At 56.5% G+C, this 121,896-nt stretch overlaps 8 protein-coding genes across 14 annotated transcripts; 4 read left to right on the top strand and 4 right to left on the bottom strand.

Moving 5' to 3' along the window:
* Positions 1-10,068: 10,068 nt before the first annotated feature.
* Positions 10,069-11,190, bottom strand: CRYBA4 (crystallin beta A4; the record flags this gene model as incomplete). Its single annotated transcript, XM_079322983.1, has 5 exons — positions 10,069-10,216; positions 10,346-10,488; positions 10,592-10,733; positions 10,916-11,034; positions 11,152-11,190. The coding sequence occupies 5 exons, from the start codon at positions 11,188-11,190 to the stop codon at positions 10,069-10,071; spliced, it is 591 nt and encodes a 196-aa protein (XP_079179109.1).
* A 3,484-nt stretch (positions 11,191-14,674) lies between these two features.
* CRYBB1 (crystallin beta B1) lies at positions 14,675-18,868 on the top strand (the record flags this gene model as incomplete). Its single annotated transcript, XM_079323019.1, has 6 exons — positions 14,675-14,790; positions 15,345-15,504; positions 16,271-16,389; positions 17,951-18,083; positions 18,213-18,355; positions 18,688-18,868. Exons 2-6 carry the CDS (start codon positions 15,364-15,366, stop codon positions 18,866-18,868), a joined length of 717 nt encoding a protein of 238 aa, XP_079179145.1. The 5' UTR covers positions 14,675-14,790; positions 15,345-15,363.
* An 850-nt stretch (positions 18,869-19,718) lies between these two features.
* On the top strand, positions 19,719-35,483 carry TPST2 (tyrosylprotein sulfotransferase 2). Of its 5 annotated transcripts, none has more exons than XM_079322495.1 (8): positions 19,748-19,797; positions 27,271-27,336; positions 29,522-29,605; positions 30,183-31,085; positions 32,469-32,667; positions 33,334-33,384; positions 33,499-33,547; positions 34,956-35,483. In XM_079322495.1, exons 4-7 carry the CDS (start codon positions 30,250-30,252, stop codon positions 33,526-33,528), a joined length of 1,116 nt encoding a protein of 371 aa, XP_079178621.1. In that variant the 5' UTR covers positions 19,748-19,797; positions 27,271-27,336; positions 29,522-29,605; positions 30,183-30,249; the 3' UTR covers positions 33,529-33,547; positions 34,956-35,483. The 5 variants fall into 5 exon arrangements, with proteins under 5 accessions (XP_079178617.1, XP_079178621.1, XP_079178620.1 ...); XM_079322494.1 differs by lacking the exon at positions 19,748-19,797 and adding an exon at positions 19,842-19,967; XM_079322491.1 differs by lacking the exon at positions 29,522-29,605 and having other exon boundaries at positions 19,719-19,797.
* A 122-nt stretch (positions 35,484-35,605) lies between these two features.
* On the top strand, positions 35,606-46,262 carry TFIP11 (tuftelin interacting protein 11). The gene is made up of 12 exons (XM_079322920.1): positions 35,606-35,948; positions 37,160-37,313; positions 37,918-38,074; positions 38,567-38,694; positions 39,159-39,311; positions 40,018-40,527; positions 41,316-41,422; positions 41,660-41,828; positions 42,025-42,268; positions 42,867-43,009; positions 43,482-43,647; positions 44,251-46,262. The coding sequence occupies exons 1-12, from the start codon at positions 35,752-35,754 to the stop codon at positions 44,604-44,606; spliced, it is 2,484 nt and encodes an 827-aa protein (XP_079179046.1). The 5' UTR covers positions 35,606-35,751; the 3' UTR covers positions 44,607-46,262.
* SRRD (SRR1 domain containing) lies at positions 45,611-47,680 on the bottom strand (the record flags this gene model as incomplete). The annotated part of the gene is made up of 7 exons (XM_079322946.1): positions 45,611-46,003; positions 46,284-46,329; positions 46,548-46,702; positions 46,778-46,876; positions 46,959-47,095; positions 47,265-47,305; positions 47,376-47,680. The coding sequence occupies 7 exons, from the start codon at positions 47,678-47,680 to the stop codon at positions 45,797-45,799; spliced, it is 990 nt and encodes a 329-aa protein (XP_079179072.1). The 3' UTR covers positions 45,611-45,796.
* Positions 47,646-61,230, top strand: HPS4 (HPS4 biogenesis of lysosomal organelles complex 3 subunit 2). The gene is made up of 13 exons (XM_079322921.1): positions 47,646-47,744; positions 48,430-48,520; positions 49,173-49,316; positions 50,223-50,330; positions 51,621-51,737; positions 51,859-51,953; positions 53,153-53,225; positions 53,868-53,901; positions 54,469-54,565; positions 54,943-55,816; positions 58,036-58,168; positions 58,438-58,546; positions 60,087-61,230. The coding sequence occupies exons 1-13, from the start codon at positions 47,710-47,712 to the stop codon at positions 60,256-60,258; spliced, it is 2,082 nt and encodes a 693-aa protein (XP_079179047.1). The 5' UTR covers positions 47,646-47,709; the 3' UTR covers positions 60,259-61,230.
* A 2,010-nt stretch (positions 61,231-63,240) lies between these two features.
* On the bottom strand, positions 63,241-71,286 carry ASPHD2 (aspartate beta-hydroxylase domain containing 2). 2 transcript variants are annotated; one of them, XM_079322944.1, is made up of 4 exons: positions 71,126-71,286; positions 67,773-68,808; positions 65,460-65,573; positions 63,241-64,730 (listed from the first exon to the last, which is right to left on the bottom strand). In XM_079322944.1, the coding sequence occupies exons 2-4, from the start codon at positions 68,650-68,652 to the stop codon at positions 64,621-64,623; spliced, it is 1,104 nt and encodes a 367-aa protein (XP_079179070.1). In that variant the 5' UTR covers positions 68,653-68,808; positions 71,126-71,286; the 3' UTR covers positions 63,241-64,620. The 2 variants fall into 2 exon arrangements, with proteins under 2 accessions (XP_079179070.1, XP_079179071.1); XM_079322945.1 differs by lacking the exon at positions 71,126-71,286 and adding an exon at positions 70,855-71,015.
* Positions 71,287-75,272: 3,986 nt separating this feature from the next.
* Positions 75,273-112,133, bottom strand: SEZ6L (seizure related 6 homolog like). 2 transcript variants are annotated; one of them, XM_079322915.1, is made up of 17 exons: positions 111,881-112,133; positions 90,505-91,215; positions 89,765-89,898; positions 85,647-85,839; positions 84,980-85,165; positions 83,609-83,774; positions 82,765-82,931; positions 82,114-82,308; positions 81,891-82,029; positions 80,058-80,254; positions 78,771-78,965; positions 78,367-78,558; positions 77,946-78,140; positions 77,603-77,635; positions 77,368-77,482; positions 77,107-77,209; positions 75,273-76,826 (listed from the first exon to the last, which is right to left on the bottom strand). In XM_079322915.1, the coding sequence occupies exons 1-17, from the start codon at positions 111,948-111,950 to the stop codon at positions 76,797-76,799; spliced, it is 3,021 nt and encodes a 1,006-aa protein (XP_079179041.1). In that variant the 5' UTR covers positions 111,951-112,133; the 3' UTR covers positions 75,273-76,796. The 2 variants fall into 2 exon arrangements, with proteins under 2 accessions (XP_079179041.1, XP_079179042.1); XM_079322916.1 differs by lacking the exon at positions 111,881-112,133 and adding an exon at positions 93,885-94,021.
* Between the last annotated feature and the right edge of the window lie 9,763 nt (positions 112,134-121,896).

Here is a 121,896-nt window from a genome sequence, read left to right on the forward strand (position 1 = left end):
AGTCCTTTCATAGGGAAACAGCGAGTGGCTCGCAGAGGTTAATAGGAATGTTGGAAAATAAATAGGTTATTGATTGATAATAACAATAAGCTGACTCCAGTCCTACCTTGGTGACCTTCCCTCACCCAACTTAGAGAAAACTCAGTTAGCATCTAATTATGGATCGCCTCACAATCCCACATATTAATGAGAGTGTGGCAGCATGGGCCTGGAGCTGCTCCCCGTGGAGCAAAGAGCCCAAACATGGCTGATCCCAGAGAAACCAGGATCAGTGACCCCTTGGCATGACATGGAATCACAGAGGGGTTTGGGTTGGAAAGGTCCTTAAAGCCCATCCATTGTCACCTCTGCCATGGGCAGGGACACCTTCCACTGTCCCAGGTCACTCCAAGCCCCATCCAGCCCAGCCTTGGACACTTCCAGGGATGGAGCAGCCACAGCCAGGGCTTCACCATCCTCACAGGGAAGAATTTTCCCCTGATACTCAATGTAAACCTGCTCTCTGTCAGCTGAAAGCTTCATCCTGGTGCCCAACCAAGCCCCAGGGTTGTTCTGCGGGGTGGAAGAGGGAAGGACAGCAGCTCAGAGCTCTGTAACTGATATTTTAATTGCTTCAAGACTTGCCAGGATGTCCTGCCTTCAGCTCCAGCTTCACTCAGTGTTCCACATGTGACTCTTGGCTCTGCTTGCTGCAAGATATGGAGTAGACAGAGGTAGCTGGGAGAAAAGAGGGCTGCAGACCATGGGCAAGGATGGAGTTAAGGAGGCTTTTCCTTGCCCAAGGAGAGCAGCCACGCTGCCTGCCCAGGGCACCTGCTCTCCCACAGGGAGATGCTGGCAGGGTGTGACAGAGGGTGCCACAGTTTGCAAGTTTTTCCACTTAAAGTGGACCAAACACCAGCTGCGTCCCTCTGAGGTGCTGGGGACAGCACACACATGATGCTTCCCGGGATAAAGCTCCAAAATCTGAGAAAAACCTGGATGGAGTGTGACTGTGGTGAGCACACTGCATTTGCCTCCTGGCTGAAAGGGGTGAGTGGGGAATGGAGGATCTGTGGGGTTTTTAATGTTCTGTTTGTAGAATAGGGAGTGGAGACAGTGAAGCTCCTGCAGTGCAGGATTTGGACACGGACCCGCTCCCAGGGCTGGCTCCCTGCCGGCTTCCCCGGCTCCCTCGGCAGCTCCATGGCCAGCACTGGGCATTTGGGAAAGGTACTCGGGGCAATCACAATCCCTCCGGAAAGCCCTTCCCGCAGGGCCCCTCTGTGCAGAGAGCCCCGCGCTCCCCAAATGCCCCGGACCCGTTTCACAGAACCGCGGCACAATTCTATATAAATGACCATTTCTCCTGCCCCTACACATTCCCTGTCAGCGCGGGCTGGGGGCACTCGCTGTGACACAAAATGCTGGGAAAATCAACTCAGCCGGGAGCAGCCGGGACCCCTCCCCACAGGCGGGGGTGTCCAGCCTCCCCCTCCGGAGAAAGGCAGGCGGGAGCCGTGTCTTGCTCACTGTCACCATTCTGTCCGGGCTGGAACCGCAGGATCGTGGAATGGTTTGTGGCAGAAGGCGCTCAAAGCTCATTCTCTCCATTTCCCGGCCGGGAGCAGTGGGGAAGCTTTCCACTATTCCAGATTGCTCCGTCCAGCCTGGCTTTGGACACATCCAGGGACTCAGCCGGGTCTGGATTTCCTGGAGCACGAGCTCCACCTGCCGCCGCCCTGCGAGCCTGGCCCGGTACCGAGTGCCCCGAGCCCCCCGAGCCCCCCCGAGCCCCCCGAGCCCCCCCGAGCCCCCCCGAGCCCCCCGAGCCCCCGCAGCCCCGGGACTGGGGGGCAGCCTGGGCCATGGCACCGTGCCCCCAGAGCCACCAGCCAGGTGTTCCCGGGGTTCCCGGGTGTTCCCAGGGGTGCCCAGGCGTTCCTGGGGTTCCCCTCCCTCCTGCTCCCTTCTCCCCACTGCCCACCCCGTTCCCCTCCTGTCCTTTCACACCCCCGGTGACCCCGGTCCCTCAGCAGGATGCCGAGGTGGCCGCAGTGAGAACGGCCCATCCTGGCCCCCCAAAACCTCCACGGGAGCTGGGGTACCCCCAGCCCAGCCTCACTCGGTTCCCCCAGCCCCCCACACTGCACAAAGACAGAAGACAGCCAGGTGGTTGCACACTTGCCATGTTCACAGTAGACATTACAGGCAGTGGGGGCATCCTCGGGGCTGTGGGGGCATCCTTGGGGCTGTGGGGGCATCCTCGGGGCTGTGGGGACATCCTCGGGGCTGTGGGGGAATCCTCGGGGCTGTGGGGGCATCCTCGGGGCTGTGGTGACTTACAGGACTCCTGGCCAGTGTCCAGCCCCACTGTGGCCGTGCCCACAGAGCAGGAGCAGCTCTGTCCAGCTTAGGCTGGAGCACCCTGGGCAGGACAGTGCACTCAGACACCTCTGCCCTGTCACTGCTGGGGTGTCCTGGCCACACCACAGGGGGGGGGTCTGCACATTTTGCCCCTCTACAGACAGCTCTGGGGACACCAGCAAAGAGGGATGGATAGACAGAGAGATCAACTCCTGCCAGCCACAGGAACTGGGGAGCAGGGGCAGGGAGCCCTGAGGTGCATGAGCAGAGCAAAGGAACAGCCTGATTGTTTGGTGCCCTGCTCTGAGAGAGGAGAAGCCACCCATGGGCACTGGTGGCCTGTCCCCAGGAGGGTGCAGGGTGACACTTGCCAGCTGCATCCTCTGGGCCATCGAGGTGACGTGTGGTGCCACAGCTCCCCTGGGTTACCAGCCTGGGGAGGTCCCCCTGTGCACCCCCTTCTGCAGAAAAGAGGGTCTGTGGGACAGGGAGGAGAGTCCCTCACAGTGGAGGGCTCTGACAGCTCCAGCCAGGGCTTGTGGTGCTCCTGCCCTGTGCAGGAGCCCTGAACCTGCCCACCCTAGACCTGGCTTCTCCTCCTGTCCCATTCCCAACAGCCAGTCTGGGATGTCCTCATGAGCCCTGCCAGCTGCACAGGGCCACCATCCTCTGCTGGCACACAGAGCTTGGGTCTGTCCCACTGGTCATGGCAGCCCTGAACACTATTGGTTCTTTGCCATGTGCCAAACCCACACCAGCAGGCAAGGTCTGGATCCTTCACCCTGGCAGGATCCCTGCAGAGTCCAAGGACAATTATCTGGCTGACAGACAGAAAGCAAAGCTGTGCTCCATCACCTGATGGCAGAGCCCCCTGTGACAGCCACTGCCCACCCCTTCCTCGGCTGGGCCAGGGGACCCTGCAGGTGCCCACCCACGGGGATCAGAGCTGAGTTAGTCAGGGCCACGCTGCCAGCAGAGCTTCCACATGCACCAGGCACAAGATAAACTGTGGAGAGACAAAGGGGGTGAAGAGAGGAGCCCAGGAGCACCAATGCTGGGAGCAGCACAAGAACATTCCCCATGACAGGTGACCTGGGGCTTCAGGAGAGCCCCAAGCTCAGGCTCCTGGCAATAGCTTTGCTCTGTGGCTGAATCTCTTTGCAAACTGGGTTTGCTGGACCTCTACAGCAATTGCTGGTCATTATTAATGGTTTTGTGCTATCCTGTTGCCACTCAGCCTCTTTTCCTCATTGTGCCACTTGAAATTTGTTGGAAAAAGGGCCAAGAAGGAAATGTTGAAAGTGCCCCAGCCTGAGCATCTTCTTTCCCATGGTACCAAATGGGAGCCAGGGATGCTCAGCAGCACAAAAAATCAGGTGCTGCAGGTAAGTCCAGGAGGAGCCACCATCACTTGTCATGGCAAACAGTACCCAAGAGGCAAAGTGCAAAGAGAGTTGTTAGTAGCAAGAGATAAACAGTCAGGGAGGATTAGTGCAGTGGGAACAGAAGTACAGGTTAGTAACAGAAGCAGGGCACTGGTCTGCCTTAGAGGACACACACACTGGAAGAGAAATGAAGAGAAAAGCAGCAATGGTTAGTTTGTTTAATTCAGTTCAGGAATGTGTTAGTAACAGAGATCTACCGGCTTAAAAAGGAACTGAAAAGCTTCTGCTGATAAAACCGTTTTAGGCTCCTAGTCAGCAACAGGCTCCACAGGCAGAGCTGGGCAGGGCGTGTGGGGAGAAACCCTCTCCTCGTGCTGCCGAGGCTGCTCAGGGCAGGGGCTGCTGCTCACCTCTGCTGACCATGAGAGGGACTGCTGGTCACCTCTGCTGACCAGGACTGGGGCTGCTGCTCACCTCTGCTGACCATGAGAGGGACTGCTGGTCACCTCTGCTGACCAGGACTGGGGCTGCTGCTCACCTCTGCTGACCAGAACTGGGGATGCTGCTCACCTCTGCTGACCATGAGAGGGACTGCTGGTCACCTCTGCTGCCAGGGCAGGGGCTGCTGCTCACCTCTGCTGACCATGAGAGGGACTGCTGGTCACCTCTGCTGACCAGGACTGGGGCTGCTGGTCACCTCTGCTGACCATGAGAGGGACTGCTGGTCACCTCTGCTGCCAGGGCAGGGGCTGCTGGTCACCTTGCTGACCAGGACTGGAACAGCCCACACAGGAGGTTGATCCTGCACAGGGGTGCAGAAGCTGCCCAACACCACTCCTGCCCAGTGCTGGGCAGCCAGTCCTGTCCGCTGTCCCTGCCTGTCCCTGCCTGTGCAGCCTGGCACTGACACCTGGCATTTCCAAACCCCTTTTGCAGCTTTTCTGTTCCCTTTAGAGGCAGCTGCTGCCGTGGTTAGTGGGTGTGAGGCAGGGCTGCTGATGGTTAGTAGGGCATGCGCTGGGCTGGTTAGTGGGTTAGTCCTTGTGCCAGGGGCTGTGGCAGCCCCAGGGAGGGCACAGGGGTCCCAGCAGGTTAGTAGGTTAATGTTGGCAGCATGCAGAGCCAGACCCATCAGCAGCAGGGCTCTGGCTCACAGGAGCAGGAGGAGTTTTTGGGTTTTGACTTGGGAAGGTGTTAGTGCGGGTTTAGCTGGTGTAACAAAACTTGTCTCTGAATGAAATGCTCAGCAGGCATCTTCCCCTCTGATCCCTGCCTGGGAGGTACCAAAGGACCCAGCAGTGAGTATCCCATCATGTGTACTTCCCACCCCTGGGAAAGGTGAGAGAGCATGGAGGACACAGTCCCAGCAGAGCCTGAAGGACTCTAAAGGAGCTGGAAGAAGCAGAGAAGGAGGGGGTGAAGGAATCACTGGCAGTGTTTGGGGCAAGGCTCCAGGCAGGTATACAAGAGCAGGGCTCCAGCAGAGACCACAACAGCTGCTCCAGGTCTGCACCAAGCTCTCACTGCACCCTCAGCTCACTCCCTCCCCATCGGCAGCTGCCTCTCCTCAGGGCTGAGCAGCTCCCAGGGCTGTAGGAACATTGTGCCCCAAGAAACAGAGCTGGGATGGGGCACCCAGGAAAGCCTCTGCCCTGTGTCCCTTTGGGTCACCTCCTCCCACAGCATGAGCACCTCTGGTTGCCAAGAGGATGCTTTTCCAGTTTGGATTTCAAAGCTGTACTACCTGCCACGAGCTGTGTCTGCCCCCCGCCCACTGCACCCCCTGCCCTTCTGCCTGTGTCGGTCCAAGTGGCTGCTTGGGAGGACATGGTGACAGCTAATAGGGCCACTGCAGAGGCCACAGGAGGAGGATTCACTGCCCATGCTCCTCCCCAGGATGCTCCACAAACTGGGTGTTTCTCCAAAGGGGGCAGAGGCAGGCTCCTGCCAAGACACAGCACCTCCAGAGCAGAAAGCACCAGGGCTTCACCCACAGAGGGAAGGGTCAGAGTCCCTTTGGGCTCTGGCCATGTGTCACCATGAGGAGCTGGCACAGCTCTGCCCCCACTCCCTTTTCCTTCTCCCTCCTCCTACAACAGGGAAGGGGACAGGCCTGATGGGGAGCAGCAGGAGGCAAGGACACCCAGCACCTCCCAGGGAAACCGCCTGCATGCACAGCCCCGTGTCCTCAGGTGTCACCACCACAGTGTCCTGGGCTGTGTCCCCCGCAGTGGCCAGGCTGGTGGCTCCACGCCATGGCAGCGGGTACCAGGGTGCTCTGCTGGGGCTCTGGCATCATGTGTTGGTCCTGGTGGAAGCTCCTGAGCCTTGCTCCTCCTGGGTATGGTCAGTGTGGCCAGGCAGGAGCTGGGGCCGTGCCCCTGGGGTGGTGGCACTGAGGAGCAGAGATGCTGTGAGACCCTGGGCTGTGGCAGCCACCCCCTCCCCACTGCTGGGCACACGTGGGTGACACATCCTCTCAGGCAGGTGGCCCTAGGGATGGTGTGAGCCCCTGCACCCCACTGGGGCCTGGGGAGAACCCTCCAGTGGATGGGAAGGCTGGTCCCAACCACCCACACCCTCCCTGCTCACAAGAGGGGTGGAAGAGCATGAGTCTGGAACTGTGTCCCCTCCCCAGAGTCCTACCTGTGGTTGCCAGCTACAGGAGTGCTGTGCAATGTCCCCTGTTCCTTGTGGCTCTGTGCTGTGGAGGCAGCGAGGGGACTGTGTGAACAGACCTCAGGTCAGTCATTAGCAGCTGCAAAAGAAACAACCAACGCAGCAAGGAAGAGAAACAGGGCACCGTCCTCAGGCACAGCCCAGCCGAGCTGGCAGGAGACTGGCAGGAGGGCTGGGCACAGACCTTCCTGTCCCTGTCCCCTTGCAGAGTGGAGGAGCTGAACCAGGCACAGGGGGGCATCAGAACCACCACACCAGAAATGGTGGCAACGCCCCAAACTGTCCCTGCCTGTCTCTGGAACCTCCACACTGGAGGCAGGGACTGACTGCCACTTCTACTGCCACTGCCACTGCCACTGCCACTGCCACTGTCACTTCTACTGCCCTCTGCCCCATGTGGGCAAAGCTGAGTCACTGGCACCCTGCTGTCCCACTGGTTAAACTGGGGCTACTGGAGATCACAGCCACGCTGCAGTGGTTGCTGCTCCATCTCCTCGGGGATTTGGGGACACGTGGCCGGTGCCAGCAGCCAGCCCAGTCTGTGCCCTGCCCTGCCCTGCCCTGGGCAAACCAGGACGGCAGCAGGTCCCGGGGGAGCGGGGCCGTGATGACTCTGCAGTTCAGCTCCTGCTTCCCACGGCCCATTGTCACCGCACGCCGCAGGCAGGACAGTCCCTCCCATGGGGACAGCACGCCCCGGCAGCGTTTGTGACCCAGCTGCGGTGGGGCCGAGCAGAGGGAATGGGCTGCGGAGATGCCACTGAGCAGCTGGCAAACGGGTCCCCTGCCTGGATCCGAGCGGGAGGTGCCTGTGCTGGGGCAGGGTGGCCTCTCTGGCCTGGGAATGAAGCACATCCCAGGAGACGCGAGGAAAAACAGTTTTGTGCAGTCAGGACTCACCTAAACACTCGTCTTGGGTGTGAGCTTGAGCTGCCTCTGCCACACGTGTGGGTGGCACATACAGTGGCCATGGGGGGCTGGACACCCGAATTAAATGGGGCGAAACCCATCCTCGAGTGGGGAGCGAGGGAGGAAGAGAAGCACAAGCTCCACTGCAGGCAGGAGCAGGGAGATGAGCACACAGCACTGCCGGGGGAGATCCCAGAGAGAAGATCTCTGGGATGTGGCATCCAGGCACCCTGACCACCCAGAGGGATGGCCAGACACCCCAGCCCTGTGCCCTGGCAGCGCTGCCCGACCCTCACTGCCATGCAGCAGAGCCCAGCTCTGGCACAGCCCCGGCTCCGGTGCTGCTGCAGTGGTGCCAGGCGCTGCTGCCTTTGTCTGCAGCTCTGGGGCTGGGCAGCCCGGCACAAGGGGGTGTGAGGGTGTGAAAGGCTCCTTGCAAGCCCACAACGCCTGAAAATCTGATTATTTCTCGGCTCCCCCTGGCTCGACGGGCAGGAGCTAACCGCACACACAAAAGGCTGCGAGACAATGAGGGAGAGAAAATGGCTCCGCAAGAAGAGCATCTGCCAGGTTAATTCTTAGGGGAAGGAAAGGCTGGGCTGTGCCCTGGGGCTGTTGCCCCAGCCTCGCCTCTAACCCCCGCCTAGGATCATCAGCTTTAGCAGAAAATAGGGGCTTCGAGACAATGCAGTAAAACAGTATTTTGGCTACAAATCCTCCCAGGAGCATTGAAAATCAGGCAAGAATCCATTTACCTGGCACAAGCCCTATTCTTGATGAGGATTCTGGAAAAAAAAAAAAAAATACAAACAAGCGGTGCAGCAGTTAGTTCTGATTTGGGCCGGGGGCTGTAGATGGCATCCGAGGGGGGGCCAGGCTGCCCAGTGCAGCCTCCGGACCGGGATCACCGGGATGTGGCCGGGATGTGGCCGGGAACGCGCTGCGGGATGTGAGGCTGCTCCTGCCCTAACAAAGGGAGGGGACCCCAGCTGCCCCAGCCTGGCACCCCCAGGGAAGGGGGTGTCCTGCCGAGGGGGGGGGGCTCTCATGGGTATTTATAATATATTGAGAAGGGGGGTATTTTTTGGGCATGGAGAGGAAGCGTCCGCCGGCACCGCACCTCTCGGACCGATGCCCGCAGCACCCCCCGAGCCCCGGGGTGACATCGCCCCCCCGCTCCCCCCCGGAGGTGGGGGCGGCTCCCGGGCTCCCCAGACCCCACCGGCGCCCCATCCCCGTCCGCAGGGAGCCGAGCCATGTCCGCAGTGCGTTACCTGCTGCCGGGGGCCCGGGCTGGGGCTGGGGGGCGCCGGTTCCGCTCGCTCCTGCCCGCCGCGCCGCTCCTTTGTGCTGGAGCTTTCCCAGAGCATCCCCGAGGAAGAGGCGGCCAAGCAAACTCCTCCTCCAGCAGCCCCCGGCCCCCCCGGCCCTACCTACGGCGCAGGAGGATGCTGCAACTCGCATTAAATTTTAATGCTGGAAATGCGGCCGAGTCACCTTTTCCCCGCATCGCTCCCGCATCACTCCCCGCACCGCTCCTCCATCGCTCCCAGCACCATCCCCTCACCGCTCCCGCTGCGGGAGACCCTGGGGACCCCTCTGTCACGACAGCCGCTGCAAAATCCGCTGTCACTCCCTGCCAGGGCATGGTTCGCGATATCACGGGCTTCCTATAGCCGTGTGTGTGACCCTGGGGACACGGGACAAGGGGGCTGGGCTGGGGCTGTCGGGGACACCCCTGGGGACACGCTGGGCAGGATGCGGCCAGACTCGGATGGCAGACAGACCAGCCCGGCTTGGGGACACAGCCCTGTCCAAGGACAGCCCCCCATGCCAGGGACGGCCCCCCTCCCGTCCGAGGATTGTGACAGCCCCTCCACAGCGCTGTGCAGCTGCTGGGCTCCCGCATTGTTCTCAAATCCCCGCCGGGTCCCCGGGGACCCTTGGTCTCGCCGCCAGCTGCCCACCGTGCCTGGCCGTGTGCTGGCCCCGCTCCCGGACCCCGCGTCCCCCCAGGGCTCTGGAGCTGCGCAGGGACAGCGGGTACCCAGGGTGGGAGTCCAGCCCAGATGTGGCTGTGGAATTGACGGGAAGCTCTGCTCCTCGGGTCTCCCTGGCTGCCGGCCCCGGACGGGTTTGTCCTGGGGCGCAGGAGGGTTTCACTCAGCCCATCTCGAAACTTTTTGTCGCTTCTCCTATTTTGCCTTTTTAATTGTGATTTCCTGCGGAGAGAATCCCTTGCTGGGCAGCATTTCCTCCGCTGGTGGCCTTGCTGCTGCAAATGTCATGGATGGGACATGTTCACCACATCAAACCTTTCCTTCAGAGATCATCTGAAATGACGAATTTTTCCAGACCAGCCTCTCCCTGCTGCATTTCCAGCTTTGGCTGCACTCTGGGTGTGCGGGAGTGAGGGATGGGTGCCGGGATGGGTGCAGGGGTGTGTATAGCTGTGTGAGAGTGCTTGGAATGGGTACAGGGTGTGCATGGATGCGGGGAGAGCTGCACACTTGCTTGATCCTGCAGCTCCTTTCAGCCCCTGGGCAGAAAATTTCCCCTCCACCTCATTCCTACCCCCGCAGAGCCCCGCTCTGTCCCCGAGAGTGGCACCACGGCCGGCCACGCACCCCATGGCCCTCATCCCCAACTGCCAGCGCCGCCGTGGACAACTGAGCCTTTATTGAGCTTTGTCCCCACCGCCCGCGGGACAGACGGACGGTGCCCGGGCGCGGGGGCTGCGGGGTCGCGCTCACTGCTGGACCCTGCGGATGGACTGGACCTGGCCCGTCTGCGCGTGGGACCCCCACTCCCGCACGTGCTTGTACTCGCCCGCGGGGCTGTCGCTCTCCAGGAGGTACTGGAAGCCCCGGTAGCCCGGGTACTGCGAGCAGACCCACCTGCGACAGAGCAGAGAGCGGCGGTGGCTCGGGGCTGGCGGCACCGCGGGGCAGAGGGAGGGTCCCGGCAGCTGCCGGAGCATCCCCGGCTCTGCTGCGGTCCCACAGGCTGCAAGCCCCGGTACTCACGCGCCCGAGCGGACGAGGAAGGAGCCCACGGTGCTGCTGCCCCAGCCCAGGGCGGGCAGCGAGGGGCAGTCGTCGTTCATCTCTGCCCGCTTGCCCTGGAAGTTCTCCTGCTCAAAGAGCATCAACCTGCTCCGTCCGTGGTCCTGCGGCCGAGACGGGCACGGCTTTGGCACTGCCACCCTGTCCGTGGCCAGCGCTGGGCTCCGGGGGCCGCCCCGCGGGGCCAGCCGGGGCGGGGGCACTCACGGCGCAGGCGATGGGGCGGAAGGAGCACATCCTCTCCACATGGTAGGCATTGCTGCCGCTCCACGCCTCCCAGCACGGGTACTCGCCGCGCTCCAGCACGAACTGCTGCCCCTGGAAGCCGCAGTGCTCGAAGCCTGCCCACCTGCCGGGGCGGGAGGGGTGAGACCCCCGGGGTGCCCACCGCCCCGCTCACAGCCGGGCTGGTGCCCAGAGGAGGAGGTTCGACCAGCAAAAGGCACTGGAGGCCTCCATCCTCTAACCCCCCTGCTCTCCGTGGGGTCCCGCAGCACCGTGGGGTGGCAGTGCCCCGGGACCCCCACTCACGCCCCGCTCTCGATCTTGCAGGAGCGCACGGTGCTGAAGCCGTGCTCCAGGGTGCTGTAGCAGTCGGTGGTGAACTCGTGCTTCTTGCCCTGGAAGAAAGGCTCATCCCACACCACGATCTGGGGGGAATAGAAGGAGTCAGGGAGCTCTGGGGGTACCGGGGCCCCGAGCAGCTACTGCAGCCCTGTTCCTGCAGTTCACAGGGCATGGTGCTGGTTCTGCCCAGGCTCCCCTACCTTCCAGAGACCGGAGGATTTCTTGCAGCGGTGGGTCATGGTGGCTCTGCCAAGAGCACAGAGGAAGGGGTGACAGTTAATGTTGCCTTTCTGCCCAGATGAAAATGACCTCAGGAGCCCAGCACATCCCTTCACCAGCAGTGTGGGGGACAATCAGGGGGTTGCTCCATGCTGGAGCGGATAAAGAGCTCTGTGGCTCTGCCTGCCCGGCCGGATCTGCCACCAGGGCCATGTGGAGCAGCGGGCACCTGGCCCAGTGGGCACCTGGCCCTGGCAGACATCCCTGCCCGTGCCCAGGGAAACTCCTCCTCCCACTGGCAGCTCCCTGAGCCAAAGCCCCGGTGCTGGCAGGCGGTGCAGGCAGGGCAGTGCTGAGCTGGGAGCGCTGCGGAGGCGGCTGCGTGCCCACACTGAGCATCAGCACCCTGCCACTGCCACGGGCAGGGACAGCCCCCGACCCCCAATCCCCAACCCCCACCGCAGCTCCCGGCGCCGAGGAGAGGTCTAGCCCCAGATCTTGGATGCTCCTCCACCTTTTCCCACAGCTGCTCGCTCCCAGGCCCCAGCCATGAGCACAGGGCAGCTGCCCCAGGCTCCAGCGCTTACCTGGGTTGAGGCACTGGTGCCCAGGGAGGTGACATGTCCGGCAGCCTCTCGCTGGGTTTTTATAGCCTCCAGATAGAGACAGAGCCCAGGGGAGCATTACTGAAACCCCTAACTCAGCACATGGCGGGGAGGAGGGACCGGGCGGAACAAAGGCGCCGTGTCAGAGACGCTGATGAGCCGGGACGTCGAGCTGGCCCACCGGGCACGGGCTCTGACCCCCGCCCCACAGCTCCAGAGCCGGGGCATCGCCCCCAGGCTCTGCCAGCGCTCCTGCCATGTGCCCTCCCTGGCGTGGGGCTGGGCTGGGGCCGTGTCCCGGCTCTGGCAGCGCTGCCTGCACCGGGGGCGTGGGGAGGTTTCCTCACCCGTTTCTGGGAAGTGGGAGGAAGGACACGTCTCCACTTGCTCTCCTTGCAAGGGCAGAGCAGCTCTCCTCACAATCTGGGGCAGCTCGTTGCAGGTCGGGCACACAACAGCCATGGAAACCATAAGAAGTGGGGACCAGAGGGATGGAAAGGGGTGGTGGGGGTTGGCAAAAGCACGGGAGGAACTGGAGGTGCAGGTCATGTCTTGGGAAGAACTCCTGCCTCTGTGTGCTGGAAAGAGTCTGCTGCCACCACATTTTGGGGTCCTAAACACCTTCCAGCTTTGCTCACAGCGACCCACGCACCTCACAAATCATCCCAGGGTGGTGCCAGGGCTCCAAAGGCCGGGCAGAGGCACCTACCCAGCCTGCCCTTCAGAGCTGGCAGCAGGCAATGGAGGCTCTTGAGCCCAATGGGAAAACCCATGTTCCCAGGGAATGCTGCGTGTAGGGACAGAATTTGCCAGAAAACTGCCAGAAGGCTGAGCCAGAGTTCCCCTCATGCAGCTTCTGCAGCCCTGTGAGCCCCGGGCACTCTGGGGGAGGCAGAGCAGGGCAGCTGGGGAGGCTCAGCACAACTGGCTGCCCCAGGGCACAGCAGGGCTGCACGGGCTGTCCCTGCCACCTGCAACCCCAGCAAAAGCCCTCTTGGCACTGGCACAATTTGTCCCTGGCCTCTCACTGTGGCCTGAGCTCAACTCAGCTTGCACTGGCCACCAGCACAGTGACCAGCACAGTGACACACTCGCTGTCCATGCCATGTCCTGGCAGTGGGACATGGTCATGGAGCCCAAGCTGTGCCCCCTCGGTGCCACTCAGTGCCAGGCAGGGATGCAGCAGCAGGAGATCCACGGGCAGTGGGACTCACAGAACAAACCCTCGTGCCCGTGTGCTCCCAGCTGTGCCAGGTCTTGGCTGCTGCTGGGGCAGCTCTGCTGTGCTGGAGCTGAGCATCCCACAGGATGGGATGGTGCAGTGAGGGGCTTTACAGGGCACAGGATCCATGGCAGGGCAGAGATTTTGTGTCTGGGGGGCTCAGGAATAGCCAAGGATCGATCTCTGCTGCCAGGCCTGCCACAGCACTGGCTCAGGGAAACCCACAGGGATGCTGAGTGCTCAGTAACAAGCAAGGCAGCCATCAGGAGCAGAGCTCAGCCCCTCTGAGCTGGTTTTCCAATGCCCAGGTTCAAAAGTGCTGGGGGTTGGGAGGGGAAGCAGAGCCAGGAGCAGGGGTGGGTGAGACCTGCTGATTAATGCCCAGGAGGCACAGGGAAGGCAGCACAGGGAGAGCACCCACGCTGGCTCTGGGAGGAAGAGAGGGCAGGCTAAATTAGAAATCTGAATAAAAACCATGGAAACGAGCACAAATTGAAATCATGAAGCATAAAACACTGCCCAGCATCGAGGTGAGAGCCAGACTAGGCCAGCACCCAGGGTGATGGGGCAGCAGACCCCGCACCCAGCCATGTCACGGGCACAGCACCTCTCCTGAAAAACCTCGGGAAAGGAAGGCATCAATACATTCCTTTTGTTTGGGATTTTGTGCAATAGCCCAGAGGGTGCAGCTGGATCCCACCACTGCTGGGTGACACATGAGAGGAACAAAAGAGGAGGGCAGCACATGGGGCTCTGAGCCCTCTGCCCGCACACCCTCGGGTGAGGCACTGCTGGTGCTGGATGCTGCGGGAAGCTGGGGGTGCTGGACAGGGGTGTGGAGGTGCAGAAGAGCTGATCAAAGGCTCGGAGGGACTCAGGGAAAGTCCCCCCGAGGTGCCATGGGGTGGGGGAGATGTGGCACCAGAGGCTGAGATGCTACAAGGACTGGTGCCAGTGCATCCCCCATCAGCCACCCCACGACCCTCCTGTGCCAGTCAGAAAGAGTTGATGCTCCAAAATGAATATAGTGGTGGCAGAACCAGGCGTGGTACAGGGTGAACCGCATCACAGGGAAAATGGGCTAAAAAGCAAAGGAAGAGCCCTGCCAGTGAGCAGGGACCTTCCCAAGGGAGAACAAACACTGTTTTCAGACACTCGAGTGGTTAGGAAAGTGTCAGCTTCGATTACACATCGTTCTGGAAAAACCCAACTCCTGAAGCATTTCAGAACACTCAGGTCTCGCTTTCTGGCATCTCCAGGGCAGCGCTGCCGGCGCTTGCGGGCACGGGGCGATGCTCCAGGCGAGAGGCTCAGTGTTTGCAGGGGACAGAGCCGGGCGCGGCGGGGCTGCCGCACCCTGCGCGGTGGCAGCGCTCGGGATCGGGGTGTCCCGGCGGGCCCGGGGCCGGGGCGCTGGGCAGGGCAGGTGTTCTGTGCCGGTGCCGGCGCCGGCCGGGCCGTGCCAGGGCTATATATGCCCTGCCGGGGCGGCCGCACGCGGGGCAGCGGGTGCCGGGCGCGCTGCAAAGTGGCACGGTCAGGTCTTCTGTTGTGCCGGGGGCACAAAGGAAAGTGCTGGGTTCAGCGGCTGGGCACGGGGCCGGGGAGAGGCTTCCAGCTCGCCCAGCGCTTTGCAGGATGTGATGACTGGGCGGCCGCGCAGACACTGATGAGCTGGCAGTTCCTTTGTGCGCCCGCCCGGGGGTCTGCCCTTGCCAGGCTATAAAGTGGGGGCCTCGCGGCGCCCCGAAACACAAGCCCGCTCACTCCAACAAGAAGCAGCAGCTGCCCAGGTAAGAGGACAAAGTCCCCGGGCACCGGGCTGCAGCCGGACCCGAGGTGGGGAGAGGGAAACTCAGGGTCTAAAGCCGTGGCCGCCGCTGTGGTGGTCACGTCTGGGAGCTCAGCATCCCACCGCCCTCCACTCCCCGGGGAGCTGCTGGTGACACTCACCTGCGGGGCCACAGCAGGGTGCCAGCTGCAGGGCCTCAGCAGACCAGGGCTGTCCCCTTCCCACCCCTCACATGCTGTCCTGGTGCCCCCAGGCTACCAGGTACACCCCGTGCAGGACGTCCCTGGTGCCTGGCACAGCATCAGGCCCTATCCCTGGGCACCCCTACAGTGCTGGGACCATGCTCAGGGCTCTGAAGGAGAGTGTGGACTCCAGGACCTTCTGTGATCCCCCTGATGATGGCAGGACCCCTGCCTGTGCCTGCTGGAGAACCTCCAGCTCCTCTCCTGTCCTTGCCCACCCACCCCGTTCAGATGTTACCATTCCTGGGGCGGGTCGTGGGTGCCCACATCCATGCCTCCCTCCCTCTAACCTGCTCCTGGTGCCCTGTCACAGACTTGAGCCCACCACCGCGATGTCTGAGACCACAAAACCCGCTGCTCCCAGCCAGGCTGCGGATGAGAAGGAGAAGGCGGCTCCTGCGCCAACTCCATCCCTCGACCCTGCTCCTGTGGCAAACAGCAAGGGCGAGGAGCCCTCCCCAGAAGCCTTCAGGGTAAGCCCAGTGCTCCCCACGCGCAGGGACACACTCCGGGCTGAGGGACAAGGGCAACATCTGCAAGCAGGAGGAGGTTGTTCAAGGGGGAAGGAGCGTGGAAATGTGGGTGATGCCATCCCTGCTCTGTCCCTCTGACAGCAGGAGTGGGATTTGGGCAGCTGCTGCAGGAGGAATAGTCTGAAGGTCCTTTGGCCAGGAGAGTTTGTTGGGGACCACAGGCTGTGGAAGTGCTCTCTCATGGGTTGGTCGCGGCTGGCTGCTGTCACCTGCTCCCTCTGGTCACCCCCTGCATGCAGGGGTCTGGTGGGGAGGTGAAGGGGACACTATGGGGGACAAAGCCAGCACTGAAGTGCCACAGTGATGCCAGGTCAATGTGCCACCGAGGCATTGCAGCAGGGCTGGCACAGGGGGCGAGTGATGCGAGGGCTCTGGTGACATAAGCCAGGTTGAGAAGGCCCCAGCACAGAGCACCTGGAGAAGCAGCTCCTTCCCACCAGTGTGGGCACCGGCAGCAGCAAAACCAAGGGCAGGATGAGGCCCTCTTGGAGCAGGAACAGCTGTTGGGGGCATCCTTCCTGTGCTCAGGCTGTGCTGGGCATGCCCATGCACAGAGCCCAGCCCAGCACAGGTGGGCACCAGACCCAGAAGCTGCAGGAAGGCTTGGAGAGCCGAGGGGGACACGTGGAGCAGTGGGGTCACACTGCAGCAGCCTGCCCTCCCTGAGCATGCCTGTCCTCATCCAACCTTTTCCTTGCACCCCCAGATCGTTGTCTTCGACCAGGAGAACTTCCAGGGCAGGCAGATGGAGTTCACTGCCGAGTGCCTGAACCTGGCTGACCGTGGCTTCGACCGGGTGCGCAGTGTCATTGTCACCTCTGGACCGTAAGTGACCCCAGCACGGAGGGGGCCGTGTCCCTGGGGGTGTTCCTGGTGGGTGGGGACACAGCCCTGGGGGCACCCTGGGCACAATGTGATGTGCAGGGACATTTCCCTGCTGCCTGGAGCAGAGCACAGCAGGGCCAGCACAGGAGCAGAGCGGGCATCCTGGATCTCCTTTGAGGAGGACAGGAGGGCCAGGGTGGGTGGGAAGGATGCCAGGGCCACATGCAAAGCAAAGGGCACCAGAGGCAAAGCCAAGGGCTGAGGAAACGTGTCCATCATTTCAGCCACCTGGAGCTGCCCATGGAGTACAAGGGACCTGCAGATTTTAGAGAAGTCAAGGTGAAGTGATGTGGATCCTTGGACCAGGCTGGAGCAGGCAGGGATGGGCAGAGACAAGCACATGCCTGCACCCAGGCAGCTGAGCAGCAAGGAGGGGGCTGGGCAGGTCTCAAAGCCGTGGGAACAGTTGACACAGGCAGGGACAAAAACGATCCCCAAAGCAGATAACTGAGCAGACAGATGATCTCCATGTTGAAAGAGCATCCCACCACGCTGTGCCTGGCTGGAAACAGCGTGCCCAGGAATGCAGGGGGGCTGGGAGTGCTGTGGGGAGGATGCACAGGACATGGCTTGTCCTGACAGCATCCCTGAGGGACTGGGAGGGTGACCTGGAATGACACCATGCAGCACCCATGACTTTTTTATTAGGAACCCAGAATATCCAACTCTTCTTGAAACAAATGGGGGATGAAGCAGCCTGGAAGGAGCTCAGATACAATACCTGGGAAGCTGCACTAGACATAGAGAGGGCGGAATTGGAAGGACAGAGAACTTGGGTGTCATTGAGGGCCCTTAGAAGCTTCTTGATAGTCACCAATGGGACTCTGCACTCAAAAATGTGTTTAGGGAAAGATGAAAGCAAAACAACCAAGCTGAGCTTTAGCAGTCAGCTTGAGGCTGTGCAGCTTGGGGTACCTGAACACATCTCCTGCCAGCAGGAAAATCCCTGCTGGCAACTGCAAGAAGAGCTGTTTTGCAGGGAAAGGGGAAGCAGCAAATGCATGGCTGTTGTGGTGCTGGGGGCTTCAGAGGCCCCACACCCATGACATCCCCAGCACTGCAGCACCTCGTGGCTCTGCTAAAGAGGTGACACTGCAGCTGAGTGAGCCCCATGCTCGGCAGTGGGATGGGTGCCAGCACTGGCTGGCGCTGGAGCAGTGAGGCGTGCCAGGATTACACAGCCCAGGCAGGAGGGACAACAGAGTCCTGAGCTGACTCTGTGATGTCACCAGCTGTGCAGGGGTCCTGCTGCTGCCCAGCTGAAGAATAGGAGCACTGTGAGTGCTGTAGGTTTGGACACTCACACACCAGTGAGCTTCCAGCCCAGACCCCATGGATCAGTGCTGGCTCTGCACAGGCCACAGTGCCTGGGCTGGGAGAAAGGTGGGAGCAGGGTGGTGGGGCTGCAGCCTTTTTGGAGACCCCTCCACTGTCCTGCAAGCTGGCTGAGCAGGAGGGCTGGGTGGTACCTGACCTGCTCTTTGCCCACCTCTCTCCCCAGCTGGGTGGCCTACGAGCAGGCCAACATGCGTGGGGAGATGTTCATCCTGGAGAAGGGCGAGTACCCTCGCTGGGACACCTGGTCCAGCAGCTACCGGAGCGACTGCTTCATGTCCATGCGTCCCATCAAAATGGTGAGTGCTCAGGAGCAGAGAGCCTGCTGGGGTCTGCCCAGAGCTGAGCTGTGCTGCTCAGTGCCTCGCTGCAGCAAAGCTCCAGGGCTTCAGCCACACTGCCCAGCACCCTCCCTCTGTCTTCCCCAGGAGGCTGAGGACCACAAAATCTCCCTCTACGAGTCTGCTGACTTCAAGGGCAACAAGATGGAAATCCAGGAGGACGACGTGCCCAGCCTCTGGGCTTATGGCTTCTGCGACCGCGTGGGCAGCGTGCAGGTGCCCAGTGGAACGTAAGCTGGGCTGCAGTGGCAGCTGCCTCGTGCCAGGCTCCCTGTCCTTCCCAGCCAGCTGCCACGGGCTCTCAGGCAGCCAGAAAGTGCTGCATGGATGTTTTGGTGGCATGGCTATTTTGGGTGGCGCGGCTGTTTTGGGTGGCGTGGCTGTTTTGGGTGGCATGGCTGTTTTTGTGGCGTGGCTGTGTTGGGGGGTGTGGCCCGTCCCCCAGGGGTTGGTGCCCAGCACAGGGAGGCCCCACCAGCCCCCTGAGCACACGCCAGGCGTGTGGCTGCCGCCCGGAGCTGCCGACCCCGCTCAGGCGCCCTGTTGTTTGCTTTTCCCGCAGTTGGGTCGGGTACCAGTACCCTGGCTACAGAGGCTACCAGTACCTCTTTGAGACCGGAGACTTCCGACACTGGAATGAGTGGTCTGCCTTCCAGCCCCAGATCCAGTCCATCCGCCGCATCCGGGACATGCAGTGGGACCAGAAGGGCACCTTTGTCACCCCCGACGCGCCCTCCGACTGAGCGTGCCGCCTGCTAGCTACGAGTCCCGGGCCCCGTGGGGCACCCCCGCCTCCCCTCGCGCTCGCCTGCCCAGCACTTTCCTTGTACATTGCACATTCCCTGGATGTACTCTACCTTGTGAGGCAAATTAAAAAAAACCAGAAGATTAGAACTGCTCGGGGGTCGGTGGTGCATGAACGCGGCTCTGCTCGGTGGGATGTGCCAGCTTTGTGCTGGAGCAGGGTGGGATATGGTGGAGGGGGGTTTTGGCGGGGGATTGGTCTCATGCGGGAGCTCTCCGTGCTGGGGCTGGGACACGGGAGACCCTCGGTGTGGGATGAGGGGGTGGCAGAGGCTCTGCAGCCCAACCCCGCCACCCCCGTGAGGACTCTCTCAGTTAGGGTGCCCCGGGAGCCGCGGAACCAGGGCGGGATCGGGAGGCTGCGAGGGGTCCCTGCCGGTGCGATCCACCTGGGCACTAATTAGCGGCCGACAGTGCAGTCCAGCAAAGACCGACTCACTTCCAAGGATGTTTTTCCCCCCTCCCCACCGGGTGCTTCTTTATGGCCTCATTCCCCTTTCCCATCCCGTTAGTCTCCCGGTGGGGCACCTCGGGTGGCATTTCCCACGCCGCTAATTAGCGACGGCGGTGATTAATTACAGCGATAGCAGTGAGAGCAGCGCTGCACAGCGGCAGCAGCGGGAGCGGGGCGGGGACCGGGGATAACGGTGAGGTGGTACCGGCACGGGCAGGGGCAGGGACACGGGGAGGGACAGAGACACGGGCACGGACACAGACACGGGCACGGGCACGGGCACGGGCTCGGTCCCCCGGTGCCCCCGGTGCCCGGCGCGCGCGGCGCACGCGCGGAGCGGCGGGCGGGGATCCCGGCCCCGCGTGCGCGTGACGTCGCCGCGTCTCGCGCCGCTCCGGGCCGGCGGCGGCCCCGGTGAGTGCGGGGGGCACCGGGGGCAGCGGGGGGAGCCGAGAGCGCCGGGTACCGCCTGTGTCCCTGCCGTTCGTCCCCGCCTCCGGCTGGCAGGTGACAGCGGCCGGGCTGCGCGGCGGGCGGTGCCCGGTACCGGCTCGGGGCGCTGCCTGGTACCGGCTCCGGGCTCGGTGGGTGGCGCGGAGCGGCGGGGGATGCTCGGTGCGCAGTGCGGGGGGTGCGCGATGCGCGGTGCTGGAGATACCGGGCGGTGATGCGTGATCGGAGCGGTACCGGGGACACAGAACTGTGCAGGGTGTGCGGTACCGGGGACACAGAGCAGTGCTGGGTGCGCGGTACCGGGGACAGAGCGGTCCTCGGAGCCGGGTGTTGGGTGCAGGGTGCTGAGAGCAGTGCTGGGTGCCCAGTACAGGAAGCCCTGTGCGGCGCAGGGTGCTCAGTGCTGGGCTCACGAGTGGTGCTGGGTGCTCAGTGCTGGGTTCCCGAGTGGTGCTCAGTGCTCAGTGCTGGGTTCCCGAGTAGTGCTCAGTGCTGGGTGCTCAGTGCTGGGTGCTCAGCGCTGGGCTCACGAGTGATGCTCAGTGCTGGGTGCTCAGTGCTGGGTGCTCAGTGCTGGGTTCACGAGTGATGCTCAGTGCTGGGTGCTCAGTGCTGGGTGCTCAGTGCTGGGTGCTCAGCGCTGGGCTCACGAGTGATGCTCAGTGCTGGGTGCTCAGCGCTGGGCTCACGAGTGATGCTCAGTGCTGGGTGCTCAGTGCTGGGTGCTCAGTGCTGGGTTCACGAGTGATGCTCAGTGCTGGGCTCATGAGTGATGCTCAGTGCTGGGTGCTCAGTGCTGGGTGCTCAGTGCTGGGCTCACGAGTGATGCTCAGTGCTGGGTGCTCAGTGCTGGGTGCTCAGTGCAGTGCAGGGTGTGCTGTGGTGGTCCCAGGGTGCTCAGTGCAGGATGCACAGCAGGTGGGACAACATGCTCAGCACAGGGCCCTCCTTGTACTTTTGTCCTCTCATTCTGCTCTTTGGCACATGGTCACCTCTCCCCCCTCCCATGGCACCCCTCGGGCAGTCCAGCACCGAGCTGTGCCCACATAACCTGAGCACTGCTGTGCTCAGAGACACCCACGGGCTGAGGCTGTCCATCTGTCCAGGTGGCCAGAGCTCAGCCAGAATGTGGACTGCCCTGCTATATGAGGGTGAGCATGGTGGCCTGGGTAGGTGAGTGTCCAGTGAGAAGCTGTGCTCGTTCTCAGGCAGTATCAGCCTCTGCTGAGGCTCAAGAGGTGTTGGCAGCAGCAAGGTTGGGATGTAGACAGGCAGGGGGTGCAGACAGGCTCCTGAGCAGCTGCAGTGGCTCCTTGCAGCCCACCCAAAGCACTGGCACTCTGCTGGCAGTGCCCATCTGTTACTCAGCTGTGCCTTCCATGGCAGGGATGTGACATGCATGCTTTGTCCAGCTCCAGTTCCTTGTGACTCGTGGCTGGAGTTGCTGGCACTGGGACCAGCAGTGTGAGCTGAGCTGCCCTCCTCTGCAGGCAGGGGATGGTTTGCATCACAGAGGCCTTTGCTCTGTCCCTAGTTGTGTTTGTTTGCATGCTCAGGCTCTGTCCAAAAATCATCTCACAGCTTGAAACCCCTTCAGCCGCCTCCCTCTGCCAGGCACTGCCGGCTGCTTGGACCCGGTTTGGGGAGGTGAGTCCCCCCTTGGCACAGCTGCTCCCTCCTGCTCGGGCACTGAGTGACTGTGAGTGGGGAGATCTGAGTGGTTGGTGCTAACAGGTTTCCAGATTCATGTGTGTTTTGTGGGAATGCTGTGGGGTGCTCGTGGGGAGCTGTCAAGTGCCAATGTGTGTGGGGTTTGCCATCCGTGCCCCGAGGCTGCTGCGTGTGGCACCACAGGAGCAGCTGTGCTGCAGAGCCCAGAGGGAGCCCAGGGTCTGTGTGGAGTCACACGAGGGAGACAGCCTGGAATTTGGGGGGATTGGGCACTGTGTGGGTCCTCCCCAGCATGGCCCACAGCAGCATTGGGGGGTTCACTTCATTGTGGCAGGCTGGGGTTTGGGGTCTCTGCAGGGCACTGGTGGGCTCACCAGCATGGGCAGGCTCATGCCACCACCATCCTCTGCCTGTAGGTTTTACAAACTATATTAATAATTTCTGTCTCTAATTTAAGGAGATTTTTCCAAAGGCAGTTTGCATTACGAGTACTCTGAGCCTTCAGGGATGTGTGGGATGGCAGGAGCGCTGTTGAAACGCGGGGACTGTCAAGAAGATTTTTGGAGAGAGAAAACAAACCCCCAGCAGGTGGTTTTATTTGGCACCGTGCAGATGTGCCTTGTGATGAATTTGTGATGCCTTGAGGAACCTCAGCCTCATGCCCTCCAGATTCCACAGGCAGCAGGCACACAGAACCTGGGAGAAACTTGCTTTGGTTCTCTCTGTTTTCCAAGCCTTTAAGTGCCCTGTTTGCCTCCAGAATTCCTGCAGGAATTCTCTCAGAGATTTCCTCTTCAAGGTGAACGATGCCTTTTTGCTCCTTTTCATCCCCAAGCCGTGTTGTGGTGCCTGGCAGTGTGGGTGCAGGCAGGAGGGAGCCCCTCGTCCCCTCCCAGGACAGCAAACAAGAGCAGCAGCAGGGGTTGCTCAACATACAGCACTCGGAAATGAAGCAAGCAGCTGCTTCCCACAGTGCATTCCCAGGTAGTCACCCCAGACTGAGACTGGGGGCTCTGGAGGGCACCCAGGTGCTTCTCCACGGAGGAATGGCCACGGGCATGTTGGCTGTGGAGCTGCAGGCTGTGCTGGGGCAGGGGAAGCTTTTCCAGGGGGATTCTATGGTGAGAGCAGCTGGTGCTGGCAGTGGCTGAGCTGCAAGGAGGGTGGGAAAGCAGCCACCCCCCTCCCCTAAGCAGCTGTGCTCACAGCGTGACCGGGGGGCACTCAGGGCCCAGTGGTGGCCCAGCATTTGCAGCTGGCAGTGGCAGCAGAGCAGGAGCAGGGCTCCCAGCTGGGCTGGGCAGGCAGGAAGGAGCTCGGATGTGCCGTGCAGGGCGGTTTGGCTGACGAGGCAGCGGCGGCGCAGCCTCGGAAGGACCCGGTTCCGTTTCTTCCTTTGGTGGTTTCACAAGGGTTTCTCCCGTGCCAGGGCTTGGGGGTGGGTGGTCATTGCCTGTCCTTGCTGGGAGTGGGAGTGGGAGGCCACAAACTCACACACTGCTGAAGTGGGTGCAAAGTTTCTGGCTTTGTGGGGATGCCAAATGCTTGCCTTTATGGCATCGGTTGTGCCGAGCATGGCTGGGCATTGCTGGAGATCCTGGAGCTGGTCCATGCTCCGGGCTGTGCTCCTGTGGGAGCTGCAGGAAACAGGAAAAAAGGAGCAGAGGAGCTGGGGAAGATGGGGAGGTGCAGCAGTGTCCCCTCTTCCTTCCCTGCCTGCAGAGTGAGCAGTGGCAGCTCCATCCTGCTGCCCTGCCCTGCCCTCAGGCACAGGCTCCAGGACTGCTGCTGCTGCTGCTGCATGGGGAAATAAAACACTTTGATTTTGTTTCTTAAGCAAATTTGAGGTTTTGGGGTTTGTCTTGCAGAAACAATTTTTTATTTGCAGATCCTGATCTTCGTGCGTGCAAGAATGGAGCTTGTTGAGACTTAGGGTTTGGCGTGTGGATTGGGAAAATATTTTTTGAAGATACTTGGTATTTTTTCTAGCAGTTCCTCTGACTTCTCTTCCTCCCTGCTGTATGGCAGGCTCTGACCACCCACATTCCTGCGAGGGAATATTTGTGCAATTTTGTGAGGGAAGAGCTGTGTTTGCATCAAGCGTGGGGAGTGAACAGGGGGGCTGCAACCCTTGGCTCCCCTCTCCCCTATGGGATCCCCAGGACACGCCCTGAACGAGGGGTGAGAGTTGGAGGGACCTGATCAGAGGCATGGAGAGGAATCACAGAATCATGGAATGGTTTGGATTGGAAGGGATCTTAAAGATCTTCTAGTTCCACTTTCCTTCCATGGGCAGGGACACCTTCTACTAGACCGAGGTGCTCAGAGCTCTATCCAGGCTGGCCTTGGACACTTCCAGGGATGGGAAAGCTTCCCTGGGCAGCAGGAGCTGGGGGAGAGCTCAGTGCTTTCCCAGAGCACCATCCTGCAGCAGGATGGTGGAGTCACTGGTCAGGCACAAGGGAAGTGAGTGTGGGAGTGTCACCAGCAGTGGCACTTGTGCTGGCTTGGCCTTTGTTCCCCTGAGGCAGCAACTGCAGAGTAATTAAGGAAGGGTGAAGGTCTGTGGGTTAATTAAAATTCAAGAGCTCCCTCTGAAGTGCAGAGGTCATGTCCCATTTCAGCACAAGCACCATGCCAAGGGATGGGTAGGTGCCTCCATCCCTTTGTCCTGCCAGGGCATTCCCCTTGGGATTCCATAATTCATCTGCCACTCTGTGCTGAAGGCTGTGTCCCTGTGAGGTTGTCAGGGTGAATGCTGAGATTTCCATCTCTGGATGCCATGCTTGGAACAAGGGCTGGACAGAGGGGACTGGAGGCTTACTGTAAATTGGTGGGATTTTTCTTGTTTGAGGAACACTGTACCATTGAGCAGGATAATAAAATGTTGTACTAATTGTAACAGCCTTGGGGCCATAAACCAACAGTCTGTGCTGTGAAATGTTTGTGGATCTCTGCTGGATTCAGCTCTGTTGGAGCTGGCTGGCACACAGTGCTTGTATCCCTGGCTGGGCTCTCTGGGATGCAGGGCAGGGATTCTGGGCTGGAATGGGTGTTGTGGCTCAAGGCTCTCACCTTGCAGGCTTTTCTGAGCCAGAAATGATTGAAGCTGCCACACGCTGCCTTAATCCTCAGGGCAGCAGGTTCTGCTGGTTTATTTTTCTAGGTCCTCAGCAGTGAGAATAAATTCCCCTTTGCCCCCTGAGCCTGTTGGTTGCTAAGATGCAGCTGGAGCAGCCTCTGTGTGGTTTGGGTGCTGAGGTGGCTGCTTGAACACTCATCCCTGAACTCTTTTGACTGTTATTTTTTTTTTCCCTGGGATGATGGCGGCGGTGCAAGTGTGAACCACAGGGCTGTCCGTGCTCTTTGGGGCTTTTCCAAGGGACACAGAACTCCAAAGTGCTCCAGACCCAGGTGTTTTTGCTGGGATTGGTGGTGTTTTCACTGGAATTGACCTCTGTTCGGGTGGGTGCCCTGGGTTCATGACCTGCAGTGCAGCTTCGGTTTTAGTCACCAAACCCGTCCTGCTCGCTCCTGGTGGCTGACAGCAGCGTCTTTTTTGTTGTGAGGGTTTTTCTGAGTGCTGCAGCTTCATTTTCATATTTCATATCTCCCCTCCATGCTCACCTGCAGCAGAGGTACGTGCTGAGCCCCTGTCCCACCCCTGGGGTGGGTGGGTTGGATCCTGTTCCTGCTGTCCTGTGGGATCAATCCTGGTCTGGGCAGTGCTGGGGGGGAGGAGCACGAGCTGGGGGTTGTGCAACACTGCACTCTGTGACCACAGCCACCTCCATGGTGTCACTGTGGGCTCCTGGTGGAGGTTGGGGCTGGCCCCATGCCCCATGCTTGCTGCTCAGAGAGATATTTGGGAAATGTTTGGGAATGTGCTGTACAAGTTGCCAGCAGGAGCATCCAGGAGGAGCAGAGCTGCCATTAGCAGTGCCAGCGTTGGACTGAGCTCAGGTTGGGATGAAGCAGCAGCCCTCAGGCAAGCTGTGTTTATTTTTGTAAATGAACTGGAGACTATCAATTCTGTAATTAAATATTGCTGATTTGTAAAGAGGCGAGCTGGATATGTTGGGACATTTCTTGCTGACCACAGTTGCTGTTGCTATTCTGCCACAAGGGCGCCTGCAGATCCTCATCCTTTTATTCAGCACCAACAAATTGAGCTCAAATTTTCCAGGCCACACCTACATCTTTTGGGGAGGCTGCACTTAATGACAATCATTTCTGGGAATGCTTTAAAGAAAAATGCAGCTTTTGATCGTATGGGTCTTCTGGTGGAAGCTGCTTTTGTGGTTGTTTGTAACAGTTTACCAAGTGGTGTTTCCTCAGTGCTGAGGGTGCTGTGCAGGCACAGGGGCTGTTTCTGGGGGTGGTTTTTACCCATTCCCAGCACAGGTGCCAAGGTCAGAGGTTTCACTCAGGGATTTGGTCGGGAATTCAGTCATAGCTGTTGTTGGAGCCCAGCTGGTGGTGACGCCCTGCACAGCCTCAGGAAGGAAGTCACAAACAAGTGTGTGTCTGTCTGTGCACGGGCAGGATCTGGAGCTGTTTCTGGAGCAGGGTGAGTCGGGTGGGGCTCTTAAACCACCTCTGTCCCTGCACCTTGGCACTCGTGGCACTGCAGAAGCACATCCAGGGGTGCAGTGGAGCTGCAGCCTGCTCTGGAGCTGGAATCCTGCAGTCCATGGAAGCTCTCAGAGCCAGGCTGAGCAGGAAGCCTTGCAGGGAAGCACCTGCACTGTGGATAAACCCTTGCAGAGTTCATGCAGGGTGGAGTTTCCCTCTGGTTTCTCCTCAGTGCTGAGGCGGAGGGGCCGGTGACACTCGATGGCAGGAGGGGAGACTCGGGTGGCTGGAATAGCCATTAGTGTCACTGCTGGAAATGTTCTCAGGAGCACCCTGCGAGGCCAGGACCTGCTGTGCAGCCAAGGGGAGCTGACTGGGAATGAATGTCCCAGCAGCAGTGAGCCCATGATGGTCCCATGTCCACGCTGTGACCCGGGGAGCAGAGTGACATCTGGTGATCCTGGTCCTGGGCGTGCTCTGCTGCAGCTCCGTGTCCCAGACTGTCCCCAGGATGCTCTGTGCTTGCAGGATGGCTTCAGCCAAGGCTGCTGGGCTCCCTGGCATGGAGCAGTCCTTGTGGGAAATCTAGTGTCCAGGGGGTTGGTTCCAAACCTGGAGGGATTTCCATGCTGTGAGGAGCTGGTGCTGCTGCCTTGGCAGGTGGTGAGGCTGGGGAGAGCTTTATTCCATGGACTGGAGCCAGGAGATCCTGCCAGGCCTGCAGGTCCTCTGGGCTGTGTCTCCTTTCACTGTCACTGATTTGGGGACTCAGGCCGTAATCTGGTTTGTGCCTGGTTTCAGCATTTGCAGCAGGCAAGTCTGGAGCTGCTTCCTCTGGTCAAGGCTGTTGTGCTGGTCAGTATGTGCTGGAATTGTGCCCAGCTGATTGTCATCCCCTGGGCCTTAAACATCCCATCCCAGCTGCTTGAGTCCCCCTGAGGCCTCTCCCTTCCAGGAGGCTGCATTTCCCAAAAGAGCAGCTGCTCTGCTGCTTCCCTCCATGTCCTGGCTTGGCTGTGCTCAGGGCAGGTGTGCCAAGCCCTGACCATGAGCTGGGACCACCAGCTCCAGCAGGAACACCTTTCCCTGGGGCTCAGAGGAGGCTCTGGGCAGGAGGGGAAGTTGCTGAGGGGGAGAGCAGATGTGTGTGCTAAATAAATCAACACTGTGGCTTCTCTTCCCCATCAGGTGTTTTGGTGGCCACGGGTGCAGCATGAAGCTCAACTAGCAGCACGATGACCTTACAGGGGAAAGGTAAGAGCAGAAGCAGTGTGGTTCTGCTGGAATGCTGGGTGGCTGCTGCACATCTGCCTGATGATATTGCACATCTGTCCATGCCCCCACTGGTGCCCCATTGACCCTGTGTTGCTTTCACAAGCAGTGTCAGCCTTGTTCATGCTCAAGTCCCATCAGCATGGGAATAGGGAAGACTTGCTGCCTGTAGGACCTCTTGTTACTCTGCTGTCACTTCCCCACTGGTTCCCATCCTCCCCCACGCTTTGGGTGCCAGTCTTGCCCTGATGCTAGCCAGGGACAGAGCCCCTGGCCCTGGGTCACATCCCTGTGCTGTCCTGTCATGCACTCACAGGCTTCAGCCCTGGCACTTTGATTTCTGCTCCCATGTCACCATTGCCTGCCACCATGTGCCAGAGTAGCCTCTGAGAGCTCCCTAATTCCTGCTGCAGTGGGAAGCTCTCAGAGCCAGTTTGGGCATCTGAAGGGGTGTTGTCTCTGGAAGGGCTGTCTCTGCCCAGACAGCCCTGCACCTAATTACACCATGATTCCAGCACAGTGTCTGCTGGGGAGGAAATGACCCACCCGCCTTCCCTCACAGACTAATGAGACCCATAAATTTTAGGAAATTCTCAGTGGAGAATTGCACAAAAGAGCTGAGAACCAGCTGGGCCTTTTGTGGTTTCCTCCAGCCCGTGGCCAGACACGCTCTGGATGTTTTTCAGCCCTCCCAGCACACTGGGGTGATCCCAGTGGAGAGGTTTGTCCCATTCCAGCCCTCCCAAAGGATCCAGAGTGCAGAGCTCAGCAGTGGGGAGCAGCCATGCTCCTGTGGGCACCTGCCTTCCCCATTGCCCACACAGAGTGGGAGCTTCCCCACACTGGTGGTGTTGGGTGGGAGCAGTGGGGGCTGGACAGGCAGGGTAGTCCCCAGGGACTCACAGAATCCCAGGATCATTCAGGTTGGAAAATCCCTCCTCAACCTGTGCCTGGTCCCCACCTTGTCACCATCCCAGAGCACTGAGTGCCACATCCAGGTGTTCTAAGGACACTTCCAGAGATGGGGACTCCAAACCTCCCTGGGCAGCCCTTTCCAAGGCCTAACCACTCTTTCCATGAGCAAATTCCTCCTGATGTCCAACCTGACCCTCCCCTGGCACAGCTGGCAGCCCCAGCCACCCTCCCATCACACACAATATGAGAGTTCCTTTGTTCCCTCCTCAGCTCTGCTGGAGCATCTCGGTGGGAGCTGCTCCCTGTCAGCTGGTTCTCCTGGAGAACAGAGCACTTCTGTGCTCCAGCCTCCTTTCATGATGCAGCCTTTGCTGCTAATTAGCCTGTCTTGCTCTGCATCGCCCTAATTATTCCAGTTGGCCCTAAATCCTGCCTGCTCCTCTGCCATCCATTGAAATGGGTCTTGTGGCATTTGCAATTATTTTAGGGTGAACATTTGAATATATTTACATGACTGAAACAGATGAAGAGAGCAGGAAGGAGCAGCACTTGTCTTGTTAATGGCTCTGACTCTGCTTGGTGCTGCAAAAATGCCAGAGCTGTTGGGTGTCCCTCTGATCTGCATCCCAGAAAATCCACCCACTTTATCTCATACCTGGGGATGCAGTTGAGGCTGTTTAGCTTTGGTATGTTACCAAGCAGCTGGTCAGGGGTGGACCAGGCAGTAAAGAGGCACAAAAATACTTTTGGTGGTGATGTTGTTGTGCTGCTTGGGGAAGGGCATCCCTGGGCTGGCAGAGAGTGAATAAAAGCTGGTGGGTGGGTGGGAGCAGTCTGGGATGGTGGAGTGGGATGTCAGGGATTGGAAGGGGGGAGCAGAGAGAGTCCCTGAGTGCCTGGCAGGAGGGGCAGGAGCAGGGAAGCTGCCCAGCTCCAGGCTCTCTCCTGCCTGCTCCCTGCTCCACACGGGCTGCTGCACAATGCGTTCCTTCGTGGAGGGCAGAAAATGCTTTTTTGGAGCAGCTCTTTGGCCTGTCAGCAAAACAGAATCCATGGACAGCCCGTTCCTTCCACTCCATTCAGCTCCTGCCCCAGCCACATAATCACAAAGAACTGGAAATCCCGGGGTGAGCCCAGGGGAGGATTGCAAAACCTGCACTCGCAACTGGGGCGGACGGGGGGAGGGGGTGGGAAGCAGTGCCAGCATTCCCGGGAGTCCCTCCGGGCACGCAGCTGAGCTGGGCACTTCCAGAGGCTGCAGCCTTCCTGCTGGATGTCCGTGGAAAGCCCCAGAAAGTCCCGGTGCCAGATGAAGCTTCACGGATTTCTCTGTCAGGTCAGTTCCGAGGCAGGGCAGGGTGGTGAACGCTGCGTGTGGCTGTTCACTCTCAGCTGGTTGAATTTCTCAGTGTTTCATTCTAACGGTTTCTCCTGGCTCAAACCCTTAAAGCTAGCATGAGAGGCTTTTGTTTTTCTCTTATTTCGGCTTTCCCCTCCCCTGTGACCGCAGGGTTAAACTAAACTAAACGTAGGGAGGATGCAGGTGGCTGAGAGGTGAGCAGTGCTGAAGTGCTGACTTGGGTTTGGGAGGAATAACCTCACCGAGGGTCTGAGCTTCATCTGGGATGGAACAGGCTCTCTGAAAAGATTTTGTATTAAGGAATCCCTGAATATACAGCGCTCCTCCTCTCTAAAAGGTTCCCGGAGCTTTACTCCAGCTGTAAACCTGTGTTTCTGGGAGCACAAACAATGCAGAGATTCTCTCTTTGGGTGTGCACTGAGGCAGACTTTAATTACCTGCTGGCTGTAAGGCACCAAGCCTGTGAGGTGCTGATAAGTGAAGGAGGTGATGAAATCCTGGGATGGTGTCAGCACCCCATGGGAGCAGGGCTGGCAGTGCCGTTCTCTTGCAGATGCCCGTGGGGTCGGACACTCGCTAGCAGAGAGCTGAAGCCCCCAGCCTGTGCCCAGGAGAGCAGGATGCGGGTCACCACGCGCCGGGTGCTGCTGCTGCTGGGCTCGGTGGCCGCCCTGATGGCGACCCTGCACCTGGGGCAGCAGGTGCTGGAATGCCAGCAGGTGCTGAGCGAGAGGAGGCACAGGCTGATGAGACCCGAGAACGAGGAGCTGGTGATGGTGGACGCCAACCACGTGGAGTACCGCTACAGCAAGGACATGCCGCTGATCTTCATCGGCGGCGTGCCCCGCAGCGGCACCACGCTGATGAGGGCCATGCTGGACGCCCACCCCGAGGTGCGCTGCGGCGAGGAGACCCGCATCATCCCCCGCGTGCTGGCCATGCGCCAGGCCTGGTCCAAGTCCGGCCGCGAGAAGATGCGCCTGGACGAGGCGGGCGTGACGGACCAGGTGCTGGACGCGGCCATGCAGGCTTTCATCCTGGAGGTGATCGCCAAGCACGGCGAGCCCGCCAGGTACCTGTGCAACAAAGACCCCTTCACGCTGAAATCCTCCGTCTACCTGTCGCGGCTGTTCCCCAACTCCAAGTTCCTGCTGATGGTGCGCGACGGGCGCGCCTCGGTGCACTCCATGATCACGCGCAAGGTGACCATCGCCGGCTTCGACCTGAGCAGCTACCGGGACTGCCTGACCAAGTGGAACAAGGCCATCGAGGTGATGTACTCCCAGTGCCTGGAGATCGGCCGCGCCCGCTGCCTGCCCGTCTACTACGAGCAGCTGGTGCTGCACCCCGAGCAGTCCATGCACAACATCATGAGGTTCCTGGACATCTCCTGGAGCGACACGGTGCTGCACCACGAGGAGCTCATCGGCAAGCCCGGCGGCGTGTCCCTTTCCAAGTGAGTCTCAGCTCCTTCCTACATGAAGCAGGCTGAAACTGGAGACAGAGCTGCCTTGCTGGTGGCTGTGTGTGATTTTAAGGGAGGAGGGACAGCACGTTGTACTGCTGTGGGGTTTGTGTTCCTGAGTAAAAAATGGCTTTAATGCTCCCAATCTGTTGTAGTCCGCAGAGCAGCTTGTCAAGCAAGGATTTCAGGAGCAGGTGACTGTTTAATCTCTCTTGACACTGCAGAAATTATTTCAGTCTCTAATTTGCAAAGAGCTGCTTGCTCTGGAACGTGAGCTCTCTAATGCCTCTTTCTCCACCCGTCCTCAGATGCCTCCTTGGTGTGATTAGTTATGCTGCCAATGGTGATGAGCTGCAGTTCTTGCCAGGTCTGGGGCTGGTACTGCAGACTAAAAGCAACACCTGCTCAGTGGAGGCACACCCAGCACTCCCTCCTGGCCTCTCTGTGTTCAGGGGGCATTTATCTTCTCCTGCTTTCTTTTCCTCTTTTAATGCTGTTTCTTCTCTAAATGGAGGCTTAAGTTAGGCTTAGCAAAATTTAATCAGCCGTGTAAGGGAATTATCCAAGTCTCTGTATCAGTTGCTGGTGCCCCAGTGGAGAGGGCACAGGAGCCACGGGGGATGTGCAGCTGCTTGGGTTTTCTAGGATGCTCTGGGAATGCAGCCGGCTCTGCTTCCCTGTTTGCTCTGAGTAAATTGGTCCAGCTTGCTTAAATCAGGTTTTGAATATTCATAGGGGTCACCAGATGTGTATCTGTGCTGCAGCCCACACATCTTACATTGTTTTCCTCTGATAAGCAGAGGTGTCCTGGTGAAACCCCCTGTCCCAGTGCAGGATGGATCTCTCCTGTAGCAAAAGAGGAAGCAGCCTCAAGTTGTGCCAGAGGAGGTTTAGGTTGAATAAAAAGGAAAATTCCTTCCCTGAAAGGATAGTTAAGCATTGGAACAGAGCAGTGGTAGAGTCACCATCCCTGAAGGAATTCAAAAGCTGTGTGTATGTGGCAGCTGGGGACATGGGTCAGTGCTGGGGCAATGATTGGAGTCACTGATCTTAGAGGGATTTTCCAACCTTAATGATTCCATGATTCTAAACACAAGGACCCAGCCTCTGGGGCTGTGGAACCCCCTGCCAGGGTCTGTTGAGGGACAGAATCTGTGGCTGCCCCATGCAAGGAAGTGCCCAAGGCCAGGTGGGACAGGACTTGGAGCAGCCTGGGGTGCTGGAAGGTGTTCCTACCCATGGCAGGGAGTGGGATTTAAGGTCCTGTCCTGTGATTTTCTGTGGAGCTGTCAGCGAGTTGTGCATGAGCCCAGCACATGCATGAAATCCAACCATTTTGTTGTGTCTTTTGTTTTTTCCCTTTGTTTCCCCCAGGATAGAAAGGTCGACAGACCAGGTGATCAAGCCGGTGAACATGGAGGCGTTGTCCAAGTGGATCGGGCACATCCCGGGGGATGTGCTGCAGGACATGGCCCACATTGCCCCCATGCTGGCCAGGCTGGGCTATGACCCCTATGCCAACCCCCCCAACTACGGCCACCCCGACCCCCTGGTTGTCAACAACACGCACAGAGTGAGTGGCGCTGCCGTGGGGGGCATGGGAGAGGGGTCACGGAGCCCTCTGAGCAAGGGGAGCTCCTGAACTGGGTCAGGAGAGAGCAGGGGGGAAACAGACACACAGGGAAAACAGAATCACAGAATTCCAGGGTTGTTCAGGTTGGAAAAGGTTTCCCAGAACCTGTGCCTGATCCCCACCTTGTCACCAGAGAGCACTGAGTGCCACATCAAACACATTCCTTGGACACCTCCAGAGATGGGGACTCCCTGGGCAGTTCCAACCCCTGACCACCCTTTCCATGAGGAAATTCCTCCTGGTGTCCAACCTGACCCTCTCCTGGCACAGTTTGATGCAGTTTCCTCATCCTGTCCCTGTTCCCTAGAGCAGAGTCTGTCTCCTCTGGCTGTCCCCTCCTGTCAGGGAGTTGTGCAGAGCCAAAAGGTCCCTCCTGAGCCTCCTTTCTCCAGGCTGAGCCCCTTTCCCAGCTCCTTCAGCTGCCTTTTCCCAGCTCTGTTCCCTTCCCTGGACATGCTCCAGCCCCTCCATGTCTATCCTGGAGAGGAGGGCCCAGAGCACTCAAAGTGCAGCCTTTTCCTTGGGAAGGTTGGGAATGGCTGACAGCAGTGACCCAGAGGTGATTCCACTGCCCCAGAGGGTCACTCCAGTTTCTCTTCCCCACAGGTTTTAAAGGGGGATTATAAAACTCCAGCCAATCTCAAAGGTCACCTGCAGGTAAGAGCTGGGTGTACCCTGAGGGTTTGGGACACACTGAGGTGCCTGGTCCCTGCTCCCTTCCCTGAGGAATGCTGGCTCAGAACTGACCCTTCTCTTTTGGGGCACTTCCAGGTGACTCAGAACACGTCATCTTCTCACTAAGAAAATTAATGATTTCCAGGTAAGACCTTGTTTACTTAATTTCAGGATTTGAGCAAATCTGCCTGCGTTTCTCCAGGACCAGCACTTGGTTTGTGTGATTTCTGTGGATCAGCTGGAGTTCCAGGCACGCTCCTGGTGCCAGGGATCCTTCACTGTGGCCTCAGATCTTCCCACACAATGCTGCTGTGTGGGACCATTTGTAAGGAATTCTTTTCCTGAGCTCTGGGAACAGGATTAAAGCTGCAAAATGAAACTCAGCCGCTTGGGAGGGTTATTGCAGCCCATCCCTGCGGGCAGCAGGGACACATGGAATGTGTGGATGAGCTGAGCTGCTCCCCAGCTGCCTCCAAGGACGTGCCATGGACCTGAGGAAGGGGATAGAAAACAAAGGAAAGCATGATGGAAAACAAACTGCTGCCTTGGGCTTCTACTCCAGAGACAACTGTTGATGTGTTGGATGTTCTTCCTCCATGCTAAAGCATAAAATATCATTCTTGGTACTAAAACCAATCCTTTAAGAGGAGATTTCTGTGTGCAAGCAGATGGCTGGGCTGGAAAAAGATCAGAAGCACTGAGGGAAGGTCACGAATTGTGTGTTCCCTGTCCTGGGCTGAGAATTGGTTCCTTTCTGGCCATTTTTTGTGTCACAGAGACTTTAAAACCTTAGTCAGGCATTGCTGTGCTAGTCTGGGAGAATCCTATTCCTGAGGGGATCCTCTTCCTTAAGGGATTCTGCTCCTGAGGAGATCCTGCCCCTGAGAGGATCCTGTTCCTGAGGGGATCCTTCTTCTGAGGGAATTCTGCTCCCAAGGGGGTCCTGTCTCTGAGGAGATCTTGTCCCTGAGAGGATCCTGCTCCTGAGGCTATTCTGCTCCCAAGGGAATCGTGCCCCTGAGGGGATCCCATTCCCAAAGGGATCCTGTCTCTGAGGGGATCCTACTCCTGAAGGGATCTGTTCCCAAGGGGATCCTGCTCCTGAGAGGATCCTGTCCCTGAGGGGATCCTGTGCCTGAGGGGATCCTGTTCCTTAAGGGATCCTTCTTCTGAGGGAATCCTGTTCCTCAGGGGATTCTGCTCCTGAGGGGATTCTGCTCCCAAGGGGATCCTGTCTCTAAGGGGATCCTACTGCTGAAGGGATCCTGTTCCTGAGGGGATGCTGTTCCTGAAGGGTTCCTATCCCTGAGGGGATCCTATTCCTGAGGGGATCCTGTTCCCAAGGGGATCCTGCTCCTGAGGAGATTCTGTTCCTCAGGGAATTGTTCCCCTGAGGGGATCCTGTTCCCAAAGGCATCCTACTCCCAAGGGGATCCTGCTCCTGAGGGGATCTTATCTCTGAGGGGATCCTGTTCCAAGGGGATTCTGTTCCTGAAGGGTTCCTATCCCTGAGGGGATCCTGCCCCTGAGGTTCTGTGTTTTATCTCTTCCAGAACGCTGCCAATGGCCTGTTGTTGCCCGAGAAGGAAGAGTGTGCAGTGGGCCCGTGGAAATCGGTTCTCCAAGCATATTGCTTGCTCCTACTGTTGCCAAATGACTGCGCTCCAGGAATGTATTTGCATTTATTTGCAAAGGCCAAACGTGCTCCACGGCGGGAACGTGCCCGGCCTCTCCCAGCGCTGCGTGGGGAACGCAGCTGTGGAAATCCGGACCCGGGAAGGCAGGAGGAGATTCCCTGTGGGGCTGGAGGACTCTGTACATGGCGTTTGTGTCTCGTGATCTGTCCCCCGTTCCCGCTGTGGGGAACAGCCCTGCCATCCCTGCTGTTCCGCGTTCCTGGGATCGGGAAGAGCCACCCCGCTCCTGCTGTTCCCAATGCCCAGGGTCAGGAACAGCCCCCTGGCCCTGCACAGCCTTTGTGGTGCGTGTGCCCTCCCCGACCCTGCAGAGGCTATTGCAGAGTTAATATATGAACCCTCCACCCTAATGTCGGACACCATTAAAGTGTTGATTTGATATTTAATATTTTAATTATTGATCACGCGGGCTCCGCTTTCTTAGTTCTCCGGGCCACAAGGCGGCGCTGTCGGCGCGGCCGCTCCGCTCCTCCCGGCTCTATGGTTTCGGAGCAGAGCTCGCGCTACCGGAAGTGAATGGGGCGCATCCGGTGTGGCGGCGCGGCCGGCGCCGGTGCTGGGTGTCGGTGAGCGGGCCGGGGTTCCCGGGTCAGGAATTTCTGATCGCGCCGAGGCTCCCTGAGCGGGCCGGGGGCATCCCGGCGGTGCCGCCATGTCTATGTCGCACTTGTACGGCACGGACGGAGACGATGGCGTGGAGATGGAGAGCTTCGAGGTGTCGGACTGGGACCTGCAGAACGAATTCAACCCGCACCGGCAGCGGCACCGCCAGACCAAGGAGGAGGCGACCTACGGCGTGTGGGCCGAGCGCGATTCGGATGAGGAGCGGCCGAGCTTCGGCGGGAAGCGGTACGGCCGGGCTGGGACCCCGTTCCCTCATCTTCCCCCCGTTCCCTTCACATTCCCCCCATTCCCTTCATCTTCCCCGCGTTCCCTCATCTTCCCCCCGTTCCCTCATCTTCCCCCCGTTCCCATCACATTCCCCTCATTCCCTTCATCTTCCCCCCGTTCCCTTCATCTTCCCCCCGTTCCCATCACCTTCCCCCCATTCCCTTCATCTTCCCCCCGTTCCCATCACCATCCCCCCGTTCCCTTCATCTTCCCCCCGTTCCCTTCATCTTCCCCCCGTTCCCTTCATCTTCCCCCCGTTCCCTTCATCTTCCCCCCGTTCCTTCATCTTCCCCCCGTTCCCATCACCTTCCCCCCGTTCCCATCATCTTCCGCCCGTTCCCTTCAGCTTCTCCCTGTTAGAAATGAGAAACAAAGTCTCGATATTCAGCAAAACTTAGATTGCTTTATTTTATATAACAACGCACTGGGGAAAACGTGAGGGGTCACCACCCACTCCACGCTTCCACCCAACTGGGTTTACCCTTTTTATAGTCTGGCTTTTTTTTGTAGTAATCAATAATTGTTATTGTTTTGTTGGGATAATTCTGCAAGGTAAGCAGTGGTGGTCAAAGAAACTTCCAAACTTCCGTGGGACAATTGGTCATGTAGCCATCTGGTCTTGGTAGATAAAAAACAGAAAAAGTGGGAATTCTGATCTTTAGCAGATAGTTTGTGATTGATTACACAGAGGCAGGAAATCTGATTCTGCAAAAAATAACCTTTCAGACTATGGAAAACACTTTTTTTTTTTTCTTTTACAAACTGGTGTACACAATATTCGTAACAGGGGGATTTAAACAGAGTGGGTTTAATCATATATTTCCCTTTATCTACCTCCATGTTCTTTTCTTATTTTAAATATTCTGGTTTATACAAAGTCCAAAACTTCTATGATTAACACAAATCATTTGTCAATTATCACATCCCTGTTCCCTGGGCTTTTCCTGGATGCAGACACCCACCCATGCACGGGCTGCCCTCAGGAAAACCTCTCAGCTGTGGAAATTTTCACTGTGCTCACTCCCTGCAGCACGGGGAGGAGAGGATGGGGATTGCCTGGCAAAAGCAGGGTTAAACAGCTCAAACAGCTTTTAATATCCCATTTTTGGGGAGAGTAAAGCACAGCAAGCCCCCAGGTTCCTGCAGCAGAATTCCCTCTGGTTTTGCAGCTCCAGGGATTACTCTGCCCCCGTCAGCTTTGTCAGTGCTGGGCTGAGGAAGGCGGCGGCCGAGGAGCTCTCGGATGAGGACTCAGATGATGATGAGAAACCTGTGAAGCAGGAGGAGATTCCCAAGGAGTTTGTGTCCAAGAAGTTAAAAACAGTGAGTTCTCCAGGAAATTTGCTGTTCTTTGTTTTATGTTTATGACGCTCAGGCTGTGGTTGAGGGCAGTGAAACTGTAATAGAGCTCTAAAAAAGGGGGGAATGATTAAATCAGACACCCTAAACCATTGGTACAACTGTACATTGATATAATGATTGTGTGTCCTTGTGATTCAATCCTTTCATTTTTCTCAATATTCCCTTTGGTCAATAGAGGTTTAAAGAAGAGAATTCTTGTGGTTTCCTGCCTTTCAGAGACTTAATTTTTCTTCTTTTACAGAATGGACAAATGCAGGCATGTTGTAGATTAAAACTCAAACCCTTATTTTCAGTTCAAACCAGAAAGAATCAGAAATCAGCTTCAACTAAATTTGGTGATGGAATCTGAGAACCGTCAGATTGTCAGCCAGAATTTTTCAGGACTTTGCTTTCCCATTTGAGGAATTTCAGGAATCTCCTTAGGTGCTTCATGGATGCACAAGCAAGGTTCCAGTGAGCTGGGCAGCAGAATTGCTTCTGGGAAGAACTTTGTGAGGGGAGTTTTGCACAGTTTGGTTATTTGAAACCTCAGGGCTGCAAGTTTTTGTATGTTTGTTTTTGACAGGGTGGAAATTTCAAGCCCAGCCAGAAAGGCTTTGCAGGGGGCTCCAAGTCCTTTGTGGATTTTGGCAGCTGGGAGAGACACACTAAAGGAATTGGGCAGAAGCTTCTCCAGAAGATGGGATATGTCCCTGGAAGGGGTCTGGGGAAAAATGCTCAAGGTACTGTCAATGTGTTTGGTGGTCTGGGGGTTTAACTGGAAGAGAGGTTGGATTCCTTAAAGAACTGCCAACCCCAGGTAGCTTAAACTTCCTTATTTTCCTGCCAGTTATCCAAGCCCTGTGGTGAGAATCAGGGATGTTCAAACTGACCTGTGGTCATTTGCTCCTCTGGGTATTTTGCAAGAGAAAAAAAGGAAGAATAAAGGAAGTGAATTCCAAAGGTGATCATCCCTTGGAAAAGGAAATGCTGTTTTACATGGCAGAATAAAAAAGCAGTGCAGTGTGGTTGGGAATAAGGCTGTGCTTTGGCAGTTTGGTGTATGCTGTGATGAAATGATTTTATAGGGAATTGGTGATGTTGGAAGTACCACAGTGCTGGAGGCAATGCCAGGGAGGGTTTTGCTGCTCTGGTAACTCACAGGGAAAGCCTGGCTGTTTTGCTCTCTCCCAGCACACAAACTGCTCCTCCTGACCCCATTCCCATCCTGCCAGGAATCATCAATCCCATCGAGGCCAAGCAGAGGAAAGGCAAAGGTGCTGTGGGCGCCTACGGCTCCGAGAGGACCACGCAGTCCTTGCAGGACTTCCCTGTGGTGGACTCAGAAGAGGAAGCTGAGGAGGTATTTCTGGGGGTCTTGCTGTTTCTCTGCTGTGTGTACAAAATTCAGTTTTCTTGATTTTTGTGTCAGAGAAAACAATTAGGGCTCATTTTAGGTAAGAAGCCAAACACAGAAAACATTGATTTTGTTTAGGCAGATCTTTCTTGTCACTGTGATGTTCTTTGTTGTTTCTGGCTCACTCTGTTTCAGTGCTTTTCTAGAATCCCTCCTTTGAAGAGTTCCCCACGTAAATAGTCTTTGTCTTTTGTTTAAATAAAAAAAAAGATCAGGAACTTCCTGTTCATTTAATCCATAGCGTGGGTGACTGATCCACAGCATCCAAGCTGGTTTGGCACGAGCTTCTCCACTTCCCAGTTATTTCCTGTACAAATTCCTCATTGGTCTGATGGTTATTTTCCTGTAAAAAGAGGCAGATTTGGGGTGTGACAAAGAGCAGCCACCACAACTTTGCTGGTTTTGTCCAGGAATTTCAGAAGGAGCTCAGCCAGTGGCGGAAGGACCCAAATGGAGGCAAGAAAAAACCCAAGTACAGCTACAAGACAGTGGAAGAGCTGAAAGCCAAGGGCAGGATCAGCAAGCAGCTTGCTGCCCCTCAGAAGGAGCTGTCCCAGGTCAAGGTGAGGTTGATAAGCCAACATGTGACCCCTGAGGAACAGGTTGGACCCTTTGGTGTCACCAGCACATTTTAGCCACTGGTAACCTCAGTAAAGCCAGTCATTGTTGTGTGCTGCCTCATGGAACTCATCCCTGAGCCATGTATTAGCTCTGTGTCACCTGGACATGGTGACAAATTAGATAAAATGTGAGTGTGTGTAGGGAGTTAATTGCAGTTTAGTTTAATTGTTTCACATTTGTCATGATCAGCACTCATCCACATCTAAAAGCACAGTTGTCCTTTTTGGGATTGTTTGAACCATCTTCTACCTCAGAGGGACAGTAAGAGCTTTGTCTGGAGTGCACTCAGTAGAATTATGAGTCTGAAATTAAAGTGTCTTTATAAAATTATAGAAGTTTTAAGTGAAATAGTTAATACTGTAACTAATGGCAAGATCATTGCTTGTAGAATCATTCAGTGAAACTGGGATGAGATGAGGAGATTCTTGTGGCTCTGATTCCAGATTGTCTCTTGTTCATTCTAACTCTTTGTGTCTGGAGAAGGCCATTGTGGAGGCAATCCTCTCATTCAAATACAGTGTTATGTTAACAGCTTCCTACAGTAATTAAGATCCTTGGAAATCTCCAGATTCCAATTGGGAGTCAGGGATTTTCTCCTTTTTGCAAGATGAGAATTTCTTGTAAGAGTTCATTGTTGTGTGCTGGCAGGTGATCGATATGACGGGCCGGGAGCAGAAGGTTTATTACAGCTACAGCCAGATCAGCCACAAGCACAACATCCCAGATGACAGCCCCCAGCAGCCCCTGGGCAAGGACTCCAAGCCCCAGGGCTTTGCCCTGCCTGAGCTGGAGCACAACCTGCAGCTGCTCATTGACATCACGGAGCAGGAGATCATCCAGAGCGACCGGCAGCTGCAGTACGAGAGGGACATGGTGGTCAACCTGAGCCACGAGATCCAGAAGATGGCTGAGGTGCTGTCCCACGAGGAGAAGGCCATCAGCAACCTCAGCAAGGTGCTGGACATGGTGGAGGAGTGTGAGAGAAGGATGCAGCCAGGCTGTGAGAACCCTCTGACCCTGGATGAGTGTGCAAAGATCTTTGAGACCCTGCAGGACAAGTACTATGAGGAGTACAGGATGTCAGACAGGGTGGACCTGGCAGTGGCCATAGTTTATCCTCTCATGAAGGAATACTTCAAGAACTGGGATCCCCTCAAGGTGTGTGTTGGTTTGAGTTATCTGCACTTCTCACTTGATGGCTCCAGTAATCTTTATTACTTTGTCCCAAGTTTCCTGGTCTAGTGGGAGGTGTCCATGCCCATGCAAGGGGTGGAATGAGGTGAGATTTAAGGTCCCTTCAAATCCAAACCAGTCTGGGATTCTAAATTCCTGATCAGTCTGGAGAAAAAGAAAGACAAAAGGAAACTCTGTCCCCACTCTCAGATACTTGCTGTGTAAAAATTTAGGAGTTTGTAAGGTTAAAACAAATCCCTTGTATGAGTGTTGGGATGAAGAATTTGGTGAAAAACAGATCTCTTGATGTTGTTTTTTAGCAAAAGCAGGAGGGGTTTATCTGTCAGGTATCTGAGATGCACAGTCTGTTCTCAGTGCCATTCAGGCTGGGGTAGAGTCTGGATCTCTCTGTACACCTAGAAAAGTTCAGACTGTCCTTTTCCCTCCCTGGAGGTGTACTAATAATGTAAGGTGGGATTATTCTCTGGCAGGACTTTACTAAAAATCATTTAAGATATGACAGATGTGGCACTTGGTGCTCTGGGCTGGTGACAAGGTGGGGAGGAGTCACAGGTTGGGCTCAGTGGTCTGGGAGTTCTTTTCCAACTTCAGGGATTGTGGGATTCTGGAATTAAGACTGCAAGCTCCTGGCTTGCCCTGAGAGGAGGTGAGAAGGCTGCCTGTGCTCAGCACACCATCAGCCTGCTCTCTGCAGATCCCAGCTGGAATTTATGGAAAAGGATAAAGGGCCATTTCTCCCCTATCATTCCCAGGACTGTACATATGGCACAGAGATCATAGCCAAGTGGAAGAGCCTTCTGGAAAATGATCAGCTGTTATCCCACAGTGGGCAGGACCTGTCAACAGATGCTTTTCACAGGTAAAGAGCAAATGATTTGCACTTTGTGCAGCATCTTCCTGTGCTGCTTCCTCAGGGAGGGGAAAGAGCAGACACAAAGGAGCTTTTCCCAAGGATTGCCTTGCTGGGCCTCCTTAAAATCCAGTTTGCAGCTGCAGAAAAGTTCGCAGCTTTAACTAACAGCTCCCATTTGGTTTATTTAGGCCCAGGCTGTAGCTTTGAGCTTCATTTTTTTATTTATTTGGGGTTTCTTCCCAGACTGATGTGGGAGATCTGGATGCCATATGTCAGAAACATCGTGGCGCGGTGGCAGCCAAGGAACTGCGGATCCATGGTGGATTTCCTGGATAGCTGGGTGAACGTTGTTCCTGTGTGGATACTGGATAACATTCTGGATCAGCTCATCTTCCCCAAGCTGCAGAAGGAGGTGAGAGAAGAGGGCTGGGTAGAGCAAAGCCATGATCTGAACCAGTGTTTAAATTCCAGCTGGAACTCCCAAACACCGGTGTGCAGCTTCTGCCGCTGGAGTGAGGAGTCAAGGGTCACATCAGAGCTCTTTGTGCTTCTGCACAAACTTGCTGCTGGTGGCTGGCCTCAGTTAACCTTTGCTGCTGTGCCCCAAGGTGGAGAGCTGGAACCCCCTGACGGACACGGTGCCCATCCACTCGTGGATCCACCCCTGGCTGCCGCTGATGCAGGCGCGGCTGGAGCCGCTCTACTCGCCCATCCGCAACAAGCTGGCCAACGCCCTGCAGAAGTGGCACCCCAGCGACTCCTCTGCCAAGCTCATCCTTCAGCCCTGGAAGGATGTCTTCACTCCTGGCTCCTGGGAGGCTTTCATGGTCAAGAACATCGTGCCTAAACTCGGTGAGATAATAGATAGTGCTGGGTTTTGGGAATCTGCTGGTGGCACCTTTTCTCTGACATCAGGGAAAGATCCTTGCTGATGTGGATGTTGGTGTTACATCAGGGATTGTTGTCAGTGAGGTTAGACCAAGCTTGCCTCTGATTTTCTGCTTCCAGTCCTGTGCAGAGGCAGAAAGATTAGAGAAATGTGAGGAATTACCCTGGTTATTCTCTAGGTTTTTCAGTCTTATTTTTCATAAATTCATCTCCAGCTGGTAGAAATATCTGAGAGCTGTCAGGGTAGGACCAGGCTGTAAGATGACTCTGTTACTCCTGAATTCATTGGTCTGCTCTTATGTTTCATCATTAGTTTTGTAAGACAAAGCAGCTCAATGGTTTAAAAATAGTCAAGGGTTTTTTAGTTTCTCAGTCTGGCAGCAAATTGTAATCACTGGAAGTGGAAATGCACCATTTTGTGGCAGGATCAGCCAAAGATTCTCACTGTCCCTTAGGATAACAAAAAAGGTGATGCTCAAGTTCTGTGTATTGGCAGTGGAAGAGGTCAGGGCACTGATAAAACTGAGTGAGGCTCTTTTCTAACTGTCCTTTCCTTTCCCAGGAATGTGTCTGAATGAGCTCATCATCAACCCCCACCAGCAGCACATGGATGCCTTTTACTGGGTGATTGACTGGGAGGGGATGATTTCTGTCTCCAGCCTGGTTGGGCTACTGGAGAAACACTTCTTCCCAAAGTGGCTGCAGGTGAGACACTGAGGATTGAAGAAAGAGGTTTTGTTATCTGGGGAGTGATATAATGATTCCTGTCAAAGAATTGCTGCCCTGGTTCTGAACTGGGCTGGTTCCCACTCACAGCTCAGCAGTCATTGGAATAGTTCCTCCTGTTACTGACACTCATTAATAAACCAAGTAATAAATTATGCCAGGGGAGATTCAGGTCAAGTATCAGGAGGAATTACCTCATGGAAAGAGTGGTCAGGCACTGGAAGGGGCTGCCTGGGGAGGTTTGGAGTCCCCATCTTTGGAGGTGTCCAAGGAATGCCTGGATGTGGCACTCAGTGCTCTGGGCCAGTTAATAAGGGAGTGATTGGTCACACTTCAGACTCCATACTGTTGGAATCTTTTCCATGTTAAATGACTCTGGGATTCTGTGGCAGAGATGCCTCTCCTGCACAAACATCCCTGTGCTGCCTTTGACCTGTCCCTTCCTCTGCAGGTGCTCTGCTCTTGGCTCAGTAACAGCCCCAACTACGAAGAGATCACCAAGTGGTACCTGGGCTGGAAGTCCATGTTCTCAGACCAGGTGCTGGCACATCCCTCCATCAAAGACAAGTTCAATGAAGCCCTTGACATCATGAACCGGGCTGTGTCCTCCAGTGTGGGTAGGTGGCTCGTGGGGGTGGCTCTGCTGCTCTGGGCTGGCAGCACAGTCACGTGTGGCTGCTGGGAAGCTGATTGGGGCACGGCTCTGCTGGCAGCATGGCAGCACCTCCCATGAGCAGTGAATTCAGTGGGTTCTGCCTTGCTCTGTCCTTAAAGAACACCTCTGAGGTGCTGCTCAGTAGTTCTGGACTGCATTGAAGCAGAAACGGGACCATTGAACAACTGATCCTCTTCCTGCCTTGCCCTGTCAGTCAGACATTATCCTTTAGGGCTTGACTTCTAAAGCTGTCATTATTGGGTATTTTTTTCTTTATGATGAGATACTGGTTCTTTTCCTTATCTTTACAGCAGTTCCCTTCCACATGACTGTCCCTACCACCTAAAAGTGATTGTTGGGAGTTCAGTGCTAGTTACACCATATAAAAGAGAAGGGCATGCCTGAGGGAACAGCACCTGCAATTTGCCTTCTTTCCAAAACAGCACTCCCTTTCTGAACCCAAACTTAAACACCACACTCCAAATATGACTGACTCCATGCCCTGGATGGAGCTGCTTCCCTCTGGGAGCAGCTCAGCACCGTGTTCTCCCCGTTCTCTCCCCAGGTGGGTACATGCAGCCGGGCGCGCGGGAGAACATCGCCTACCTGACGCACACGGAGCGGCGCAAGGACTTCCAGTACGAGGCCATGCAGGAGCGGCGCGAGGCCGAGAACATGGCGCAGCGCGGCATCGGCGCCGCCGCCGGCTCCGTGCCCATGAACTTCAAGGACCTCATCCAGACCAAGGCCGAGGAGCACAACATCGTCTTCATGCCCGTCATCGGCAAGCGGCACGAGGGCAAGCAGCTCTACACCTTCGGCAGGATCGTCATCTACATCGACAGGGGCGTGGTCTTTGTGCAAGGGGAGAAGACCTGGGTGCCCACCTCGCTGCAGAGCCTCATTGACATGGCCAAGTGAGGCACCTGGGTGCTCATCTACTGCAGAGTCTCATTGACATGGCCCAGTGAGGCACCTGGGTGCCCATCTACTGCAGAGCCTCATTGACATGGCCAAGTGAGGCACCTGGGTGCCCATCTACTGCAGAGCCTCATTGACATGGCCAAGTGAGGCACCTGGGTGTCACCTCACTGCAGAGCCTCATTGACATGGCCAAGTGAGGCACCTATGTAATGGGAGACCACCTGAATGCCCACCTTGCTGCAGAGCCTTGGCCAAGTGAGGGCCTGCTGGGAATTGAGTCACCGTCCCAGGAACAGCCTCTAGGTAATCCATAGAATAAACAAGTTCCAGGTTTGTAAATAGTGACACTGGAGCTGGATGCCAGATTTTGTTGGAAGAGCTGTTCAGGCAAGAGGATGGAGGGCCAGTCTTCCCCTCCTGGCTAAGGAAGAACAAGCAGTGCTGACACTGGTAATTGCCACCTGAGACAGGTTTACCAGCAAGTTAGGAGGGATCACATTCTCTGCTCCAACAGTTGAGTGAGGGCTGGCCTAGCTGAGTGCCCTCAGACACCACAGCTTGTGCTGCCTGTGTGCTGTGCTGGCAGTGAGTTACTGTCCTCACAACATCCCCCTCACATCCCTCTTTGCTGCACACAGCCAGGACCTGTCCCAACTCCCTCTGCTGTGGGACTGCAGTGGTTAAAAGCACAAAGGTGAGGGAAGGAATCCTAAGGCTTTTTTTTCCTGGAGTGAGCCAACCTGGTTGTCAGGGCTGTTTAAGAGCTGATAGCAGCAAATGAGAGCTGGGAGCTTTTTCCAAGCATGCACTGGGAACCAGACCTCCAACACCTCCCACTACAAGCCCCTCAGATAATTTCCCCTTCATGATGAGCTGAAATGTGTTTAGGACATTGAAGGGCCTTGAATTGTTATGGAAGGTGAGGGAATCAGAGCAGTCACTGCAGTGCAGATGGTTCTCAAGTCAGGTTTTGGTGGAATTAGTTTGCTGTATTCAGTGAGTGTAGGTCAAAGCTCAGCTTTATTTTTTTGTTAAATAAGATACAAAAATGTCCCATCACCTCAGCATTCAGGTGCTGCCACTTCTGGCAGAGCCTGATGCCACTGTTGCTATTTGAGCTCCATCTCAGCTGACAGAAGCTTCCATGGGAAGAGATGTGGATCCCAGCCCTGCCACCACAGGGACGGTCAGGACTTGGCAGTAGGTTCCTCCCCCTTCCTGATGATCTCCAGGTCCTCACAGTCCTGGTACATTGGCTCCTCTACAAAGTCCCAGACCTCAGGGGAGAGCTCCTGCAGTTTATCCAAGGGAAACCAGTGCACTGAGGTGTCATTGAAGGTGTCCAGGTAGCGGGGGTGACTGGGGAGTGCCACTTCCTCCACTCCTTTCAAGACCTAAAGATCATTTGGGGAAAAAGTTAGATAATGCAGAAGCCCCTTCCTGCAAAGCTGAGCCAGTGAGGATGAGAATGGTGTTGCATTACCCTCAGCCCCTGTGTGCAGGATGTTCTGTAGATGTTCAACAATCCTAAAGTGATCAGCTTTTATATTATAGTATCTAAGAAAAAGGTTTTAAAAATAATCCCCCTCTTCTTTCCAATGGCACTTCATTTCCTTTCTCATTAAAAGGTGTGTTGTCAACATGAAACAATAATGTTTAAGTGTTGCCTCATACCTTTGCTATGTAAGAATAATCTCTCTCCAAGATTCTGGACAGCAATCTGCAAAAATGAAGATGTCCACATTAGACACAATGTTCCTGTGGATTTAGACATGTTTTGTGCATGGGACAGAGAAGAGGGAGAGGGCTCAAGACTGAAAACTTTTATGGCAATGAAAATGCACCAAACAGTGAAATTGCTGTTAGAATAAAGCAGTGGGACAGAGAAGAGCAAAGCAGGGTGGGAGGCACCAGAGGTTGATCAGGGTGTGCCCAGACCTCTCCTCGATTCCTCGGAAGCTGTTGCCGATGATGACCAGCTTGGAGAGCGCCGCTGGGCTCCAGTTGCTCCACAGCAGGTTGTTGTACAGAGCCTTCCCGCAGTGCACCATGTAGAACAGCGTGGCCGCGCCCTGCACGCCGCGTTTGCCCTCCTGCCCGGGAAGCGCCGAGCCGGTCACGGCCGAGCCCCGCCCGCGGTGCCCCGCGGATCCCGGGGCTCTGCTCACCTCATTCTCCGTGAGCAGGCACAGCCCCAGCGCTCGCAGCGCCGCCGCCTCCCGCGCCGAGAAGGCCGGGTCGAACAGGGCGCAGCGGCCGGGCGGCACCTACGGGGACAGGGCGGCGTGAGCGGGGCGCACCGGCCCGCTGCTCACCCCGCTGCTGCCCCGTCCCGCTCCCGGTGCTCACCCGCAGCTCGTCCAGCAGCAGCAGCAGGAAGGCGAGCTGGTACCGCGCGGCGGGGCAGCGCCCGAACCGGCCCAGCCCGTAGCACACGCAGCGGGCGGGCGGCTCCGCGGGGCCGCTCAGCGGGGCGCGCACGGCTCCTGCGAGCGGCGGCGTCAGCGCGGCGGTGCGGGGATCGCTGTGCCCTCTGTCCCCGCACCGCCGGGGATCGCTGTGCCCTCTGTCCCCGCACCCCCGGGGCTCGCTGTGCCCTCTGTCCCCGCACCCCCGGGGCTCGCTGTCCCCGCACTCCCCTCTCCCCGCACTCACCGGCGCTCTCCGCCCAGAAGCCGGAGCTCAGCAGATCGTTCCTGCGGAGACAGCGCGGGGTTAGCGGGGCCCAGCGAGGAGCGGGCACACGGGTCGGGGCCGGGCACTCACCGCGCCTCTCGCAGCCGCCGCAGCACCGCTTCGGTGCCGGGGCCGCCTTCCTCATCATCATCATCATCATCCTCCTCCTCCTTCTCGCCCCGCCGCCGCCGCCGCCGCCGTGCACGCCCCGCTCGCCACCCTCCCGCCGCAGCCGCCATGCGCGCGGTCACGTGCGCGGTCACGGGACCGGGGGCGCGCCCGGAACCGGCGGCGGGAGCGAGCACGGGACCCCGGAGCATCCCGGAACCGGCGGCGGGAGCGAGCGGCAGGATCCCGGAACCGGCGGCGGGAGCGAGCACGGGACCCCGGAGCATCCCGGAACCGGCCGGAGCCTCCCGCAGCCATGTCCCGCCCCGCCGCGCCCGGCCCCGCACCATGGTGAGCCCCTTCCCCGCTCCCCGCTCCCTCCCACACCCGCCGGTGTCCCGGGAAGCGCCTTCGGCCTTTTGCTGATTGCTGTCCCCGCTCCTGGGTGACCCCGGGGCTCGGCAGCTCCATTCTGTCCCTGGGTCGCTCCAGGGCTGTGGAGCGGTGCCACCTTTGAGCCAGAGCTGGGCTGTTCCTACGGGAAAACGCCCGCACCGAGCTCGTTCCCACCTTGTGACCAGGTGCTGACTGGCAGGACAGGTTGGAAAGTGTTAATGAATACGTGCATTGAAGAAATTATGAGCAGAATGACATCTTCAAAGGGACCCCACTGTTGCCAGCTTCTCCTGCTGCACCCAGGAGCTGTTTGGGATGGATATGGATAATAATTCTCGATAATTGTAATAATTATTGTACCCCCAGCATAGGGGATTACTATCAATTATCCCATGTGCTGAGAGTACAATATATCACAAATCCACTTCTTCCACGTGTCTGAGAGGTGGAGTTATAGAACCTATTTTAAACTCACAAAAGTGGTGACATTTAATCATGAGAGACATTTTTGATGCTGCTTTTGGGTGTGTAAAGAATCACATCTCTCCATTTGCCATAACCTTTTGTTGCTCTTCCAAAGAAACAGAAAGGAGAAGGGTAACAGTTTACAAATACACAATGATTTCTGCCAATGTTTTAGGTGGAATTACTTTTTCCTTTATGATGGCTCAAAAGTGAAGGAGGAAGGGGATCCTACAAGTGCCGGGATCTGTTATTTTTACCCTTCCCAGGTAATGCCTGCTTTATTTCATACCTGTAAAGTGCTGATGCTTTTGGATTGGGAGGGATTGGGCTTCCAGGTGATTTGGATGAATCCTTATTAGTGGTCACAAAAGTTATAAGAAAGTTTTTAAGAAATCCCAGTTATTATAGCTCCAGGTGGAGCGGGACTGGGCTCCACCAGGCTTGGGGCACAGCAATGGGGTTACACTCTGTTCCCTCCCAGGTCTGTCCTGGTGATGTGAATAAACACACACAAGGGATGAAAGTTCCTCTCCATGAGCCCCAGGCCTTTGTGCTGCCTGGAAAAAGCAATCCAATTATTTTTCTCCCCAAAATTTGCCTGTTCTCCTGCGTTTGATTTATAGAATCCCAGAGTTGTTAAGGGTGGAATAGAGCTTTGAAATCAAGTCCAGCCATGAACCCAGCACCTCTTCACCACTAAACCATGTCCCCAAGTGCCACACCCACACATTTTCTCAACACTTCCAGGGATGGTGCCTCCACCACTGCCCTGGCAGTGCTGCCAATGCAATGCCTGACAACTCTTCCTGTAAATTGAATTGAAATTATAATTACTTTTTATTTATACCTGAAAGCAGCAGTTGTTGGGATGTTTTTGAGTTCTTTTAATGGGAAGTTAAAGCTTTTGCTCCCTGGCAGACCATCCCAGAGCAGCAGGAGCTGCTGTGTGGGCAGATGGCCGGGGTTGTTCGCTGCCTCACTGAGATCTCTGGATCCCCTCCCAGCCTTGTCCGCCTCAGGAAGCTCAAATTTGCCGTGGTGGTGGATGGAGACTTTCTGTGGGTGAGTTCAGACAGAGAGGGTTTATTTTTCAGGGTGTGGGCTGCACCCAGGGACAGCTGGGGAGGGTCCTTGCAGTGCACAAGTTTCATTGCAAGGTAACTTATATTCTGTTTTCTGTGGCCTGGCTGTCACTTCAGCTTCCTGCAGAAAAAATTCAAGTACCTCATTTCTGTGCCCATACTCAAAGGGATTTGTTAAGATGTTCTTGGCTGGAAACAGAACCCCAAAATCCCACACTGGTTTGGGTTGGGACACCTTCCACTATCCCAGGCTGCTCCAAGCCCTGTCCAGCCTGGCCTTGGACACTTCCAGGGATGGGACATAGCAGGATTCCATGTGCTGCAGTTTGTAAGGACACAGTCAGTGTTTGATAGCCTGATTGTTCCTTCCTGCTCACCTTCAGCAGCCCCAGAGCTCTGTCAGTGTTCACAGATATTTAGTATATAAAGAGCAGTGTGTGGCACTTGTGACAAAAATGCCCCAAAACATTCTCTGTGAACTGGGCTAAGGCCAGTCAGCTCTGTTTAATTGGCACTGCTGCTTCTGTTTCAGCAACTCAAAAACTAAATTGAGCATCATCATAATATAAATAATGAGTTAATTTGAATATTTTGAAGTATTTAGTTTCAGGCAAATGTTCTCAGCTATTAAAGCACCAAGTTAGGTCATCTAACGTGGGAAGGGAGCGTGTCTGAAGCTCTGCATTTCTGATATTTATTTATCCTGTCTGTGCCAGGGCTCTTGTGTGGGTCTGTTTGCATTTCCTTTTCCCATGACTGTGATTCTGAGGGGCGTTTGGCTGCACAGAGTTGCCTGTCCTTGTGTGAAAGCGATGAGAGCTGTTGTCACTGCCGTGCCCGAGTTCTGTCAGGCAGTGTTCTCCATTCCTGCCTGTGTCTGCTGCAGGTTCTGGGCTGTGCTGTGGAGCTGCCTGACGTGAGCTGCCGGCGCCTCCTGGAGCAGCTCATCGGCCTCTTCACCTTCTACCAGGGCCCTGTGCGTGGGGCATACATGGTAACCAGGGACTGGGACAGGGAAACCAGGGACTGGGGGCATGGGGACAGGGTAACCAGGGACTGGGACAGGGAAACCAGGGACTGGGGACATGGGGACAGGGTAATGAGGGACTGGGACAGGATAACGAGGGACTGGGGACATGGAGACAGGGAAACCAGGGACTGGGGATGTGGGGACAGGGTAATGAGGGACTGGGACAGGGTAATGAGGGACTGGGGACATGGGGACAGGGTAACCAGGGACTGGGGATGTGGGGACAGGGTAATGAGGGACTGGGACAGGATAACGAGGGACTGGGGACATGGGGACAGGGAAACCAGGGACTGGGGATGTGGGGACAGGGTAACCAGGGACTGGGACAGGGTAATGAGGGACTGGGGACATGGGGACAGGGTAATGAGGGACTGGGACAGGGTAATGAGGGACTGGGGACATGGGGACAGGGTAACCAGGGACTGGGACAGGGTAACCAGGGACTGGGACAGGGTAATGAGGGACTGGGGCATGGGGACTGGGAAACCAGGGACTGGGGGCATGGGGATAGGGTAATGAGGGACTGGGACAGGGTAATGAGGGATATGATAACAAGGGACTGGGGATGTGGGGACACAGTAATGAGGGACTGGGACAGGGCAACAAGGGACTGGGGCATGGGGACAGGGTAATGAGGTACTGGGACAGGGTAACAAGGGACTGGGGACATGGGGACACAGTCCCAGGAGCCTGGGACATGGAAATGAAGGACTGGGGACAAAGGGACACAGTAACAAGAGACTGGGACATGGTAACTAGAGATTGGGGACATGGGGACACAGTAACAAGAGTCTGGGACATGGTAACCAGGGACTGGGGACAAAGGGACACAGTAACAAGAGACTGGGACATAGTAACTAGAGATTAGGGACATGGGGACACAGTAACGAGAGACTGGGACATGGTAATGAAGGACTGGGGACATGGGAATACAGCAATGAGGGACGGGGGACACGGTGACTTTGGGGAGATTTACTCTTCCCCTGGTGTCCCAGCTCTGCAATGTTCCCTCGTGTTGCCTTGCTCCTGCCAAGGGTCACACATCCAAGAAGTGGGAGCTGGAAAAGTGAGCAGTTGATCCCTGCCATTGCTCTGAGGTCCTGTGGGGCTCTGCTGAGCCTTTCCCAGATGTTCACTCTAAACAGTTTCCCCTCAGCACTGTCTCCCTCTTTTTCCTGACCTTTCCAGGCCCTGTCCCATCCCAAGTGCATGGACACTTTGCAGTGACAGTGTGGGGGTTTCTGTCACCCACAGGCATTTTCCCAGGAGGAGCTGAGCAAGGAGTGGGACAGGTACATTGAACACATCCAGAAAAACACCAGTGACCTCCACAGGATTTTCAATTCTCTCTGGCATCTGGACAAAACCAAGGTAAGAGCCTGTCCTCTGCAGTGCCTGTTCTAGAGCTGCCCCAGTGCCAGTGTTTGTTTATTTGCTGCTTTGAGGTTTTGCAGGATTGTGTGGCCTCACTGCCCTGGTTCTCCCTGTGCAGGTGGATCCCCTGCTCTTGCTGAAGGCAGCTCTCATCCTGCAGACATGCCAGCGCTCTCCCCATGTCCTGGCAGGCTGCATCCTCTACAAAGGCTTGTAAGTAACCAGGTGTTCCCTGGAGGGTTAAATCCAGCCCTTTCCAGGCCTTGGATCCTGGAGTGCATCCAGGGAGCAGAGAAGGGCTCAAGGGCAGCTCTTGGTTACTGGCAGGAACATCAAGCTTCAGACCAGGCAGTTCCTGTCTGTCTGTGTTTCATTGGGACTGAGTGGTTTGTGGAATCACAGGATCATGGAATGGCTTAGATTGGAAGGGATCTTAGATCCCAACCTGGCAGGGGCACCTTCTACTATCCCAAGCTGTTCCAAACCTTATCCAGCCTGGCCTTGGACACTTCCAGGCATCCCCTGGCAGCCACAGCTTCTCTGCCAGGGCCTCAGCATCCTCACAGAGAAGAATTTTTTCCTAATATCCCATCTAACCCTGCCCTCTGGCAGTTTGAATCCCAACCCTGTCCTGTTCACTCCTTGTGAACAGTGTCTCCAAGGTTATTGGTGCTTATCACCATGAAGGAGTTCAGCACTTGGGTTTCAGTGGAAATCTGCTGATTTTGATACTCAGCAAGATGTGAGGACTGGGTTTCTGACATTCTTAGGGGTAAGTCACCAAGGAAAAGAGAGATGAGTGGATGTTGTGCTTTCCCAGCAGTTTTCCCCCTGCAGATGTGTAGTTCAGTGGAGGTGTGTCCGTGTGTCCCTGGCTCTGTCTGTCCTGCTGGCCAGGACCACTGTCTGTACTGACAGGATGACACAGGGGGATGAGACAGAATTCCCCATGAGAAATTCCAGCTTCTTTCAGTCAAAGATGACTGGATGACTTCAAGGAAAGCCTCCAAGGTGGCCTTGAAAGACAGGAGGTGGGGAATTCCGAGAATTCCTTGGCAGCAGCACTCAAGTGCCATTTTTCTTTGGCATGAACTGTTCCAGTGACACCTTTTACAAGCACTGGAAATGTGCCACAGGGAGAGCATCTGCCAGGGAGTGACCTCATAGCTGCAGGCAGGACACTGGAGTGAGTCACTGCAGCACCTGAGAGTGCAGGGACCTGGACATTTGACTTGAGGAGGGACTTGGGAGCCTTGTCCTGTACCAGGGTGTGTCCCCTCGTGTCTCTGGTCTGTCTGGTAGAGATATTTTGTCACCAAATGTCCTAGCAGGGTTCTCTGAGCTGATGGGCTCTAAGTTCCCTCTCAAGCCAAACCATTCAGTGCTTCTCTGACTTTGCTTTGTCCTTTCAGGATTGTGAGCACCCAGCTGCCACCTCCCCTCACTGCCAAAGTCCTCCTGCAGGGCAGCGAGTCCCAAGGCCAGGTAAAGTACTGAACACTTTCCCTGCAAGCAGATTCCTGTCAGGATGTGCATGTGTCACCATGGAGAAAGATAAATATTGGTGCTGATGCTTAAAGCATTTATTAGTTATCACTGAAAAAGGTTCCAAGACTTCTGTGCTAGGATTTAGGGTTTTTTTCCAGTCTTTAACTTATTGAGCTCGTGACTTCTTATTTATGTGATGTTTTGACTGGCTTTTTACACAAGTTTTGGTATTTACTGGGAAATCCACCAAATGAGTGTCTGAAAGGAACAAAAGGCAGTTTTCATTTGCTTTAAAATTTGCCAAATGTTATTATTTATGTGATCAAGATCTTCTGTAATAAAGCCATTAGTACACAGATATGAAGGCAGCCTTTGCTGTTCTTCTGCTTGGATGAAGGGAGTTTCTGTGCCCTGAGCAGGTGGTGATGATAAATCTGGGCTCTGTCCTGAATTTTTGGTTTATTTTGGTTGTTGGGAAGATCCACTTGGCTTTGTGAGCTCCCTCAGACCAAAACCCTTTCCAGTATTTGCTGGGGGGGTTGGTGTGTGGTCTGCTGCAGCTTTGGGGGACTGGGAGGGTGACAGGTGTCCTGATGTCCCTGATCCCTCACCAGAGCTGATTCTTGGCTTTTGTTGCAGAGTGAGCCTGGAGCTGAGGAGCCACAGGAGCCTGGTGAGCATCCAGCTGCATCCTGTGGGCTGCCTTCCCTGCATGGGAGCACGAGCTGGTTCTCTGGGATTCACATCCAAGCTGTGCTGGGTGCTGGAGTATCTCCAAAATATCCCAGAGGGTGTTACTGTATGTTCTGATCATACAGCCTGTGCTGTGTGATCAGAACCAGCTCCTTCTGCTGGGTTTGCTCTTTTGGGTTCTATTCCAGTTCTTCAGATTCCCAACCATGCCTGCCTTGATTCCAGTTCCCCATGTGGCCACTTGGCCACTGCTAGGCCCTGACAACAGATGGCTGGTGCTTGCAGTCCAAAACCTCCAGCCATCCCCTCTTAGCATCAGTGTGGGGATGATCTGCCAGGGTGGAAATGCTGAGGGGAAATTTAACTGTGTCAGGCATGAAGGTATGAGCAGGATGGAAAATGCTGGGAGGTGGGAAAAGGCTGCCCAGCTCAGTTGGGATGCAGATCATGGCAGGCATGTAGCTCCTGCAGAAGCCTTTGGGCAGGTGAGGTTTGGTTTCTTTGGTAAGCTGTTGGTGGAATCCTCACCCCTCCCCTGCTCCTGCAGAGTCTGCGCTGCCGCCGGGCGTCCGAATCATCCCCGTGTTCCTCACAGGGGAGGAAATCTCTGTGCTCCGGGACTTCCCCGTGGAGTGGATGGCCAGGTAGGAGCCCAGCCTGAGCCAGGGGCAGGATTTGAGACACTCACTGTGTCCCTGTTCCATTGTCAGTGTTTTCCCTGGAACTAGCTCAGGCTCTGTCGCTGCCTTTGGAGCAGCCTGGAGTGGAGCTGCTTCCCCAGACCAGCTGTGATCAGCCCTCAGCTCACAGCACTGCTTTGTGGGCAAGGGAGGGACAGTGCCAGGAGCCTGCAGTGTAAGATTCCCAGGCTTTTCACCTGTGATAGACCTTGGCCCATCATTTTTCCCAGGTCTCTTTGTAGCAGGGGATGGATCAGCCATTGATCAGTGGGGTTATCAGCTATGGGATAACTCCACACAGGTCCTGCTCACTGTTTGATCCACTTGTCATCTCCCACTAGGTCACCCATGTCCCCAGCAGGCCCCAGAGCAGAGGAGAGTGCTCTCTGCTCCCAGGCAGTTCCAGAATCAACAGGAGCTCATGGAAACCAAGCCCTGGATGGAATCTCTGTGCAGGAGTCCTGTGAGGATGCTTCAGGCACACCTGCCCCAGGAGATGCTGTGCAGTTGGGCAGCCCTGCAAGTCCTATGATGGACTTTTCTGGAATGGAAACTGGCACAAGGAATTCTCCAGCTGCAAACCTGAGTGGAGCAGGCAATGAAAGCTCAGAGCTCAACAGGAAAACATCCTTCCCTTCAGAGAGTGACACAGAGCAGCTCCCAAGCCCTTCTTCACTCCAGACTGAATGTTCTTGGACTACAGGTCCATACCTGGAAGGCTTTTCCTTTCCCAACCCTTACTGCTGGGAGCAGGAGAGCATGGACAAGAGGGAATCCCCTGCGGACTCTGATGTTGGTCACTGTGCTTCCCAAAATTCCCTTTCAACCAGCCACAGCCCAGCTGTTCCCTCTCCTGCCCAGGAGCCGAGCAGAAGAAAATCCAGTGAGCAGGACAAGCCATGGAGTGTGAGCCAGGACAGTGTGTCTGGAGGCAGTGGCAGCACAGCTGGTGACCACGTGTGGGGCTTGGATTGTCCTGCTGGAGACGCTCAGCTCCAGAGTGGGAAGCAGCTGCTGCTCCCAGGGGTTCAGGAGGCTCTGCCCAGTGACCCTGCAGGGCTCAGGCCATGTGCCAGCAGCAGGGAGGACAGGCTGGGTGGCAGAGGCAGCGAGCCAGCCCAGCTGAGCCTCTATGTTCACTGCATCCAGGGGCTGGTGCTGTCACTGCTGGCTGAGCAGCAGCTGCGCCGGGACCGCCGCGCCGTGGAGGACGTGGTGAGTGGGACAGCTCTGCCCCACTGCCCTGCTGGGGGTCACAGCTGAGGAGGGAGCATTGAGTGGTGCTGCCCATGCCTCCCTCACCTGCTGTGAGCTGTGCCAGGCTCCGGGCTCGGCAGCCGTGGCTGCGTGGGAGCTGCGGGAGCGCGGAGCGGGGACAGCCGCGTCTGGCAGGCAGCTCCCGGTGCTGCTGCTGTCTGGCAGTGCCAGCACCGGAGCAGAGTGTGGGTGTGACAGACACCCAGGGGCTGCTCTGGAGCTGGGATTCGCTGGGGATCCCCGGCAGCTCGCTGCTTTTTGGGAAGAGAGGATGGTTCTGTTAAACCCCCGCCCAGCTCGTCACCGCCTCTCCCTCGGGGAGCACCGCAGGCACACCGGAGAGGGCTGGGAATGGGGAGATGATACCATGTGGGCTCTGCACCTGGATAACACCACAGCAATCCCAATCTCCCCTGGTGGGGTTTGGGTGCTCAGGATCCCCTGTGAGTGAAGCTAACAGGGCTGCAGGGGCAGGGTGTGCCAGCCCCCCATCTTTCCTGGGAAGCATCAGCTGCAGAGCTGCTGCCTGGCCTCTGCCTCCCTACCAGGAGCTGAGTCAAAGCTGCAGAGCCCTGTTTGATATGCCAGTTGCCATAGGAACAACCTAATTTCCTTACCCAGCCAGACTGGAAGGTGGAGGGAAGCTCAGACTAATGCAGAGCCTCAAGGTTGCTCCTTCCCCTCGGAGCTGTGGGACACCTGGGGCCCTGGGAGCTGGGGAATGTCTGCTCTGCACAGCAGGGCTGATGTGCTTGGGTTGGGATTGCTGCCAAATCAGCTGAGCCTGGAGATGCAGCTGGGGCCCTTTGCACCAGACATGGCACTTTGTCCCCTTTCTGCTCGTCTGGAACAGCAGGGGGGACACAGGCAGGTGGGAATTGTCATGCTGGAGAGCAGAATCCCTGTTGCACAGGGATTGCACAGTTCATTTTCCTTGATGTCTTGCCCTGGGGCTGACAAGCTCTCCTTCCATTCCTGTTCTTCTTTTCCCAAACATCCTGCTTCCATCTCACATACCCTTGTTTTGGATCTCACCAAAACTGCACTGTCACACAGCTTGGATTTCGGGGCTCTTCTGCTGCACCCTCTCTTGGGTGCAGGTATGTTATCCCTTAGGAGAAGGTGCCCTGCATGTCCCACACTGCCTGAGGAAGTGCAGCTGGGCTGTGCTGCTGGAGGATTTGAGGCACAACCTCAGCTTGTCTGTCCCTTTGTTTATCTGTAGGTTAAAAATGACCCTCAGCTCTTAGGGATGTCAAAGCTGAGTTATAATTAGTGTTTTTTTGAATGCTTTGAGGCCCCCAGATGACGCCAAAGAAGGGTAAAATATGCTACTTGTGCAGCTGTGAACCTCTGGGAGGGCGGGTCCCATCCCAGGCTTTCCCCGTGGAGTGGGAGGCTCTTGGCCTCGCCTCCTGCTGCTCTTTAGGTCTTATCCCTCCATTTCACTGCACAGAAAGGAAAATCTGTGCTGTGACAGGGGTCAAGGGTAGGCCAGGCACTGGCATCCTGCTGAACAAAGGTTTGATCCTCTCCCCAGTAGGGCAAAGCGCATTGGCAGGATGAGGATTATGGAGTTAATCTTCCCAGGAGTGGTGGAGGACCCCTGCCTGTGCCCTGCCTGTGCCCAGGGAGCCTCAGCATGATCAGGGCCTCTGGGCTACTGGAAATCCATCCAGAACAGCAGCTTGGCATTCATTCAGTGCTTTGTTGTGTGTGCTTGTACTGCCCAGTGTAAGCAAAGGAATGTCCCTTGCTGGGGCTGTAAATCATGTGAAATGAGCTCTAGAGGGTAATGGTTGATGGTAAATTAATGAGGCCTTGCATTTTCCTGTAATTAGTAGCATCAGGTGGCTTAATGGCTGATTTTCAGGTTGGAGTTGTAGAATCTCAGACTGGTTTGGGTTGGGAGGGAACTTAAAGCCCATCCTATTCCAAGCCCTGCCATGGGCAGGGACAGCTCCCACTGGGCCAGGTTGCTCAGAGCCCCATCACTGCCTTGGGAGCTCTGTGACTCCCTCTGTGCCAAAATTTCCCAGCCATTCTAGGTGGGAGCCTGGACAGCAGAGCAAGGAAGAGTCCTGTCCTTCTGTCACCTGAACTCCCTCCAGCACCTCCTTGAAGCCCAGGTGAGGCCCAGGTGAGGCTCTGAGCTTTGCCCTTCCCTCTGCCTGCAGTACCACAGCAGCCTGGCCTCCCTAAATGGCCTTGAGGTCCACCTGAGGGAGACTCTGCCCAAGGACTCCTCAGCCTCAGCCAGGACAAACTACAGCTTCACACACTATGACTGTGTCCAGAACGTCCTCACAGGTGAGCCTTCCTCTTCTGGGACTGCAGGAGGGAGCAGTGAGAGAATGGGGTTTATGGGAACCTTTTCTCAGGCCTCAGACACCCTCTCAGGAGCATTTCTCAGCAGAGTTCCCACCACAGAGCCCAGATCAAAGGCACTGTTGGGGAGCTTTGTTGGGATTGAGGGTGTCCTCAGCCTGGTCTGCAGCTGTCCAGGGCCTTTTCCTGCCCAGTGAATGGGGACACACTGCAGAGTGGGTTTTTAACACCCCTTTTCTCCTGTTGTGCAGCAAATTTGCCTCACACCCCCGGGCCCCTGGACAGACACTTCCTCAGGGCAGCCACACTCATCCACTCTGACTTCAGCCAGCTCCCTACAGCCTCAGAAGTGATCATCAGGTAAGGGGTGCTCACAACAGGGCTGCTCACAGAAGGGCAGAACCCCTTTCCAAGCCTGCCTGGGTTTTGACACAGGTTATGATCACACCCAAGGACCAGTCACATGGCTTTATTCCCTAAGTTTGCTTTGATTTGTGGGTTCCTTCCTGGATGTTGAGAGGCTGCAGTGGCACCAGGAGGGTGGACTGAGGGCACAGCTGAGTGCTGCCATGGCTTGGATTAAGATGCAACACTCACACAATTGCCAGTTCCTGGCACCATAAGGTTCTAAGACACAGTTTTAAATTTAGCTGTTCCTAATAAATTTGTGTCTCGGCAGGGAGCCAAAGGCACCCTGAATTGGCAACCTAGATATTGTTTTCTTGTACAGCTTGTTGGGTTGGAAACACACTGTGATGTGCGTGGCAAACTCAATTGTGATGCACCAGGCAGGATGGTCTTATCACAGCCAGAGCCCTTCCCAAAATCCAGAGCTTTTCCTGACATCCATGCTCATGGCTAAAGTGGACACCCCTTTTCTCAGCTGAGCTGGGAGTGCACAGATTCCACCTGCCTGCTGCTGCTTGTTTTCCCAAACCATGATGAAATAAAGATGCTCCTGGGAATTACACAGTTTCACTGCTCTGGCACTGCTTGCCAAGGGAATGTGAATCACACACTTCAGTGCTGGAGAACTCCTTGTTTAGCATGAGCTTTGCTGGCTTCTTAAATCCAATCCTAAACTGACTGGCTAAGCTGGCGTGTTCCCTGTTACCCTGAAAAAAGCAACTCCATGTGTGAATCAGCCTGAGTAACAAGATGACTAAAACTGCTTTCTTTTAAGGAGAGTTGTCACAGAAGGGTGTCAGCAAACATTGCAGTTGCTGCTTTCCTCCTTCAAGGAGAATCCAGGGTCCTTGGCTTTGCTCCCTGCCAGTCCTCCTGCAGGGAATACTCTGGGAGGGGGGATTCTTTGTCTTAATTAATGTTTTTAATCACAGTTTTGGTGGTTACTGAATCTGATTCTTGTCTGAGCTTCATCACAGCTGTGACTGAACACATGGCTCCTGCTGCAAAGTGCTGGGATTTGGTTGTGGCCAGCAGCAGTGGGAGAGGAGGGATGTTGGGCACAAGGAGTGTTTCAGGCTCATGGTGTCCTGGGCTGGGCTGGCAGCAGGGGGAATCTTTGGAGCATGGAATCCCAGAATCATTAAGCTTGGAAAAGCCCTCCCAGCCTATCATGTCCAACCTGTGACCAATCCCCACCTTGTCACCCAGTCCAGAGCACTGAGCTGGACTTGGTTACAGGGACATCTTTCCCAAACAAAATGATTTTGTGATATCCCACTTTCCCTTTTAAAGATGCCAGGACCCTTTAGAAGGAGGGGTTGGTTCCCTGTAGCTTTCAGAGATTTGGTGCCTGTTCAGCTCCATGTTCTCCTGCTGAAACACCTGAAAGTCCCTCTCAAAACTTGGGAGCCCAGTGCCCAGCTGAATCTTTGGGCAAGTGAATCTTGCCCAAAGCTGTCAATCTGACCCCTGCCTTTCCCTGCCCCTCCAGGAATGCCTCCACAGCTGTGTATGCCTGCAGGAATCCTGTCCAGGAGACCTACTTCCAGCAGCTGGGAGCTCCACTCCGCAACTCAGGCGTCCCCAACCCGCACGACAGCGCCTTCAGCCTGCCCAGCAAGGCCAAGCAGAAGCTGCTGAAGCATGGGGTGAACCTGCTGTGAGCTGCTGTGCTCAGCCCTGTGCAATGTTCATCTCCAGAAAGGAAAATCTCAGCTGTTTGTGTCCTGCCCTGCCTCTGTGGGGTCTCCAGCCTGCCTGGCCCTGAGGAAGGGACACTGCTTGCCCTGTCCTGCAGCAGGTTGTGGGCCAGTGCAGGTGTCAGTGACAGCATTTACCAAAGACTGAGGACAGAATGCAGTGCCTTGGGTGTTTGGTTTACATGGATTTGACAGGGACTCTGCTCTGCAGATTCCCCATGTGCCTTGATCTGAGGTAAAGCCTCACCTTGCTGTGAGTTACACAGCCCCAGGCAGTGCTGGCTTTCAGAGGTGTCAGTCAGCCACTGTCTGTGCCTGCACTTGCCCTGGTCAGACTTTGGCTTTATTTATATCCCTTAATCCATGGGAATGATCCTGCCATGACCTAGTGCCTTGCCTTGGTTAGCAGTGCCTGCCTGTTCTCACACAGGAGCAGAACAAGAGCTGCAGAGCTCACAATCCCTCTGGGGGTGCTCCCAGGAGGTTTTTACCCCACAGGTGACTCTGGAGGGATGTCCCTGTCCCTCCACACCTCCCTGGTCAGTGATGGTCCAGCCCAGCCCTGCCTTCCTTGTGCCCACCTGGATGTTCAGCCTCACAGGGGCTGGTGATGGTGGTACCAGTGTCCCTCAGCCTTGTGCTCCCTCCCTCCTGCTGCAGGACCTCACTTCACTGTTCTCACTGCTCTGTTTGCCCACTCTACAAACCCTGAAGTTGCCTCTGAGCTGATGGGACCAAAGAGCTTTTGTATCCCCTCAGCATCCCCCCTTTCTGCTCTGACAGTGTCCCCAGTCAATGGTGGCTGGGGGGCTGTGGTGGTGGCTGCTTAGGCTGAGGGATGAATACCTGTGTTTGGCTGGGCTTGGAACCTGCTGCTGGTGCAGACACACCCCTCAGTGTGACTGTGGAAATAAAGGAGTCTCAAGGCTCATCCCAGCACTGTGTCAGCAGCCACAGTCACATTGTTGTCTTGCTTGTGGTTCCTGGTGTCATGGGCTGGGTTGTGGGAGCTGTTCCCTGTTCAACTCCATGCCAAGGGTGGTTCCTGCAGTGCTGAGGTTGAACAGGCAGAGCCAGTTGGTTCAATCATTCCTTCAGAGCAGCTGCTTGGAAGCTTCCTGAGGGATAAATGTGTGACTGGTGTCACCAAGAGATGGTGAGCAGAGATATCAGTGTGGGGAGGTGCTGAGCAGGCTTGTGCCAGCACCAGAGCTGGGCATGGAAAGGTCACCACTGCCACAGCTTCTGGTCCTACTCCAGCACAGACAGTTCCCAAGGTTGCTCTGCCATGCCAGGACTGGTCCACAAGTGCTGGGAATTTCTGAGGACTACATAAGATGGGCCAGCTGCTTGCTCAGGGGTGGCTGGGCACAGGCCTGGCAGTTGAGGAGGTGTTTCAGCAGGAGCAGAGCTGTGTGGCACTGCTCCCATGCTGGGCATGGAAGGACTGTCAGGAGCCTGTTGGCAGCATAGGAGTGAAAACTCCGTGGGAAGGCTGAGCTGGAGCCACCCTGGTGCCCTCCTGCTTCAGTGACATCTGTGTGGAAGATGGCACAAGTAAGGTGCAGCTTCCTTGGTGACTTCCCTGCACACTTCCACTGGGTGATGGACAAACTGCTCTGGTTCTGAAGGGAGCACATTGTGAGGAAGAACATCAGAGAGGCTTCGTGGTGTGGGAGGAGGCAGGAGGGATGAGGGATCCCTGCTCAGCTGAGCCAAGTGACTCCTCTGGGAGATGCTGCTCTGTCCCTTCTGTGCCCTCAGCAGATCTGGGTTCCCCCTGCAATTCCCAGGAGAGGAATCCTGGGAGCAGCAGGAGCAGCTCCAGCCTGCTGTGCTCCCCAGGGAGATCTGCCTGCATCCTGCCTGGGAGCTTGGGAAATGCTTGTGTGTTCTAGCAAGAAACACAGAGAAGTGGAAGGAAAAGCCTGAGAGGGACAGGAGGGAGATTTGGCACAGCAGCAAAGCACAAGCTGGATGGATGCTCCTGCCTGCTGCCATCAGGGATCTGCTGCTGCAATCTGCTGAGCCGTCTGCCGGCCAGGAAACAGCTGGGCTGGCTCTGCTCCTTCTGCTCAGGCTGCATCTGCCCCCCCAGCCCCTCCTGGCCACCCAGCCCCTCCTGCCCTGTGCTGGTCAGGAGGGAGCAGCACACAGAGAGCTCCTGGCATGGAGGGTGATGGCTGTGCTGAGGAGGATGCTTGAAAATGGGGTATTTTGGCCATCAGGGGATGAGAAGCAGGTGGAAGCTGCCAGAGGAGCTCTGGGGAGCAATTTTGCCCTGCCAAGCTGGCTTTGTGCTTAAGGGGGTGAGGTATTGGCTTTCAGGCAGTTTGGTGGGATTTGAGCAGCACCCTCTATCCTGGAGCTGCTCCTGGGAAGCTGCTGCCTTTAATGCATCAGTGCAGGCAGCTGGAAGCAATTCCTGAAATGGTTTGTGGATGCTCTGGCAAGGCTGATGGCTTCTGTGGGGCCTGGGGAGCTTCAGGCCTGCAGCTGCTCCTGGGGATGGCTGGGCACAGTCTCTGCTGCCCTGGGCCAGGCAGCAGGGCTGGAACCCACAGCTGTGCCCACACTGATGGGCTGTGGGAGATCCCTGTGCTCCTTGGCAGCCTGGGCCCCACTGACATCACAGAATCCCAGAATGGTCTGGGTCGGAAAGGACATCAAATATCCATTTGCAAGTCCCTGCCATAGGCAAGGATTCACCCACTAGACCAGGCTGCCCCATCCAACCTGGCCAAATCCAGGTCTGTGAGGCTGTAGCTGCTCAGGACACAATTTCCATGGGTTGGTTATTTTAGAGCAGTACCCTCATTCACTGTATCCCTGGAAAACAGGCCCATGCCCCTTCCCACCCTACATCTCCCCCTCTTTCCAGGCCACTTCTCCCCACCAGCACAGATAAGCAGCACCCAACCCCTCAATGTTTGCTTGGATTCATCAGAGCAGCAGGCAAAGCCCATTGTGTTTTCAGCACAACTGTTTATTGATAATCTTTGCTTATCCACTGTATGAATGTTACCAACCTTTGGACAGAGCCAGCCTGCTTCCCCAGGGCCTGTGTCCAGGTAGCCAATGCGTGTAGAAATCATGCACTTCAGGTAGTCTGTAACAAGACGGGTGTAAAAAATATCTCAGATGTATTTGAAATATCTGCCTTGCAATCTGTCTTGCAATCAAATCACTGAAAAGTCTGTAAAGAAGTTGTTGGGGGAACAGGACTGGTCCCTCCCAGGCAGGGCAGGGAGATAAAGGGTCCCCAGCCAGAGCTGTGAGCATCCACCACACACTGTGCTTTGGGGGGGTGTTATAAACCAGCCCCCAGACCCCAGACAGACCCTGGTGCTGGGGGATTTCAGGAAAAGTGTGGTGGTCCCTGGGTGGGCAGGACCCAGGGTGGGGGCTCAATGCTCAGGCTGCAGAATTAACCCTGCTTTGGGAGCCTCTCCTGTGGTGGTGTCAGGTCCATGGGAGCTGCTGCTGTGTGTGCCTGCCCTGGCTTGAGGATAGGAGAAGATGGAGCAGCAGAAGGAATGATGACCTCCTTTCTTCCTACAGACAGACAAAATCCCTGTTCTCTGTTCCCAAACAGCATACCTGCCCCTGCAGGGCCTCCCAGCTGGAGCTGGGGAAACTGAGGGTTGGACATAGAGCAAGGAAGGGATTTGGGTAATTGCTAACACCCTTGGTCAGACTGAAGAGCACGACTGTGTGTGCTGTTCCCTCAGCAGGGTGGAGGTCAGGGCTCCTGCCTTGCTGGGCTGGCGATGGACTCTGCTCCCTGCCTGGGTGACAGAGGGGGTTTCTGAGGGCAGGAGGGGCTGGGGAGCCCCAGCTGCACATGGAGGAGGAAGCAGGAGCCCCAGGAGGGCTCTTTGTGGGCAGAGCTGTGCCCTGCCTGCCCCATGAGCCCAGCCTGGGGGGAGCACAGCGCCCACGGCAGCCCCCAGTGTCCGTCTGTCCGTCCATCCAGGCAGGGCAGGCCGGTTGGCTGTTATGGTGTGCGTGGGTGTGTGTGTGTTGTTCCTTTGACGACCACGAGAAAAATTTTTACATTACATTCAAACGAGCACCCTTAGGTTTGTTACTCTACTTCTGAACACCGCGAAACACAGTAGCAACAGAACACGACGGAGCAGGGGAGCCGCCAGGCCCAGCGGCGCTTGGAAAAGAATCCCTGAAGCCAACGATGGAGGAAGGAGATGGGCGCGGATACACGTCACAGTTTCCATTTACAAGCCCCCGGGAGGGAGCGCCGAGGCCGTGTGTGCCGGGAGAGGCCCCGGCAGAGCCGCCCTGGAGCCACCAGGCCGGGCAGCGCCGTCACCGTCCCGGCGCGAAGATGAAGTCGAGGGCTTGGCGCTCGGCCGCGGCCACGTTGGGGTGCCACAGGTCCACCATGAACACCACGCGGGGACCCTCCTCCGGGGCACCTGGGGGTGGAAGTGCAGGGTGATGCGGAGGCAGTAAACAGCTGGGAGCTCAGCTCCTCCCTGCCAGGGCTGCTTTGGGCAGAATTCCTGAGGCAGGGCCTCCCTGCAGCTGCGTCCTGGATCTGTGCAGGGAGTGGCTGCTGCGCCACTCCAGCCTTCCTGCGTGGAGTTGTGCTTCCCACCCCACAGCAGGCTGGTGTGGAAGCAACAGCTTTAGCTCTCCGCACGCTCCCCTGCGTACAACAGATCTGCCTGATGCTTCTGTGCCACGGGCGACTAATGCCGGCTAATCCGGGAGAGCTGGAGCGGAACAGCCTCCGTCAGCCGCAGGGAGGAACAACCCAGCGGGCGTGGGAGACAAAGGCACGTCAGCGCCGCGCTGCCACAGGGCCGGAGCGGGCCGGGGCCATGGCACCGCAGCCCTGCCCAGCTCCGCCATGAGGGAGCTGCTGTGGCGGGGAGAGGCCCTGAGCTGGGACAGCACCACGAGAGAGTCAGGGCTGGAGCAAGCCATGAGCTGGCTGAGGGGCTCCAGGAAAGCAGTGCCAGGGTGCCTCAGCACCCTGAGGCAGAGGGACAGGGCTGCTCCCACCTGGGGCAGGCCAGGCCTCAGCCCCACAGGACACAGTGCCCAGCTGGGGCAGGAGAAGGGACTGGAGGTGCCCCCCAACTCGTCCCCTGTCCCCAGCAGCAGAGAGGACACCAGGAAGCCCCGCACGCTGGACTGACCTTCGTGGAACGCCGTGTGCAGGAAGGAGTCGTCGAAGAGCAGGCAGCGGCCCTCAGCCCAGCACTGGGGCTCGCCCCCCACCACCAGTTCGCAGTTGCTGGGTGTCTTCAGACCTTCGGGCACAAAGAGAGAGGACAGGGAGGGTCAGGCCGTGCCGAGTTCCCTGTGGTGGGGCAGCAGGGAGCAAACTGTGAGCTCTGTGTGAGCCCCACGCTGCTGCTGGGGGAGTGACCTGAACCCTGAACCTGCTGCAGCTCAGCCCCTGCCCACTCCCTGTCTGCTCCCTCCTGTCCTTTCACTGTCCCCAGCAAGCTCAGCACCACAGGCACTACTTTCATATCTAGAACAGCTTCCCAGTCCCCAGAGCCCATGGCCCCAAGGTGTGCAGAGGGAGCCAAGCTCCTGGGATATTTTCCAACTTCAGGACCAAAGGCAGATCCTGCCTGCTCCTTCCTCCAGCCCTGCAGCGATGACCCTGCCCCAGGCAAGGCTGGGGGAGCAGGAATTGTACTGGGGCTGGCTGGAAAACGGGCTCAGTTGTGGCTCTGTCACAAGCTCCCCATGGACCTGCCCCATCTCTCAGTCCCCACCCAAGGTGCTGCCTCAGGGTGACACATGGGGCTGCAAGGACAGAAATCCAGAAATGCTCACAGGGAAGCAGCTCTGTGAGGGCCACATGAAGGACAATCATAGAAATAAAATGGGTCTTTTCTTAAAATACCAGCACAAACCAAAGACAGTTTGACAGGGGTTGATCCCATCACCTCTTGCACCAGGTCTGTCACCCCCTGCAGTGCTGGGGACACTGGAGCTGCTGCAGAGCCATCCTGCCCCGAAGATGCAGCTGTGGTGGAGAAAGGGGTCAGGGCTCACGTGGCTCCTGAACAGTAACGATGCAGCAAATGAGCAGGACGGATCCAAGAGCGATGCCAAACCCGGTGAGCACAGCAGGGACTCCCAGCTGCCCGGCAAAGCTGGGACTACAAAGCTGCTGTTTCAAAGGCTGCAAAACCCAAAGCCATTTCTTTGCACAACAACCTCAGCTGGAGATGCTGGAATGGGAAGCTGAGCTGCTGAGGGATGCAGGGAGGGAGCAGCCTGCAGCCCTTCCATCCCACCCACACCCTCAGGATGCTGCCCTGGCCCATGGATGCTGCCTGTGCCTGGAGTAAATCCTTGGGATGGCTGTGCTGGCCTTGCAGATGCAGCTGCCTGAAAGGGCAGGTTGTGTCTTAAACACATCCATGCCCTGGGCACAGCAAGAGCTGCAATTCCAGCACCAAGGAGGGGGTGCCAGTGTGCCCCCAGCCCAGTGCAGAGTCCTAGAGGAAGGACAAGCATATGACCCATGTCCTTCCTCTGCCCAGGGTGTGTGTGCTTCAGGTGTGCTCACCTGAGCCCACTGGACATCAGTGGTTTCTCACAGGAACCTCTCCCAGCCCCTCAGGAGGGGAGCACATCCCCCAGCACCCCAGAGAAAGGGGTCAGTGACAGGTTTCCTCCTGGCACCAGGAAGGGCAGGTCCTAGCTGCCCATCATCTCCTGGGCTCAGCTCTGAAAACAATTGCCATTCCAAACAAATGGCCAGCACTGCCTGGGTGTGTTTACCCGAGCTGTTGGCTGAACAGGCGCGGTTGGTGTTGCCAGCCGGGCCCGTGCGGTGCCTCCCCCGGCACGGTCGGTCTGTGCCAGCCTGGCCATCTGTGCCGTGTGGGCTCTCCCTGTCCCTGCCTGCTGAGCAGGGAGCACTGTGCCGCCAACCCAGCGCCTGACCCACCGCAGGGGACACCCCAGGGCACCCCCTGCTCTCACCTGCAGCTTTGCAAACCCCAAAGCAGCATCTCTGCTCCCATTCACCCATTTCCCATGCACAGAACCCAAGGTTCCAGGAGAGGGGAGCTGCCAGTGGCACAACACTGTCCTGGAGCAGCACCCCAGGCTGCCCCACATCCCGGGATGGGAGAGGGACCTGCCTGCAGAGAGAGGGATGTTTAGAGATCCCAATATAAAATCAGCCCTGTATGGTACACCAGCAAGACTCCACAGCCCTGGGTCAGCAGGAGGAGGAGGTGAAACCCTCCTGCTACTGATCTGAAAACCCTGGGGATATTAGGAACCCAGGGACTAAACACTGATTTCTCCTCAGGGGTCTGTCACCACCAAAGCCCCCAAAACCTCCCTCAGGCCAAAGCAGATCAGGTCTGAGCCCCAAGAGCATGAGGTGCCAGAGGCTTTTTGGGGCTCCTGCACTCAGGAACAGCCACAGCCCTCTGCACCCTCCCAACACGTGAACCATGGTGCCGGGCACTCACCGAGGTGGCAGCGGATGCGGATGTTGGTGGGCCCGTAGTGCTCGGCGATGACGGTGCCCGGGCTCAGCACAGAGATGCAGGCGTTCCCAAAGACATTGTTGCCAATGCAGGTGCGGAGGCTCCCGAGCAAGCGGTACGTCCGTGGGCATCTCCGGCAGTTCCTGGGCACGCACATGCCCTGGTTCACCAGGTAGAAGGTGAACCACTCCCCGCTGGGCGTGCTGTTCATTTTCCATCCTTGGGGGAGGCTGCAGTTTGAGAACGCCTTGTACAGGGTCTCAAACTCGCACAGGATGGTCTGGAAGTTGCGCTCCAGCAACTCCACGTCGTGCTTTTGAGCGTCCCGGGAGAAGTAGGGCGTGGTGGGCAAGTCGGGTAGGAAGAAGACTTCTGGCTTCTGGATGGAGGGCCGGCTGTTGAGGTAGCGGCCCTGCTCGCGGATACCCTTGTGGATCCTGCCCATGCCGGACCAGGAGTAGCGCTTGGCGTACTCCTGCAGGTTGTGGTAGAGTTTCTGGTTGAGGCCATCGTGGTGCGAGCAGCGCACGCACTCGGGCGACTGGCAGTACACGAAGCCGTTCTGCACGCCGTTGGCCTCGGCGCTCTGCATCAGCGCGTTCACCGTGGCGTAGGCGCGGGGCTGCTCCCGCCCCACGTGGTAGCAGTACCACACGAAGAGGACCAGCAGGCAGGCGACGGCCACCAGCGCCGTGGCGTCGCAGTCGCGGAAAGACTGGATGCCGGTGGCGATGAAATCGCGGAGTCCGTCCAGGGAGCAGCTCCAGTCCGTCAGCCACTCCAAAGACATGGTGGTGGTGCTGGGAGCGCGCAGCGGGGCCCGGCGGTCACTGCTCGTGGGGCTCAGGGGCACCCACACCATGCAGCCGGGCCGGGGCTGCCATGGGCTCTGCCCTGCTCTCCCGGGAGCTCTGCATTGGTGCCTGGCAGCACCCCTGGGTCAGCAGCCACGCGGCTGCAGGGTCCCCGCTGGCGCTCCTGGGTGCATCATCCTGAAAGGCTGTGCTGGAGGGAGGTTCTGTGGAGAGAAACCCAGAGGTGTTAGGGAGAGGGCTGCCCCATGGGGTCCCTGCACAGGATACAGCCTGAGCTGTGTGGGGCACTGGCTTCTCAGGGAGGGGATGGTGGATAAGGAGCCCAACATCAGCCCTGCTGAGTAAATCCCCCAGTGCTCTCTTGCACAAATTCCTAAATAAAAGGCAGCAGGGAGACCCAGACCTCATCTCCTACCACCCAGTGACCATCTCCCCTCCTGCACATCCTCCAGTTTTTCTCTTCTAAGTTGCTGCCTTATCATGTCTGAAATCTGGCTGCTAAGTGAATATACGCTGAGAGTAGACACTTCACTGCCCTATCTGGCAGCACATCAGCTTATCCTCTCCATCTAATGGCCCTGAAGTGACTCTCCCTCCAGAGACTGAGCTGTGGGAGAGCCCAGAGCTCAGCCAGCACATGGCCAACAGGAGCAGGTCAGGGTGGTGGCAGCAGGGGCAGATCTGGTTGGTTTGTTTGATTTCACCAGCTCATCAGTAAGAACACTGACTTTAAGTAGCAGCATGGGTTTATGAGCCAGGGAAGCTATCCAAACCCTTCCCAGCCCTTCCTGCCAAGGTCCTGCAGCCTCTCAATGTGCATTCCCTTATCAATGGTGATGGAGATGGGCTGCAGATGGGATCTGACCCTACAGCAGGGACGTGCTGCAGGGCTGGAGACCTGGGATTCAGGCAGTGTTACACCCCAGGGAGGAACATCCTCACACCACACGCACCCGACCTCCCTCCACCCTACTTCCTTGTAGCATGCTGCCTGTGTGCCCCATCCCAGGATCTGCAGTCCACGTGGCATGTCAGAGCCTCCCGGGAATCTCAAGATAACTTTCCTCCATCTCCACGGCTGGCATTCCTCCAAACACTCCCGCTCCTCCCTCCCAGGCTTCGGCTCCCGGGGTGCAGCCACAGAGTCGGCCCCAGGGGTGTGCCCCGAGGCTGCCACAACCCCTGTGCTACCTGCAGGACTGGGGCATGTTAGGGAAGGAGCAGAGCCCTGGGTGATGTGTATTCAGGGTGGCTCCTGCCCTACAAGGGGAACTGCTCAGGCACAGCAGTCACGCTCAGTCAGAGCCGATGGCAATGCAAAGGCACAGGGGGAACAAAGCTGGGGGGCCTGACAGCCTCGGGGTCCCCAGGTCAGAGTCACACCCTGAAAGAACTGCACAACACAAACACAGCCCCACTGCTGCCCTGCTGGTGCAGGAAACTCCTCAGATCAGGGTGGAAACAATCGACAGCAAGAAATCCAAGCTCCCGTGCCCACATGCCGCCTGCCTGACCCCAGGGAGCCCAGGAGGCTCAAGGTGCAGAGCCCTGGGGTCCCCTGGGCACAGTCTCCGTGGGACCAGCCCAGAAGCTGCCCCTTGTGCCAGCACACACACCCCACTGCAAACCTGACCAAACCCACCTCCAGAGGGGCTGTGCCAGCGCTGGGGCCGGGCCCCAAACACCAGCACTGCTCCCAACACACACCCCGTGGCTGGGGCTGCGTGGGACACCCAGTGGGTGCTGTCACCTCTCCACCACGGCCCTGCCCCGAGACGGGTCACACCCAGCACCCCCGGCCTGAGACCCCAGAAAAGGCTCCTCAGCTAATGATCACGGCAGAGCCACTCCAGGGAGCGCAGATCAATTCCACGTTGCACCGAAGTTGTGCAGGACGTGGAGGCGAGCACCGTGCCAGCAGCAGCCGTGTTACATAAGGAAGGCAGAGGCTTCGATGCAGCACAAAGTTGCATCTCGGTGGCTCCGTGGTGGCCCCGGCATCTCCTGGAGGCAGCGGGATCCGCTCAGCTCCGCCAGGGTCCCCGGGCCGTGGGCCGGCAGCGACGGGGACGCGCGGCGGGGATGTCCCCGGTTCGGCACGGCTAGTGTCGCCTTTGGGAGCAGCACGAGGAGCAGGAGCCTTGGGGCGAGGCGGGATGCCCGCTGCCACTCCAGAACCGGAGCAGCGGGTGCTCGCTTCACCCTCTCCTGAGCCACCAGAGTAAGTGTCACCCGCGCGCTGCTCTCACCCAGTGTGACGGTGTCACCCAGCGTGGCGGCGTCAGCGGGTGTCACTGGTGTGGCCGCATCACCCGGCGTGGCAATGGCACCGCCGTGCCGCCGTCCCATCGCCCGGCGCTCCGGTGGCACCTGCCGCCGCGCTGTCACCCGGAGCCACCGCGCCACCCGCCCCACCGGGGGTCGGAATTGGAGCTGCGCCCCCGCCTCGGGCCCCGATACCGCCCCGCGCCCCCGCGCCCCCCCCCCCCGCGATGCGCTGCGGAGCGCTGCGGTACCGACCTGCCGCCCGCGCCGGGCCGTGCGGGGCCGTGCGGGGCCGCGCTCCCTCCGCGCCGCTCCGCCGCCGCCGCGGACCACAACTCCCAGCAGCCCGGGCAGGAGGGGCCGCGCCGCCCCCGCCGGGACCGCGCCGGGCGGCAGCTGCGGCCCCGGCCCCGCACAGCCCGCCCGCCCCCGCGCCGCGCCCGCCCCCGCCCCGCGCTCCCGCCCCGCGCCGCCGGGAGGGGCCCGCAGCGGCGGCGGAGCCGCGGGGTTGCGGCACTCCGGGAGGGGTCCCGGGGATGGAGCGGCGGGAGGAGGTGGGGGTGGTCCCCGAGGGAGAGCCCATCCCGGCCGCGGGCAGCTCGGGACGTGGGGACACGGCCCCGGGGACGCGGGGGATGGTGGCGGAGGAGCGGGAGGCGCAGGGGCAGTGGCTTCAAGGATTCAGGCACTGGGGGCTGCAGCAGTCTGGGGATGCTGGTCCCAGGGGTGAGAGCGCGCAGGGATGCAGCCACCAAGGGAATGGGGACTGGCTCCGGGGACACAGGCTATTAGGGATGCAGCACTTGGGATGTGCAGATTCTGGCTCCTGGGATGCAGGGAATACTGGCTCCCGGGATTCCGGCCCCTTGTGCTGCAGCCCTCGGGCTGCAGGGGTTGCTTGTCTCCAAGAATAAACGCATCTGGCATGCAGGGGACAGGAGCTCCCAGCCAGGCAATGTCCAAGATGCAGGCAGCCAGGGAATGCTTCAGCGAGGTTGTGAGGGTGTGCTGCGGCACCATGGATGGGGGGAGACTGTTCCCAGGTCGGAGCGTCCTTTTACAACTCTTAAGTGCTTGTGGAGAAACTGTTGTGAGTGTTCATTCTTGTCTTTTTCCTCCACAACCCATTTCCTGTTCCCCTAAGCCAATGCTGTCAGTTCCGGGAGCCCCAGGGGATCCAGGGCTCCTGCCCTTCCTCCTCCATTGCTGAGCTGCCCGCAGATCCCCGGTCCAGGCAGATCCCGGGTCCCGGCAGATCCCGGGTCCCGCCAGATCCTGGGTTCAGGCAGAACCTGGTAGTGCTGCCCTGCCCTGCCCTGCCCTGCCCTGCCCTGCCCTGCCCTGCCCTGTAGTGCCACGTAGAGCCGTGTGGGACACGTGTCATTGCTCCTGGCACAAGGAAAGCCCTGCCTTGTTTTGCAGATTTTGCCATCCGCTGCCCACGCATCCTCCCCTGGCACTGCTCAGGCTGGGCTCTGGAAGTGGAAGCAGAACTGTCCTGCACAACCCCTCGGATGTGTGTGAGCTTCCTCTGAGCAGCTTCATCCCTGCCAGTCCTGAAATTCACCTTGTTTTCCATCCTGGCACATTTTTTTGCCTCCTGCCTGCTCCTGCTGCTTCCCCAGCACATTCCCCAGCCCTGCAGGGCCCTGGCAGGGTTGTGTGTGGCAGGGTGAAGGGAATGGGAGTTTTTTACACGCTGCTCCTTCCCAGACCCCCCAGCCTCAGGCACAGCCCCTGCTCCTGGCAGACAGTGCATCCTTCTGTTGGCACTTGCAGGCTCCACAGCTCTGAGCACTCCTCCCCTGCCTCTGCCTTCTGAGATCTCTTCTGCCTCTGGACCAGCCCCTGGGCCCCAGCTTTACTCATCTCTTCCCTGCACATCAACCTGGCTTTCCTGCAGGGCTTCAAGAGAGCTGGAGACGGATTTTGGATGAGGGTGCTGAGTGACCGTACAAGGAGAACTGGTTTGAAACTGAGAATAGGTTTAGATGGCATATTGAAAAGAAATTCTTCCCTGGGAGTGTGGTGAGGCCCTGGCACAGGCTGACCCAAGAGCTGTGGCTGCTCCATCCCTGGAAGTGTCCAAGGCCAGGTGGGATGGGGCTTGGAGCAACCTGGGGTATTGGAAGTCTCCCTGCCCAGGACAAGGGCTTGGGATTTTGGGATGTAAAGATGTGCTTTAAAGGTCCTTTCCAACACAAACAAGTGATTCCATGATTCTGTGATTCCTCAGCACAGGGAGGGCCCCTCCAGGAGCACTGTCCCAGCTCCAGCCTAAACATTCCAGGAAATCCCAGCCCTGGCAGAGCACAAGCACAGTTTTGGCAGCAGCTGAGGGGAGGACACTGGCAGTGTCTGCCCCAGGAGGACATCTCGAGAAAAGGGAGAAGGAACCACTGGAGCCAGGAGGCTGCCCACAGACTGGGCTCCTGCCAGGGTGTTGCTGGCAGAGCTGTGCCAAGTGCATCCCAGGGCTTTTCCCAGCCTTCTGGGCTGGGCAGGGATGCTGTGCCTGGCTCAGGCTGGGCAGGGATGCTGTGCCTAACCTGGGCTGAGTAGGGATGCTGTGTTTAACTTGGGCTGAGCAGGGATGCTGACCTGAGCTGGGCAGGGATGCTGTGCCTGGCTCAGGCTGAGCAGGGATGCTGTGCCTGGGCTGAGCAGAGATGCTGTGCCTGGCTCAGGCTGGGCAGGGATGCTGTGCCTGGGCTGAGCAGGGATGTTGTGCCTGGCTCAGGCTGGGCAGGGATGCTGTGCCTGGGCTGAGCAGGGATGCTGTGCCTGGCTCAGGCTGAGCAGGGATGCTGTGCCTGGGCTGGGCAGGGATGCTGTGCCTGGCTCAGGCTGGGCAGGGATGCTGTTGCCTCACCAGCCTCCAATGCAGCTTGCAAGAAATCAAGGGGTCCCTGCTGCTCCATCCCTGACCTCGGGGGTCCCTCGGTGGTATGACTGCTGTGGCATGACCCCGCTGTGCCCCCCGCCCGGCCCCAGGCAGGGGGAGGCCGTTGTGCCGAGGCTGCTGGGCCCAGACAAAGCTCCATCCGCAGCACAACGCCTGAGGGCAGAGATTGGCTCCGGCTTTACGTCACCGAGGAGGAACGGCAGCATCAAGGGCTTTTTTCTTTTTTTTTCCCCTTCATTTTAATTCTCTTGCAATCTCTGTCCAAAAATAACCCAATCTCCCTCCCCCAGGAATGCTCTGCATCAGAGCCTTGGCTCCCTCGCCCCCTGTGCATTAGGCTGGCAGCTGCTGAGCAAAGCCATTATCGATGTCACAGCGTAACCTTGGTTAAAAGCACGTTCGGGCAGGGCAGCGCTGTTGCATTGTTTGGGATGTAAAGGGACAGGCACAGATGGGAAGCCCCAGGTTTCCTCAGCCGGGCATTTCCCCGGGTGTGGGGTGGGCTGAGCATCCCCTCCCTCCCTGCTGCCAGGGACACTCGGGACTGCTGGCATCAGGGAATGCTGCTCCAGCAGGGGTGTCCCGGTGGTGCTGCCCCTTGGTGAGGTGACAGTCACCATGCTGCCACCAGGCTCTCAGGCAGGGTGTGCTCAGGGTGTCCCAAAGCCACCCAGGGTCCCCCAGCAGCACTTGATGCTGGAGGAAAACCTCATGGGGGGTCGTTTCTGCCCCAGCCACAGCAGCTCAGCCCAGAGAGGCTCCCAGGGAACAGGGGGGACTTTTCCCACCCAGCCCCGGGATCCCCCCAAGCTGTGCCTGCCTGCTCCATGTGGGACACAGCCAGTGTGGAGCCACACTGGGGGCAGGTGAGGCAGCCCCCCTTTGTCCCCACAGTGGTCTCCCTGCCCCAGGTCCCATAGGAGCTGCCAGGTGACAGCCACAGGTAGTTGGGTGAGCAGGGCAAGATGGTCCCCACAAACCCCCTGCCCAATGGGGCTGGGCTACCAGGGCTCCCCAAAACTTTCTGCATGTCCTCTGTGACATGGGCATGGGTCTCCAGTGGGGTCCCAGCACTTTGACCCAGACCTCTCACACTCTGTGAGACAGCACTGGGCTGGGCTGGCACGAGAAGGGCAGTGCCAGGTTCAGAGGTACAGGGGGAGCCGGCACTGGCTCCTGTGGGGTGACCCACAGAGGGGAGATGTCCCTGGGGCTGTGCCAGGTCACCTCATGTCCCAGCAGAGCTCAGATGCCTCCAGCCCACGGGAGCAGGGGACACTGTGGGGCTGCACCAGGGCAGGACCTGGCACTCAGAGCCAAACCAGTGTCATTGGGCCACCATCCCACAGCAGGGAATGCAGCATGCCCAGCCCTCACCCCGACCTGCATGGCTGCAGCCTGTGGCCAGAGTCTCTGCAAACTGATTTCAGACATTTAAAAATACAGAACAATTGTTATCAAGGTTATATTGGACGCTAGATCTTCCCACGGAACTACTTTATCATGTTCAAAAATATTTAATCCCAGCAATTTTCACATTGTTCTTATAAAAACAGACAGGTATGAAGGGAAATGAAATGCTTCGTACATTTCTGGCACTTTTTTTTTCTCTTTTTTTTTTTTTTTTTTTTTGTAACCATTACAAATTACAAACACACATTCGTTGTTTTGAAAGGAAAACCCCTAAATCCCAGCTGTACACCACAGAGCTGCACCAACCACCCCGAGCTCACCCTGCCTCCCACACTTGTGATGGTTCTACAAGGACAAAAGAAGGACACCACCAGTCAAGGACGTGGTGGTGGCTTTGCTGCCCTCCCCAGGGGCTGGCAGGGAGACAACAGGGATGGGGTGTCCCTTTGTGATCTGTGTCCCCCTGGCAGGGTGATGCAGTGAAGGAATGCAGGTGATAGCAAGGGTGGGACCAATTTCTGCCTGTTCTGCTCCCCACAGAGCACAGAGCTCCTGTGCTGAAGCCTTCACACATCCCACCTGCCTCTTCTTCCCAACACCTCCACCTTCATCCCCTGCCCGGCTGTGGGACCCAGCCAGGTGAGGATCCTGGGAGGTGCACAGTGGGCAGCACAGCACAACCCGCCCTGAGCCCCTCCTGCAGCAGGAGCCAGGGGAGCCCAGCCCATCCTGCTTACCCTGAGATGCTGCCGGGGGACAAAGAGTGACCTCTGGCCGTGCCGGGTCGGGGCGTTCCTGGCAGGGTGATGGGAAGTGCTGCTGGAGAGGAACAACGGGCAGAGAGCAGAGAGGCACTGGCTGGGAGCTCTGCTCGCTCCAGGATGGCTTCCAGGATGGTTTCCAGGGCTCCCAGCTGTGCTGGGCCGGCAGCTGGCTGGCTCTGGTTGGTGCTTCTCTGCAGAGCATCACCCCAGAGTCCTGGCTCGCTGCCTCTCCACATCCAAAGCGAAGTGGGGAAAGAAAGCAGCACATACCTCGTGTGTGCCAGGCTGTCCCTGCTCTCCTGAGCCCTGCAGCGAGGACAGTCCCTGTGCCAGTGCCCCCCGAGCCCCCCGGGGGAGGGTCCCACTTGGGGAGCCGGGAGCTGCGGGGTGGGACCCTGCAGGGAACCCTGCGCCACCTCGGCTCCCAGCAATCAACCGCAGGCTCTTGCAATGGAGACATCTTTAATTTTTAACAACATCAGAACCGCAAAAATCCCCCTGCGTCTGTGTGGGCAGTGCCGAGGGACGCTCCGCCACGGAGGGGGACATTCTGCCATGGAGGGGGACACAGCAGTGCCCCCGTGCCTCCCTGGCCTCACCAGGACCCAGCTCTGCCCCGGCTCCCGCTGCTGCCTGTGCCCAGGGCTGGGCAGCACACCTATCGCAGTTTAAATAGAATAAATACAGTGAAGAAAACAGTAAAATCTTCAATAGAGAGGCAAAAGGAAAGACAACAGCAGGTCCGGGGGTCCAACCAAACTCCACGTGGTCTCTGGATTAGTTACTGAGGAAGTTCTATGAGAGCACATTAAGTTCGCTGCTGGAGACTCTCTTACCACTGTCCTTATATCGAAACCTCATATTCTCGTGTTTCCTGCAAGCAAGGAAAAGCCAGTTGAGGGCAGCAGCTGCATTTCAGGATCATCTCCCTTTTCCCAGGCAGCAAGAGAGATCCTGGGTGGTTTTTTTTACCCAGGGGAGTGATGCCCTCACAGGCAGAACCCATCAGCCCCCAGTGCCTCCCAACCCACACAGATGGACCCGTGCCCCATTCTCAGTGCTCCCACAGGGACTGGATGGACTCAGCCCGTGGCTGCCCAGCCAGCCAACCCCCCAGGAGTGTCCCTAGCGAGGACAGGCACAGCAGGACTCACCCCTGTCTCATAAATCGGGTTGTCAAACTCCGTTTCTACCGTGATCTGGCTGTAGGGGTGGGAGTACATGAGGGGCAGGCGGAGGCTGGAGTAGTACCGACACCTGTGGGGACAGGCTGAGTCACTGGGCTGATTCCAGAACCACATCCCCCCATCCCAGCTCCTCCCAGAGCACTCCCAGCACCATGCCCGGGATGTGTGGCTAGCTAGGGTGATGCTGAGCCAGCCCTGGCTGTGCCCCCAGCTCTGTGCCAGCCCCACCTGGTGAGATAGATGTACGCTCCTCCCAGCAGCAGGGAGATGATCAGCACCGGGATGAAGATGGCCAAGGCCATATTTCCCCCCTCGAGCGACGTCTCTGCAGCAGCTTCTGCTACTGAAAGGACAAGATCTATTATGTTGGCATTTGCAGGCACCGTGTGATCCCCTGTCTGCCTCTCCCCTCCTCCCAGGCTCCACCATGATCATCCTCATCCAGAAAACCCACGTCACTCACCTTCGAGAGCGTGTTCAAAGCTGTCTTGGTTCACTGGAAGAGAGATGCAGAGTTACTGCTCTGTAGCTGAGTTTGACTGGGTGCTGGCAGCTGTTGCCTGCTGGGAAACCCAAACCTGGGATCTCCTGCCCCATTTGATCCCAAACCATGCTGTGAACTCTCAGTTTTTAATGAGCGCTTGGTGTCTTTTAGCACGTGTCTGGGTTGAGCAGAGCCCAGATCCAGAGAAGCTCCAGCTCTCAGCTGAGCTCAGCTCCCAGCCAGACCAAGGTCCCCAGGCTGTCCCAGGTTGGGGACAGAGGTGTTGGGCTGTCCCCTTGCCCCCCATCCCCTTCCCTGTTACCTTTGCAGATGGGCAGGGGGCCGCTCCAGTGGGATGGCTGGCCCAGGATGCATTTGATGGTCACTTCCCCCATGAGTTCAAAGCCTTCATAGCACATGAAGGTCAGGGACTCTCCTGGCAGGTAGAGGCGCTTATAAAGAATTTGGTACCCGTTTTCTGGCAGTCCTGGGTTATCACAGGCCAATGACTCCTCAGCTGAAAGGGAGTGAAACACATCTAGGATGAGCCCAGAGCTTGGGCTGCCAAGGGAGAGAAGGAGCCTGGGGAATCACCCAAGCTCTCACCCCACTCTGGTTTCAGGTAGCTCAAGGCTCTGCACTACCCCCCACAGCTGGGCAAGGTCCTGGCTGCAAGAAAGTGCTACCCAGGACCCCCAGAGCAGAGCTGGACTGCAGGGGAGCAGGAGAGACCCCAGACTTACAGACACAGTGTGGGAGCCGCGAGGTCCAGATGGGGGTCCCAGTCTCGCGGCTGTAGCAGGTGAGCAGGGAGCTGCCCTCCAGCACAAAGCCAGGGTTGCAGGTGTACTGGATGGTGGTGCCCACCAGCAGCACTGGGTCCGAGATGAGGCGGGTGGAGTGCTCCACCTCCCCAGGGTCCGTGCAGTACATAACTGGGGAGAGAGGATGGCTGAGCGGGGAGCCCCTTGGATCTGGAGCCCCTGAGAGCCCCTCGGAGCTGGAGCCCCTGAGAGCCCCTTGGAGCTGGGAGCCCCTGAGAGCCCCTCAGAGTTGGGAACCCCTGAGAGCCCCTTGGAGCCCCTTAGATCGAGACCAGCGCTGTTACAGGGATGGGGACAGCAGCATCTTCCTGCAGGGCACTTACTCTTTTCACAGAAGGGAGGGTCGCTGCTCCAGCTGAGGTCCCACTGGCAGGTGAGGGTGTCACTGCCCACGATGTCATAGCCTGGGTCACACTGGTAGGTGATCTTGGCCCCTCTCACCAGCTCTGTGTGTGACGTGGTCTTCCAGCCGTTCTGGATCTCGGGCAGGTCAGAGCAGGAGTCGTTGCGGGACACCTCTGCATCCAAGAGGGATTCTGGCTGTCACCCACCGAGCAGGACCCACAGCACAGCCCTCCCCAGAGCCACCCCAGCTGGATACTTGGCTCTTCCCAAGGGCCTGTCCCTCCCCACAGCTCTGCATGCTCCACAAATGGCACAGCTGGTCTGCAGGCAGCATCCCCTGGGCACAGGGAAAGGGAGACAGAAGCTGTTTGAAGCCTCCCCAGCCCTGACTCCACAGACAGGAAGAGGGCTGGGCTGATGAAAATGGGGTCTGTGCTGGGGTCAGGATAATCTGGGAACACCAGGCTCAGCTCCAGCTGCGGGTGCAGGAGAGGTGCCAGCACCACAGTCACAGCACAGCTGGTTTGCTCACAGGGGGATTTGTTCCCTCCTTCCCCCATGCTGGTTTGCTCACAGGGGGATTTGTTCCCTCCTTCCCCCACGCTGGTTTGCTCAGGTGAGGGGCTGTGCCCTGCCCTCCCCAGCCCCATGTGCTGCAGGAGGAGCCCTGCAGCCTGGTAGATGCTCTGCATTGCAGCTCGCTCTGTTTGTCGTAGCCAGGGCTGTCAGCAGAGCAAGGAAAACATGCCTGGAAGGAGTCTGGCACGGGAAGCAGAGTGGGGGAGAGGCAGCAGAGACCACAGGCAGCTGAGGGGATGGAAGTCCTAGTCCTTGTCCCTGTCCTGGGCACCCACAGCCCTGGCAGGCACAGCTGCCCCGAAGGACAAGGGAACAGATGTCTCCAGGTGCAATCTGATCTGCTGTGGAGCAGAGATGGGAGCATCATCTCAGGAGCCCACCCTGGGGTTGGCTTCAGTGACCACCCCTGCCATCAGCTCATGCCTGACTGTGTTTGTGCAGGGATCCTGCATCCCTGTTTCCAGCAATTTCTTTCCCTCTGGGCCTAACAGGGACCAAACACACCTTGTTGCCAGCCTGAAGGAGGGGAGACAACCCAGAAATAACTGACCCAGAGACCTGCAGCTGGCCTGGGGGTTCTGCAGGAGATTCAGGGTGGGATGTGAAGGTGTCGCAGTGACTCTCCCTGCTCCCACACCCTGCACCTGTGAGCTGGCTGTGTCACACCAGCACCCTGCTCCCCATACCTATGTAGTTCATGATGAATCCTTGCCCCTTCCCAAAGATGAGCCCAGCAGGATCTGAGTGGAACTGGATGGTGAGGTCGGGGCTGGAGGAGTAGAGCTTCTGGGGGCCACTGCTGCCGACATACTGCCCCAGGATGCGGGCAGAGAGCTCGTCCCCGTCGTAGATGGTGAGGATATCGCTGTTGGTGATGTTCAGGCTGAGAGGAGAGTTTGGTTAGAGAGCAGCATGAGAGCCCAGGCAGGACACAGCAGTGCGGGGCTCAAGGGACAGCCTGGTTACCTCCCTCCGGGTCACCTCCCTCGGGGTCACCTCCCTCGGGGTCACCTCCCTCGGGGTCACCTCTCCCGGGGGGGTTCGAGGCCGGGCGCTCTTGGAAGCGCCGATCCTGGAGGAGCCGCGCTTGTCCCCACGGCCACCAGAGCGCAGTGGCGGCCCGCGGATGGCGGGGACAGCCGGGGACAGCTGGCAGGGATGGCTGCAGCCTCCGTGCAGCCCGGGATGAGGAGCCTCGCTGCTCTCCCCCCGCTCCAAGGCCAATGGCAGGGGATGGATGCGCACGCCAGGGCACACACAGCTCCGGTGTCGGGAGGGTTCTATGGCTGCCCGCGGCTGGTAGCGTGGGTGAACGAACACATCGACCCCAAGGGTGGGCAGTGACACCCCTTCCCCACTCGCTGTCCTGCTGTGCCCACGCCCCAGCGAGGCTGGGAGCCGGCAGCAGTGCCCTGCTGCTGATGGCACAGGAGGGACTGGAGCAGGAACGGCCCTCCCGCCCTTCCCTGGAAGAGGAGAGCACCAGGGTGCTCCCAGCCACACAGGAGATGCCTGAGCTGATCCCCAAATGTTTTATTAGGAATGTTCTTGGAGGCAGCCCAGCTAATCCCCATGGCAAGCTGACATTTGTAGTAAATCTCTGCTTTCTGTCAAACACGATTTTCTCTGTGACATTTATGCCTGATGACTTCAAATCATTTGGCCTCCAGTTCTGCTCAGTCCAAGCACCCACAGAGCTGGGAGAGGTGTGCTGGGAGCTCCGACTTGGGATTTTATGGGGAGCTTTAAAATCTTTATGACTCTAAGCCTCTACTTGAAACATGTCCTCCTCTTGGAAACCCAAAATAGCATCAAAGGAGGCTCCCGCTGCAGCAGCAGCATTACCATGCCAAGAGCTCTCAGCCTGGCATTGGATCTCATTCCCCTCTGACCTCAGCATGTTCAGCCTGGGCATGCTGGGCAGCTCCTCTCCCTTAATGCTTGTATTTCACATTCAGCCTAAAGATTGAGCTGTTTCCATCTCATGGATGCCTCCAGGCTCTCCTAACCCTGCATGACCCAGCTCCTGACGTGCTGGGTGTCACCCCAGTAGCACATGGCCACGTGCTGCTGTAGCACAGCTCCCTGTGGAGAATTCCAAAGCCATTGGAGCAGCAATTAACTGCTGCTGTGAATTGTGTAATGGTGTTTTGAACTCAGGGAACACCACTCAGTCCTGCCCAGGGTGTCAAGTGCATCAAAGGGGATTATGGAATCTCTGAGGGGGAGAACAGGACATGGCAAGACTCTTGCCTATGAGGGAGGTGAGGCCCTAGAACAGGTTGCCCAGCTAAGCTGTGGCTACCCCATAATTGGAAGTGTCCAAGGCCAGGTTGGAAGGAACCTGGGATAGTGGAAGGTGTCTCTGCTCATGGGAGATGAGCCTTAAGGTCCCTCTCACCCAAACTGTTCTGGGATTCTGTGATTCCATGGTGGAGCCGAGGGGAGCAGGATACTGCAGCAAAATGAGACGAGCACTGCTGGGGCTGAGACAGACACTGAGCTGCTGGGCTACTCACAGCTGGATGTCCAGGAAGAGCCGCTTCTCCTCGCCCACGTGGATCCTCCAGATGCAATCCTCCCCCTCCGTGTACGGCTCCGGCCAGTTGGGGGACAGGATCACCCCAGCCACAGCAGTCAGCTCCCCTCCACATGTGGCTGTGGGGACAAGGAGCAGGCAGGGCTCAGGGGGGCTCAGGGCTGCTCAGCCCACAGGCAGCAGTGCCCAGGGGCAGGACTGACCTCGGCACAGCGGCTCCGTGTCGTTCCAGTAGGGATCCCGCATGTTGATGCACTCGATGACGGCAGGGCCCTGCTCCAGGGAGTGCCCGGGGTCACAGGTGAACTCCACCGTGGTGCCCAGGTTGTAGGTGGGGTCTGAGGTGGTGAAGTTCCCGTTCTGGATGTAGGGCTCGTAGCAGTGGCCTCGTTCAAAGGCTGGAAGAGATCCTTGTTAGCTGTAGGGACACGGAGCTTCTCCCTTCTCACTGAGTTTCCCTGGGTGACCCCCAGGCCCTGCTGCTGTTCCCATGAGAACCTGACCTGCATCCCCACCTCTTCCACAGAGCGTTTCACAGGCAATTAGGATTAACAACAATTTATCTGTTCTGAGCCATGCTGGCCTAATGAAACCCCACTCCCATGGTGGATCAGCACTAGGGATGTACTCAGGGCCCTGCTGGGCATTTCCCAAGCTGGAAATGCCAAACCATCCACCCTGGGATTGCTGTGTATGACTCAGCCTGCTCAGGGCCACAGGGAATGATCCTGCAGTGGGATCCACTTAAATGCCAACAAGAGCTACAGAGGGGCACCAGCACTGGGGACAGCCACATGTCTGGGGCTGGGTGTCGTGGCTGAGCAGTTTCTGTCCCCAGCACGGGGACACAGCACCTTCGAAGCGGATGTTGAAGGCCGTGGTGGCCGCGGGCTCCTGGGCGAGGAAGTCGATCCTGATGGAGGAGCCGTCGCTGATGACGCCCTCGAAGGGGACGCTGTCGGCGCGCAGGGAGTCGTAGAGCACGGCCGAGCGGTTGGAGTCCCCGCTGTACACCACCATCCTGCGGGACAGCGCGAGTGTCACACGGGACTGCGGCCCTGAGTCCCGCCCGGACACGGGGCGGGGAGCTGGAGCGGCGGGGACAAGATGGGAGCATCCAGATTTTGAGGTGTTCTGGGCTCTTCTCTCCAAGGCAGGCATGGAGCATGTCCAGGGATGGGAACAGAGCTGGGGAAGGGGCTGGAGCACCAGAAGTGGGTGAGGGAGCTCAGCCTGGAGAAAAGGAGGCTCAGGGGGACCCTCTGGCTCTGCACAACTCCCTGACAGGAGGAGACAGCTGTTGGGGGTCATGCTCTGCTCCCCAGGAATAGGGACAGGATGAGAGGAAATGGCTTGTGTCAGGGATGGTTTGGACTGGATATCAGGGAAAAATTATTTCCCAAAAGGACTGACAAGCATTGAAACAGGCTGCCAAGGGAGTGGTGGAGTTTCCAACCCTGGAGGGGTTTAACAGCCATGCAAATGTGGAGACAGTTTACTGGTGGCCTTAGCAGTACTGGGAGATAGCTGACCTCAGTAATCTCAGAGGGCTCTTCCAACCCAAACAATTCCAATTTTCTATCTTTAGTGCCCAGCAAAAGGCCCTGCTCTTCACTCCATGCAGAAGAAGCTGCCTGGAAACCCCTGGAAGCTCTCTGCAGTCCCAGGGCTGTAGAGAAACAGCCCCTGGAGCCTCACCTGTCCTTCTCAGTGAGCAGGAGCTTCTCGAAGTGCAGGTGCAGCTTCTGGCCCGGGGGTGCCCCGATGGCCCACACGCAGTACATGCTGCCAGACTGGTTCCCGCTGTAGCTGGGGGACAGCACGCGGCCGATGGTGGCATTGTGGACTGTCCCTCCACAGGGAGCTGCAACACAGAGCAGAGCCCCAGGGGTGGACATGGGGACAGGGGCATTTGTGCTCCCCCCAGCCCAGGGGTGAACCCCTGTGGAACATCTTACCTGACTCTGCTTTACTCTGCCTGTACATATTTATACTCACAAGTGCACATTTATACTCTCATACACACATAAAATCTCCATTTTCTTTTCCTTTGCTGCCTAATGAGGGGACAGATTCTGCTGTCACTGCCTGACCACCTGTGGCACCATGGTCTGTGTGGGGCTGGGCACTGCACTCACCCCCTCTGTCTTGGGTTGCAATACAGGATGTAGCCAGAAATGTGTATTCTGTCCCCATCTGTTGAAGCCAGGTGGGGCAGTGACCCTTATCTCCATGGCACATATTATCTGCTAATGGGCCATCTTTAAAACCAACTGGGGCAATCATCTTTATCTTTTCCCATGACCCACCCTTCATTCAGGAGGTATCTCCTGTTAACGGGCCATTGTTTAAAACTGGGTGTGGCAGCGATTCTTATCTCGGTGGGATTTATCTCCTGTTAATGGGCCATTGTTTAGAACTGGGTGTGGCAGTGACCCTTATCTCCATGGCACACATTATCTGCTAATGGGACATCTTTAAACCAGCTGGGGCAATCATCTTTATCTTTTCCACAACCCATCCTCCCTCCAGGAGATATCTCCTGTTAATGGCCATTGAGTCCCAGTGCATGACTGATAAAATTACATCATTCCACTGGGAGATGCTCCACCCAGGGGGAGGAGCCAAACATTTCCTACTTAGATAAAAACTGAGATTTTGGACATCTGCCACTGCAGGAGGATGTAGCCACCATTTAATGGGACTGCTGCCAACATCCTGAACTAACGGGGGGGGGGGGGGGGGGGGTCAGGTTGTATTCTGACTCTGTCAGTGTTTCAGGGTTGTTCTTTGTAATATTGTATTTCTATTTCAGTTTTCCTAGTAAAGAACTGTTATTCCCCAATCTTTGCCTAAGAGCCCTTTAATTTCAAAATAATAACAATTTGGAGGGAGGGGGTTTACATTCTCCATTTCAAAGAGAAGCTCCTGCCTTTATTGGCAGACATCTTTCCTTCAGATCAGAACACCCTCCTAGGACCACATTCATCTCATGGGGCAAAGAAAGGGACTCACGTTTCCCCCAATGGAGCCCAGTTTTCCACCCCTGGGGCTGGGATGTGCAGGTACCTGAGCAGATGGGCTCGGGGCTGCTCCAGTGTGGCCGGGATGCATTGATGCAGGTCAGCATGCGGGGGCCCTGCAGCTCGTAGCCCAGGTGACAGTGGAAGTGAGCAATGCCACCTGAGTGCAGATCCATCACCGTCACGTCCCCGAAGTCAGGTCTCCGTGGGAAATTGCAGCTCAGCATAAACACTGGAACATGCACACATTGGGAGCTCAGGGCTCAGTTGCTCCCCGTGGGGACATGCTGGATGTGCCCACGTGTCACACAGATCAACAGCAGAGCACCACCAACCCCCCACTGCCGCTGCTTCCCCACCTGTTACCGCTCTTGCCCAGACCCAGTTTCTATTTTAAAGATAATATGCTGGAACTCATTTATTTTTTAAAGCTCTTCGAGGTAAAAAATAGACTGGCAGTGTGAGTGTGTGCAGGAGGAGCTGCTGCACAGGGACAGAAACAGGGCAAGGCGGGTGTGAGAGGCACAGCCAGCACTGGGGTTGGGGACATCAGGGCACACTGAACCCTCTACCCTGGGCACAACAGCTCAACCCAGCTGATGCTCTGGGCATGGGCAGGTGGTGAAACAGGAGCATGGCTGGTTTATGAGGGCACATCCCACTGTGCCCAAATTGCCCCCAAACCCCCCTGCCCATTTTGGGGACACACCCACCCTGGTAGTGGAGCTGGAAGGTCCCTGCCACGTCGTCCTGGAAGGTGCGGAAGTAGACGGAGATGGTGTTGGTGGGGCTGCGGATCACCTGCCCTTCCACCAGCAGGGTCTGGTTGGCCAAAACCACCAGGGCATCACCATCCACACCACGGATGGACAGCACCTCCCCGTCTGACAGGTTCACACTCTTCACCTGCGGGGAGCAGAGACCTGTGAGCTGTGGAGTCACATCCCAGCCTTGTCACACAGACCAGCACAGGGCTGCAACAAAACCAGGCCACTCCTCAGGGTTTGGTGCTCACCACCCACCCCCTGCACCAGGAAACCTCCCCAGGATCCCTCACCCCACTGGGGAGCGCTTGGGGAGCCACACTGCAAGTGCATCTAATGAGTAGTTCCAAAAGGCTTTAATTATTATTTGGAAATAGCTGAGCAGTAACCTCACATTTACATTTCACGTCCATTTAGCTTAATAAATGGGCTCATATTTCAGCAGAAAGATGCTCATCAGACCGTTTGTTTCCCTGAGTGTGTGAGGCCCGGGGCTCTATATTTAGCACCAGCCCAGCCGTGATTGGGAGCGCTCCTGATGATGTTGTGACTGGAAGGAGTTGTGGCTGTTGTCACCACTGTGCCCACCTCCCCCTGGCACCCAGGGCTGGGGTGTGCCCTGTTCCAAGGGCACTGCATGGAGCCACCCTCAGCATCCTGAGCCTGCTCCTGAAGGAGAATCCCTGGAAAAGCCCATTCATCACTGCAATGCTGGATTAACATCCCCAGGCTGGTTTAGAGCATGCCTGGGTTCACCCCAGCCCATGTTTCAATCCAAGAGGAGCTGATTTTGCCCTATTTTTCCAGCTGGGTCCTGGCAGGGATAAGGATTGTCTGGAGTACAATGGGCCACATGCAACTCTGACCCCCAGCCTGCCCTGGATCATTTCTTCTTTTCCTGATATTATCCCAAAAACGTGCCCCCAAGCTTGGCCAGCACACACTGCAGCTGGTGGGGTGGCTGAGATCTGATTATCAATAAATGGGATAAATTAAGTGTTATTTGGGTGAATTATTTGGAGTCCAGGGATCCAAGTGGGTTCCATATGATGCTAACAATTCCCCCCACCTCCAACTGGAACAGAGCTTTGCTTCCCCAGCTGGGTCTGGATCCCTGCAAAGATTTTTCCAAGGTGTTTCTAACAGATTTTGTTCTGCAATCACTTGCAAACCTGCTCCCCAGCTGGCTCCCTCCAGTTCTGGTAGCACCACGCACATGACATGGAGCCAAACCACTCTGGGAAATTGGGAAGGGGATTCGGGGGAGCAGCTGGAGCAGGCAGAGCTCTGCAGAAGGGAGGAAGCTGAGGATCAGTGCTGGGTGTCACGGACACACACACACACTCTGTTCCACCATCCCTCAGCAAAGCCAGGGGACAGGGTGTCACCGCAGTGCCATTCCCTGTGCCAGCACCAGGCTGGCATTCCCAGAGGAGCCTGGAGTAACCAGCTCTGCCGTGGCCCCGTGCCAGGCACCATCAGCCCTGCGAGAGGGACCATATGTGCCAGCTCCTGCCAGGGGCTGGGAGCACAGGCTCTGACTTCAATCACAGCCTGCACCTACAGCAGCTCCTCCAGAGCCTCGGGAGGGAAGGCAGGAGGGATCCTCGAGTCAGCCTGCCAGCCTCACTCACCCACTGGAAAACCTCTTTAGGGAAATTCAGTTTCGTGCCAAGGAGATTCAAGAATTTTAAAAATAAATATAATTTCACGAAGCATTCGGAGAGATGGCTGCTCCCAGCTGCCAGGGCTGTCGTGGCACAGGCAGGATGTTCCAGGGAATGCTCTGAGGGGTGCAGAGAGGTGCAGTGAGCTGAGCAGGGACCCCGAGCTCTCACACAGCTCCCAGCCTTTTCCAGGACCACGCCTGACATCCAGGCTTTGTGTCCACTCCTCCCCAAAGGCAGATTTCCCTGCAGTGAGTGAAGATCTGGCTCTAAAGGAAGTGGAGGGCCCCTGTGTCCTCCTGCATGGCTCTGAGTGCCTGCAGGAGCAGTTTTGGGCATTCCTGCCACCACCAGGCTGTCCTGGCAGGGAGAGGTGACTGCCCATGCAGATCTCCTGTCCCAGGGGCTTCTTTTTGCTCCTGCAGATTCCTTTAATGAGATTCCCAGGGTAAGAGACAGCACCTCCCCACTGCAGGAGCTGGGAATCAAATCCAAACCCCACACCCCGGGTTATCCAGCCCCATCCCTTTGGAATCCACCTCTGAGCCCTGATCCTGTGGTGCTGCAGCACAGGGCACTGCCAGCTGCAGATGAGGCCATGCTCCATCAGCACCGACCTGCTGTTGTGATTTAATTTGTCTGAAATGCTCCGAAGCACCAGCAAAGCAAAATGCAAAGCTTGGGGGGGTGGAGAGGCCAATTTTATGCTCCATTAAAACCTCAGCTCGCAAGGGAGTGAGGTCAGGAGTGGTGTCACCTGATGGATTATGGACAGAGGCGAATTTACAGCAGAGCAGCCTGTCTTTAGCACCCCGTGGATCTGAGGAGACAGCTCTGCCGTGTCCAGTTACTTTTCCATTGCCATGGAAAAGTGGCTGAGCTGCTCAGACTCTCCAGTGCTCAACCTGCACCATTGCTGCTCCAGGGCAACCTTCCCACCTGACCATGGTGCCCTGGGGGCCAGGCCTGGGCTGTGCCCACCACGGGACAGCCCTGCTCCTTTTAATGGACACTTTGAATTACACAATCTCAAACTGAACGGATTGCAAATGGTGACACGGAGAAAACACAAGAAGAAAGGATTGCAGAGAGCATGGAGAGCCCAGGCTGGTTTGACCTGGAGAGCATTTGGAATGTGCAGAGGCCCCTGCCCTGTTTGCACCCTCACCAGGATGCTTATTTTGGGGGGAGGCGATGGTTCAATGGTGCACATCAGCTTGTGTGTGCTGCTCTGATGGGTGGACATTTGCTGGGCACCTGCACCAGCCAGAGAAGGAATCTGGGCTGCCCTCCTGAGCTTCCTACACCCCCAGAGCCACCCAAACCCCACCCAGCAAATAAGGGGTGCAGAAAGCAGGGAGCTGATGGTCCCTTCCCATCAAGTGCCTTTTTAACAACCTGCTGCCTGCGCCTCTCGGTTAAATTAATTGCATGACATTTAAAGAGTTTGATCATTGCTGACATTCAGGATGTTCCAGCACCCTCACAGAGTTCATTTATTACAAGGCCAAAAAAAAAAAAAAAAAAAAGAAAAAAAAAGAATCCATTTTTTTCCCTGGAAAGGAGTGTTTTATCAAGTAAAGCTGCCCAGGCAGAGGTGCCCAAGGCTTGGCATCATTTGCTGCAGCAAGCAGTGGGTCTGGCTAGGGGGATCTGTCTTGGGTTGCAGTACAGGATGTGGCCAGAAATGTGTATTCTGTCCCCATCTGTTGAAGCCTGGTGGGGCAGTGATTCCTTATCTCCTGGCACACATTATCTGCTAATGGGCCATCTTTAAACCACCTGGGGCAATCATCTTTATCTTTTCCACAGCCCACCCTCCCTCCAGGAGATATCTCCTGTTAATGGGCCATTGAGCCCCAGTACATGGCTGATAAAATTACATCATCCCACTGGGAGATGCTCCACCCAGGGGGAGGAGCCAAGCCTTTCCTACCCAGATAAAAACTGAGATTTTGGACAGCAAGGTACCTTCTTTCCACTGGATTCCAGAGGAAAGCCAGACCTTTCCACATCATCCCTGGACCTTCAGAGGAAAACTGAACCTTCTACAGGAGCACTGCTCCAGCTGAGCCACATCTGCCACTGCAGGATTGCAGCCACCATTGAATGGGACTGCTGCCAACACCCTGACTGACTGACGGGGTGTTGGGTTGTATTCTGACTCTGTCAGTGTTTTTTAAATTGTTCTTTGTAATTCTGTATTTCTATTCCAATTTTCTTAGTAAAGAACTGTTTTTCCTAATTCCCATATCTTTACCTGAGAACCCCTTAATTTCAAACTTACAATAATTTGGAGGGAGGAGGTTTACATTCTCCATTTCAGAGAGAAGCTCCTGCCTTTATTGGCAGACACCTGTGCTCCAAACCAGGACAGGACGCCCCCCGGGCACGGCTCACCTGTAGCTCGACGCCGTAGCCGGTGTAGACGGTGACGTTGTAGGTGCACTGCAGGTACCCGTGCAGGGGCAGAGGGGGGTAATCCGTGGAGTCAATGTAGCCCTCGGGGTCGTGGAAGCTCATGCTGCAGAGCACTGAGGGGACACACAGCGGGGTCACACCCCAAAACACAGCACTCTAGTCCCTGCCCCATCAGCGATCCCACGGAGTTACAGAATCCCAGAGTGGTTTGGGTTGGAAGGGGCATTAAAGTCCAACCCCTGCTATGGCAGGGACACCTTCCACTACCCCAGGTTGCTCCAAGCCCCATCCAACCCAGCCTTGGACATTTCCAGGGATTGAGGGGCATCCACAGCTTCTCTGGGCAGGGCCTCCCCACCCTCAAAGGGAAGAATTTCTTCTCAATATCCCATCTAACCTCTGGCAGTGGGAAGCCATTCCCCCTCCTCCTGACACTCCAAGCCCTTGTCTAAATTCCTTCTCCAGCTCTCTGGAAGCTCCTTTAGGCACTGGAAGAAACTCTAAACTCTTCCTGGAGCCTTCTCCCAGCTCTCCCAGCTCTCCCAGCCTTTCCTCATCAGACAAGTGTTTCACCCCTCCAATCATAAAGCGCCTGGAGAGCAGAAGATTTTAGGCAGCCCCCAAACCCAGGTGATGCCTGATTTTGGGGGAGGGCTGCCTAACACAGGCATGCTCCCCAGCAGTGCTGTCTCCCCATGCTCATGCTCAGCTCAGCTCACCTGGGGTGGGCTCTGTGGTGGTGACAGTGGTGGTGATGATGGTGGACGTGGTGGTTTCCTGGCTCTCCTCTGGCACGTCCCTCTCCGCGCTCTTTGTTGGGATAACGGCAGCACCAGCAGGAGCCGCGGTCGGAGCCTCTCCAGCATCCCCCGTGCTGTCAGGGAAGGGCCTGGGCAGGGCTGGGGGCAGCGTGGAAGGGGAGATCTGCAGCGTGGGGCGGCTGGTGGTGGCCTGGTCCCCCCAGGGCAGCTCGGGGGGGCTCTGCTCCGTGTCCTCTGCTGGCACCCGCAGCGCTGGGGTGGCCGTGGGCAGCCTGGATCTCCGTGGGCTGGCTGGGGAGGCAGTCCCAGGGGGCCCTGCCAGGGTGGGCTTCAGCCTTGGGTGCTTCCTTCCTGTATTTACTTGCTTTAGAACCGGTGGCTTTTTCTTAACAGGGGAGGTTTGTTTGGCATCAGGTCTGGGGGCAGCAGTGGCCGTAGGCAGTGTGGTCATCTCTGCTGGTGTGGCACCGTCCTCTGGGGCTGGCAGGAGGTTGAGGGCAGTGCCCTGCCTGAGCTGCCCAGCTCCAGAATCTGAACTCATGGCATTCCCAAAGCCCTCAGCTGTCAAGCCCGTGCTGTGCCCAAGCTCTGCAGCTCCAGCACCCATCTTCTCATCCACAGCCAGAGGGTCCGGGCTGGCCGGCACCAGCACTGCCCCCGATCCACTGTCTGCAAAATAAATGGAAAAGTGGGAGTTGGGCAAAGCTGGGCACGAAATTAGAGCTGTGCTGCTGGCGTGAAATCAGCCCCCTGGGAAGCTGTGGCTGCAGGAACACCCACCACTTCCCAAAGAAGGAACAACCAGCCCCCACAGCACAGCACAGCCGCCTTGGCAGAGCCCCCTCAGGCTCCATCAACCCAACCCAACATTTGGGAACAGGGATGGGCAGAAAGAGAGAGTGACCAAAGCTGCTCAGCACCACTCTGCTGGGGCAATTGAATAAATTGAATAAATACAGATTTATCCATCACTGTGAGGTGACCGTGCTGTGATCCATGGGCTGGAATTCGCCGTGAGCTCTGAGATGTAGCAAAGAGAGCCCGAGAGTCAATGCTTTCCATGGAAACAGCAGTTGCCAGGGAAAGCACTTAATGCACGGTACTTAAAGACCATAATTCCAGCCCCCTCATGTCCCCTGGCAAGGTTTGGAGCCCCTGGAATGCAGGGTCCCTGTCCTTCTGTGGGCATAGGGGGTCTGCAATCCCCCAGCCCCAGTGCTGGCTTGGGGATCCCCTTTGTCCCTAAAGCAGCTGGAGCTTCTGTGATGTGTCTGTGGTGGCAGCCAGGACATGTGGCCACCACAGCAGCAGCTCTCCATGGGATGGGGGCTGCAGCAGCAGCCAGGGTTTCCTTCCCAAGCAGACTCCAGATAAACTCGGCTCACCTCAGCACCACAGGTCCTCTAAACGAAAGCACAACTCTTGGGATACATTTAACTCGATTTTTTTCTGTTTCAATTTCTTCTAATTAAGGTAGGACTGGAATGAAAAGGGGGAAAACATGAAGATTTTGTATGTGAATCCTGAGACACAGGGGCACTGCTGGGTGGCACTGCCCAGGGGGCCCGAGGGAGGGCACAAGCAGCCTGTGCAGAGGGGCTGAGCAGCACTGGAAATTGATTTTGCTCCATCTTCTGGAAAATAGGAGCAGTTTCTGGCAAGAACCAACGATAAGGAATGCAACAGGGAAAGGCAAAAGCTGGTGAATTAGCCTGAAGGATGGAGCTGCCAAAATTCTGGCAGTCCATCCACTGCTCCTCGATCCCAGAGAGTCCTTGGACACTCTGCTGGTGCCTGGGCTGGTCCTTTTTTGCTGGTCCTTTTGCTCCTGTGATAGCTGGGGACAGAACTGTGCCTGCCTCAAGCCACCTCACCCTGCTGCCACCACCCTGCTGCAGCCAGCAAACCTGTCCTGGTCCCTGGCTGCTCCTGCTGTTTGCCACAAGTTAAAACATTTTTTCCTTAATTAGCAGGTGGTTCAGCAAATCCATCACTGATTCCCTAAGCGCATTAGGAGATGTTTCACACACATCATCTGCAACTATCAGCTTGTGTCAGCTCTGAATAATCTCCCCCCAGGATGGTTGGGTGCCTCAGTATCCCCACACTTCTGGGGGAGCTTCCACACACTCTGCTTGTTTCTTGGTGACTCTGCTTTCCTCTCCATCCCAGCCTGGGATGATCTTGGCTTCTATGAGCACCCTGCCATGAGGGGAAATGTGCCAGCTCTCCTTCTCTGAGAGCTGTAAGAACTCTGAGAACAGTTTTGAAGCAAAAAGTTTTGTCCATGATGGGAGAAATGAGGCTCTCAGACAGAAGGGAGGAAGCACAGTCCTGGGAGGAGAGGGGGCTCACTAGCCCATAGGACACGGTGGGACACTGGGACACACTGGGACATACTGGGACACCAGCTCATAGAAGGAAAGTCAAGGATCCTGAGTCCTTAAAGCTGACACATTTCCTAAAAACTCTAATCCAGGATCCTCGGGTCATTTGTCACATGAACCCTAATATTTAACGGATTGTGCCTTTAAACCATATTTTATGCTTTTGGAAAGCTGACTAATTCCTTATTAGATCTTTTGCCAGGATGCATTTACTAGATTCTGTCCTTAACAAAGCATGAAATAAAACACTCTGTAAAGCGACTCCTTAATGAGACACTAAACATGCTGCAGTGTGTAAAGGGCAAATGTGCATTCCAGGGAAGTGGAGAGGGCGGGACTCAGCCGGGCTGGAGCAGGGGAGGGGCAGGCACAGGGCTCTGGCATCCGAGATCGATAAGGATTTATCCACAGAAAGAGAACTGACTGTCGGATCTCAGCTCCTGATTGATCACCACCCCAATCCCAAGCTGTGCTGCAGCACTTCCCTGGGCTGACAGACCCTGATCCTTCCCCGTGGATCTCAGTGCTGCCTCACAGCTCCTCTCATTCCTGGAGCCCTTTTGGGACACAGAGATGAGTATACCCATCCTTAAGGAATTATTGCAGTGGGTTTCCATGTTTGCAGGGTGGGGTTTGGTAAGATCCTTTCCACACTGATCTAAATTCCAACAGCTGTTCTGCCACCTCCAAGGCCCACGAATCGATCATGGAAAAAATGATATGGATAGGATAGTGATCATATCCATATCCATATCCATATCCATATCCATATCCATATCCATATCCATATCCATATCCATATCCATATCCATATCCATTCTATGATACGGATGGATAGTGATGATGGGTAGGATTGTGATCACACAGGACCCTCCCCAGCTGCTGACACCCATCCTGCTCAGCACAGGTGATCAATCCTGAGCTGCTGGAAGAGAAATGGTCACGTTTGACCTTGATCTAATCTGCTGTAGCAGCTCTGGAGAAAATAAACGCTACGGAGATGCACAAGGGATTAATCTTGTTTCTCAACCAGGAGCTCTCCACGGGTGGTTCAGCACTGGAAAACCCTCTCCAGATCCACGTAAACCTACGTGGTGGCCCTGCAGCCTCGCTACTCCCGAGTGTGGCACTGGATGCTCTGTGGGCACAGCAGGGTGGGCTCAGGCAGGGCTGGGACAGTTTGGAGCACAAATTGACCTTAACACAGCAGGACAGCTCGTCTCCAGACCTATTCTGGGCTGTGCCTGGATCCCGGGTGTGTGCAAACACTGCACAGGAGGCTGGGCTCGGGGAGGATGGCTCCAACCAGCCTCAGCCCCCGCGGTTTATACTTAGCCAAGGAGGAAGCGCTGGTGCCGAGCCTGGGCTGTGTGTGGGAGCTGCCAGCGGGCACAGCCCCACCCCGGGGCTGGGGAGGTGGCACCGGGCTCTGGAGAGGCAGCAGGACAGCAGGGGAGGCAGGGCAGGGGCTCCTGGAGCATCTCCTCTCACCCAGACACAGCACTGGGTGTTTGCAGGGCACCAAGCACCCGCCCACCTGAGCATCAACAGCACAGAAACACCAAAATCATCATCCCCAGCCCCAAAGCTTCATCCCCATGCGAGAGGGTCCCCAGGACCCCCAGCCAGGCCTGGGTTTTGTGGGCAGCCGTGGCCAACACACTGCTCCAGAGGTGCCGTGGCACCAGGAGAACCTGATTGCCAAGATACCTCAGCCAGAGGGGCTTAGAGGAATTAGAGAGCTGCAAATGCCTGATAAAAGGGTGCTGGAATAATCACAAAGGCCTCGGTTCGCTGCTGTGCTCCTGAAAGAGCCAAAGCAGGAGCAGCCGTATCACGGCTCCCATTACTAATGCCGATGGTATCGCTCACTCCAGGGAAGGCAGCTGGATTGCTCCAGCTCAGGAATCACTGTCCAGGAGGGTTTAGGATCTGATTGGAGCAGGAATGAATAAAGCTGATCCAGGCACTATTAATGGTGGCGTTCAGCTCTGCCTGTGTGAGGGGCTCAGGCACATTCATGGGTGCTGGGCTGGGCTAATCCTGCCCAGAGTGCTGCTGGCATCATATCCAAGGCCTTGTGGAGAGCTGGGATTTATCCTGCACTGCCCAGCACCCTCTGCATGCAGGCTGAGCCCCTGGAGCTCCCCATTCCCATACAGTCGGTGGAGAATGGTTGTCAGGAGCTGCTGTGCACCTCTGTGGAAGAACATAAACATTCCTGCTGGGGATGATCCAGATCTTGGATAAAGCAGGGATATCAAGGACAGGTCCTGGTGCAATCCTGCATCACCGGGGGCTGAGGATGGGAAGGGGCACCCTGATCACCTCCTGCTCTCCTACTTCTTCCCATACCAACCTCCAGCACGTGCAACACACATTTCACCCTCAGAGAGCAAAACAGGGTTTGGGTGGGAAGAGGCATCTGAGAAAAAGTAGGTTGTGTCCATCAAAACACTTGGCTGTGATCAGTTTGGGTTCAGATTTTAAAAGCTTTTGGCCTTGAGTCTTGAAGAGCAGAAAAGCCTTAAATGAAACATTCTTTCATTTCCTGAATGTCCCCGCAGGCGGATGCAGCCTTAAAGTCCGCCTGCCTCCAAGCAGGAGATGCAAATCCCAGGTTTTCCTGCAGTTACACTGGCAGCAGATTAAGTTTTTCCAACAGGAAAAAAAGGGAAAAAAAAATTATTTTTCCTCAAGAGCATCCTGTCAGCTCCCCCCTCTAAGCAAATAGAAGCGTAGCAATCCGATCCGGGTTGAGTCATCCCCGTGGGAGCTGCGGGAAGCGCAGCCGGAGCAGGGGCTGCCCGCGGCACCGGGAGCTTTCCCGGCAAAGGTGAGGCGGGGACGGGAGGGCTGGAGATGGATTGCAGCCGAACATTCCCACTGTTGTTGGAGAAAACAGAAAGGTGTTGTCCTCTCTGGCACAAGGATGAAGGAGCAGTGCTGTCCTCAGGTGCTGCCCAGTGCTGGGAGACTCCAGACTGCAATGGGAAAAGTTGGGCTGTTCCATGGAGCAATTAATGGGAGATAATCCAGAAGAACAAAGATGCCCAGTTTTGCTCAGGAAGACGGTGCAGCAGAGGCCAAGAAAGTTTGGAGCTGTTTTGTTCCCATTCCAGGGGACACCTGGCTGCCCTCCTGGGCTGTCCCTTTGTGCCACATCCTCTGCAGGGCAGGTGTGACCAACACCTTGTTGGTTTGATGCTGCTCTAAACTCAGGCTGGGATTCCTGGGGCAGGAAGGGGTCAGGATGCTTTTCTTTCCATTCCTATGAATTTCCCACTGCCACAGAGACTCCTCTGGCCCTGGGGAGTTTCGGATCCACTTTAAAATGCTGTTAAATTGCCCATGTGCAGGGGTTTATTTATGCTCACAGGACTGTGGTCTGAATATTTCATTTTAAAATTTACATCTGTGTCACTCGAGATGCTCAAATAAGGTTGCCATGGAAACCCCTCATTACTGGGTGAGGATGCTGGCAGTGGTGCCCAGCCCAAGGAGCCGTGGCCTGGAAGGACCAGGCTCTGCTCCTGCTGCCCACCCAGCTCCCACACCCAGCAGGAATCATGGAATCACCAAATCCTGGAATGGTTTGAGCTGGAAGGGATCTTAAACGTCACCTCATCCTCTGCCTGTGCCATGGGCAGGGATGTCTTCCACTAAACTGAGCTGCTGCAAGCCCCATCCAGCCTGGCCTTGGGCACTTCCAGGGATGGAGGAGAGGAATTTCACTGGCTCCAACTGTGACCTGCTCTGCTGGCAGGGGACAAGGGGCTGGGACATCATCCAGGGGACACCCACACCTACACTTGATCCCAGCCCTGGGATGAGACAAGGGAAATCTCCCCAAACTGGCCATGGACGAGGGGGTTCCTGGTCCAGCTGGGAGCAGAGGGTTTGGGCTCCACATGGGGACTGCAGCAAGCAGGGGCAATATTCCAACAGCAAAACACTCCTGGAAACCTGCTTTAGTGGCAAATCAATCCTGTTTGTGCCTGACTGGAGAGTCCACGCTGCTTGTGCCTGGCTGGCTGGGCTCAGGATCAAGGACACCACAAGGAATACGAGAATTAAACCCACAAACCTCTCCCCCCTCTCCTGGTGCTCAGGAGGAGCTGTAGCTGCTCTAACGATCCACGCAGCCCTGACAGATGCTGGGAAATTACACACTTCTCCAAGCTGGGAGGAAAATGGATTTTCCTCCCCACTGCTGCTTCATGGAGCTGGAATCAATGAGACTTTGACTCCCAGGTGTCTGTTCTGGCCATGCCAACTCTGCACAGGCACCTGTGGCTTTGGGGACCTGCCCGTGGTGCCCTGGCTACACAGTCTGTGTGTCCTTCACTGCAGCATCACCCCCAGCACGGCCCAAATCCCCAGGGATGAGCCCAGCTCAGGCTGGGAATTGCCCAGCTCCTTCCCGAAGGAATGTGGGAGGAGCAGCAGCAGCTAAGGAGGAAGAGGAATTTAAGAGATTCATCCAATTATGGAGGAATCAGGAGATTTGCAGCATGGAAGTGATACAACCTGTCCTGTGCTGGGTGGATCCCACTGCATCCCCAGCTCATGTGGGATTTTCCTGATATTCCCACCAGGGAGCAGGGGAGCAAAACCATTACAGAGAAGGGAACTTTGATGCAGGTGATAATTTGAATTAATAACAGATTTCATGATACCAGGTGTAAGAAAGGCACATTTGTGCCTTGTCCCAGGCAGACAGACACAGCTGAAAGGAATTAACAGGCAGGGCTCAAGGGGGAATTAATTTTTTTTAAGTTCATTAGGAAAGAACTTTAAAGATCATCCAGTCCCACCCCATTCCATAGGCAGCAACACCTTCCACTATCCCAGGCTGCTCCAAGCCCTGTCCAACCTTGGGCACTGCCAGGGATGGGGCAGCCAAAGGGAAGAAGGAGCAGAAGAAGATCCCTCCTGTGCCTCTCCTGGGTTCCCCCGCTGAAATGTTCACTCCTCAGGGCCTACCTGGGGAGAGGAAATCGAGTGTTTTGGCAGCTTTTCAGGCTAAAAATTGAAGAGGGGAAAGAGAAGCTCCTTCTTTCTCCGCCAATCATCCAGCCCAGCCGTCTACATCAGGGCATAAAATTAAATGGGTTCCTAAAGAGAGAGTATATTTAGCTACAAAACCCCGTTCTAGTCAGCTCTCTGCAGCTAAAATAATTAATCTCCCATCACTGTTAAGATGCAGTGGAGCAGATCTGGAGAAGCGAGTGCTGGGATTAACTCTTTGGGAGCAGGTCAGCCCTGTGAGAGCAGCTCCTGCTGCCATGCCAAGGGAGATCCTGGCAGCTCCTGGGGACTCCTGGGGTCCTGCCTGGCTGGCTCTGCTCAGCTGTGTCCCCTGCCATGCCACTCTTGGTGCCAAGGGGTTTGGCAGGGGTGCTGTGCCCTGGCACTGCCTCTCTGGTGATGGAGGGGACCCGGGAGGGATGCAGGAGTGAGTTCAGCCAAAATCCCTGCTCCTGGGGACACTGGGGAGCACTTAGTGGATACACAGCCCTGAAACATCTGGAGAGACAAAGTTTAGTCTGATTACAATCCCTGACTGTTCCTGTGTCTGGCTGTAAATCATTGATGGGCTCACTCATCAGGCTGTCACATCCATGGAATATGCAAATATTCCCAACCTCCTCTGTTGTCCCACCCTCAGTTTGATTTGATTTCCACTCTAGCACTGTAAATACGAGGTGACAACGTGACATTGGAGGTGCAGGTGAGCAGAGCAGCATCACAGCCCAGCTCTGCCTGGCTGGGGCAGCCACAGGATCCAGGTCCTGCCTGAGCTCCCAGCACAGCCCCTGCAGCAACTGGGGGAGAGCTGAGCTGCCTCTGCTCAATCTGTTTGGCAGCTCTTTATATTTCTTTCACAGGATGTAACAGGAATCACAGCGTGGCTCCAGTCCAGACTGCTGAGAGAGGAGCAGGGACTGGCAGCACCTCAGGGGGTGTCACTTGTCCCCCATGGCACCAGGGCAAGATGTGCCCTCAGCACTGCTGCCCATGGCTGCTCTCTGTGGGTTTGTCCAGGGATATCCCAATTTCTTTTTTTTTTTTTTTTTTTTTTGAGTGCCCCAAAAGCTGCCCTGGGGCATCTCAAGGCAGGATTTGAAGCTCATCAGGTCCTGGCCACCTTGCCAAGCTGGAGAGGTGCCTCAGAGCAATGAGGGTGGCACAGGTGACATCTGGCATAGGGCACACACAGTTTTCTGATCTCCCCATGGACTCCCCCGGGATGTTCCCACCACAGGATGCAGCCACTGGGATCACCCAGCTCAGAATGAGGGAATGGAACAATCTGGGGATTCCCATGCCCCAGGCTGTGCCTCAGTCCCCTGCACCCCCAACCCATGTGCTGGTCTTTTTTCCCTCCTGGGGACCAAGGGGGTCTCAGCTCTGTCTGCTCAGGCAGTGTGTCAGGACAGGCATTGGGATCAGTCCCCCAGTTTGCAGGGGGAATCTTTTTTTCCCAGACATTGATTTTCTTTGCATTTTCTCCCCTCACTGAGGCCACGTGCAGGAACCTGTGCTGCCTGGTGCTGCCTGGTGCTGCCTGGTGCCCTTGAAAAGCCCCTGCTGCCTGCTCTGAAAGGATGGAGCTCTGGTGCCTAATGACTCCTGACAGCTGGGGAAGGGCCCTGCTGCTGGCAATTGGGAAGGCAGGGACAGGGAGGGTTACTGATGGCTGTGGTTATTACAGTTATTGGGCACCATCGATCACAGGCACAGCCTGTGCACCCAGCCTGGCAGCAACTGGGGCACAGCCCAGAGCTCCCTTTTCCCATCCCATTCCTGCTGCCAGCTCTGGCCACTACAGGCCCAGGGAGAACCTTAAAAAGATTTTCCAGTCCAGCTTTCTCAGGCTCAGCTAGGATTTTTCTCAAGTTAGAGCTGTAAATATAAGAGAAAGAATTATAACAAAAGATAAACACCTGCTGGATCCATGAGAAAGCCTGGAACAAGATGTGTCTCCTTCTCTGACCAATGAACTGCCTGTATTTTGTTTTTCACAAACTGTCCTATTTAAATCAATTATTTCCTTCAATAAACTGCTCTTTCTTGTTCTTTCTTGCACCATGCAAGAGAATGCCACATTACTGTGTCCTTTCACTGCTCTGTAACCCTTATACAGTAATATCTGGAGGTTCCACCGAGATCAGGTGAATCTCAGCCCAGGATGGCTGAGAGATGGGACACACTGGGCTCCCAAATTCCACAGCCTGGAGAGGTGCAAGATGTAGGGAAGGATATGGAGTTGACAGGAAGATCTCACAGATATGTATGTATAACAGAGAGATCTTTGAATGTAAAATCTGAAGAAGGAATAGGAATGATAGGAAGTTTTGATGTAGAAGAAAAGAATTGCTAAGCGAGTTTTACTGGGTAACTAAGAAGGCAAAGAGCAGGTGAGTTGGAAGGGGCTTTTATGATTTAGAGCAAAGGATAAATCCTCCTCAAACAAAAGATGTTTTTACCAAGCAAAGAGATTTTTACAGACAAATAAAAATTCAGTTTTTACCTTTTAAAAGTTTTTCTCACTAAAACCAGAGTCGTTCTGGGGGGCAGTTTGGGGCTGGCACAGGCTTCACCCCCCCTCTGTGTCCCAGACCCAGAGACCACCCAGCCCACCCTGGGCCCATCCCTGGGCTGCTGCTGGTGCTGCTCAGCCCTCACCTCATTCCCAGTGATGCTGGTTTTTATATAATTAATTGTCAGCTGTATCAGCCATCAGTGATTTGTGTTTTAAAGATGGCCTGGCAGAACTAATTCCATCCCTGCACGATGCTGTGCTGGATGATGATAACCCATGTACAGCTTCTCCCACGGAGCCTCCTGACGAGCTGCTGCACTTTGTTTTAATTAATACAGATAGCAAATATATTTTCATTAGCCATCAGAATGTCAGGGGAGAAGCAGGGTCCTCCCCCACAGTGGGCAGCAGTTTTGCTCCTGGGGCTGGGTGCAGTGCCCAGCCCTGCTGGGTCTCCTGCTCCAGCCATCTCTTCATCCCCCTGCATCCCTCCTCATCCCCCTGCATCCCTCCTCATCCCCCTGCATCCCTCTTCATCCCCCTGCATCCCTCCTCATCCCTCTGCATCCCTCCTCATCCTCCTGCAACCCTCCTCATCCCCCTGCATCCCTCCTCATCCTCCTGCATCCCTCCTCATCCCCCTGCATCCCTCCTCATCCCCCTGCATCCCTCCTCATCCCTCTGCATCCCTCCTCATCCCCCTGCATCCCTCCTCATCCCCCTGCATCCCTCCTCATCCTCCTGCATCCCTCCTCATCCCCCTGCATCCCTCCACATCCATGTTCTCCCACACAGCACCACAGGGCAGAGTTTCCCCCCAGTCCTGTATAAGTGGAACCATCAATCCCTAAAAACCAGGATTTTTGGGAGGGATAAAAAGCTGATTTAGTCTCGCTGCTCCAGCCATGGTGGGAGCTCCCATCCAAAGCTCTCCAGCACAGGAGGACACACAGTTATCAGGCACGTTCATAATTTCTCAGATTTAGAACAATTAAACTGACTCTCTGGTACTTCTGATGAAAGCAGCCCCTTGTTCCCTGGGGAAGGAACAGCCTTTCTTGACCTCTGCTCTATTATTCTGTTTGATTGATCTGAATTCTATCAGAAAGGATAATGACAGGCTCTGGTGGAGGGGGCAGGAACACTGGGAACAGAGAGGACAAGGCTTTGCCAAGGGCTGCTGTGCCCAGCTAATGATTCTGACAGGCTGGGGGACACCCAGGCCCCTCTCTGTGCCCACTGCAGCACCCACAAAATCCCTGGGTTCCCCAAAACTGAGGAATAGAAGGCTAAAAGGATATCATAAACAAGCAAAGAGGACTTGGTGGCCAGCAGCAGGAGCAATGTCCCAGCTGTGTCACCTTCCCCTGTGCCCATGGGGCATTGCTGTCACTGTCTTCACCTTGGGAACAGCTCCAAGCATGCAGATGAAAGGGCACCTTCCTTCTAAGGCATTAGACAATGTCACCTTCCTCTACCCCCAAAAATTCCCTGAATATCAAAATCAGAAACCCAAAATCAGAAACCCACAGATGAAAGGGATGATCTGGCTGTTTCTGAATCACAGCTGGGTTCAGTTAAGAGAAAGCCCTTAAATCCCACCCTGGAGGGTGGTTTGTACCTCTGGGGATGTTTTGGAGAGGAGCTGGACCCGCTGCAGAGCTGCACTTTCTCATGGGCAGCTCTTGGGTCTCCTGTTGCTGCTGGCTGGGCAGATTTACTCCTGATGTTATTTTTGACCCACCCCGTGGTGAGGAAGGACCTGGCTCTTCTCCCCAGCAGGTAATGAATGGGCCAATTACACAAACCCGTGTGTCACCCGCCTGGGACAAGGGCTTTGTCACTGCAGCCATTGTTTATGTTCCTAGAGGGTAATCATAATTTTTAACATCCTTTTGATAGCAGTGCAGTGTGATTAAAACAGGCACATCTGAGGCATAAATCTGGGTTTAAGCACTGCCTTTTTGACACACGATGTTGAGCACTCAGGGATGAGGCTGAAGGGTTCCTGGGCTGTGCCACCACCACCTGCCTCTGGCAAACCACCCTGTGGTCCAGCATCACCCTGAAGGGACCCCAAGGGGCAGCAGGATGGAGGCAGGAGGCCCCAGGCTGGGGCTGTTGGCTCAGGATAAACACAACAGCTGATTTCCTGGGAGCAGGAGGAGCAGCACGAGGCCAACATAAACCTGTAACATGGATTTTTCCATGAGAGAAAGCTCTGGGCTGTAGCTGGGGATGGTGCTGGGAGACTGAGGAAGGAATTTTCAGAGCTGACCTCCTGTCTGAGGTTACTCTGGCTCTGGGCAGGCTCCTGCCCCTGCTGCTCGCTCTGTTTGGATCAGAGATGTAACACTGCATAATTTAAGAGAGGCTTTGCTCCCGAGGCCAGTTCGGTGCATGTGGATTGGAAATGTGGAAAAATCCAGCCCGCCCCCATGGAAGCTTGAGCAGATACCTGAGCCACTTAAGGAGATGATGTTGGTGTGACTCAATGTGGTTTGTGCCCTTGGGTGGCAGTGTGCCCAGGAGGACAGTGAGTCACCACGGCTCTGTGCTGCATCCCAGTGGATGCAGGGCTGGACCCCTCTGGAGCCAGGCTGGGGGTGCTCACCTGGAGAAGAAAAAGCTCCAGGGATTGCTCAGAGCCCTTTCCAGAGCCTAAAGGAGCTCCAAGAGAGCTCAAGGAGAGTTTGGATGAGGAATGGAGTGACAGGACACAGCGAATGGCTTCCCACTGCCAGAGGGCAGGGTTAGATGGGATTTTGGGAAGGAATTCCTCCCTGTGAGGATAGTGAGGCCCTGGCACAGGATGCAGAGAAGCTGTGGCTGCCCCTCGATCCCTGGAAGTGTCCAAGGCCAGGTTGGACAGGGCTTGGAGCAATTTGGGAATAGTGGAAGGTGTCCCTACCCATGGCAGGGGGTGGAAAAAATGGGCTTTAAAGTCCCTTCCAAACCATTCCACGGTTCCCTGCTCCTCCAGCAGAGCTGTTCAGGGTACCTGGGATGGGTCCTGCTGGGACCAGAGCCCGGTGATGCTGGGAACACCTGCGGGGCAGGCACCCTCCCCTTCCCGGCTGCCTGCAGATGAGCCCCCCTGGAGGAATGGAAGCATTTCCGAATTTAGATGCTGTAAAAGACGTTTTGCAGTGGTAAAACTGAAAAGCTCTTCCCCTGGGGAGCGGGCTGCAGCGGCAAGGACTCTTGTTTCGCTGCACCCTTCCCTTCCTACCTTTCCTAATGAATTCCAAGAAAGCCTCAATGCATTCCTAAATGGGAACACAGCCTGTGTCCTTCACAGTCATCTCCACAACAAAGCCAGCCATCGCCGCTGGCAGCCACGGGCTCCTCTGTGAGCTGGAAACAAAAGCTGAAAAGGAGCCTTTCTAGTTGTGATTAGAAAGCTTGAGAAGTTCGGCTTTTTACCGCTTATTGCCTCACTGATTTCATCTCCGTGGCAGCTCGGAACCCCTCAGGGGACAGCAGAGCATCCCCAGCCCCTCGCCAGGCGGCTGCAGCATCCCGCAGTGGGAGCGGAGAGCCCGGCAGAGCAGGAATCGGGAATCTCTGCGCTTTTAGGGCGCTGCGCTGGGTTTGGAGCAGGTTTGTCATTAAGGAAGGAGCAGCGCCGTGACCCAGCGGGCACCAGCAGCATCCCCCTCTACCTGAGGACATCCCTGATCCCTGCGCCCATCAGCGCCCAAATCCCCCCAGGGGCGCCTCTTATTATCCCAAATCCATCCCAAAACACATCCAACCTGGGGGGACACAGGCGCTCATCCCCCAGGACATTCAGCCTGCCGGGGCTTCTCCGAGCATCGAGGGGTGCGGAGGAACGGAACTAAATTTTTTTTTTTTTTTTTCTCCTAAATAGGAATAGAGGAAGAGCGACTATCGGGGAGATTTTCTTCGGGGGAAATTCTGGCACAAAGACAAACTGCAATATCTCAGCGCAGGCTGGGCGCTGAGTCTTGGATAAAAATAAAGCAGGAGGCGGCAGCACCTTCCCGATGACATTAACTCCATTCATCTCCCGCTGCCGCCGCCGCCAGCGTGCTCAGGCATTAGGAGTTACGTTTTCCTCCACTATTTCTCAAATATATTTATGCTGGGAGATGTTTGTGGAGGTACATCCTGTGCCTGGGGCAGAGGATTAATTCCAAACTGTCACCTCGCTTTTTGATGGGTTTGTAAATTCTGTTCTGTTGATTTGCACTCGCAGTAAATTGATAAAATCCTCTTTCCAAAAACCTAATTCACCATTTAGGGCTCACCAGGGTTTTAAACCTCATTGGCTCACATATTTATGTAAATATAGTGTCCAGCAGCAATTTAAAAACTGCTGCGTGGATAATGTGAATGGATAAGGAGTGAAGGGAGACACATTGTCTGGTGGGGAATGTGTGCCCTGGAAAGGAACCTTTCCTTGCCTTGGGGCTCCAGATTTTGGGGTGGTTTTGCTGTGGTGGCTGCTCTGTTTTGCAAGATCTGACCACTGCACCGGGACTAATTAACCCTGACAGTGCTGGGAATTGTCTGAGCTCTCCAAGGATGGCATTGATGTGTCCAAGAGGACTTTGCCAAGAACTCCTGCAGTGGGCAGGGATGTGCTGGTGTACTGGGAGCACTGGGAGCTCTTAGGGCTCATGCCAGAATGGTCTGTCAAATTAGGGACTTGGTATCTTTGCAAATAGAAGTTCAGGGCTGTCAGGAAAAGCCTGGTTTTTTACTGAAATTGCATTTAGATCAGCATCAGGAGATACAAGCCCTGTTTCTGTGCAGCCCCATCATCATGGAAGAGATGCAGGGTGGCAGAGGGGACATCAGCAGTGATGTCCTCAGCACTGTCCCCCAGCCACCACTCTACCCGAGACGAAGCATCTCATCCACAAAATGTTGCCATGCTCCATTAATCCACCCAAAAACGTCAGATGGAGATTCTCTCTTGAATTTTAAATTTTTCCAGCCGCTCTGACTAGCTCTGAAACTGCCCTGAAATGACCACATTCCAGAACATTCCCTCACTCCCCCCTGCTGTTCCTGAGCCTGGTCACTCCTGCTGCTGTGCCCCAGCCCCACATGGCACTGCCAGCTCCCTGCAGCTTTTTGGGCTGCAGCACATCACTCACTGGCCCCCAGAGGCTCTGGGGACCAAATTTGTCATCCCCTCTTGAGGGTGCCACTCTCCCTGGGGTGCCCCCAGCCTCTCAGCTCCTGATTTTGGCACATCCCAGCCCAAGTGTGCAAGACAGAGAGACGGGCCGAGACGTGAGAATCCTTCTTGCCGAGCAGATGACGCCGCTCTGGGATCCATCCCACAGTTATCCCTTCTGTCGTGCTCGAGTTTTTTGGATGCCTTTGCACTTGGCACCGAATTTCCTTCCTAGACTAAAGCTTTGCACTTGGAATGATGCCTTTGGAGCTGGGCTGAGTGGCCAGGCTGCTCATCCCATCCCTCTGCACTGCCAGCAGCTCGGATTGCGCTTCCATGAAGTCTCCTTGCACCTTCCTGCTGCAGCCATCTGTCCTGGGGTGCCAGTGCCTTGTGCTCATCCCCATGGAGCAGGCACAGAGCCAGGCTCTGCCCAGCCTCCTGGGCTCTCTGCACCTACTGCAGTCCATGGGCCAGGGAAAGGGAGAAAGGTCTGGACAAGGCAGAGCCTCCTCGCTGTGCCCCAGGAAAGATCCAGGCTCAGGGTTTGGTCAGCTGCTGCTCTGGCCTCTTTCCAGAGAAAGGAAAAGGAGGAAAAAGGAATAAAAGAAATGTCTGAATCGGGGCTGTGCCCTGGGACTGGGCCAGCCACAGCTGCACCACTGCTGGGAGCTCTAGCAAGCAAAAAGATGGAACAGAGGGGAAATCAGCTCCTCAGCAGCCTGGGAACATCATCCCCCCTGACTGGGGACAGCCCTGAGCCACCATGGGACAGAGCAGTGCAGCAAAGGGTCCCCATCCCAGGGGGGAGGATCCAGGTGCCCTTGCTCGCTCCCCAGGAGCAGCACCCTAGGCTGGATCACTGGTTTAGAGCTCAGCTGTGACAATGTGGCACACTTCAAAGGGCTCCTTATCTCACATCCCTGACACCCAACAAAGACACCGGGGCAGGACTGGTGGCTTCTCGACAGTGCCAGACACAGCCCTCACTTTTACAGCTCCTGGCAGATCCTCCCTGATGTGTCCTGCTTTCTGGGGTGTCCTGGGGCTGTCCCAGCACTGATCATGGCTGCTCAAGAATCCCCCAGCCTGAGGGACCACGGGTGTAGATCCCAGTCAGAGATAACCAACAATTGCAGTTGGTTCTGAGCTAGTGCTCTGCTGGAAACCCACAGCATGTCCCTCTCCAGTATGGAAGATGAGCCTCCCCTGCTCCCAGCTTTGCCTCTTCAGTCCCATTGACTCCTGCCACCCAGCTCCATGGTTCTTCTCTGATTTTGGAAATCCTTATGGATTAAATCCAAGACATAACAGAGTTGAGCAGCAGAGGTTCATTTGTTTCTCCTCTTCCCATCAGCACAGCTGACCCTGTGGATGTGCTGGGTTGACACTGGATGGATGCTGGGTGCCCACCAAAGCTGCTCCATCACTCCCAGGAGAGACATTCCTGCATGATCTCCCCACCCTGAGTCCTTCCCACAGGCTGCAGTCCTCCATGGACTTGTCCACTTCCACACAGTCAGTCCTTTAGGAGCAGGATGCTCCGGCCTGGATCCCTTCCATGGTGTCCTGTCAGAAAACAAGCTCCAGTGTGGGCTCCTCTCTGCATGGATACACAAATCCTGCCAGGATCCTGCTCCAGCAGGGCTCTTCCATGGACTGCAGTGGATCTCTGCTTCCCTGTGGATCCCCATGGGCTGCAGAGGCACAGCTGCCTCAGCCTGGGCTGCACCGTGGGCACCTGCAGCACCTCCTCCTCCTCCTCCTTCACTGACCTTGGTGTCTGCAGGGCTGCTCCTCTCACAGATCCTCACTCCTCTCTCTGGCTGCTGTTTCCATCGTGCAGGTATTTTTATCCGTGGATAGAGCAGGATGTGGATAGAGCAGGATGCAGATAGAGCAGGACCAGCCCCATGGGACAGAGCAAGAACATCCTTAACAACTTGTCGGTTAACAAGCTGTGAAAGGAGACAGACAGCCAGGAGCTGGCAGCCTGTCCCCTGGAATGAAGGACACCTTCCCTCCCTGAGCACCTCTGCTGCTGCAGAGCCCTTCTCCTTCCCTTCCTCCTGGTTCCTGCAGGCTGAGTTCCCTGTCACTGCATCAGGGCTGCAGGGAGAGCAGCTGAGGCACCTGCACTGGGTGGATCTGCTCCCTGTATCCCATCAGTCCAGCACCACTCGCTCGTGCAGCATCAGCAAAGCCATCTCGTGAAGCAGGTCCTGTTGGGAAGGGCTCTGGAGAGTCATGGAGCACAGCCACGAGCAGCCTGAGCCAGAGTGATGCCAAACCTTCTGTCACTCCACAAGCCTTTCAGCTCTGCCCTTTGCCCCCTGGTTTGGGGTGCACCAGCTGGGGGATGGCAGCTCCCCTTCCCCACTGGCAGCAGCTGCACCCCGAGGTTTGTGCTGGCAGCGTTGGCTTTGTACCCACATCTGTCCTGCAGAAGGGACATGTCCAGGTGCTGCCCATGGTCCCCAGGCTGCAGAGGGGCTCATCCACATGCTTGTCCTGCTGAGGGCAGAGGGCTGGGTGCTGTTGGGGTACCAGTGTCCCCTTGTCCCTCCCGTGACTGGGACCAGAGCAGCGACAGGCACGTCCACACCTTGCAGATCACCCTGGCAAACCAAGTGCTGAAAGACACAACCCTCACCACCACATCCAGCAATTTCATACCCCTGACAAGAGTGTAAATCCATCCTGATGGACTGGAAAATTGGAAAGCCAGTGCTCACGCCGTGTTTCCTACAGACATCTCTGAGCTCCTGAAAGATGCACTCGGTGGCAGCCCCGGTTCCAGCCGTGTCGCTCACGTCATGCTAATTAAAATAGAGCCTGTGTTTTGTAACAGGATTTCCTTGGAGCCTATTTTACTGCTCAGTAACCACTTTCAAATATTTGAAAAATAAAATCGCATCAAGTAAATAACTTTCGGATTGCTCACAGAAGGTTACTCTGGTTTCTGGTTTTTTGTTCCCAAAACCCACTGGAAGCAGCTGCGCTCATCGCAGTGACAGAGGATGGAAAATACACAGATTTCTGAGGCTGCTTGTAGTCTACATCAAAAGCTGTGTGTTATTTAATCAGACAAAGCCCATTTCATTAAAAAAAAAACAACTGTCTGTACAAAATGGGATAACAAAGCACCCCAGCTCTTGGCACTGACCTGGAATACCCAGGGAACATCTCTGCCCGCTGGCAGGATGGGCCATGCTCACACCAGCCTGTTTTGATGCCCACATTACCTGTCCAGCAATGCCCTGGCACTCCTCTGCCTCATCCATCACTTATTATCATCCACTGTCTCCTGAACCCAGCACCACCTGACTTCCCAGGGATGGATCACACACTTCCCCTCTTACATGGTTTGCTATTCCAAGATCTCTGCTGCCGTTCTGGATGCCAAGGGAGCACATTCAGCTGACTCGGTGCAGCCTAGCTCCTCAGCCTAAATCCTGCTACCAGATTCCTCAGTGAAGGAGAAGTTAAAAATGTACAGATAGGAAATGTCTGTGACACTGTGACATCCACAAAACTGCGCTTGAAATGGCATCTCTGTATATTCATAATGGCAAAAAAATACCGGAGGAGCAGAGGGCTGAGAGACACTAATTTCATTTACTCCTGATCCAGCCTCTCCTCATCCTTTCTGGCAAGGAGGAGAGAAGGAAGAGGAGCCATTTGCCATGGCCTTTGATAGCTCTCCATCAGACAAGCCCCATTCCTGTTATCTGTGCCGGCAGCCTGGCTCTGTGCTGTTATCTCGTTGCTCGGGGTGCTGCCGCCAGAGCTCACCGCGCACTTGTTGCAGCCCTCGCCGAGTTCAAGCTCGGTTTTCCTTCCTGCCGGACACACCTGGTCCTCTGGAAACAGTCTCCCGTGGTGCTGTGCTCACCACAGAGCCAGGAGCACCTCTGTCATTGTTATTAGGCTGTGGCAGCCACGCCAGGAGTCCCCCAATGCCTCGAAGAAGAGAAGGGAGGGTGCAGAATTTGGGGGTGCAGAGGATCCCCAAGTTCAGCGCCCCCAGCTGCATTTCTGCTCCTGACACCACAGCCTCAGGCAGGGTTTGCTGGTCTCATCACAGCCTATACTGGACACCCCAAATACATATAAAAACCTTGGATCTCCCAGAGGTTCAGCCGTGCCCCTTCCAGGGGCAGCACGGGCAGAGCTCCCCTCTCTGCACTCACCCCCTGTGTTTGCCCACTGCATCATCCCAGGGTACAAACCAATGCCCCCGGGGGTGCCCACGTTCCTGGGATGCTGCTGCTCCAGCACAGTGCCCGGAGCCTCCTGGCACAGGTCCCTGTGCAGGGACGTGCCTCTGCTGCCGGCTCGGCTCTGCTCTGCGCCGGTGGGTGGGTGCGAGCGGATGCCGAGAGCAGAGGAGAGGCTTTCACACCTCCTCTCTGGTGATCTAAATGGCTTCACCAGTGCAAAGCACCCAAAGCCACCAGCCAAGCACCCCATGGGTGCAAGTCATGTGAAAATGTTTTTTTCTTGGACGCATGAACAGAAAGAGCAGCAGATGGAGCAGAGCAATCTGTCTCTGCGGGGTCTGATCCTGCTCCCCCCCAGCTGAAGAACAGCAGGATTTGCTGCTCTGGGCCACTGGCTGTGTCCCCCTCCACACAGATGGACAAGACTCCCCCCAGGCACGGGCAGAGCTGCCACGTCGCCACCGGCTCCAGGCTGTGTAGGCAGGAATTGGGATTTTACTGCAATAATTCACCAAACCTTGTAAAGGGTCAACAATTTATCAGCTCCCTCTCTCTGCCAAGGAAAGAGGAGTTCAGCACACTGTGTTCTTCCACCATGAGATTTATGGCAGATTGTGCCAAATCTTGTTCCCGGGAGCTGGGCTGCCTGCTGATGCTCCCAGTGGGACTGGGGCAGCCCTCCTGCCTCAGCACACGAGGCAGCGAGGGAGCTGAGAGCCCTTGCTGGGCCTGGCTTTGCTTCCCAGCTCCTGCAGGCCCCCCAGGAGCCCAGGATCATCTGTTGTCACACTGGGCACCGGCAGCACAGAGCAGAGAGTTTGTGTAACACACCAGAGGAACGTGCCTCTCTTTGTGTCCCTGCTGGAACAGGATGCCAGAACTGGCAGGGACTTCACATCTGATTCCTCCACACGTACAAAGAACACAAACCCATGCAGGTGAGGGAGAAATGCCACCCTCTACATCCATTGCAGTTCTGCTGCCCAGAAAGGATGCATTCTGTAATACAATCCCTGTCTGGAGAGCCGGGTTTCACACCGAAAAGTCAAAGTCATTTAATGCAATCTGACCACGAGAGCAGGGACTGGAGTGGGCAGACAGCACCGCACAGCACTCCCCACACCAGGAGCTGGTTGTGTTTGCTATAAACACCCTGCCAGCCCCGGAGGGCAGCCTCAGGCCCCGAGCACACTGCAGCACCAGCCTCTCCCGTTCTCCCACCGAACAGCCCACACTGGGAACCCCACCCAGACACACACCGGGGCCCGGCTGCCTCGTCCTGGCATCACAGCAGTGCCGAAGGAATGGGGACAGGCACCACTTCAGTCATCTCCGAGCCCCACGCGAGTTTGTGATGACTTTGCCAAGTCACCCGCGAGTGCATCCCGGAGCCTATTCTTAGGTCTGGCACCGCGGCAGGGGGAGAGGGAGCAGGAGAACGGAGGACACCTGGAACGAACAGGGCTAAACACCCACCCTCCACGGACACCCCCTGAGCCAGACAGTGGGTCGGGAACACCAGCGGGGACGTGGAAGTGGGGGCTGGAGGGACACCGGGGGCTGGGGACACATGGAGAGCTGGGGACACACGGAGGGCGGGGGACACTCGGAGGGCTGGGGACACTCGGAAAGCGGAGGACGCGCAGAGGGCTGGTGACACTCGGAGAGCTGGGGACACTCGGAGGGCTGGGGACACACGGTGTGCTCTCCCTGCGGGAGGCAGGCGGAGGGTCCGGCACGGCTCCCGGGAGGCCGCGGCCCCGCTGGCGCTCGGCTGGCGGTGCGGACGCGGCTCCCGGAGCGCTCCCGGGATGCAGGAGCTGTCCGCCCCGCGGTGCTGAGCCCCGCCGCCGCTTCCCCGCAATGCCAGAAGTTTCATCCCGGCCCGGGCAGCAGCAGCAGAAGCGGGGGGTCCCCGATCGGGGGTGGTTCCCGCAGCCCTTCCCGCTCCCATCGCCGCCTCCCCGGATCCCCGGAGATCCCCGCAGCCCCGGCCCGCTCCGCGCCGCTGCTCCCCGCTTACCTGGGCGCGGGGCCGCGGGGGTGCCCAGCAGCAGCAGGGCGAGCAGGCACAGCCCGCGGGGCCCCGGCATCCTGCGGCGGAGGCTCCGCGCCGGGGCGAGCTGGGCGAGCCGAGCGGAGCCGATGCGATGCGAGCGGGGCCGGGCCGGGCGGGGGCGGGCGCTGCCGGCGGAGCGGTGCGGAGCGGAGCGGAGCGGAGCGGGGGCGCGGCGGAGGGCGGACCGGAGCGGAGAGGAGCGGAGAGCGCGGGGAGCGCGGAGAGAGCGGCGGGGGAGGGCGCCGGCGGCCGCCCCGGCCCCCGCGCAGCGCCGAGCGCTCCGGCCCCGCCCGCAGATCCCCCCTCCTCCCCCAGCCCCGGCCCCACCGAGCAGCCCCGGACACACAGCTGCTCGTGGTTTCCTCTGTTCTCCTCGGATTCTTCCCGCTCCGGGAGTCCCCGTGTCCCCCCAGCCCGGGCAGTGCAGGCCCCCCCATCAGCCTGTGCACAGTGTCTTGTCCCATCCCACTGCCCTTGTCCAAAGCATCCAAAGCCCCTCTCAGCATCCCAACTCTGCTCAGCACCCCACCCCCTAGACCCAAAGCCCCCCCTCGGCACTACAGGCCCTCTCACTCCCTCCTCAAACCCAGACGTTCCCTCCTTCCTGTGGGTAGGGCAGAGGTGCTCTGGGGAGGTTGACACAGGCCCCACGGCTCCCTTGGGATCAGGGATGCTCCGGGGCTTCTGGCCCTGCTGCTGGAGTGAGCAAAGCCTGGCTTGGAGGGAGCTGCAGCTGTGACCTGCCTGATCTCAGTGGGGTGGGGGCACTGAGAATACTAAAGCTCCAAGTTTGTGGGTGCTGCTTAGGGCCCCCCCGTAATGTTGGGCTGGCACCATGGTCATGGGTGAGCCCGGGGCTCCCTCAGTCCTGTGGCTAAAGAAGCAGCACACAGGTGATCCCTGCTCAGGACCTGGCTCCAAGGCTCCTCACTTCTTCCCCTGCAGGAGAACCATGGCCTGGATGGCTCCCAGGAACCCCTGCCCATCCCCTGCCCAGACCACCAGCAGGAGCAGCGAGCCCAGGGCTCCCAGCAGGCCCCTCCTGAGCTCATAGAACACACGGTGCAATTACACTGACTTTGAGAAGAACAGAAACAGAGGCTGCTTTCTCTTGAAATCCCAGACCCTGCTCTGAATTGTTTACTGTGAATCACCTCCCGGTGAGAGCGCCTGGTCCTCCCGGCCGCTCTGCCTGTCAAGTCAAATAGCAGGAGCAATGTCACAGACACACAACACCAGTGTCAAGCAGCACTGGTGTGCCCAGCCTCTCGCCTAAAGAGCCAGTTTGTCGATGCTGCCATCTGAGAAGTCCCCTTTGCGGGAGCAATCACACCGATCCCGTTACCTCAGCAACAACCATCACACTCCGGTGTCACTACCAGTGCCACCACGCAGAACCGAGTCAAGGAACTGTCCAAACAGGGGCACTGATCCTTCTGCTGCTCTCCCTGCCGGGCTCCCTCCTGCCCCGGCGCCGCTGGAAGCGGAGGCAGCAGCCCGGGGATGCTGGGGAGAGGGCAGAAGGTCATTTGCATTCCCGGTGTCACTCCGAGCCGCTGCCAGCTGGGAGCAGTTGGGCAGCAGGCTGGAGGAGAACAAAATAAGGAAGCGAGAGAAAGCAGCGAGAGGTGCAGCGTGTTATTTAACACTGTCACTCTCGTACCCAATCGGGACTTGCCTGCTCAGAGGTTTGATTTTGGTCGAACAAAGCTGCCTGCGCCGCTTCCCCTCCGCTCCAGCCCCGCTTCCCTCCCGACCTGCCGGTGCTAAAGATAAGAGTTGTCTCTCATTTAGCAGTTCTCCTTGAGTGATTCTTATTGCGCTCATCTGCATTGTAGTAAACTCCTAAGATAGCCAGATAATAACAGCAGTGCCATGGAAACAGGCAGGAAAAGAGACCAAACACTGTGTTTGTGATGCAGAAATGCCCACGAAGTGGCAAAAGTTGTTAATGATGGAGAGCTGTTCAAACAGGTTTAGAGGGTGCAGGTGGGCCCAGCTCCCACGAGATACACCCATGGTTCCAGGCCATCACACATGGGGAAGGGACCTGCTGCTGGGAATTGTGCTGCCCGGGGGTCTCACAGCAGTGTTGGGCTCCTTCCATCCCTCCAACAGGTTTGGGGGCTCAGGTGAGCTGGGAGGCAGGAGTGTGTGTAGGGAGATGGGCTGGGATGAACCACAGGATGCACCGTGGGATGCACTCCCCAGAGCTGCAGTGATTGGAATCATTTCCCTCCCGCAGTCAGTGCCGAGGGCTAATGGGCTGTGAAACCTCACCCGGAGAAACAGCGGGATGTGTGAGGAGAGAGAGCAGCAGCCTCGGTGCTCCCGGGATCTCCATGCTCCTGCTGCTTCCCAAAACACCAGAGCCCTTCTGCCTGCAGCTGGGACCTGCCATCCTGAAACCCCTGCAGCTGGACCAGCTCCTGCAACCCTGTCATGGCTGGGAATGGATGGGAATGGATGGAATGAATGGGCATGGCTGGGAATGGATGGGAATGAATGGGCATGGATGGCATGGATGGGAATGGATGGGCATGGATGGGCATGGATGGGCATGGATGGGATGGATGGGATGGATGGGAATGGATGGGCATGGATGGGATGGATGGGAATGGATGGGCATGGATGGGCATGGATGGGCATGGATGGGAATGGATGGGATGGATGGGAATGTATGGCATGGATGGCATGGATGGGAATGGATGGGCATGGATGGGATGGATGGGAATGGATGGGAATGGACGGAAATGGATGGGATGGATGGGAATGTATGGCATGGATGGGAATGGATGGGCATGGATGGGGATGGATGGGAATGGATGGGAATGGATGGGAATGGATGGGAATGGATGGGAATGGATGGGATGGATGGGAATGTATGGCATGGATGGCATGGATGGGAATGGATGGGCATGGATGGGAATGGATGGGCATGGATGGCATGGATGGGCATGGATGGGCATGGCTGCATGCACAGCCCAGCTCCATACTAGGAACAGTGCCAACAGCAGAGGGCAAAGTGTGACCTCTTGAGCTCCTTCAGCAGCACACAGAGTCAGAGATGTTTGTGTGGTCAGAAACCTGAGGTATTCAGAGAAACAAGACAAACATCTCCTGAGGCCACTTTTATGGGCATTGCTCTAATTAGCACCGTGTTCATCGGCCGTTACCTCAGACCTTTGATTAACAGTGGAGAAAATCAATAACTGCTCTAAAAACTCAGATAAGTTTCACAGCTAATTTTAATTTCACATTTTAATCTTGTATTAATGTCAATCTTAATTACCATAATTAAGTCAGATGTGACTTAGCAAGAGCAGCTCGGAGATAAGATGTTAAAGGCAGACGGTGCCTTTCTGGTGCTGCTCACTGCAATTAGGGAAGGGTCTGATGACAGGGAGCAGGGGGATCCCACAGGGAGCACTGGACCTCCACTTCTCTGTCTTTCCCAATGTCCCCAGCCTTGCCAGCTCCCTGCCTTGGGTCTGTCCCCTGCACTGCAGTGATGTCCTGGAGCCGCTCAGAGTTTTGGCAAAGAGTTGATTTTATTTCGGGTGCCTGAGCCCCCAACCCCTCACAGACACTCAGGGCTGCTCCTCAGCACTGGGGAGTGCAGGGAGGTGACAGCCCCACGGCACTGGCCCTGCCTGTGCTCTGCTTGTCACGGCAGCTGAGATCCATGAGATCCAAACTGCCCAGAAAATCAATCTCTCATTTATTTTGGTGCCGCTGCTGCAGCCGCGTTTGCTCTGCAGTTGTGCCTATTGATTGATGGCCGCCCACTCGCAGCTCCCCGTGCCCCACGGGGCAGGGGCAGCACTGCCAGGGGCTCCAGCCAGCCTGTGGAACCCTGGCACACGCTCATTCACCTGCTGGGACCCTGCAACATGTGCCCTGCAGTGGGGTGGGACAGAGTTTGTGGCACCCCCAGCACGTCACAGGCAGCTCCTGTCCCCCCTCACTGGTGCAGCCCCACATGGGAGATGGGGACAGAGGTACTGGGGGGACAGACCCAGCAGGACAGACCCCACCACTCCTGACTCCTGCCTGTCCATCCCAAAACACGCTGGGGATCTGTTGAGGATGCAGCTCTGTGGGGCTCCCATGCAGGCACAGCTCACACAGGGGACCAGCCTCCTCCCTGCAGCTTCCTTGGGAAGCTTTCACCCCTCCTCCACAGTGCCCAGGGGGGGTTCAAGGGCAGAAGGAAGTGGAAAAATAACCTCAGCTTTAGTCTTGGAAGCAGGGGTGCCCCGTAGTGCAGCTGAAAGGCAGCTCTGAGGAGCTGTGCTGGCTGGGGGCACTGCTGGTGAGTGGCAATATTGTCCAAGGGCAGAAAAGGCCTTTGTGCCTCCGAGATGGCAGAGCCACTCCAGCCTTTGGCTTTGGGAACGGGGCTGATTCCCTGCTTTGCCTTCCAAACACGGTGCTGAATGGGGGGTTTGAGCAGGAGGCCAGGCTGGGATCCAGCCCCTTTGAGCCAGTGCCAGTGGGCACAGCTGGGGGCCCGCTCAGGAGGGAAGTCCTTGTTCCTTGTCAACAGAAGAAGACTTTGCAGAGCTCAAAAATAGGCTCCCTGTTGCCCACTGGGGTTTGGAGGGGGCTGAGGGAGACAAACCCGCTGAGAGGAAGGGAGGCAGCAGCATCCCTGTGGATCTGGAGGGAAGGGACAGCCTGCCCAGGGTGCTGTGTCCCCAGCATCACCTCTGCACCCCTCAGTGTCCCAGTGTGGGCCCCAGAATGGCCCCACAGTCCCTGTGTCACATCCCAGTGAGCCATCCCCCCATGGAGAAAACTCTCCCTGTGCACCAGGACTGAAGCCTGGGAGCACCTACCTCAATTCCCCAGCCAGAAACCAGGACATTGCTTTATGCTCCATGCATAATTCATATTTCAGAGCTTAATTAACTAAAGCTCCTCATGGCAATGCCCAGAGAGGCTCCCACCAGCTCCAGGCACTTCCAGCCCCTCCAGTCCATGGCTGCCAGGCTCCTTCCCCAAGGTGTTGCTCTGGTTGCTGTATCCACATCTCACGGCTGCATTTTGATGTCCCAAAAGTTTTCAAGATTTTTCTGTTGTGATTTTCAGTTCTTTGCTCCAGCAGGATTTGCATCAGGTAAAGAGCAGCTAGTGGCTCCATCCTGACCATCCCCACAAATCCTGGAGAAATCTGCCTTCTACAAATCTGCCTTTCAGCTGGAAAATACCTGCTCTGGGGAGGCTTTCCTACCTTGTCCTCCATTCTCTGCATCCATTCCAGAGTCAGTATTCCTGCTGGTGTTTACTCATTGCATCCCATATAAATTGCAAGAGAGATTACACTGATACATAAAACAGCATTTGTAAATCCAGGAGTGCACAGAACTGTTGTCCTCTCTTGCAATTCCTCCTTGAGGAATAACAAGAAGTTTTTATGAAGTGAGGCAGAGTGCAGCATGATTTTACTGCGATCCCACTGCCTCTGGAGAGAGGGATTTCTTTGCCTCTGCATTACTCTATACTCACTGTAATCCATTAATTGTCTTCAGGAAAATGCTCTGGCTTTCTCCCAGTGTCTCTCCGTGCATTTCAGAGCCCCCTGATCCAGGCAGGAATGCCCAGGGAGGCTGGAGGTGTCTGCAGGACAGGATGAGCTGCATGCAGACCTTGGCCCTCAGCATCAACCACAGGTAAATATTTTTCATTTGTCTGGCTCAAAATAAAAATCCCCATGGGAATCATAAAAGCAGTCAGTGAGGAACTGATGCAATCAGCATTCCTCAGTGATGCTGATTGGGAATAATCCCTGACTTGTTGGAGGCACTGGAGAGAGGGGGTGAGCACCAATGGGTGGGAAGGGAAAGGAGCAGGATATAAGGGAAAAGAAGGAAATCACAGATTACAATCGGCACCAGTAACCATGGCACTGTGAAAGCCAGGCTTTGTCCAACAGCTGATTGTGATCTTTGAGGGGATGATGCATTTGAGGGAGGGAGGGAGGGAGGTATCCGATGGCTGCCGTGGGTTGCTGAGATGGATTGGATGTGGCACCAGGCACATTCTCCTGGAATCAGTGTGATGCAGTATCAGCACAGCGCATCCTGAGCGGGAATGAACTGGCTGGCTGACAGATCCCCAGCACAGACAGATGAGGAGAATCATCCTCACAAGGAGGAATTAGTAATGAGCCCGCTCAGGCCTGCCCTTTGTTCTGTCACTGCTCTGAGTTCCCCATGGCCTGCAGGCAAACATCAAATCCCTGGAGATGCTGCACAAGCTGGGATCACTGGCTGGTTATGGGAGCAGGGATGTGCAGCCACCCAGCACAGAGTCAATTATTCAGCCAAAATCACGGCAGCCACTCCCATGAACTGAAACAGGGGGTTGGAGGGTCCCAGGCACTGGAAGGTCCCTCTGCAGTGGCTCAGCTCCCACAGAGCAGAGCTGGAGGAGGGACTGGTGCTTTGCTCCCCCACAGATCTGCAGAGGCACTGGCAGCCCCACAGAGCCCACTCCTCATAGTGTGTCCTGGCCAGCAAAGCCTTGGGCCAGCAGGGCCACACCTGCACCTCCCCTGCTTTGGGCACCACTCAGAGCCCAGAATCTGTGAACTGAGTGGCACAAGGAGCAGGACAATGGCACCAACTGTGGCTGTGCTTCACAGGGGAGGTGACAACCCCTTCCCAGCCCACCCCTGTGTCCTCCCTGCTGCCCCAGGCTTGGCTTTCTCTGCAGAGGCTGCTTGCTCTCTTTGTGAGGGGAAAAAGGGATTTGTACTAAAGCTCTTTGCATGAAAAAATAAAATCCATACTGTGCTGCTTTGCTCTGCCCTGGCTCCCAAGCTGTGATGTTTCATTGATTAGCTTGTAAGAGCTTGGAGCAGAGCCCGTGCTTTGCTGGGAGCATTTCCGCAGCTCCTGCAGGTGGAAAGCCATTAACCGCCTCCAGCCTCGTCCCCCCGCCTCCTGGGAGACTTTGGGTGGAAACTTTGGGGTTGTTTTAAAAGCAAAACTCCTAAAATACAGGGCCTGGGGTCCTCACACTCTGTCCTGAGCTGGGGAATTTGGGGGGTCCCCAAATAAGGTGTCACCCCCCCAGGGCAGAGCCACTGCTTGTCCTGCAGCTCTGTGAGCTGGATACAGGGATAATTCCCGGGGATCCTACCAAAATAACAACATTTCACTCGCGCAGGGCTATTATGGAGCTGACTGGAACTCGCTGCTGCTGCGTGTGTCAGCGTGATGAGAGGCTGGCAATAAACCTGCAGCACTCCCTAAGTGCTGCTGGATAAACTCCTCTCCTGGAATAACGGTGCCTTGGCTCCCAGCACCTGCTCAGCATCCTGCCAGCAGGGATTTGTCAGGGTGGAAGGTGTGACGTGGCTCCTGGTGCTCCACACAGCCTGGCACGGGATCCAGCAGTGTTTCCTGGAGGGGCTTGTCCCTGGAGTTCTGAGCTCCAGGCAGGGTCTGGACATGGCTGTACCCAGGGGGATGCTCTGAGCATTTTGGAAGGGTGGGCAGAGATCCTGGCAAGGGATCCTGTGTTGGGTTGATGTGACCAGAAATGTGTATTCTGTCCCCATCTGTTGAAGCCGGGTGGGGCAGTGACCCTGATCTCCTTGGCACACATTATCTGCTAATGGGCCATCTTTAAACCAGCTGGGGCAATCATCTTTATGTTTCCCATGACCCACCCTTCATCCAGGAGATATCTCCTGTTAATGGGCCATTGTTAAAAACTGGGTGTGGCAGCGATTCTTATCCCTGTGGGAGATATCTCCTGTTAATGGGTCATAGTTTAAATCTGGGTGTGGCAATGACCCTTATCTCTGTGGCATACATTATCTGCTAATGGGCCATCTTTAAACCATCTGGGGCAATCATCTTTATTTTTCCCATGACCCACCCTTCATTCAGGAGGTATCTCCTGTTAATGGGCCATTGTTTAAAACTGGGTGTGGCAGCGATTCTTATCACTGTGGGATTTCTCTCCTGTTAATGGGCCATTGTTAAAAACTGGGTGTGGCAGTGACCCTGATCTCCTGGCACACATTATCTGCTAATGGGCCATCTTTAAACCAGCTGGGGCAATCATCTTTATCTTTTCCACCGCCCATTCTCCCTCCAGGAGATATCTCCTGTTAATGGGTCAGGTGTTAAAAACCAGCTGGGGCAATCATCTTTACCTTTCCCATAACCCACCCTTCGTGCAGGAGGCATCACCTGTTAATGGACCATTGTTAAAAACTGGGTGTGGCAGTAAATCTTTATCTTCCCACAGCCCATCCTCCCTCCAGGAGATATCTCCTGTTAATGGGCCATTGAGTCCCAGTGCATGACTGATAAAATTACATCATCCCACTGGGAGATGATCCACCCAGGGGGAAGAGCCAAGACTTTCCTACCCAGATAAAAACTGAGATTTGGAACACCAAAGCAGCCTTTTTCCTCTGGATTCCAGAGGAAAGCTGGATCTTTCCACATCACCACTGGACCTTCAGAGGAAAACTGCACCTTCTACAAGTTCACTGCTCCAGCTGAACCACATCTGCCACTGCAGGAGGATGCAGCCACCATTTAATGGGGCTGCTGCCAACACCTGAATTAACAAGGGGTCAGATTGGATTCTGACTTTGTCAGTGTTTTTTTAATTGTTCTTTGTAATACTGTATTTCAATTTTAATATTTTAGTAAAGAACTGTTATTCCTAATCCCCATATCTTTGCCTGAGAGCCCCTTAATTTCAAAATTATAATAATTTAGAAGGAGGGGGTTTGCATTCTCCATTTCAAAGAGAAAGGCAGACACCTGTCCTTCAAACCAGGACATATCCACAGGGATCTGGGCAGGACTTGGAGCAGCAGGAGCGAGGCTGGGGATGAGGAGGAAGAGGAAGAGGAGGAGCAGCAAGCAACACGTGTGGGGCACTGGCAGAGCTCCAGCATGGCAGTGTGTGCTTTTGCACGGTGGGAGATGCAGCACAAGCATCTCCCAAGTTTGCAGTTTCTTACATCGGGCGTGGGTGAAAAGGGCTCAGCTGGGAGCTGCCAGATGCAGCTCAAGGCAGGCCCAGAGGAGTGAGATAACAAAGGGGGTAAAAGCAAGGGTGAGGGGTGCAGGGGCAAGAGCAAGGGACAAGAGGGTGTCTGAGGGTGTAAGAGCAAGAGAGCGTGGTCTCCTTTTACAGAGTCTTAAATCTCCTTCTATGTTGAATATTCTACTCTACTAACCAATCTAGTACAAGATACAGATTCTCTAACATTTACATACAACCTATAGGAATTGCTACATTACCATGTTTTACTGCTTTCTCATCTCTAAACCTTATCTTGGACCCTTCCTCTCATGCCAGGAGGGGGTCTCTGCTGCCTTTTTGGTATGTTTGCAGCAACTGGCATTATCTTAACAAAGAGAGAAGACCTTCAGGCATTCATATTGCTGCTTTCCAGCCACTCAGTCCAACACTGCTTTCATTTCAATCTCACCTACAGTTTCTATAATCTTACATCTTTTGCTAGGCAATCATATCTATAAGGTTTTCCTGATTCATCCTTCCCAACAAGGCACCACCCCAGGGTGGCTCTGACCACAGTTCCCATCCCAACTCTAGTTCTGTGGGAGACATTTTTAGTTGCAGATAATGAGTGTGTGAGGCACTGAGTGACATAAACGTGTTCCACAGCAGCTCAGCCCTCTGTGACCCCCAGGGAGGTGCCCCTGTCCCTGTCCTGTCACCCAGAGATGGCACCAGAGCTCAGAGCTACTCAGGCTGAGAGCTGGGAGAGAGGACAAGAGCCCTGGCTGCAGGTTAAAGGAGGTCACTTTATTGCAGTCAGCACTGCTGAGATCCCTGAGCAGCCACGGGGTTAATGGAATAAGCCAGGGAAATTTGTAAATCTCTCCCTAGCACCCAGGAGTTCAGTTTTTGTTTTGTGTTTGGCACTGAAAGCAAATCCTGCTCCATTCTCCCTGACCTGGCCTTTGGGATGACAT

Source organism: Erithacus rubecula (assembly GCF_903797595.1).
Source record: "Erithacus rubecula genome assembly, chromosome: 19".
Lineage (NCBI taxonomy): Eukaryota > Metazoa > Chordata > Aves > Passeriformes > Muscicapidae > Erithacus > Erithacus rubecula.

Excerpts from the sequence above, each read along its gene's own strand:
- SEZ6L (XM_079322915.1), bottom strand. The coding sequence starts at position 111,950 with ATGCCGGGGCCCCGCGGGCTGTGCCTGCTCGCCCTGCTGCTGCTGGGC. Across the intron at positions 82,309-82,764 it reads CTTCAACATCCGCTTCGAAG|CCTTTGAACGAGGCCACTGC; the intron begins GTGCTGTGTCCC and ends GATCTCTTCCAG. Across the intron at positions 77,210-77,367 it reads GCGTACATCTATCTCACCAG|GTGTCGGTACTACTCCAGCC; the intron begins GTGGGGCTGGCA and ends CTGTCCCCACAG.
- HPS4 (XM_079322921.1), top strand. The coding sequence starts at position 47,710 with ATGTCCCGCCCCGCCGCGCCCGGCCCCGCACCATG. Across the intron at positions 48,521-49,172 it reads GTTATTTTTACCCTTCCCAG|ACCATCCCAGAGCAGCAGGA; the intron begins GTAATGCCTGCT and ends GCTCCCTGGCAG. Across the intron at positions 51,738-51,858 it reads GGCATCTGGACAAAACCAAG|GTGGATCCCCTGCTCTTGCT; the intron begins GTAAGAGCCTGT and ends CTCCCTGTGCAG.
- ASPHD2 (XM_079322944.1), bottom strand. The coding sequence starts at position 68,652 with ATGGTGTGGGTGCCCCTGAGCCCCACGAGCAGTGACCGCCGGGCCCCG. Across the intron at positions 65,574-67,772 it reads CCGCATCCGCTGCCACCTCG|GTCTGAAGACACCCAGCAAC; the intron begins GTGAGTGCCCGG and ends TTGTGCCCGAAG. Across the intron at positions 64,731-65,459 it reads GCACACGGCGTTCCACGAAG|GTGCCCCGGAGGAGGGTCCC; the intron begins GTCAGTCCAGCG and ends TTCCACCCCCAG.
- TPST2 (XM_079322491.1), top strand. The coding sequence starts at position 30,250 with ATGCGGGTCACCACGCGCCGGGTGCTGCTGCTGCTGGGCTCGGTGGCC. Across the intron at positions 31,086-32,468 it reads GGCGGCGTGTCCCTTTCCAA|GATAGAAAGGTCGACAGACC; the intron begins GTGAGTCTCAGC and ends TGTTTCCCCCAG. Across the intron at positions 33,385-33,498 it reads ATCTCAAAGGTCACCTGCAG|GTGACTCAGAACACGTCATC; the intron begins GTAAGAGCTGGG and ends GGGCACTTCCAG.
- TFIP11 (XM_079322920.1), top strand. The coding sequence starts at position 35,752 with ATGTCTATGTCGCACTTGTACGGCACGGACGGAGACGATGGCGTGGAG. Across the intron at positions 38,075-38,566 it reads TCTGGGGAAAAATGCTCAAG|GAATCATCAATCCCATCGAG; the intron begins GTACTGTCAATG and ends CCATCCTGCCAG. Across the intron at positions 43,648-44,250 it reads GGCTGTGTCCTCCAGTGTGG|GTGGGTACATGCAGCCGGGC; the intron begins GTAGGTGGCTCG and ends TTCTCTCCCCAG.